This window comes from Aptenodytes patagonicus, chromosome 2 (genome assembly GCF_965638725.1).
Source record: "Aptenodytes patagonicus chromosome 2, bAptPat1.pri.cur, whole genome shotgun sequence".
Classification (NCBI taxonomy): domain Eukaryota; kingdom Metazoa; phylum Chordata; class Aves; order Sphenisciformes; family Spheniscidae; genus Aptenodytes; species Aptenodytes patagonicus.
Genome location: NC_134950.1, coordinates 19,764,227 through 19,875,766, shown reverse-complemented (window position 1 = coordinate 19,875,766; position 111,540 = coordinate 19,764,227). Strand labels below are relative to the sequence as shown.

General features: G+C 41.6%; 2 protein-coding genes and 1 long non-coding RNA gene across 5 annotated transcripts; 2 read left to right on the top strand and 1 right to left on the bottom strand.

The window, feature by feature from the left end:
- Positions 1-11,691: 11,691 nt before the first annotated feature.
- On the top strand, positions 11,692-32,146 carry EBAG9 (estrogen receptor binding site associated antigen 9). 2 transcript variants are annotated; one of them, XM_076329219.1, is made up of 7 exons: positions 11,692-11,754; positions 19,101-19,198; positions 22,586-22,664; positions 22,871-23,029; positions 25,099-25,206; positions 26,258-26,349; positions 31,612-32,146. In XM_076329219.1, exons 2-7 carry the CDS (start codon positions 19,116-19,118, stop codon positions 31,730-31,732), a joined length of 642 nt encoding a protein of 213 aa, XP_076185334.1. In that variant the 5' UTR covers positions 11,692-11,754; positions 19,101-19,115; the 3' UTR covers positions 31,733-32,146. The 2 variants fall into 2 exon arrangements, with proteins under 2 accessions (XP_076185334.1, XP_076185335.1); XM_076329220.1 differs by lacking the exon at positions 11,692-11,754 and adding an exon at positions 18,044-18,179.
- Positions 32,147-36,799: 4,653 nt separating this feature from the next.
- On the bottom strand, positions 36,800-80,621 carry SYBU (syntabulin). 2 transcript variants are annotated; one of them, XM_076329217.1, is made up of 8 exons: positions 80,502-80,621; positions 79,036-79,097; positions 78,613-78,799; positions 64,718-64,915; positions 43,916-44,018; positions 41,287-41,490; positions 40,134-40,283; positions 36,800-38,904 (listed from the first exon to the last, which is right to left on the bottom strand). In XM_076329217.1, the coding sequence occupies exons 2-8, from the start codon at positions 79,060-79,062 to the stop codon at positions 37,791-37,793; spliced, it is 1,983 nt and encodes a 660-aa protein (XP_076185332.1). In that variant the 5' UTR covers positions 79,063-79,097; positions 80,502-80,621; the 3' UTR covers positions 36,800-37,790. The 2 variants fall into 2 exon arrangements, with proteins under 2 accessions (XP_076185332.1, XP_076185333.1); XM_076329218.1 differs by lacking the exons at positions 41,287-41,490; positions 80,502-80,621 and having other exon boundaries at positions 79,036-79,163.
- Positions 79,307-87,224, top strand: LOC143156165 (uncharacterized). The gene is made up of 3 exons (XR_012994576.1): positions 79,307-79,618; positions 80,168-80,240; positions 87,152-87,224. It is a non-coding gene; the product is annotated as an uncharacterized LOC143156165 (long non-coding RNA).
- The last annotated feature ends 24,316 nt before the right edge of the window (positions 87,225-111,540 follow it).

Below are 111,540 nucleotides of genomic sequence, written 5' to 3'. Positions count from 1 at the left end.
CTCTTCAAACAAAAAATGGCAGCCATATCTTTCATCAATAATCCTCTCTTCACATTTACTTTAATTAGAGAGTCACTATTTTGATCCACAACTACTGTTTTCTAGCTTTGCCCATATTACTGGTAATTTTTAATTATGTGGATCTTTGGGGCCTTTTGAAATTTAAGTGTGATACAATAATTTGCTAAGGTAAGACTCTTAAGATGATACATTTTAAATTCTCGTATCTGGAACTGCAACATCGGCCAGGTCTATAAATAGCTGCGAAAATAAAGTTGATGAATAGAGAGGATCAGGGGCTTTGAAGTGAGAACGTTTAATTTTTGCCATCTTCAATTTGACATGTGTAATAGCCGATGAAGTGGAGGAGAAGCATAAGCAGGAACTGAATGAGCGATTGGATACTGTTGTGACTCGGCTGCTGTGAAAAATGAATTGACTCAACATAAATCTTAATCCTCCTAATTAGAATGCTCCTCTAAAAACCGTCACCTCGCGTGCAGCTATTCTTGGCTAGCTGCTTAGAAAGTCGTGCCTGCAGCGGTGGCTTTGCGCCTGGCTGCCGCCCCGCTGTGAGCTCTTCCCCGAGGAGCCGGGCGGGGGCACCCGCGCCTCTCGCGTGGGGAGGGCGGTGGCTGCTCCCCCGCCGGCCTCCAGCCCCGCTGCTGCCTCCCAGCCCCTCGGCTTTACCGGAGAAAGAGGACGTGCTCTGCGGCGGGGCCGGGTGCTTGCTTCCCGCGCTGCGTGCGCGCTGGGCTGGGGCTGGGGCTGGGGCTGGGGCTGGGGCTGAGCTGAGCTAGTCACCTCCACGGGGCTGGGATGGAATGGCAGCAGCAGGACTGTCGGTGCCGGGCGGCGAGTGCTTTAATAACTTCTCTGCTCAGACTGCGAACTGGGGAACAGACGTGAGAGAAGAGTCTAGCAACAGGCGATGGCGAAGACTGGCACTAGACAAAAGTCAGTGTAAACTGGGCAATACTGACGCTCAACGGGACGCGGTGTAACCGGTCACAAACACCTCTTGTCTACACAAGAGTGAGTTCCTGCTGAGACTGGAACATCGCAGGAGCCAGGATCAGGGATCTGCTGCAGTATACAGATACTCCTTCTGAGGGCCTGTGCTGTACTGTTTTAAATCTACCTTCGTGCCAGTTTGAGCATACTCGCTGTATGTCATTGTCTCTACACTGTTAAATAATGGTGGATGTCAGAAAGAAGAAAATTATTTCTTCCACTTAAAAGTCCATCTTGTTTTTTTAAAACGTTTATTTGCATTGAGTATGTTAATTCAATGTTTGATTGCCACTTCATTTGCAATGAGTATGTTCTGTTTGAATTGCATATACGTATATTTATTCCGAGCTCTTCATTCTCGGCTTGATTTACCCAGTGCTAGTAACTGATGGAGTACAGAACGTTTCTTCACACAATCTACCAGAATACACCCTAGCTGAGTGTATGTTTAATATATGGCGAGGCTGTAAAATATCCTCCGTGTTCTTCCTCTTTTGTTCTTAGAGGTCTTTGCTGATGTTCTTCGATATTTTGCATGTGACTTTAAAAGTCTTTGCTTGATGAATGGCTGCAGCGTGTCATGGGCACACAGTATCTTGCTCCAGAGCTTCCACTTGATTTCCTTCACTGTGGTGGGAGAGGGCCAGACTTAAGGTATTCATACATCAAACTGTGGAAGGCTTGTTGTCTGATGAGTAAACGTTTGAGATTCCATCTAGAACACGACAGTTGAAGTGCAGTTGCTCTAAGTGCGGTGTAGTTCTCCTCTGTAGGCAGCTCATGCTTGGCACAGAATAAAGACTGAACGCCGTATGAATTTTCAGAAAGTTGTGCTGACCAATCTGGAGTTAAAGGCTTGACAAACAGCTCTTTCACATGCTTCCAAAAATAAGTTGTAAAGTTCTGCCCAGACTGGCTTAAAATGCAAGAGCATTCAGAGACCCAGAAGGAAGCGGGGAGAGTGACTGCCTCCCAGACACACACCAGCGGCTCCCGTCTCAGGGTACCGCAGGCTGCTCTCTGATGTAAGCAGCCCCACGCCGCATGTTCCCGCAGTGAGTTCTGTTAATCACACCAGTGCAGCCTCCATTCAGTAGCTAGGCAAAAAGCATGTTTGACAACACGTGCAGATCCCAGTGACGCTGGAGCGGACGGATCAGAGGTATCTTGATGGATCTTCTAAGAACGAAGCTAGATTTGGGGTGATACCAGCAATGGGAGATGGTTTCTTGAGGAATAAACAGGTGCCCTTAGCGGCCTCATATTTTTGTTTTAACCGCAGGTTTTATTCTCAGATGCACAGGGTGGCCTCGTCTTGCAAACTGTTCTCTGCACAATCTCAGTTTCTACTCATTTGGTTGAGTACCGAAAACGATCGTTAACATTCAGGATTCAGCCAGAACGTTATTGTCCTGTTGAGGTTTTTTCACACATTGAAAAATAAGACGGTCTGTGCTGCTAAAGGTCCCATACCTATAGCACATACAGACAGACAGATGCATTAACTACTTTTTCTTCAAAATGTCAGCATTTTCAATGTCATGAAATGCATCTGTTCCTTACAAAGGCAGACAGCGCCCAGAACTAGATAGCCAAGAAATGACAATTTAGGATTGATGTGAATTACCTCAGCTGTGGGCATATACTTCTTTTAGATGGCAGCCCTATACATACACTCTAGTAGCTGATTCGGCTTGGTCTTTTTGTAGGCAAGCCTGTAAAAAATAAAATCAGTTTGTATATTGACATTGAAATAATGGGTCAGATAACAGCTAGAGCAAATTGGTATAGCCCTGGATGCGCACTAATCCAAATTCTATGTGACAGTGAATTGAATAGTCCTACTGCTGTCAATGAAAGCCCAATAGAAAAAAGTTAGCTTAGCCTCTCCCTTAGTCAGGCCCTGAGGGGTCCGAAATACACGATGACCTGAAACTGGTTAGATTCTAATTTGTTTGATAATTATTTCCCCGTGAATACTTCTCCACGTTGACACAGTCCAGTCAAAAAATGTTATAAAACAGTAACATCAGCAAGGAATTCTGCTGAGATTTGGACTCACATCTTAGATAGGACCTTATCATTTTGCCACCGCAGGTTTTTCAATTGTTTTTTTTTCCTATTCTTTTTTTCCCATTATTCTTCATTCTTGTTTACTGCCATAATGTTTCAATACGGACCTTTATCACTTGGAGAACAAGTATGTCTGAAGTCTGTTTAAATCCAGTAAGAGTCCATCAGTGCTATTAAAAAATTATTGCTGCTTCTCAGTTCTTCTCTCCAGAGGATCCTTTGGGGTGACAGCTCTGCACTAGCCCATGTCCTTATCTCTTCTTTCACATAATGGAATATGTTTAATTGTAGTGATTGTGGCACTTTGGCTTTAACTTAGTGATTGAGTTTTCACTGGAGCAATGAAAAATACCCAATGCTTTTACCTGCTGGCTTTCTTTAAGTTTCTAAATATTTGCAATTGACATCAGAATTGTGTTCTACTTGGCCTGTTTTTCTCAGCTACTCAGTTTCTAAAGGAAACAGCTGTGGCTGCAGAGCCAAATTTGTAATGGCTGGAGCCCAAAAGGAGGAAAAGTAAGTTCCTTTCCTCATAAATAATTTATACTTCATCACTTTAGTGTAATGAATAGCTTAATCAGCATCCTGCTTGGAATGAGAAAAGGCCTAATCTCACTTTAGTGTATTTCACATTTACCATGGTGCTTTCCACCTGAACAGTATTATTCTTAAAAATGTTCTTTATGCTTACCTTGTAACTATTGAAGTGATTTAGTAGTAGATCATAAAAAATACCCCTCTAAGAAATCCCTGCTGATTTCTGTTTGTTGGAGTTACTAGGAAAGAGGTTATCCATTCTTTCAATCATTGATCCCGAGGTAAAGTATCACGTTGCTGCTGATAAAATCTGTGGCTGGCAGCCTGTGGGTGAATACTGACAAGGGCAGAGCAACCTGGCCTCTTCTGTTGGCCGGCTCCCTTCAACTGTCTGTGTACAAAGTCAGCGCAGTGTTGAGCTTTTACATCTACTGCAGAGGGCAGAAGCAACGCTTAATTCCCTGGAAAGCAATGACACTGGAAATCATGGTGAAAAACTCATCATCTGCTTCCATGGGATCTGACTACAAATGAACAGAGATGAGCGTTAACACTGGCCTTAGCTTTGTATGCTGCATTGGTGAGATTGACACTCATGATGTACGACTCGCAATTTTGAAAGGAAGAAGGAAAAAACGGAGTGCTGGAAGAGAAAAAGGAATTATCGAGGGCTAACACTGCTAGTTAAGCTTTAAAAATCTCCCCGTGTTAGTTCATTGAAAAGAAAGCTGATAGAAAATATGGTTGTGATGTGTCGGAACCTCCTCAGGGAGAAAACAGGAAAAAGGACGCTTTAATCTGACAGAGAAAGGTATAAAGAGTAGATGGAAATAGAAGTCAGACAAATTCAAATTTAAACCAAGATGGCATTTGTAAAAGTACAGTTGCTTAATCACTGGAACAAACCATGAAGAAATATGGTGGATCCTTCATTTTTCAATGCTTTCCTGAGTACAAGATGCCTTTCTGGAAGAGCTGCTTTAGTTCAGAGTTACTCAAACTTTCTGGAAATGCAGTACTCGCCTATGAGCGTTCCCCAGAGCTGGCAGCAGCAGCTCAGTTTCTTCCAGCTGAGAAAGGAAAACCAGAATAAATATTCCGTGTTTATACTTCTGCTCCCTTGCAAAAGAAAGAGAGGCATCCCCAAAAATGTAAGGTCCAGAGCAGTTCACTGCTCTGTATAAATGTCCTCTGCTTTTTAACTCCTCTGTTCTGGAAAAGCTGAGCTGCATCTTAAATGCTATTTTCTAACACTTTCCAAGGTGAACCTTGTAATGAAGTTTCCATAAAGAGAAATGCTGCTTTAGTTGAACAGAAGCAGAAGTTGTTAGCCCCAGTACAGGTGTAACTGGGTGGAATGCAACGCCCTCAGAATCTACAATGGAAGTGTGTCGTGGTTTAACCCCAGTCGGCAACTGAGCACCATGCAGCTGCTCGCTCGCCCTCCCCCCCCGCGGTGGGATGGGGGAGAGAATCGGACGAGCAAAAGTGAGAAAACTCATGGGTTGAGATAAGAACAGTTTAATACTTGAAATAATAACATAATAATAATAATAATAATAATAATAATAATAATAGTAATGGAAGGTAAAACAACGAGAGAGAGAGAAAACCAAAAACCCAGGGAAAGGGGGAAAAAAAAGTGATGCAACCGCTCACCACCCGCTGACTGATGCCCAGTCAGTTCCCAAGCAGCAATCACTGTCCCCCGGCCAACCCCTCCCAGTTCATATACTGAGCATGACGTCACATGGTATGGAATATCCCTTTGGCCAGCGTGGGTCAGCTGTCCTGGCTGTGCCCCCTCCCAGCTTCTTGTGCGCCTCGTCGCTGGCAGAGCATGGGAAGCTGAAAAGTCCTTGACTTAGTATAAACACTGCTTAGCAACAACTGAAACATGGGTGTGTTATCACATTGTTCTCATGCTAAATCCAAAGCACAGCACTGTACCAGCTACTCGGAAGAAAATTAACTCTGCCCCAGCCGAAACCAGGACAAAGTGGCAGTAGCAGTTAAGCATTACAAAATCTTTTTTTGTAACTTGAATTGAAAAACGCTCTTATTTAGCTAATCTGTTTGTTAACTTTTTCATGCGCATTTCATTCTGAGATAAGTTTCTGCCCAAATCCTGGATCAGTTTGCTAATATTTGAGTAGTTCAGATTACATTTCAAAATACCTGTTGACATATTTTTTGCAAGGAGATGTTTCATCAGATAGCCAGTGGATGGAAGAAAACCGTTCTTCCTCTGTTGAACAAAGATCAGAAAGAGCCTTATCTATGCCTGTTTTCTGCCTACTGACTGCTGCAATGATAAAGATGATTTAAAATGCTTCCTCACTATCGTGAGGTAAACAGGAAAACTTGATAAAGAATGAAAAAATGTACTTATTTCACTTCCTTATTTTCCTTCTTTGATTGCTCTCTCCTCTAGACTATATATTTGAGGTTACGCAGTTATATTCAAAACCAGCTGTTGGTTCCCCCCACCCCCACCCCCCCCATCAAAACTGGGATCTAGACGTCCCAATCCAAATTTTACTGAGGCAGTAAAGTTTCTCTGAAGCTGGCATTGATTTTCGTCAGATCTTGGGAGCTCAACACTTCCAACAGCCACTTGGGCTTGGCACATAGGTGCTCAGATAAGAACTTGAGTTTTGAAGTTTTTGAGCTATAACATAGGTCTTTTTGGCTGAATTGATTTGTTTTAAAATGGGAAAAGGAGGATTCATGATTAATTTAAGGGTTTTTCTTCTGTTAAGTTCTTTTCCTAACTTTAGAGCAATTCTGGAAATGAGATTATTAGATCTGGCAAAGGGCATGAAAAAAAGAAAGGAAACTCACATTTTACCAACAAGTAGAAATTCTTCTAACAAATGCCGAAGTATGAAGAAACAAAGAACAATTTCATGATTCTCCCCCCTCAAAAAAACCCACCAAGCCCTAGAAAGAAAATCCTTTGCTTTCCTAAATGCTTTCCCCAACAAAACTTCATCACCTTGTCTTTCCGTGCTATGCGCTCTCTCTCCTATTTTCCTAAATGCAAATCATACGCATGCAGACATGCACACACAAGCATATCCATGTAGATAACTATTTCTATAAAGCAACATGCTAGATACTCAAGTATTTAGAGGACTTGAATTCAAATGCTAACACTATGCCAAGGATCCATCTTCTAACTTGTGACGCCCATCTACCAGAAGGGCCGGAAGGAGGATGCGGGGAACTACAGGCCCGTCAGCCTGACCTCGGTGCCGGGGAAGATGATGGAGCGGTTCATCTTGAGGGCGCTCACAAGGCATGAGCGGGACAACCAGGGGATCAGGCCCAGCCAGCACGGGTTCATGAGAGGCAGGTCCTGCTTGACCAACCTGATCTCCTTCTATGACCAGGATGGGATGAGGGAAAGGCTGTGGATGTGGTCTACCTGGACTTCAGTAAGGCCTTTGACACCGTCTCCCACAGCATTCTCCTAGAGAAGCTGGCGGCTCACAGCTTAGACAGGTGGACTCTGCGCTGGGTCAAAAACTGGCTGGACGGCCGGGCCCAGAGAGTTGTGGTGAATGGAGTTCAATCCAGTTGGCGGCCGGTCACGAGCGGTGTTCCCCAGGGCTCAGTTTTGGGGCCGGTCTTGTTTAATATCTTTATCGATGATCTGGATGAGGGGATCGAGTGCACCCTCAGTAAGTTTGCAGACGACACCAAGTTGGGCGGGAGTGTTGATCTGCTCGAGGGTAGGAAGGCTCTGCAGAGGGACCTGGACAGGCTGGATTGATGGGCCCAGGCCAACTGTATGAGGTTCAACAAGGACAAGTGCCGGGTCCTGCACTTCAGCCACAACAACCCCAGGCAACGCTACAGGCTTGGGGAAGAGTGGCTGGAAAGCTGCCCAGCAGAGAAGGACCTGGGGGTGCTGGTCGACAGCCGGCTGAACATGAGCCGGCAGTGTGCCCAGGTGGCCAAGAAGGCCAATGGCATCCTGGCCTGTATCAGAACTAGTGTGGCCAGCAGGAGTAGGGAAGTGATCGTGCCCCTCTACTCGGCACTGGTGAGGCCGCACCTCGAATACTGTGTTCAGTTTTGGGCCCCTCACTACAAGAAGGACGTTGAGGTGCTTGAGTATGTCCAGAGAAGGACAACGAAGCTGGTGAGGGGTCTGGAGAACAAGTCTTATGAGGAGTGGCTGAGGGAACTGGGGTTGTTTAGCCTGGAGAAGAGGAGGCTGAGGGGAGACCTCATCGCTCTCTACAACTACCTGAAAGGAGGTTGTAGCGAGGTGGGTGTCGGTCTCTTCTCCCAAGTAACAAGCGATAGGACAAGAGGAAATGGCCTCAAGTTGCGGCAGGGGAGGTTTAGATTGGACGTGAGGAAAAATGTCTTTACTGAAAGAGTGGTGAAACATTGGAACAGGCTGCCCAGGGAAGTGGTTGAGTCACCAACCCTGGAAGTATTTAAAAGACGAGTAGATAAGGCGCTTAGGGACATGGTTTGGTGGGCATGGTGGTGTTGGGTTGACGGTTGGACTCGATGATCTTAGAGGTCTTTTCCAACCTTAATGATTCTATGATTCTAAGGATCATCTTTCCAGGAAATTTCTCAGCATCAGGCTGAAGTCACACATTCTTTATCACCTCTAAGTTCTTTACAGCACTGAACAAACCAACCAGCCTTTTTCAGCCTGAGGTGGGTATTCCTCTAGGCTAACTGGGCGTTCTGTCCCCCAGAAGGTCTCGTCAGCTGGCCAGGCTCCAGTGTGAAGATCAGTGCCTCGCAGAGAGATGCTGAAGGAGACAGAAACCCTGGCTCATTCTCAGGGGAGCAACGAAAACTGCCAAGTCCAGCAGAAGGTCAAACTTCCACAGTCTGCTCTGGGCTCAGGGAGACCTAGGCAGTCATTGCTGCTCTTTGGCCTCTCTTGGCCACTGCTTCCAGAAAAACTACTTTGGGTGTGCGCCTTTTCACAGTTTCAAATACGATTTTTTACATATTATATGCTTGTTAAAAGTCAGTTTGTTGCATTTTCCTAGAAAGGCCTCTCACCAAGATCACCATCTGGAAATTTCCTCTACAAGGCATATCGAGCCTTAATGTGCATGAGGGAAGGAATGTAAGGTATGCTGGCAGAGGCAGCGGAGAGTAGAGCTTCAGCCTGGAAGACCTTTAGAGAGAAAAGAGGCTTTCATGACTACTTGCCTACTTATTTGGGAAAGGGGACAGATTTTCATACGTGCTAGGACACACATTTGCCTAAACTTAGGCAAACTCTTTGAACAATACTTAGATTTTACCAAAAATAAGTGCTCAGGAATACGACAAAGGAATGGAAAATGTATCTAACGATGGAACTGCCCCCTCTCATCTAGAGTTTCAAGACAGTTAATGATGAAATTTCAAAGAGCAGAATATGAATTTGTAGCAGCAGTATAGAAATTTACTCCTGAATTTTATAGTAAAATCCTGCAATTTTTCTGTGGTTGAAACTATAAAAACTCTACTTTGACCAGAATCCAACACTTGTCGAGGGTAAAATCTCTTCTGCAAATGTAAAACTCGAGTTACTGCACAATTCAACAGGACTGTAACTGAGGAAAGGTACCCTTAGATACAAAAGCTATTTGTAGCTTTAACAAATGACTGAACAGTGAGAGAGCACACAAGTAAATGAAGCACATATATTGTAGGAAGGAGAATTCATATTGAAAGAGAGACTGTACCCCTTCTACAGACAGAATGAAGTTATTAAATAGAAACGTGAATGTATCAGGACAGCATCTACCCAGTGGCTGTGGAACGATCAACCATGAAGTGATGGAAATTGCTTTAAAGAAGTGACACTAGCAAACTTGCAAATTGTCAGGTGATCTGATTGATATGTTTAATCCTTAATATCTGTAAAAGAAAATAAAAGCATTAATTTAAAAAAATGTAGTTCCCTAACAAACTTTATTAGTTTACTGTAGCAGTACTACATTTGCTGCGGCAATGAGATATCTAAGATTTAAGAGTATCTCTCTGGGAAAACTAACTGATCCAAAGGAATCGAAGTTAAAAACTTAAGAGCTAAGGGTTAATGACATTTTTGAACAGAGAAGTATTTATCCCTGCAAACATTTCTTTTAGAAATTGTTATGTTTATAGTATTCCTAAATTTGAAGTTGCATAATTATGTTTTTATGAAGACAGTTATTCTTCACTGGTGGTCTGCCAATTTCCGGGATTTTTTCCGATTAATGCAACAGCCACACACAGGCCTGTTGTGCATTTAGGGGGATAGTGTGGGTGAGCCATGCTGGCAGTTTTTAAATTAAGTGTGGGTGTTTGTATGCATATTTTAAAATGTTTCATTCTCACTGTGGCATATTCCCTATTGAGTATATATACTGTAATGCCAAAACCTGAATGTGTTCTCAAAGGAAATGTCACTGGCTATCTTCAAAACCTGACTTCTCCCCGTGTGCCATGCCATGGTTTGCTTTTATGTGTGAATACAGATGAAGATTATTTTCCAGTTTCTGCTTCAGACAGAAAGCTATACTGAAAGGTCTAAGTCTTTTCTACACAAATGGTTTTGAAATGGTGCTTAAAATTAAAACCAGCATTGCATATATTGAGTTTCTCTTATCGCATGCAGGTTCTGCAGGCATAAGGGTGTCAGTCCCCACTTGAGCAACACCGCAGGAGTGCTGCCCTTCAGGTTGGCCATGGCTGTTCCCTGACTTGCTACGGACTCTATTGATCCTGGACCAGTAGACTGACTCCCTGGCTTGTCCTCGGATCTGCCTCATCACCAGAAACCTGCCTGACAGTCTGGACTCCAAGCTGCCCCCAGCCTGCCCTGCTCGGGTCCTGGCTGGCGAGGCCCCTGCCCTGCTGCCAGCCACATCGTGCTTGGCTCCTTGCCACTTTGGGGCCTGCTTTCTGATGAAGACTTGGGGAAATGAAGTTACAGTATCTGTCAGGACATGGGAAGAGGGAAACGAAGGAACCCTGTATGATACCAGTGCCTCCCCACGAGAGCCATCCTCCTAGCATCCACCTCCTCACTGCCTGAACCACAGTACAGAAAACAGCAGCTAGCAGGTTAGCTCTACTGGCAGAACAGGAAGCCTTTAAGGGAAGATATATGAGAGCAGAAAGAACTGCATGGTACGGAGTTGAAGGGAATTTATATCAGTGCCTTCTTAGAAGGTGACTAGGCCTCCCAGTGAGAAGGGGACAGTCTCCCTCATCTACTGAGCCTGTCAAATGTAATGCAACTGGAAGCATACACAGAGCTCTGGAAAAACCTTAGATTACTTAACATCTTCCTCCTTCCCTTTTCTACACATCAGGAGTGAATGAATACACTGTACCCGGAGGCCACCCAGTTAACATGCACAAGCACTTTTTGAAGCATCTGGGTGAACAAACTGCGACACTGGCAAGACCCACTGCCAACTAAGGCTACCCCCGTCAGAAGCTACCTCAGTGATTTTTTTTTTAGTAGCTTCCAAATTTACATCTAGCCAACCACACAGAAATACCTTTACAACCACATATGCAGCACCCTGATAACATTAAAGACCAACGCTTTTTTATCACAGTTCCTCGAAGTGACAAAGACCTGGCTCAAACCCGCCTGGGCCCAGGCGGCCGCTGTGGCGAGGCGCGGGGCGCGGCCCCGGCGAACGGGGAGCAGCCTGCCGCGCAGGGCGGCCTTCACCAGGCGCGGTGTGGCCCGCGGGAAGGAAGGAGAGCGGGAGAGTGAAGGAGGCCGGCGGGGGCGGGCCGCGGGGCAGCCCGGCGCGCCTGTGCTGGGTGCCGAGCGCGGCCCCCACCGAGAGGCCACGTCGGCCCGGCCCAGCCCGGCCCGGCCCCTCAGCAGCCGTTGGCTCAGCGGCCCAGGGCGGGAGCCGCGGGCACAGGCGCGAGCGCCGGTTGGCGGCGCGAGGGGAAGAGGGGCGGCCGGAAGGGGCGGGCCCGTCTCCCGGGTGACAGGAGGCCGAGATGGCGGCGCGGGAGACGGCGGAGCAGCGGCGCGCGCCCGGCTTTGAATGAGGGGTGGCCGGCGAGGGCGGAGGCTGCGGGAGCGGCCGCCTCGGCCCCTGGCGCCCCGCGCCCCCTGGAGAGCCCTCCTCCTCGGGGCAGGTGAGCGGGGGGGGGGGCGCTTCCTTCGTCGCCGGGTGCCCGCTTCCGCTTCGGCACGGCTGGGCAGGGGGCCCGGCCTCGGCGCTTTCCCGCCGCGGGACTGGTCCTCGCGGTTCTCTCTCGGTAACGTCCCCGCCCCGTTCCCCTCCGTGCTCGGGACGCCCCGGCCCCGGGGCGGTGTGGCCGCCGCCGCATCTGCGCCCCGTCGGCCCTCGCCCAGCGGCGAGCCTGCCCGGCCGTTCCTGGGAAGTGAGAGGCCCGCGGCCGCCCCGTGTCCCTGCCCGGCTGGTCCGGGCCCCTTCTAGGGCGGAGAGGGGGGCGAAATCTCACGGGCTGGGAAAAACATGAAGTGACTGACGGGTCGGCAGGCAGCGTTTGGGGACTGGGAGGTTTGGCACTCTGTGGAAAAGGAGGGGAGGGGCGGGGCGGGGCGGGGCGGGGGGGACGGACCGCGTCCTGTCAGAGCTGGCGGGGTTTAAGCTTTTTTTGGTGTTTCTAGGGGCTCTGTGGGACTGCATTGCGTGGGGTTACCTAGTCTGAATTTTTTCTTTTTTCATGCTGACTGACAAATTGCATAGAAGTTAATGTGAAAGTTGCTCAGTACACCCTTAAAGACTTAAGAATCTCTTAACGAGTCACAGAAAACTTAAGTGCTACCATCTGGCTTTGGTGCTGTCCCTAATAACACTCGAGCCTGGGCTGTTCTGTAGGATGGTGGGGTACTATTTCATGGTCATGAATTCACAATGTAAGCGCCTCAGTTGCACATCTATTGAAAAATAGTATAGCTTGCTGCTTTATAGTCCTTCTGAATGATCTAGAAATACGGATGCACCCCGTAGAGATTTCTTTAAGCCATCTTGTACAGCATGTCTTGTAGTGTATCTTGATTGTAAATAGCTGGTGCTTGTTGAGACAGCAGATGTTGCAAGACAATTTTGTGGTAGTAACAGTGAGAGTGTGTTAACTTGTTGTTTCTAGCTTTCCATGTAGATACAGATAACAAGTCCAGGATGACTAATAAGGACTGGAGGAGAACTAGGGTCTCTTAAACTCTGGTTCTGTGTCTGAGAACTTCTCCAGTGTTGTGAAGTCAGTTACATGAATTAGTGCATTATGTCAAAGACTTCTTGCAAATGTGGATGAAGTTGTAGTGTAGTATCATGGTATTGCATGACTTCAATCTTTGTTCTGCATGTTGGTTTTCAGAAGGCAGTAGCATATATAGATAAAGAATTGTCAAAGAATGACTGTGAGTAGTTAGTGGACATAAACTTTCTATTTTAACTAATGTTGCTTTGAAAATTAGAACTTATTCTAATTCAGAACAGAAGGCTTCAAGAGTTCACATAAACGAGATTGGAATTATATTCAGTTTCTTGGAGAGGAAGGGGTGAGATGAGGTGGTATTACTATAGAAGTTTTATGGCTCTAGGAGTAGCATGTTTAAAAAAAAGTTGAAACTCTGGATGTCATATAACAGAGTGTTGGGTGTCTAGGCATAACTTAGGCATCGCCAGCATGCACCAATTTTTACTGCCTTTAGTTAGGGAGACAAAACATTCCTTCTTGAATTTTGATACTTTCTGCAGCTCCCGATAGTCGTGAAATCTCTTCCTGGATTTGAGCACCTTGGATGACTTAGCTCACTCGCATAAATCATAGGCAGAGTAGTCTTCTCTCCCAGCTACCTCACAACTGCCTAGTTACGGTGCTTGCACTGAAAGTTGGAGAATTAGTGTTGAAACTACAGTGCTTATTACGGACATCCCCTGACCACCTACCGATAGTTAGATAGAGGAGATGCCTCCGAATCTTCCCTTTGGATTCCGCTCCTCTCTCTAATGCCACAGTAGCATGGCTTCAAGGTTCAGTCATGCTGCCATTTAATCTATCCATTTATCAAACTCAGTGGTAAAGACATTGACGTGGTAAGTTTTTTCTTCCTCTTCCAGTGTCCCTAATATTACGTTTCTATATAAAGTGATTTAGAAAACCCCAACCAAACAAAAAACCAAACACAAATCAACCAGGAAGAGGGGAGTGAAACCTCCTCATTAGGCTACTGAATCATGGTTGTTCTCTTTGAAATGCAGGAGATGGTGGTTGTGTCTTTCAGGAATAGCATTCAGTCAGGTACTGAATCATTATGTTGCCTTTTTTAAAATACAGAATGTCCTGTACATCTTGTAGCGTACATGATTTGGAGGAGGGTTTGCATGCTTGAAAATAAACAGTTTTTTTAACTCTATCTACTAATCTTCATAAGATTCCATCTCCCTATAAACCTACTTGGGCATCTTCAGGTTGATGTGGACACTCTACTTCTGTAAAATTTAATGCAAAATGAACTTTTAAGAAATCCTATCCTTGCCACTGAAACTTTGGACTAATCATATGGTACTTGCTAGGTTTTTATTAGCTATTCTAGTGAAAACATACTGGTTCAGTGGTGCTTTTGTGGAGTTTTGGTGCTGACACATGTAAGCACTCAAGGCCATGTTAGTGTTTTGTGCTATTGTTTTGCTTTAGGAGGGTGAGGCTTTTTTTGTGGCTACTGATGTAAATATGTAGTTGGTGGGGAACCTTTCAGTTTCAGAGAAGTTATTTTTAGTCTTGATTTAGGTGCCATCCTTTGGCTCTGTAGCTAGCTGTGTTTAATATAAGTTAAAGTCACTGTTTCCAAGATGTCTTCATGTATTAATTCCAGAGTCACAGATGAGATGATGTGAAATAAAATATAATCAATTCACAAAGCACTGGTAATTCAAGGCAGAAATTCCATTCCGAAGATGGTGATATCTAAAGAAAACTACACAGTACAAATCGGTCAGCATTGAAGCAGAACAGAGGAGAGCAGGATAGGCACTCTATAATATGAGTGTTTTGACATCTTTTTCAATGTCAGTAGGAGATGAGTTCACTAGGAGAAAACAAGTCTCTAAAGCAATTTTAGTGCCACAAAGTGACTTTATTTTAGAATCGTCTCTGTCTCTTGAAATATTGTTTAAGTGGTGCTTGTGTGTGCAATTAGGTATGAAAGAGGAAGTGCTTCTCCAGATGACAACGTGCTCATTGTACAGTGATGGCCAGTGAGAGTCTTGCTTATTGCACCATAGTTGACTAACTCAACTGGACTATGCATGCCACGGATGATTGCTGGCTTGTGTCAGTGAAGTCAGAGGTGCCAGGAGTTCTAACGAGGCCACTGCTGCAAGCTGAAAGCAATGTAAAAGTGTTTTAGTTCAATAAACTTCTGAACTTTCCCTCCCTTCACTATATTTCCTTTATGGATCCATAAAATGTTTTCAGGGATAAGTTGCCTCATTCTTCTGACTTGGCTCTAATGTGTTTAACATCTTGCTGCTGCCATGCTTTAATCCTTTCTGTGCTCATCTTCCATGTGAGCAACTGCTGTGACTTTTTACCAATAGAAGGCAGTATGAATTACGCAAGTCAAAGTCCAGCTAAATTTGTTGTCTGTTACAAAATCATTGCATTGACTGCTAGAATTAAATTAATTAGTATTCATGTTCTGATTTATTTGCTTATTTATCTGTTGTAATGGAACTTAAAAGTTCAGTTGACAGTAAGTCTGATAAACGTAATACATTAGAAGCAATCTGAATAATGGGAAAAGGAAAGCTCTCTCCCATTTTACAAATGGGAAGCTGAGGCATGAAGCGTGATATGCACAAGGGTATATCAGGCAACTGACAACTCTATCAGATTTTCTGAATTCTATTCCAGTGTTTCACCTTTGCCTCCATTTGTTAATAAGTGTTCTAGGAATCTTGCTGGAGTACTGCCACCTTGTATTATGTCTCTGTGCCATCCTGTGTCATAGTCGGCTGCTGATATAATTGTAGTTCCTTTTGGGATTGATAATCAGGGAAAGACTTAAGAGAAGAAAAGGAAGAAAGAAGGTTGTGCCCTGCCATTTAGCATTACACTGTTCAGTACTTGTTCCCATTCATGAGATGAGGAAGATACATGGCTGTGCTTCTTTCCAGTGTTTGAGAAAGGTGGACAGCAAGAAAAGAATGAACACTTTGTTTCACTGAACAAGTTTAGTATAATGGTATAAGGTGAATTAAGTCTGCAGTGAACTCAGGAAATATTAAGGTTCTATGTACATTTGTATTCATACAACTGTTTCAGAATATAAAATTATTTCCCTTTGAGAAAATTAATTAACTAAAAAACCTAAAACAAAACAAAAAAAACAAAACACAGAAAAAAACCCCAAAAGGCACCAAACAAAACTCAAAACCTTTAGCTTACCTTTAACTTTTCTTTTTGGGTAGTGCTGTCCTTAGAGCAACAATGCAAATGCTTCAAGTACTGTTTCAGGCACTGGGGAGAATGCTTGACTTGTCCTAATCTTGAGACAATAATTGGTTCGAGATTCTATTTTAAACAGCTTTTAGCATATTGCTAAAATTAATGCATATATACTGCTTCATATCTTAATTAGCAGTATAAAAACTAGATACACTGATGAAAGTACTTTTTAAAGGTGGAGAATTGCTAATATTACTACGGCTAGCTGATAGCATATTGTTGCCAAAACTCCAGTTGTGCATCTGACAATTTGTAGTGCACAGAGCTTAACTTAATTGGGAAGACTACAATAAAAGTTCAGAGAAGAGGTAGGCAAAACAATACTTACTGTCTTGAAGGGCCTAGCGCTGTCACAGTTGAAGTGAAATGCAGCTCTGATACAAACACGTTATGTGATTGTGTGTGTGTGTGTCTCATCGTAAATCTGAAATTGTTGAATGACACATAGAAAGTGGAGAGGGACGAGTTATCTGATTGTTATGGGGAATGATGATAGCTACTGAGCCCTGCCAGACAGGCATACTGGTGATATTGGAAGTGTAGTCACTCATGTATAGGAATAACCTGGGAAAAATGGATCAGCTTCTGGCTTGCAAGCCAGACTTCTTGTGGATTCTATTTTTTTAGTTGTTTAACTTTATATTGGGAAGTCAATACAGTATACAATTTGATATATTAAAAAAAATGGAGATTAGTTGAAAAACTGGCGTTATATATATACACATATATATATGTACACATACATATCTATGTGTGTATATATATGTGTGACACACTTGAATGTTGTTCTGGTTTTAGTTTTGCACATAAACTTCCCAGTCCTTTGAACTTAGGCACAAATAATATGTGCCTATAAGTCTGCAGAAGTTGTTGAGTAATGGTTGCTTCCTAAAACAACCTTTTCAATCAATAGTTTGTTTTTTTAATTTAGGATCTGTCTTGGCTGTCCAGTGTGGCAATTAGGTAGGCTAAACAGTGGGGAAAATGGCTTTACTCTTTCTAACGTTGAGTACTTTTCTGCTCCTTCCCTCCTGCCCCCCAAGCCAAGAATTGTGATAGAGAAGAGTGGAGCAAGCTTCTAAACAAGCTTCCTTTCAGAAAAGATGTACCTTTATTCTCACTTCAGCAGTTTACCTGCTCTTCATACCTCAAATCCCAGGTAGATGGCTTCTAGCTGCCTCTTTTAAAAGCAACAATTTCTTTCACCAATTCAGCATTAGTTTGCAATAATTTCTACCTTTAGAATAGAGAACTGTCCATCTAGCTGCTATCCACTGTTTTTTCACTAACTTCCACTATTTCTGAATCCTTCAAATTCTTGACTGATGCATTCTCCTGTCACCTAGATATTGTCAAAATTGTTTATTTCAGAAGGTAAGGAAGTGCTTGAGCACAATATGAAATGATATGTCTTTAAAAGCTAAATGAGTTGGACGGTGTCTGCTGTTCTTGCTTCTTTGTGGGAAGTTTGACTGTTCCCTATTCCTGTTAGATGAAAAGTTCATTTAATGCCCACTCTTGTATAAGGTTCTCTACATTTTTAAGTCTCCCGTGAAATGAGATTAAGACAATGCTAGTGTTGGAGTAGAGGTGAAATGTGTCCTATGAGGCCTCTCTCCTGAGCTACAGCTTGGGAGTGTGGTCTGTAGTTTGGTGGTTACTTACTGATGTAAGCCTTCCATTTTACAGTAAAAGGGCCTGTTTGTTTAATAGCCAACCTGTATGATTTTTTCAGTAGCAGAAATTCCTTATCTGGACTGTATGTGAAGCAATATTTCCAGTACTATATTACTACAGTGTTTAATACTAGTTACATTATCTAGCAAATGAGCACCAATAAAAAAATAAATCAAAGCTCCATGAAGCTCACAAATCCCATTATGTACTTTTTAATAAAATCCTCAGGGCAGTGTTGGAGCAGCCTACCTAATGATCCACCTTCCTGACTCTTCCTAACTTAAAGCCTGGAGTATAAAAAGTGATTTAAATGCCATAGCATATTTGAAATCAAGCTGTCCTTCCATGGAATGCTCATGGCCTGAGGAAAATGTCACAGGGCTGCCTTCTCTTCTCACCAGGAGGTATGTTAAACTTACAACAGAAAATGTTGTTGCAAGTGTAGATGTATATAATGAAAAGCTATTTGTGAAGCCTAACATCATCTTCTTTACTCTGAAATGTTCACCTGTAGAAGAGAGAAAGGGGATCCTTGAATTACAGCAGGTTGTTTTGACTCAGTCTGTACCTATTTGAGGGGATCTGTTGGAATAATGTGGTATACTGAGTATAAATTCTCTAGATTATCAAATTGACACTGAAAAATAGCTGCCAACATAAGTGGCTTCAGCCAAAGATCAGTTTTTTTTCTTGGCTGGGTTTGCTGGCATGATCCAGTCTGGCACAGGAGTATTGATAGATCTAGGGGTTAACTGGTGCTATAGGGCACACAGGATGAACAGAATCTTTCTTTGCTGATGATTTTTCAGTGACGCTGGTTCTGAAAGAAACAATGTTTGTTCTCATCATACATTTCCATCAAAATGGAAACTAAACAGCCAATTTTGGGTTTTTACTTAATGACTAAATTTATAATTTGTATATGCAAGACTTGCTCAAGCAAGTGTGAGCTTCTTACTGATGATTATTCTGCTGTCCTTGCATTGCTGGTGTTCAGTGCCATTGTTAGTGTCTAAAACAGATCAGCTGTACAGTCACTGCAATTGATTGCCCGCACTTCCCCTTTAAAAGTGTTAACTGTGACTTTACCTATGATCATGTACTGTTTCTTTAAAGGCCATATACATTGGGTACTCCTATTATTTACATCAGTGAAATGTCCTGATAGTAGGCAGGTAGCGTCTTTGCTCCAGGTACCTCCTCTCTTTTCTTGCATTAATAGAGTTTCACAGAATACTCCTTGCTTATCAGCAACTAAGGAAATTGACTTTAAGGGCTATGTAAAGATGTATAATCCTCTACATCTAACTTTTTTTCTTTTGCAGGAAGGGTTTCTCACCATGGCCATAACACAGTTTCGACTCTTTAAAATCTGTACTTGCCTGGCAGCAGTGCTTTCTTTCATTAAAAAATTAATATGCAGGTAAACGTCTTATTTAATTTGGTTACCTTTTCTTTTTTAATTACAGGTTCTTGCACTTCTTTCCTTCTCCCAACACCCACCCACCACTTTTCCCAGTTCTGATTTTACTAATTGCAAAACAATCAAGACAGATAAAAACTAAGTCAAATTCATTCTTTAATCTGCATATTCCTTCAGAGTTCAAAAGTCTGTGTAGTGCATTTGTAAGTGTATTTTGTGGTAAGATAGCTCTAATGAGGAGTGTTTTCTAAACAGCTATGACAGGGTTTTAAAATTGCGTTTTAAAACTATCCTGTGTCAAACTTGAAGAAAATTTGTTCTCTGCGTTTTCCAGAAGTACTTGGCAAGTGACGTTTTGGTTTTTTAAGAGGTTCAGTTAATGGCGGCATCCACCCAGTCATCAGTCAGTAGGCTTTCATTACAAATGTAAGTGATTCTCATCCTGCTTTGTCAAGAAGCAGTTGCCTGAGACTTCAGATTGTTCTGTCTGTTGAAGATTCTTTCAGAAGTTTGGCGGACAGTGATTAAAGTTTAAGGGAACTGCCTTTTTTTTTTTTAATGAACATGACTTATTTTTGCTTACTCTTGTAAGTCATACTTAGTGTTCTTTTGAGTTGTAGACCCATGAACGCAGCAGTGTAGTACCTAGAAGCATTCAAAAAAACCCTCAAGAGTTATGGTTATATAATAATAGATTTCAATAGTACAGTAGCAGAGTACCTGAGGTAGGTCTTCTTGGCACTGTGCTGTCATCTGAACTACCGTTACTTCTTGCCACTCTTGCAGAATGTTGTTTTACATAAACAAATAGCAATCTAGAGAAATGTATTCTTCTTTTGTGTATGATGACTACTGCTTTGCCAGTGAGGTTAAAACATATGCAGAATATGTGGTAGACAAAAAATAACTGTTTATTTCCTGTTTACCTTTACTTATTCCAAGAATAAGAGGAAGCTCTCAACTGGTTGGTAAATTCTTTACAGATCTAGTGAAGCTTTAAAAAGATACTTTTTAATGCTGCATACAACTATATAGATGTCACCTTAATTCTGTGATTTGAATTCCAAATTAAGTTAAGACTACTTGCTGTTCAATTTCTAAAAGAAGTCAAAACACTGAGTTGATGATAGCTTCTATGTTATGTGGACCCTTCATCTCTAAGTGTTAAGATAGCTTTTATAAGCAGATAATTGTTTAGTAGGTGTAATGACAGTATTTTCCTCCGTTTTTCAACTTTTGAATGAACTAAATCCTTGAACAGCTGAGGAACTGCTTGGGAGTAAAAAGTAGGAGACCTTTTCTTCTGTGAATAACAATTAGTTGAAAGAATGAAAATTTGAAATCTTTCACATAAGTCAGTGGATCAAATTAGTTCAGTCCATTAACTGCAGATGTTTCTCCTGTTTAACGTCAGCTGCAAAGCATAGCTTGATAAATTTTGTTTTCCTGTAATGCACCCCTGTATATGAGTATGCCTGATAATCAGCAAGTGTGATTTAATAAAATGTGCATTTTAATTCAATGGATATGAGCTAGTACTTATTTAGATTATATAGTTTATATTAGTTTTTAATTTAAACAAGTGCCTGTAGAGATTGTGCATGTTTTAGTCAGCGTAAAGCCTGTGTATAGTACTAGTCATCTCTTCAGTTAAAACATTTTTTGATAAACAACAGCCTGCCTGAATTCACTGTTTCCATGAAGTAAAAGGTATAAGTATAAAAAGAGATGAAACTTCATTCTGTTTAACATCTCTAGTTATCTTCTCCAGCTGAGAACTCTGGATGCTGCTAATTAATAAGGAGAAACAAAACCAAGAATTCTTGAGGCATTTGGCATTCAGAGCAGTGATCAATATCTGTCTAATGATGGTTGTGAAGCAACTCTTCCTATAAGCATCTTTTTCTCTTTGTAGAAAAAGAAGTGGAGATATGTAGCCTTCCTCAGTGCTGCCCTGTGTAGCATATTCTTTCCATGTTGTATGACAGAAGCTGTTTCCTCCCACCTTCACCCTTGTCAGTGTAATCATTTTGGCTAGATGAATGTTTGTTATAAGCCACTTACTGGAGTCTTCTAGATCATATTTCCTTATTTATATAATTGCAGAAGTGATGGCTTAGAATAGTATTAAAGACATGTATGTTGTACAGGTCTGAAGGAGGATGTTTCCAAGCTTGGGTTTCCTTTAGAGACATCAACTAAATCTAGTCAGGCAGAACCAGAAGTCTCTAATGTGTTTGAGGGAACAGTGTTTTCACCTTCCTTTACCCCTAAACTGTGTTGCTTTTCAGCTTAAAGGAACAGTTTCTAAAGGGGCTAGAGTTAATTATATAAAGCTTGAAAATTTGATGATAACACCTGATCTTTCCTAAGGAAGAATCTATTGGGCTTAAAGTAGGAAAAATGCATCTAATCGCTCACCACCATGCAGGAGAGGTGGTATTGCAAGTAATTCAGCTATTCTGAGTTGATGGTAGAATGTTCTATAATAGTGAAACTAATGGATACGAACTCCAAATTGTAGTTTCCCAGTTGTATGCTCATCAGTAGTAATAAATGAAGTGTAACTTTTCCAAGCTGCATAAGGTCAGTTACATGACTGTCTTGGTATAGGAGCTTACACTTCTTGGGAAAAACATGAGTGTGAGCCTGAATTTCATTCTCGTGTTGTAAGGTTTTAAAATATAGTGGATGTCAGCTAAGAATATTTTCATTATTATTGTGATCTTTGAACACTGTCATTAAGTAAATAGCTAGGTGGTTTATTTGCAATGCATTAGTGTTTGTCTTCACTTAAAATTATTCGACATATTTGCTGAAATGCTTTCATTGAAACAGTATTCTTTAAGTAGAAGCATGTATTGAACAAAAGCTGTTGACTTGCATAATCTGTTTAGACTTTGAAGGAAAAAGTGCTTTAGAGGGTCTTTCAAATCAAGCAGCTCAAAGCAATTTGTTAGGCACAGCTTAACATCTAAGACAAGTAGAAAAATTTCTCAGCTTACAGTAGAAATGGTTATCTGAACAAATGTAGATCGATAGTGTTTGCTTCATAAGCACTGACAATCTAAAAATTGCAACTGTATGCAAATAACTGTTAATTTGTCCATTTTCATATTTCTTCGAGTTGCTTCTCCTCTATTTCCAGTGCAGTTGGAAAAGTAAATTGCACTTTGAAATTCTTGTGAACACCACTTTAAATTCATGATTAAATTCCTTTGTTTAGCAGACTTTTACTGGCAGTAGTTATTACTAAGGTAGTTTAAGCACTTAATGTTTTAGCCATGCCTATTTTCAGTAGTGCTGTTCTCAGACTTCCTTTTTGTTTTTTTTAAACTTAGTGCTCATGTTTTCAGAGCTTGGAGGAATCCTACATTTTTCTTTCAGGTCTGGAAGGGGGCGAAAGTTAAGTGGAGACCAAATAACTTTGCCAACCACAGTGGATTATTCATCTGTTCCTAAACAGGTAATTCCTTAAGTGGTAGGTGACTTCATCACTCTGTTAAGTGATTATCTATTATACCAGTCCTACAACAGGATTGGTATATATCTTAGAGACATATAATATTATTATATATGCTATATAATATTAAGTATATATCTTAGCAAGATATAAGAAGACAAGTTTTTACTTGCAGGTAATATTAACTTGTACCATATACTTCTATTCAGCCAGAAGTAGAAGACTGGTCTTCATGGGATGAAGATGCACCTACCAGTGTGAAGATTGAAGGTGGTAATGGTAATGTGGTTGCTCAGCAAAATCCTTTGGAACAAATGGAACCTGATTATTTCAAAGATATGACACCAACTATAAGAAAAACTCAAAAAGTAGGTATTGCACTTTCAACTATACTTATGGAGGGTTTTCCTTGCTTTAAAATAGGCTATAAGTAAATTGGCAACTTACAGAAGGTGCTTCTGGTAAAATTAAGCTGTCCTATTGAAATGAGAATAGGTGCTGATGTCTAGTCCAACATGTCCAATTAAAAATACTGACTCTTTGAGATCTTACCAAATGTGATGCTAGTTCACGTTTACATCTTTAGTCTTAATGTTATTAGAAACTTACAAAGAATTTAATGGTCTGAAGGCTCTGGGAAGTATAATGTGAGAACTCTCAAGTCACTAATTCTGAAAATGGAACCACTGCACTAAGGTTCTTGTGCTCATACCTCTCCATTCCATGTCTTGCTCTACTGAAGTTTGAGGTAGCAGCACTGCTGTTTCAGAAAACAGTGGTTACTTGTTTCACCAAGTTATACTGGTGAGGCTGGAATTAGGGAGCTGATATTTCAAAATAGCTTGCTCTTCAAATATCCATTTTTATTATGGAGACAAGACAGAAGGGCATATCCACAAGAACATCAACACCGTAAATAAATGCGAATTAAACTTCTGGTAATTGCAAGTTTTGTTTCTGTGTGGAAATCTTCCAGTTGGGTACTTACAGGATTTTGAGTCAATTGGAAAACCATTTTCACAATGAAGGCAGTCAAGCATTGGAACAGGTTACCAGAGAGGTTGTGCAGGCTCCATCTCTGGAAATTTTCAGGACCCAAGTGGATGAGCCCCGAGTACCTTCATCAGCCTCAGAGCTGACAGTGCTTTGAGGAGGAGGTTGGATTACAGACCTCCCGAGGCCCCTTCCAACCTGAATCTTCCTGCGGTCCTTTGAGCTGGAGATGATACTGGGGTCAGTTTTCTGTACGTTCAGGATCTGCAGTATTCTGTGGATTCAATTCTTCTAAGGATTTTGATCTCCCAGAATCTGGGGGGCAGAGGAGGACTGGGGGAGACATAGATTTCTCCTTTGTATCTAATGACATTTTTTGCCTAATAGATTGAGTTTCAGGTGCAGAAAAAAAACTTGAGAAGAATCCATGCTGTTTGAATACTGTATACTGGGTTTAGTTTAAACATATCTCTAAGGATGACTGCAGGCACCATAAAGAACATTCCTGCTAACTTGGCCTTGTTACCATCCTTAAATATGAATTTTGCGTTTGTATTTCCACTGAATCTGGGCTCAATATGAACCCCAAGATCTGAGGTGGAATCTACTTGTGTTACAGCTCATATCTACAATGTCTGGAAATGGAACTTCAGTCAAATAACAGAGTCTGTCATTGCTAAATAAGATGGTCTAGTTCTGTTTCTTTTCTTGCATTGGTACTAGCATTTGTACAGTCAGTGGAACTGTGAATCTACCTCTTTTGGAAGCAGCAGAGTCTTAAAGTAGGCTAAACGAAACAAGTGAGTAAGCTCATATCATGAGGTCAAGACAAGTAAGGGATACATGATCGTAGCAACTATGTTAAATTTGCTAATAAGCCTTTTAAGAGAAGCATTAGTGCATGTTTTTAGCCAAATCAGTACAAAGTTTTACCAGTTGATGTGATAGTGAATTACATTTCAACTATTGAAACTTAAATTGTCTGCACAGATATGCTATTGAAGTAGCTAAGAGAGCTCATGTTCCAAAGCAGTATAGCTGTGCAGACAGCACTATCCTCAAGGGCAGTATCTTACAGTGACCTATCATGGAAGTAGGATTTCTCCAAGGAATATGTCGTGTAGTTGGTAGCTTATATGAGTACTGGGAGATGTGGCTATTTGATCTGTAATTCTTTGTGCCCTTTCTCTGTCTTGATACAGCCATAGGTTTCCATGTGACTTAAAGTTAGTGGGGGGAGGAGGGAGTTCCTGTGTCTTTTGCATTTAGCTTCTCTCGCTTATCAGTTCATTTGGCTATACAGCTTCAAGAACCTGAGCAGGTTTGAGACACAGTGCGGTGTTGTGTAGCTGTACTTTCACAGGCACAGAGTTATATGATCACCAAGGAATCTGTGCAGTGCTTTGACTTACCACTTTTCGTTCCTTTTTTTGAATATTTTCAGATAGTTATTAAAAAACGAGAGCCTTTAAATTTTGGGATTCCAGAGGGAAACACAGGATTCTCTAGCAGATTAGCAGCTACACAAGATATTCCTTTTATTCACCAGTCTGTAAGTATGCTCTATGTATTAATCTTGTCTTTGACAGTTAAATGACTGTTCTGTAGGAGAAAGAATAGTCTGCCTAAGGTCTGCGTTGTGGGGAGCAAGAGGAATAGTTGTGGAATAATGTAAATTGTTTTAAAATTGAGTATTTGGTTCAAAGCAATGAAGTAGTTCATCTAATTTTAATTAATTTATTCCACTGAGAAACTTAACAGATCAGTAATGAAAAGGTAAGAAGCTTCTTAAACACTTGTATGGTCTGTTGCTTTAGAAGATTTGCAAGTCTACATTTTTTTGGATTCTACATAGTAAGTTCCTAACAGAAGAGTAGGGTTTGTTGGGGGGTTTTTTTGTTGGTTTTTTTTTTCCCCCTTGAGAGCCTCTGCGTTACCTTTGCTTTATTATCTTGGACCCATTTTTAACTTTCTCCTTCTCCCTTTCTGTAGGGATTATATTCTAACAGTCTCCTAACTTTTGATCTTTAGCCTTTGAAAAATAGTCCAGTTACCTAATAGCCTGGCTGTGTAGAGGGAGATGCTCTCCCTCTCTTCCCCTTTGCCTTCTTTAACAGTGCTTCTGCTTTGAGTAACATAGTGCACAAAAGGGTCTAGGCAGAGAGCAGTACAGAATAGTCACACCACTTCCTTAGACTGTCCATAATGAAAATAATTCAGGAGAGCACTTCTAAGGAGTAAAAGCAGCACTCAGGTGATATTGGACGCACAAACATGTGGATGTACATGTTGGTTTGTCCATGCATCTTCCAGAAATCTTTTACGCTATCTACTCAATTCATCTGCTCAACTTTCCTTCTTCTTCCTAAAAATGTATTCCAGTACGTACTTCCTTCCTTTGTTACCCACTGATAGAATAAAAAAAACCCCTCCAACAATTAACTGGAAAAAGTCAGTATTAGAGCAGGGGAAAACGCGCAGACAATAAGCTGAGAAGTACTGTCATAGCTCAAATATTTCTGGAAGTCTGAAGCATCAAGGTTAAAAATAAGTGTCTTATCTAATTTTTCCATGTGCTTAGAGCTGCTTTTCTTTTGTTTCAGCCTGAACTGGGAGACTTGGATACTTGGCAAGAAAATACTAATGCCTGGGAAGAAGAGGAAGATGCTGCCTGGCAGGCAGAAGAAGTTCTTAGGTAACTGAAAATAATGTTAACACCACATAAACTTTTACATGTAAAAGAATCAAATACAGGTTTGTTTGTTGTAACACCTTTCTGATAAGTGCTAAGAATTGTTAAACAATTCTTCAGCAAATGATTTTTATGCATCTGATCTCTATTGTAACTGGTACTTGGCAGAATACATTTTTGGATCTAATCATTTTGGTAGATGAGATGGTGGGGGAAATCTGACAAACACTGGAACAGCACCTTAACGCCCCTCCAAAAAAAACAACGTGCCCCCCAAACCCAACAACTTATTATGTACAAATAACATGTTTCAACTTGATTAAGTAAAATACCACTGAATGTCCTTATAAAAAGGATCATAATTATGTGCTGTTCAGGATAGAAGGTGAAGTTATAAGTATGTTCTTGGAATCCCTGTAGGAGCTATGCTTTTCTAGCTAGCTGATAAGGCTTGAATGTAAAATCAGGGTCTTGCACAAAGTTACTGTGAATACTTCATCTGTTCCATTTGTGTTCTTTTTTTCTTTTTTCCTCCTAAGAACGTGCAGAAGGAGTATGAAGGGTAAAGAGATGCAGATTGAGTTTAAGCTGATCACATGCAATGATTTGAATTGGCAGTGACTTATGTTAACCTGTTTCATTTCAAGGTTTTATCAAACTTTAATTGCTTGCTACATCTTCAGATAACCTGCCTCAGATGACTCCAGCTTCCTAAACTGCTCTCGTTCTACTCACAAAATCACAAATACATGGCTTCAGTGGGACAATAGTGACTATGAAATAAGGACATGATATATTCAAAAATCATTCTAGAACTGTGAATCTTTAAAAGAAAAAAAGGTATTTTTTCAAAAAAAGGATTCTGGTGAACTATTTATTGTAATATTTGGGAATTTTTTTTTTTTCAACCAGTAGAGTAAGACAAGAGCGAAGTCACCAGCACGCTTTTGATGCATTAATGATAGATAATAAATTCAACCAATTCTAATTCTGTCAGTCTTGCTCTGCAGCAGCTTAACATATGAGAATGGAGTTGTACTGCAAATATTTTTGTAAACTTAATCAGATACTTCTGTGTGTACATTCTGGTCAGTATCTTGTTGTTTTTTTTTTTTTTTTAACATCAGTACTGAAAGTGTTTCAGGTCTTGTCTTTCACTAATGTATCATAGAAGTACAAGCTTTGCGATACGAATGATGTGCCTTTGGGCTGTTTTTGTTCCAAGGTTAGTATCTTTTCCCGTAGAGAATATTAATAGGCTCAGTAAGATCTTTAATCTCTAAAAAGCAATCTACTGGGACTTAATCTATGATGCATCAGACAAAGAAAATGAAAGACAATGAAAAATACTGCTTTTTTTGAACTGAGAAATGAAAAAACTACTTTTGCCAGCTTCAGAGGCCTCATTGTATTTTACTTAACCCTTACCACATTCCTTTACAGATGTTTTTAAGACTAGGAAAAGAAGTACTCAAACTTTCTGAAGCGGGGACTTGTCTTATACAAATAGCTACTAAAAATAATATGGTGTGTGCATATGCCAGCTTATTTCTGGAGTGTAAAATTTGTGTAGTGGATGTTCCCAGGATGGACAAAGGTACATTGTCTGCCAATTGTCAGGTTTATGCACTAGAATACTTAGTAAAAGAGATCTCTTACGTGGGGATAGAAGTGGGGTTTTGCCACAAACTCCGTTTTTCAAAGTGTCATCTTACTTGGTTGAAGCTGTTCTAAAGACTTCAGCCTTGGCATATTGAAAGGCTTCAGGTCAAGTGGTTAATTTTCATATGATTCCTCCCTGGCCCCACTAAAAAGTATCAAACTTTACTTGTTTTAGAAGGGATGTGTATGTGTCCAAGTATTTTAAGTAAATGGAAAGAACATGATCAGAGCTGTAACTGTCTGTATTACATACCGCTTGGCCAGCTATGAATGGCCACCTCAATACAACTGATCATTGTGTAAGCTGTATCCCAGCTGTGTGAAGTAAAACCTTTGTTTTATTCATGACACATCAAATTACAACGTTTTTCTGTAATTGAGGAAAGTGATGGCTGATTTCTAGCAAGATTGATAGGAAATACGTTCTGGGTTTGCAGTTTCTCTTGCAGTAGACATCTGTGGTGTAATTAACATCTGACATTTAACATAAAACCTAAGTATAGTACTTGACAGGCCTGGCTCTGTTTTCATTAGGCTGTAGTAAGGAAGTGATCTGGAGTCTCTTCTTAATGCTATAAGACTACATCTTGGTCTACAAAATGATCTGAAGATTTCAGACTCCTAAATGGGGGGCAAAGTTACATAACCCTCCAGAGTGTTCATGCGGACTGTACTCCAGCAGTGCTTATTGAGAATGAAATAAGCGTGCAGAAAAAGTAAGGATCTCCCTTATCTAGCTGTGTCTGGGTACCTGTTGGTGCTCAGTTAGTATTCAGAAGTCTCTTAGACTGGAATAATTTTTGTGTAGTAACGGAGTGCTGATCAATCATGCAAAAATGGGCTGTGGCCTGCTAAATAGCAGAGAAGACTGTATCCTGTGGCCTTCTTTCTGGTGACTTAATGTGTATGCGTCACAGTTGAAATAAGCATAGATAGTAAGCCATATGCTTCCTGGAATCAAAGCATGCTGAAAGACAGTGCTGAGGAGTAGGCTACTAGTGCCTGAGAAGTTCCTCTAGTCTATTCCCCCCCCCCCCCCCCCCCCCCAGCAGGTTCTGGGCTGGGATGCACTGAAATTTTCCAGTCAGTGACTGAATCAGCATAGTGGACGGTAAACTGGATTTTCAGTTAACTGAAGTTAGTTAGAACTTGGTTTCTTCTGCAAATTGTAGGCACCTATTTGCACCTTTAGACTTCCTAATACCGATGAAGTTTTTTTTCCTAGTGGGAACAGTTAAGCTAAATGCTGGTGCATTTTTAATTGTGTTGAAGTAAAAGACCAAATGGTATGAAATCATTCTTATTAGTTATTCAGTATGTATACAGTAAATAATAAAAAAACACTGGAATAAGAATGTCTGCTAACAGTGTTCTGATTAGTGTTCTGCTAACCAATGAGAGAGGTTTAGGTTTTTTTAGGCACAACTCGTGTTAAGAATGCAAAGCAAGATTGACATCAGGAATGAATACTTTCCTGGTTTAAACAGCTTCTATCATACCATCCAAACTCTGCTGAACTCCTTGCTTTGGAACCCAGAAAAAGTGAGTCAGATATGGCTGCAGTTCGTCATAGGCTCTTCCTTTATTGAGAAATGAAACCTTTCTGAGCCTGAAAGATAGTAACTTTATGTTGAAAACATGCAGGAAGTTTGGAATAGAGATCAATGTTTTGAATAATGACCAAGTAAAAGAGCAGTGGAAAGGTAATCACTTTGTGGTAAGCCACTTGTTTATATTTTTTGGTGACTTCAGTTCCTCTATCTGAGGTGATGTGAAGGTCTCTTCTCACTTGGACAGAACTGAAGTCCAATAAAATTTCTCAGCCAGTAGAGGGCATGGAAACCACTTCTCTGTGCAGAGGAGTTCTGTGTCGTGCAGTTTATAAGGGGGAAAAGAAACGTGATCTGCTCTGACTTTCCTCACTTCAGAATTGCAAATGAATAGCAGCATTGCTTAAAACCTCATGTGGCTTTTTGGAACTCTACTGTCTCTGCATGGTGGCTGGTGTACATAGAGCTTCTTCCCTTCTGCATTAGTTCAGAGGTGTGGAGAATATAAGAAAATCTGCTACTGTAAAGCGGCAAATATTATTACTCTGCATATGCTAGACTGACAGCACTGTCAACTATCGAGCTTTCTGGTAGAATGTAGAATAGCGGGTCATGATCTCAAAAAAAAAAAAAAAAAAAGTTTGGGCTTCCATTAACTTGGGAGGTAGATCCTGATGTGAGTGACTAATTTCATTATTCCATGACAGACAGTGGAGCAGCTTAATAGAGTATAGGAAAACTTCTAGCTATTAAAAATCAATCAAGGGAAACCACGGTGGTATTAAATAAGTGCAGTCCCTCTCCTGTCCAATGCAAAGATAGTAAGTAGTCTTTGTACTTCAAATATTTCTAAGTTTTGTGTGCCCAGTTTGTCCATAGTAGGAATCTACCAGCGAGGTTGCTTCAGGTGATGATAGGTTTTTAATTCTGTATGTCTTACACACTTAAGTGGATGTGCACAGGTAATTTAGATACATTGAAAGTCAACTCCTTATTGTCTTGTCAATTAGAATTTTTTATTCTCTTATAATAAGCAATTCTTTATTCTTACTGAATCTGTGTTAAATTTCACCTTTTCAAGTTAATGAAGCTTCATTTTTACTTTTAAAGTCCTCTTGCAAGCAGCTTAGCAAATTTTTCATATCTAATAAACTGAATCCAAAGCAGGAGTGACCTCCCTATGCCATTCTACTACTACTTATGCAATACAGGAGAGAGCTGCAATGTGCCGCTTCGAGTATGGATCCTTGTTGGCCCTGCACCACTCAGTGATGTGTTCTAGCTGAAGCGGGGGAATAAAATGAGTGGATTTTTGTGTTGTTTTTTTCCTTCGCTCTAGTCAGCTATGTATTTTTTGAAATTGGAAACCTATTTCTGTAGACAGGTTCTTTGAGCTAGCAGATAGTGATGTCTGGAGTTTTAGAGCAGTGATAAGAAATAATGCTAAAAGGATACACAACTGAAGACTTCTATTTTTTTTATTTCCTTAAAGGCTATTGTTTATACTTGTACTGAACAATAGAGTACAACACAGATCCTGAAACGGATTGTGAAAGGGAATATTAGAAGTTATCATCTCATCTAATCATGAGGAAAATGTTTGCAGTACTTGTGTTACAAAGAGGATGCCTCTGCTGAGGGAAAGGGGGTACACAAGTCAGTGTTCTAGACAAGTCAAACTGTTTTGATCTGAATTTGAAAAGGCAGGTAATCTTGCTACTCAAAGCATTAGATAGATTCCCCCCCCCCCCCAAGTAGCTCTAGGCCTTATAACTGTCATACACTCTCACTGATTCACTTACTCTGAATCTTTGAGAATTGAGTGGCTATTAGATTGTGAAGTATTTGAACAAATATTCTGCCGAAGAGTAGATTAATCTGAAAAAAGGACTTCAGCACAATAAAAGAATAACTGTTCTGAGCCTAACTACAGTAGACTGAAGCTGTGTTTTTATTAGTTATAATAACCTATTTATTGACAGGAACTTAAGGTACGACTGTGCTGAAAATTGGACTCCTGTAATTTAGCAGTTCATGTTTTCTTTAATTACAGACAACAGAAGATAGCAGAAAGGGAAAAAAGAGCAGCAGAACAACAACGAAAGAAAATGGAGAAAGAGGCCCAAAGGCTAATGAAAAAGGAACAAAACAAAATTGGTGTAAAACTGTCCTAACAGAAACCAGGCATCAATGGCAGTGCCAGAGAAAAAGAGAATTCCAGTTCTACAACATACATATTGGTATTGATTTAAGTATTTCTAGAACTTCAACACACTGCTTGGTTTCAACGCATTCTTCAGGTCATCTTGGAAGCCAGGATTCTCCCAAAATACCTTGAACTACCAGTAGGTGGTTCTTAAAGGAGAAAAAACCCACAGAAAATCATGCCTGATGGAATGATGTTTCCTGCAATAGTTCTGTTCCAGCACCCTTCTTTGCAGCAAAAGTGATTGAGCAAGGATGTTGATTGAAAGACATTCTTAATGAACAGCTCAAGCCTAGAGAAAAGAATGTAAATATTCAGTGGTGGGAAATCTACTGTATTGTCTGTGCTTACCTGAAACATGTAATTAAACAGTTTTAAAGAACCCTTTGCTTCCTGCCTGATAAAGAATGTCTGCTTTTGCCTTTTTCTAAAAGTACTTATAAATACTTCACAGTTTTCCATGGGAGATCTGACCTGTGCAGAAGAAAATTACTTGTTATGGATGACCTGCAACTCTAAATGTACTCCTGGTAGAGTATGCTGTGGTAGAGCGCGAGTTGGAGCCGAACACTAAAGTGGATTTCTTGTCGCTTTGACTTGCAGCTTCCTGTGCTACCATGCCCATTTACAACCCTGCAATGGCTACCAGCAGTGGCATCGCTACACAACAGTGGTGCACACTGCTCCTTTCTTAAAAAGGCTCATGTTGTGAGCATAGGGGAGTGATTTAATCACTTACTTGTATTGGTAAATTTGTATTTCTAGCAGAGATTCTTTTACTTGATTACTTGATTTACTTGATTTTACTTGATTACAGAGATTCTTTTACTTCTTGCCCAGGCGGCCAAGAAGGCCAATGGCATCCTGGCCTGTATCAGAAATAGTGTGGCCAGCAGGAGTAGGGAAGTGATCGTGCCCCTGTACTCGGCACTGGTGAGGCCGCACCTCGAATACTGTGTTCAGTTTTGGGCCCCTCACTACAAGAAGGATGTTGAGGTGCTGGAGCGTGTCCAGAGAAGGGCAACGAGGCTGGTGAGGGGTCTGGAGAACAAGTCTTCTGAGGAGCGGCTGAGGGAACTGGGACTGTTCAGCCTGGAAAAAAGGAGGCTGAGGGGAGACCTCATCGTTCTCTACAACTACCTGAAAGGAGGTTGTAGCGAGGTGGGTGTTGGTCTTTTCTCCGAAGTAACAAGTGATAGGACGAGAGGAAATGGCCTCAAGTTGTGTCAGGGGAGGTTTAGATTGGATGTAAGGAAAAATTTCTTTACTGAAAGAGTGGTGAAACATTGGAAGAGGCTGCCCAGGGAAGTGGTGGAGTCCCCATCCCTGGAGGTATTTAAAAGACGTGTAGATGAGGCACTTAGGGACATGGTTTAGTGGGCATGGTGGTGTTGGGTTGACGGTTGGACTCGATGATCTTAGAGGTCTTTTCCAACCTCAATGATTCTATGATTCTATGATTCTATACTTCCTACAGTTAGGGAAAAAAATCCTCACACTTTATACTCGTTATACATAGGCAGTGTAATTGAAAAAAAATTGCGTCCTCCGGTTAATAAAGCTAGTGTGAAAATTCTCAGTTCAATTAACAGCACTTCGCAAAATTCCACTTTTGTACACTTCCTGTATGTATTTACAGTGGAATTCCTCTGGGAAAAGTGTGCGAGGTAAATATGCAGTAGAAGACAACAGTGCTTTAATGAAGAAGAAAAGTTTAATGTCTGCTGGAGGGAAAGGTGTACAGGAGGAGGGAAGTCCATGTGATTCTTTTGTCCAGCTCAGAGCTTCAGTGAACCCCTTCTCCATCTTCTGTTATGTGGATGCTATTATCCCTGAATTCATGGGTTGTATGGATTTCTTATCTTGCGACGGATGAGTGAAGACAGCAAATTGTGTGCCTGAGACTTGTTCCCTGTGCATACAGGGAACAGTGAAGTTGTAAAAGAATGGGAAGAGGTGGGCGGCTATCTGACTAGATCATCTCTGCCTAGAATAAAACAATTTTTAACTAAGTTGTAAGTAGATTCTGACACAAGTTTTGCTTAAAAGATAAGTAATTGAGAAAGCAAGACAGTAAGAATTACCTTTAATGGCCTTAGTCATGGAGAAACATTTTTAAAAATGTTAAGTATGCTTGTCGTATTGCTTAAAATCTTGCACAAGTCAACTGATTTGACAGCAATTTTCAGATAGGAAAAAAGTCCTTGAGAAATGTTAAATTTTTAAAATAAATTTAAGAAGGCAACAGCGTGCACTTCTGTGCATATTTTCTGCACAAGTGTTCTGGCTGGAGTAGAATGGATGACTATAGTCTGTGCAGACTAAACAGTGGTATGGCAAGCAAATCTGCTCCTAGTGCACACCTCTACAGTGGGTGGGAGATAAGGAGAAAGTATGTGAATAAGCTTTAATAACAATCTGTGTCTGTCCTTTTAACCACACTGATGAAGCGAGGAGGTACAAGTCATAATTCTTTCACTATTGCTGATGCAGGGCAGGGAAACCTAATATCTTGCCTATTTAAGGTAAAACTTGTTGAAAGCTTCATCTCATCTTTTAAACAAATTAGTGCTTACTATTGCTATTTCAGAGACAATGTAAAATAGATGCAAATAAATACTATTTACTAAAAATAACAAAACACGGGCTAGTTAATAAAAAGTGAGAAACAAAGCCCCTGAATACATCATGAAAGCGCATTTGTTTTTTGAGCCTTCAGCCATTTTAAAAACCGTGAGGTGCTGCCACCTTCTTGCATGTCAGCCCTCCTGCACTGCTTTTCCCTCTCCTGCTGCGTACTGCTTTGGTGTTCTTCCCTCCATCTACCTGCCTGTACTTGAGCACGGCTGCTCTAGGGAAGACTCCCATCTCCTCTACCATGTGCTGACATAATGCCAGTAAGGATATGGTGCTCTTGTGGGTAGTATCTTGCACGTTAAAAATCCATGCGTTGGTATCTGTTTCATCTTCTTCCTGTGCTGTATCTTCGTTCCTCCTTCCTGTATCTTGATTTTTATCCAACAAATGTGGAAACATTTTTGCTAAACCTTTTGTGTAGCTGCTGCTCCATTATAATCTTTTCTGTTGGTTTGAGTTCTTGAGGGATCTCATATACCCACTGCATACGCTTGTTTTCTTTCCCTCCTGCTGCCACAGGCTCCTCCTTTTCCCTCTCCATACTTGGCCTGTTGGCCATGTCCTTTTTTTTTTCTTTACTGAAAGCTAGACTTGATTGCCTTCACTGTTATTCTTCACTATGGAGGATTGACCCGCCAGGATGACTGAAAAATCATCCTTTCCTTGACTGTGCTATAGTTCATGTTTGCAATGTCCTGTGTTCATTTGTCTGAAGGGTTTTGGAGCAAAATGCTTACTTGTTCTTCTCATGTAGGACATCTATAAGACAGTGCTTTCTTTCATTTTAGTATGTCTCTAGAGGTTGGAATTTAGGAGAGGAAGTTGATTTAGGGGGGAAAGGAAGGAGAAGTGAGTAAGTAATCAGAAGTTAAGAACAGCCATGTGAGAGGGTGGACATAAGGGTGCAGGTGCATCTCTGGTGGGGGTGGGGGTGGGCAGTGCTTGAGCCTCAACGTTTTCAGCAGCTTAGGAGCATATCAGGTACCTCTTAAGCTGAATATTAAAGAAAGGCTTTTTTGTTCCTGGGTTAGAAAGGAAAATGCATAAGGGGGTTATCAACAAGCATTGCTTCAGCCCGGGAAGGAGCTGACTTGGTTCCTATGCTATAAGCCTGAATTCAAGCAGACATCTGCTATTTTACCCTTAGCTGATGAGCTGCATGTCCCCCCCACCTGCATGCTTTGAGGCAACACTTTCCAGGGTGGTACGGGTGTGGGTACGAACATTTTCTAAACTTAGAAAGAAAGGATAGGAGTTTTTATTGAACTGTTGGGAGGCTGATGGTCCTCCCCTAGCTACTCCGTACAGCACCAGCGGGATCCAGGTGAGACACGACTAAGATTTACAAAGCCAAATATTAGAGGGAAAAAAATTAAGATGGTATGTCTGCAGCAACAGCCGGCATATCCTCTGTGGATCGGGGAACAAAGGCCAGTCCCCCAGCATCTGGGACTGGAGCATTTATTGCGGCACTTCAGGCCTCTTCTTACAAAGGGCACCTTGAGCTGTCTACATCCCTGCAGTATGGAGGAGGAAAGGTGGAGGCTCGGAAGCGAGCTGAATTTTGGGTAAAGATCAGAGAAGGGACTTTTTTCAGGAACGTGATGGGAACTCTGTCACCTCTCGCTGAGCATAGTTAAATGCCTTATGAGAGGTGTGCGTCACCCTCTTGAGTGTTGCAAATGTTCCCCGCATCCTGGCCAATTATTCCTCCTCCCTTGTGGCTTACTAATAACTCCCTTCTTCCCAAAAGTTGCAGAGGTCACTAGACCTCTTCTGCTCTGCATTGCACAGGGAAATATTACACTTGCTTTGCTGGAGGGGAAAACAGGAGGCCAGTGAGGTTTCAATGGCCAGAGGTGGTGTTGAAAGCTTGGGTGGAGCCAGACAAACCCCACTGTTTCATCTGTTAGGTAGTGTTGCCCTCCTCTGATCTATGCACAGATCTCAAATTTTGGACATGGAGAATTCGTGGTTTGATGGTCACAGTGGCATCTCAGTGTGCACACCGAGACTGCGTGACTGCTGGCCGGGTTAAACAAGGCCTTCTGGTCTTCTGTTAAATGCCAGGAAGACTGATACTCTCCTGGTAGTGCAGAAATGAGAAGTTACAAGCTTCTAGAAGATTGCATTGGGTTGAAGATTAGGTCACTTGCATGCAGCCTGGGTGCAGCAGAGTGGGTGGCATACAGGTCTGCAGACCCACTGGAGCCTTTTTCTCTGGCTGAGTGCTTACGCTTGGAGCTGTAATTAGGTTTTCTCAGTCTCTGTTCTCCGAGTCCTGACGGTTCCTTATGCCCTGATACAGTGCCTCCTCCCGCTTGGCCTGTGCCTGATAGCTCAGCTGAGACAGGTATTTTTTATAGCTTTGCTACAATAAAACACTCACACATTTAACATTTCTAACATGCTTTACTGAACTTGTGATTATAAAGGTAATTTACAATAAAGCAATTAAATAAACAATAAGTTAAAACACAATACATTTATACATAGTATTTCAAAGGGCTCGAATGACTATCGGGTTCCAATACATTAAGACTTTAAAACAACATTAATATTCAAAGTGTATCCACGCCTATACTTATCATTGTAACACGTTTCAAGACTCCCAACAACGTACATTTTTGGTTACAGTCCCCGTATACGCACAAGACCAGTGAAATGCTCGAGCAATTGTACGATTGAGAAGAGCACTACACGAGACAGGCACGAACGATGTGCTGGAAGCTTCCTGGGGAATATGGGTTTTACCTCTAAATTGAATCGACACTTCGGACAACAAATGGAAAGCGCTAGCATGCTTTCTGGAGTGCATGTGGGAACGAGTCTCCACATCACCTACTTAACACTGTAGTTTCACAAATGTTTTAGGTTAGTGCTGCCTAAAGGTGCTACTCCACCTTTCTCTGGCCATTTGTTCCCGTGCGCACCTCGTGCTACCCTTGAGCCGGTGCAAAGCGCTTGTACATTTGCTCAGTGAACCAGCCAGGGAAAGTGACTGAGCTTAACGCTAATTCAGCAAACAAACACGGAAGAGCGCTAGCTGTAATTCTCCTTGATTTCCCTGGTCATGTTCACTGTGCAGATGCACTGGCACCAGAAAGACACCAGCACAGGGGAGGGACACGGTGCCTGGGAGCAGGAGGACTATTTCTGTAGGCAGCAGTACTGTTAAAAACACCAGTTATAAATATCTTGTGGAACTACAGGGTTCAGCTTTTTCATTTTGAAACAAGGAACATGTTTTCGAACCGATTTATAGTGCAAATCAAATAGTCAAAAGCAAAATGATGGACTCTGCCAGAATATATAATAACTTTTTATGATCTATCTCATCCCTCTTTCTCTTTGCCTCAGCTGGTTGGTGCCCAGGGACAGAGTGGACTTTAGTTTTTGATATTGAAGGGTGTACGGCGTAAAGAGTGCAGGGCCACCAGGCAGCAACCACGAAGCAATGCTCCAATATTGTAAATGGGATCTGTTCCTCCTCTCTGAGTACTGAAAGCCCACATGATAGTTGGTACAACAGGAGCTGCTACAGCCAGAACATCTCTGAGGAGACTGCTGCTCCAGTATCTCCTCTTTATTCCTGACTGAGAGAAAGTACTGACATACCCAAAGGCTTCATCATCATGAGGTTCTGTAAAATCAAGTTCTTTCATGAAACGGTTTTCATTAACTTCATGCTCCACCTTCCTGCATGGAGACTCCATAGGAGACAAAAGGATGGCAGAGTTTGGATCACTTGGAGTTAAGTCCACTATGATACCAGAATCGCTGAAGCTTCCAAGAGAAAATTCACCCAATTCCTTCAGTGAAGAAGGTGGGCTTAGAGGACAGGCATCTTGAGCTCTGAAGATGTTTTGAATGAGCTGCTCCACATCTAGGCTATATGGCACCACATCAGTCTGGATGGCCTGTTCCACCATCACGCTGCTGCTTTGCTCCTCCTCCTGGGAAGGAGTTAGTTTTTCATCCAGAACATTTTCAAGCATCTCTTCATTTAAAGCAGAACTGGAAGGAGCTGGATCACTAAACTCAGATGTTGTGGTGGTCAAACTCCCTTCAGATGAATCAGTCCCATTAGCTGCGTCCTCATTAAGAAGCAGCCCATTATCTGCCACCTCCTCCAGAGCTTGGTCCTCTGTGATAAGGCTGTCTGGCATCATGGCACACAACACTAACGGCTTCCCCTCTGAGTCACACGTGTACTCCAGGCACTGCTCATCCCTCACCGAGCTGTTCTGAGCCATCTCCATGCTCTGCAGCAAAGATTCCAGTTTCTTGTTTTGAATGTTTATGTCTGTGAAGTATTTCTGAATTTTTTTGTCTTTCTCAGCCAAGCTGTTTTTCATGGTTTCAATAACCTGCTTGAGTTGTTTAATTTTGTTTCTTGCTTCCTTTAAGGCCAGCTCTGCCTCCACACGATTACACTCTTCTTCAATCCAGTCTTCCCTCATTCGTCCCAGCTGAGCTTTGAGCTCTTCTATTTCTGTTTCCCTGTAGCAAAACAAAAATGTTGTAACGCTTCTGCTGACTGGTCAGTTAAAGAGTCAACATGAGGCTCCACCGCACTGGGATGGCTATGCTGCAGAGATGCTCCAAGAAGGAAGCAAATGCCTCCATGCACCATTTGCTGCCATCTCTGAGAGAGCTGGCAGAGATGTAAGCCATCTGCCAAGACACGCTGGCTGACTGCTAACTGGAGTCACCAACCTCGCCACACAGCCAGCGGCCTTGTGGGCTATGCCATGATCCCAGACATTTTGAGGTGCAAGTGGTGGCCTCTAGGTTAGGTCCAACCAGTACAACTCTTAACATCTCACCTACAGCCTCGCCCGCCCTGGAGGAAATGAGAAACAGCTGCTTGGATGTGTCCCCCGTGCCTGCCAGCAGTTCGTCAGGTACAGCCAGAGCCAATGCTGGCCTCAGACAGTAAGACGGCTCGGGGCTGCAGGCACCTGGCTTGCTTTGCCCGGCGTGGAGCTAGAGGCTTCTGCCTTCACTTGCCAGCAAGTAGGGAGTGGGGGCCCCTACCTGAGATCCAGCCCTCACAGATGCAGAGGTCAGGCTATCCCAGGCTGGACCACGAGGTCCCTGGGACTCTGCCTCTACTCTACTCTTGACTCAAACGGCCCTTTGTGCCTGCTTGGGATGTGTGTGCTGGAGAGCCAGCTCTCAGGGCGGTTTTAGTAAAAGAGACAACATCTATTGCTGTGTAATGCACATTGTCACTTCTTTGCTCAGCATCCATACAAAGGGCTATTGTGAAAATGTCTAAGCGACAAAAACACAAGCGGGCACGCTGGTTTGTGTAAGAGCTTTTCTTTCATCGGGGAGAAGGGGGACATTTGTAGTCATATTTCACTGAATGAGGTAGAACAGGAGACTAAGGTAATACATGCTGGCAGGTAGAAACTGTTTTATGCAAAAAAGGTGTCAATGCTAAATCAGACTGGTAAAAAATTATCCTTTAAAAATATTCTGTTGGGAAAGTTCAAAAAAGGGAGAGAGACAGCCATATTCATAACTAAACTGCATGGTACATATATCCTGAGCACACTATGAAACCTGAAATACCTGAAAACAACCTAATCGGACTGACCATATTTCAAATTTCTTAATGAAAACTTTATGTGGTCAAGAAATGAGTAAAAATGTTCAGGATTCCCACCCCTAAATGCTCCTGAATAAATCTTTCTAACTCTGATTTTTGAAGTGAAATATACCTTTCTTTAAGTTTGCTCTCAGATTCCTTCAGCTTTGTTTTCAAATGCCGTACTGTAACTTCTTTCTGCTGCAGAGGAGTCAAATACTGCTCTGGATTTTGTGGCTTAATGCTCTGATTGTCACCGCAAGAATTGTATCTCCCTGATCGCCTGAAAAGAAAAAAAAAACAAACCATCACATAACATCACTCCTACAGTTCTTCAGTCCTGGCAAAAAGAAAAACATCCCATTGACTGATACAAAGCTGAGTCTACGCTTGACTCATTTGGGGCTCCTCAGTGTCCGCACAAGTGACTCCCTCTGGCAAATCAAAGTATTTGAGGAAATGGCTGATTTGTGGCTATAGTGCAAAATTTACTATTTACTGTACTTGGTTTCAGTGCCATTACATCAAATGAGACATTTAACTTTAAAATACCTAGCCATCCCCTCACCCGAAATGGGTGGTGTGCCCAAGAGCAGGCAGCCGGGCCACTGGCAAGGGCACCCAGCTGTAGACACGGCCAGGTGAGGTAGCGTACGGACCGAGTTCAGCTCCACATGTGAGTTATGAAGCTGAGCACCCTGAAACCTAGATTTATCCTATCTAGCTTTAGGTGTGTACCTGACACGCTTGGCTGTTGAGTTGCCTGAGAGGGAGAGAGGGAAACAGCAGCATCATGGTGGCAATTCCTTCTCTGCAGTATGCGTCTCATGCTCTGGCAGGTATCGGTTTTCTTTCCTGTACAGGACACTGCACTCCTTAGGGAGGTGCCTAAGGCTGGGCAGGGTGAATTTTCACCCCAGTCTATAATGTTTTCTATACTACCCCACTCAACTCTCTCCAAAGCGAAAGGACCCTTATATGAAAGAACCAGTAAATCCACATGAGAATTGATGGCATGAAACCACATGAAGGAGCCCGCCTTGGAACAAAAAACAACTACAGAGGGCTTTGACTAAAAGTAACCATGAATTTTACAGTGCTGAAACAATAAAGCTTTTACATGGGATGGAGCACCCTGTTGACTGCCGAGCCACTAACATGAGGAGTCACGCATATGCTGAGGAGCAAGGTGACCTGCTCGGCAGCTCAGACAGCTGATCCCACGTTACAGTGCAGGGAAGGTAAGTCAGTGCACTGAACACCGGGATGCTGAAATAAAGACTTGCCTCATCACTGGGCTGCTGTCGCTTCCTTTGTATGAGCCTGAGTTGCTGCTGCTGGCTGAAGAAGCCCTGTAACTCTGATGGATGTTAGCAGGACTCAGCTGGTTTTTGCACAATGTTGACAAAGGGTCCTTTTCACGGGAAGCAGGTGGGCTGGCTCCGGACTTGTAGGATAAGGATCCATTATTCCGACCATAAGGGCCACGACTGGAGGGGAACCAAAATGGTTAAAGCATATTGGATTATCCTCGTCATGCAACCCATTATGTGTCTTATTTTACACACAAAGCTGTCTAAACACTAAACCAGATAGATAACTGTGAGTAGCTGGGAAGAAAGTCCTGAAGTCATCAGCCACTGCACATTCTTTCACTGACTGTGGGGCCCTCAGTCTGAATTACGTGATCTAGGGAAACCTCGGCCATTTTCACATTTCTCTGTGGATAGCACGGTTCCCAGTGACTCCATCAGATCATCCACGTTCCCTGAACCTCTGACTCCATTAAGTAACGAGAGGACTGCAGCCTGGACTAGTGCCAAAAGAACCATGTTTCGGCTTTCCCCGGCCAGGCTTGCGGAGAGATGCCCAACCCTGGAGGTTTGCTGTAAGACTGCTTTCATGCTCCTCAGCAAGCAGCCCAAGGGATCACAGCGTGCAGTGAAAACAGATTTTGTTTGAGCCACTGTTCTTTTCTGCCTTTGGCATACTGGGTGCTTCAGCTGTCATTGTCAGCTATTCATTTGCTTAGATATAGTTTGAACCCCGCTGAGAGCAGGCTGAAATGGTATTAAAATAGACAAAGGAAAGCACGGCCTTTTCTTTCTTCCTTCCAGTTTCTCTCATACATATCTACCTTTCTTTTCCCACTCTTTATTAAATAACCTGACGGTCAACTGTGTGTGCTTGAAAGCAATTGGTATTCGTACTGCCTGACAGCTGCCAAGGGGCTGGGGAGCTCTGAGGTCAGCTTCTCAAGGTGCGTTCCTCGCTTGCTCACTTGGTTTGCCTTCCTGCACTACTACACTGCTACCTTCACCCTCCCATGGAAGTTGTTCTTCTAAACTGTAATGGAAGGGCAGGTTTCAAAAAATATGGAAAAAGGCATATCCAGCCAGCAAAAGAGAAGGCTTGAACATAAAAACTTAAATACTGCAGAATTATGAAGCAAAACCTCTTCTTAAAATTGTCTGACTTGGTTTCCTCCCTTCTCTGAAAATGGAACAGTTTATAAGGAACAGATGGTTGAGTGGCTGCTGCAAACCTTCATCACACTGCTGCGGTTTGGGTGATTTTATAATTATTTTACAATGAAGTGCAGGACTGTGGTTTGTGGCAACACTGAAATGTTTCATAGTGAGTTAAGTCAAGCAGTTAAAAAAGAATATATTGCAAAGGAGACATCTCTTTCCACTTTGTACAGTACAGCATCAACTCTTGTGTAAGACAGAATTTGCACAGACTGTGCATAACACAGCAATGCATTTGAAGGAGCCTTATTACAGAGGAATTCTGTCCAATTAAGTAGGTCAGTATGCTCTAATTTAAAGTTATATTTAAATACACAATAATACATTAAATGATACACAATATTCCTGAAAGTAAGGTGATTTTAGGGCTTCATATTATACTTAGTACTGTTTTCTTCCCCACAGCCAGTACCTTTACTTGTTAGATTTAATCTAGAGAGCGCTTAAGTAATGTTTATTGTTCTAAGTCTCACGATACAGATAGGAAACTGCTCATTAAGCATCATCATTCTGCCGATCTCTGTACACTGGGGCACACTGCGACCTTGGAGACCTCTGCGTGACTTAAGCATACGGGTATCCTGCTGCCGGTCCCAGCCTCCCTGCCAGCTCTTCCACAAAGGGCAGGAAACCAGTCCTGTCAATTTGAACTCTTTCCTCCTCCTCCAAAAAACGTAACCAGCAGGGACTGCGTGGGCAGAGCACAACGTGCGCTGCTCCATCCAAACGCCCCCGTATTTGCAAGCTGTCTAGATTTGCAGTTCACACATGATAGGGAGAAATCTTACAGAAATCTTTCATGAAAGGTCCATTTAGGTAAATGACTATGATAATTTTTTTTATCTGCATATAGTTTTAGTTATATAAAGGTTGGGCAAGAGTGTTTAAGAAAAAAAGCGTCAAAGGCAATATTGTCTACTTCTTCCTACAAAAAATAAAGTCATGATCTGGAAAGGTACATGCTGAGCTGACAATTTATTACAGAGAGAAAACAAAGTGATAAGATCAAAAGGTTAAGGTTAACTGGTTAGAAGTACTTCTGTTAACTAACATACACCCAGTTGTTTGCTCCTCCATTCCAGCCAATGCCTTTTCTGCCTTACCTGATTGTCTCTCCCATACTTGTTATGAATAAACAACAAAAAAATAGCAGTCAGCTGATCTGGCATATTGACAATTTTTGTGCTCCAAATACAGCAATTTTTTTTTCTTTCTCATATCACAGTTCTCATCAGTGCAAGTGCTGCCCGAGAGCAAAGTGTTACCCAAAATGTTTTAAAACTCACAATATTGGTATTGTATGTATTAGCTGCAAGACCTTACACAGTAGTCTATCTTTGCACGAGCAACACTTGCAATATTCAGGAAAAATCACTTTGCTTACTTGCGAGAAAAAGAAGATCTTTTGCTTCCAGCAGCAGACATATGGACTTCAGGCGCTGAAATACTGCCCGTGCTGCTTGAAGAGCTAAAATCAGCTTCACTCCCTGGAAAGGAAAAGGGAAGAGTGAAAACATGATGGAAATTATAACTCAAAGACTGTTTTCAAAATAACAATGAATCACAAGCATCCTTCCTTTGTCTGTCCTGTGTGAATTTTAGAAGTTGCATGAATTTTCAAACATCCCTGAGGACAAGCGCTGGATTTGTTCCAGATTTTCAACATTTCTTCAGAACTGGCACTTCAACAGGAGCAGAAAAAAAGCATTTGGACACAAAACCCTCACACTACAGAAGCCATTTTAGGACTCGGCTAGGAACATTTGTTGTGACAACCTATTTGCTTTCTCACAGCCATCAATAGATGAACGAGGCTGCTCACGTGGCTCCTTCAGGAGCACAGTGATTAAGAGCACACAACTGTAGCTGGAGATTTCTCTTGCTTTAAACCATACAAAAATACTACTGGCTGGGAGGAAAGCTGCTTCTATTTTGGTTTCTGAGATGATGTACACATACATGTATATATGTATAAATGTTTATAGGCTAACAGGGTATATGCATGTATATATGTACACAGGTATGCAGGTTTTCATGTGGCACAGAAGCATGGTAAGGCAGTTCTAATAGCCTTAAAATAACCCACTAATCACGTGTGGCTCTCAAGTGCTTCTCAGGTGCTAAGCCATCTATCTGATTACTGACTTTCTATGGATGACAGCTTTTATTTCTTAAGCTCTGGCATATACAAGGAAAACTGCTCTCATTTTGCTAAGGTCAGTAGTAGGTAGATGTACTAAGAAAGTTTTATCATCCAGAAAAAAACCCACCCTAAAGTTAGGATTTTTGTCAGTCTGTCATTCAAATGGCAAATATCCCAAGCCATATCCAGGTCTCATGCTGCAGAGCCACAATAATGGATGGTGACTTTATCCAAGGGGATGGAAGTAACTTTCCAGCATCCTTTAGGCAGCCGGTCAGGGGGAGCATCTCTCACCTGAGAATTTCTGGGTGCCATCCCACGCACAGACACCCCTGGCCAGCGGCTGCAGACTTACCACAAATCCCATTTTTGCTATCTTTTCCACGAGGGGGAGATGCAGCTGCAGCTACCATCATCCCCGCCGCAGCGGATAAACCTTCAAGTGCACAATCTCTCTTAAATCCTTCGCACAGCTGATGGTGATGGGCACATCTTCCACCCCTGAATACCTGAGACTGGGAAAAGGCCTTGTCAGAGCCTGTCTTCACAGCCTTAAAGAGGATGAGACATCCAGCAACCATCCTTACCATCCGGCAACTCTTAGCAACCGGTCTTAGGATCAGACGTGTTCGGATTTAACCCAATACTTTCCCAACCTCACCAGGTCTGAGACCAGCCCCCATTTCTCTGTGCCTCTGGTTCAGCCCAGCCCAGAATATTCCTCAGCCCAATTTCAAAGTGCTCAAATGCAAAGCTTAGCTCTTCAAAAGGGTATCCCAGGGACCCAGCTTTATCACTTCTAGCAAACTCCATACCCAGTACAACACCCCTGATAACCAGACCCAAGTCACCACAGCTGTAACCAGATCAGAACTGCGGGCAAGTTTGCAAGGGGAGGGAGGGAGGGAGGGAGGGAGGGAGGGAGAGCAGCAAAGCTTCTTTGTTTCACAGAGTATTTATATCACATCTACAGATGCAGATGTCAGTGACCCTCTCCTTGGGGAAGCAAAATGACCGTGGGACATGAAGTCCGAAGCTGCAACAGAGTTTTCCTGATAAACAAAACACTCCCATCTATGAGACTAAGATACCAAATACTGCCTCAGTATCACGCTACTCCCAAATCTACTTTTCCAAGCAAGACCCGAACAAGTAAACACATCACATAGATTTCATACCTCCGGTGTTCTGGCCCCCAAAACATTCTTGCCCTTGCAAGACGCCAACAGCTTTCAAAGCCAAGTCCTGGCTGCGGCAGAGAGAGCAGGAACCCTAGCTGAGGCTCATCTCCGGTTAAGTAGACCACATCATAATCAGATCTCACTATCGAAAGCATTTCGAAGAAGCAAGGCTTAATAATAGCCTCTCCCTGACCCGCCTGGCTTGGAGCGCAGTGCTGGGAAGGGCTGCCGAGCTAGGCACTGCCAACAAGAGTCAGCAGAGCCTGAAAACGCAACCACCTTGAAGGCTGAGCTTTCTGAAAGACTGAACTGCATCTGAGACCAGGAACTGTGTCTGCAAAGCACGAATTACCCTTTCTGACCCCAGTGCTGATAACAGCTACACACAAGGTTAACACTGAGCACAGGAGACTACTTACGCTTAAAATTAGGCATGTGGCTATTTATAGGATCTTCGAGAACATTTTGTAAATTAAAAGGGTCACTGCTAGTATCTGTTCCAAGTGTGTTAGTTACGCTCAAGCCAGCTCTGCGTGTAGCAGAGCTCAACAGCAATGTTACTAGGAGACTTTAAAAAATATTTTCTCCCATTTGGTAGACATCTCTAAGCAAAATAACATGGCATCTATCCATATAATACCAATTGCAACATATTCTCCTGGGTAAATGTGACTTCTTTATTACAAATGTCTTAACAAAGAGGTGAAACTCCTTGCCTAGCAGCAACACGGGCAGGAGCTGAACACGGCCTCTCATCTCTCCTAACGCCATTCTCCAGGCTGACAGCTCCCTAAGGACGCCTGTTGACTATTTTTGTCGCTGTGACAATGTGATTGCAAAAGCTCACACATGTAAGCCCCAGAACAGCCTGCCGATTCAGCGTTAACCATGAAAGAGGTTGACATTTCTCTAAAACATATTATTATGTCCTAACTGGCCATAACACTTCTTTTGCCGTGATGTGAGACTTCCTTGCCTAAGAGGACTGTCTTACCCACCCTTTCCTGCAAAAGACACTACATGTTGAGCTGCTGGCTTCAGCGGTATCTCATTCGAAATTCATTCATACATATTCTTCCACACCGCAGCCACTCAGCGTCACAACACTAACAGCCTGCCAGCAGGCGAGCCAACTCAGGAGTATGCTCTGATGGAATCGCTCGTGCCGCACGTACGGCATCCGATGCTGGGAGGCCCGTCGCTCCGGCCTCCCCCTGCCTCGCAGCGGGCTCCAAGCAGCAGCACACCCACACCACAGGAGTGGAGCTGTGTACTGCTCTGTGCAATAGGAAAAACAACACAAGCTTGGCCAACAAAGTACTGTAACATTTTCCAGGATTGCTCCTTGCCTGGAATGGGTATCTGAGAAGCAGGAGTGAAATCATGCAGCATCTAGCACCCTCCCTGCACTTTATTGTTCAATGGGCAATGGCACTGAGCTAAGAGTGCGCTGCAGACAGCATCATGCTTTGCGCTGCCTTTTAGCCTCCTTGCGGCCCTGACAGCACCGCGACAGTCACCTAGCTCCAGCTGACACGGAGGAGAGGAGAAGGGAGCCTGTAACCCTGCGACTGCGTGCTGCGCTGCCCGTGATGAGGAGTGCAGGCAGCACAGGCAGGCACAACCCAGGCAGAGGCAGAGAGGGCGGTGACGGCCTGGCAGACGCATGTGCTCATCTGCGCCGTGGGTCGGGGACCACAGCTCAGGGAGCTAACGCCGCCCTGCTGCAGCACGCGAAACCTCCTACTAATTACTCAAGGGCAAATTTCCCATCCTGCATGTGATGCAATTACAAATTTCAGGGCAGGATTGAGGAGAGGGAGAAAGAGCTGCCTCTGCAAGGGCCGGTATGCCTCCAGCTGGTACTGGTGCGTGTTTATCCCACTCATGCAGTGCAGCCACCGCACCTCCATTTTGGGCGTAGAAAAGCCCCACCTTTAACTCTGCTCTCTGCACTGCCTCAGTCATAGCGCAAGGATAATGACACAGTACGGTGACCGTACCATACACTGCATTCACAGCTTTTACGGGTAGAACAGATTAGGTATATTGGGCCTACTGGGACAGCATGCAAGCACAGAAATACCATGTCATGTATGTATATATGTATATAGAGACAGTATATACATTTCTTACACAGAGTCACACAATAACCCCACATGCACGCCTGGAGTATGGCACCCCAGTCTGCTATTTCTAGCCATTACAGATGGTTGGATGCCTTGTTGTATGGTCTTCTGGCCTTGATATTAAAATTTTGCTTGTATTTTAGAATTTAATCTTTTTCCTTCTATAAGAATAAAGCTCAGACTTTCTTGCATGCATTTTATTGTCCATTTGCTATCTAAATAGTAAGACTAAAATATGGAAAAAAGGAAAAAGTTCAAGTAATATCTGTGGCAGGAACACTGATAGCTGAGCAGCAGAACTGGATTCCCAAAGCTCAGGATGCATATGGGCTTATGAAAATTTAGTCTTTTTGTGTAAGACTTTCCTATTTGCAACTTCACCATTGTTTCATAGCTGCCAGCGTATATAAACCACAGAGCTTACCTATCTTCTGACTCTATAAACATGACCTCTTTATATATATATATATCACTCTTGATGCTAGATTTTGCATATAGTCACCCAGTGAAACTGAGCTGTAAATAAAACAGTGCTGACAGAGACAGCTTGTCCTCAAAATGTAAAGCACTTAAATTTGCTGAGCTTCCTTGCCTTCAAAAGCATCCTGTTAAACGGCAGAGAGATGAAAATATGCATATATGTTCACCACTCTGGTGCAGCAACTAGAGGAGTAAGTGGCACGCTGTCTCTGTAGACAGCTTTATTTAGAGACCCCAGGGGAAGAGATAGGGCCTGACCGCATAAAAAATTCCAGCAAAGCCATTAGAAGCAGCTGGAAAAGTAGAGAGAATTCAGTTGTAAAGCCCAGTATTGAAAGGACCTGTATTTTTAAGAGATTTGGTTTCATTTATCTTGAAACCTTTAACTCACAGCTACATCGCTATTTCCAATCTTTAACAGCATAAGTAGTGTATTTCCAGGAAACACTAATGCTGCTTCTTTTCTCTTTAATGTGGGGTTGTTCCTGCAAGATTGTTTTTGTACACCACAAGCAACCTAGGAAAGAAAACCACACTGCTCACATGCACTGACAAATGTAAGAAAAAAAAGCTGCAAAGTGATGAAGTCTTGCTTTAGCATTTCAGGCTTTTCTTCAGGTAACACCCTTAAAAATGACCCATTTTGAGGGCAAAGTCTCCTAGTGGGAAATGTACCTGATTCACAGTGTCAAGCCCATAGCTGACAGTGGGTTTTGGTTCCAGTCCCTGGCCTCTGACTTATTTGACTTACTATTACTATATGTGAGACTCTCATCTTGGACATTATCTTTCACATCAAACAGTAACTGGGTAAAAGCAGATATAATCCTGGGAACAAGGAACAGGACACAAAACTCTCCTCCATGTGGACTGCTCTAATCTTTGGGTGACACAAGCTGCTCCCACATGCTCTACCTCTGCCCAAGTCTCATACTCTCCACTACCCTGAGGTCTGGAGTCAGTGGAGGAAGCTGAGGACGCCCAGTAGGTCGCAGTGGTTCAGGAACTCTTATGAGAGATGTGGATTTAAACTCCTTTAGTCTAAGGAGGGCACTGAACTCGGATCTTTTCCCCGAGCTCTAACTGCTCAGCTGCAACACAAAACAGCGTGTTAGCACTAGCGCTGTCCATATTGCAAAGGAATGAAACGTGCTGGTTGCCTGCACTCTCAGAGGTGGTCTCATTCCAGTACGGAGGTTCAGAGTGAATCCGAGGCACGCACGTGGGCACACTCTGGACTACAAGTAGGTGGCTAAGTCTGGGAGATGGGCACTCCTCTCTGGCATCTCCTGTGGACTGGTGGAGGTGTGCTCCTGCCTGGCATGCTCTCTGCTGTGAATCTTGGATCTTAGTACCTAACCAACCCCTCTGATTTTATATGCAGTTTAGTCACTGAGCTCAGATTTGTGAGTTGCACTCCCAGAACGATGGTGAGAAGCTGGGCCCAGCAATGCCTGGCATGGTCAATCCTAAGGGTACCAACAGGCATCCCCTCCCTTACCCCACTGCACTGGCCAATGAAGCCATCACTCTCCCCTCTTCAGTGGACATCCACCCGACTGCTTGCCAGTGCTCCCTCATCAGACAGATGTTAATCATGTTTCAGCTGATTGCACAGTGCAGTAACAGCTGGTAACTTGGGCAGCTGGCAAAGTTAGAGTCAGAGGGGATGCAGAACAAAACTTGCAGTGTGACTCTCCATAAATCGTTCAAACCTGCTGGGGCAGGAGACTTCCAGCTCAAAACCAGACAGAAGACTTTGGGGAAGAACTGCAATACAGACCCTGCTTCCTCGCGTTTGGACCTAAACTCCATTTTACAAATGATCTCCTCGATTCAGACTGCTGGTTGTGTGATCTAAACTAATTATTTATCTCGATTTCTGCTCATTTTGCTTGCTTACTCTTCTTACTTTGGAAGAAAGTTTGTTACCAAATAATCAAAATTTATTCCATTAAGCAGTTTTCTGATCTCATCTAAATACTGTAGTTCTGGTAGTAATCTGAACTACATTAATGCAAATTATAAGCACTGCAGATCTCAAAATGAATACAAAATGTGACTTGTGTATGCTGTGAAACCACAATCAATCAAGCTCTTCTCTAAAAACACAGTCACTACAAACTAATTACTGATATTGGCTGAGAGCCATCATGTATATTCTGCGTATCGCTATGATCTGGGCTTGTGTTTTTCTTAATTGTTTTTAATTCATGGACTTGTAGAGCAGCCACAAGCGGATGCTGGAACAAAGAGCATTGCAAGTTGGGTTATTTTTTCTGATTTATGTATCTTAAGGAGATTCTTCATACAGAAATCAGCCTGACCTAATTATTTTTTGTGCTTCTATATGCGCATAGTTTGAGCTATTCTAACAACACCTTAAAAATGGCTCCCATAAATTTTCTCTTCTCAGCCTGAAATGACCTTTGTCAGGGGGAACATATGTTCACAGAGCAGAAGGGAACAGCCTGGGGAACTTATCTTCCTCTTCAAGCAAAAAGGCTCTTTGGATCAGAGACAGAAGGATGCTACTTTGCTACACCAACCTCAATAGAAACATTGAGACTGGATGTTCAAAAAATACACTGATAGTTGTATAACATGATATTCAACTTGCATATGACAGTTTTATAAAATTTATGTGTAAATCCACCTACGGACAAGTATCTTTTATAAGCAAGCACGTAGTGTCACCTCAGGAGATTTTTCATATACCTGGCAGTACTATTTGGTCTGCTTGAAGGGAAATGGATAGGCTGGTCAGAAGTATTTTTAGGAGCTGGAAAATGTCATCTTTGGCAGGGATGACTTAGCAGTACATAGAAAGGGAGCAAACTCCATCACAGACTGGGAAAACATCCCAGCCCTCCCGTCACGTTGGTGGCAGAAGTTTAACAAAGGGCTTTCAGAGACCTCTTCAACACATCTCCTAAATCTGGTTCCCAAGCACAAGGAGGAGAGAGGCTGGCTGGTGCACAGCCATTAACTGCGCAGGCACGCGTTCACAGCATATGCAAATGCATGAAATCACATGCTAAACCTGATTCAGCTGAAAGCTTTTGCACAGTCACCCTTAATATAAGACATACGGTTTTCATTATAATGTGCATAAAACATTTTAAATCAGCCTGACATGTTTTCAACAGGGAAGAGAGAAACACTGGAACGAGTGTTTCGTATCTGGGAGGTAACTAACTAAACAACCCTGCAGTCCCAGGATGAAAAGCAAAATTTGTCATAAGCTAATCAAATATTTACTGTAATGCACGCGTTGAAATGATTACAAAGAAGTAATAGAATTCAAGTGTCATCTATTGAAAAGAACAGTAAAACCCTACCCAGTATATTGATTGGTTGCCTAAACTATATTTTTTACAGTTATAAAGCCAAGGTAAGTCTGAGGGCAATGCATTTCAAGTTATGACTGCTGTCATTTGCTGCTTTTTTTCCCCAATAGCACTCTTATCGTCAAGAAGCACAAATGACAGACAAGAAGCCTGTGTTTTTTCAGCTTATTAATCCTTGCGGGTTTGTGGTTACACTGTATTCTGCCAATTCTAGCAAACAGTCACAGCCTGCCTGGATTTCGAAAGCCAACAGCTTCCTATTACGTACAGAATTTCAGAAGGAAGGAATAGAGACCTGTAATGAAGTGCCTCAGCGTTGAAGCAAGTAAAGGCTTGTAGTACTAATAAAATATGAAACAAACCCTGCAGAATTTTCATTTCCTTTAAATACATTTTATGTAACAGTATATATAAAATACGCTATTATAAAGTAGGTTTACTATTTTGTTATGTCACATTAAAGGCGATACATTTCAAGCTCCTTGGGGAAGCGATGTCCAGCTTGCAGTGCCTGAAAGCTGGATTTATGAAAGGATGCCAGGTCCCCAGCTCCCGGGGGGAATTCTGGAAGCGGCGCCCTCCCTATCTGCCACCTCCCTCGGTAGATACCTCCCGTTGGTCTCAGTAAGAAAAGCTTCTCAGCTGTGTGAAACTCTTGTTTCTGGGCAGGCTAGAAGCGGGCCGGCGTTAAAATCACTCAACAGCTCGGTGCCTGGCTCCTGTCTAAAGACCGGGGTGGGTGTTTCACACTACACCAAATACATCAGGGTCCACACAAAAGCGGCCCAAGGAAAGCTCTCTGCTGTCTGCTTTACTGGGGAAATGATCCACCTGGGATTGGCAGGGCCAGATTTAGCTTTGAACTGGGAGGAGGCTGTACAACATCTCCCCATCACACCACCAGGAACACGTACTGCAGCCAGCAGTAAGAACTGGATGCGGAGATGGGGTTCCTGTCCTTGCAGCTTATCGTGCCCCTCTCCATCTCCTCCATAAATCCACCCCTTTTAGGATGCCTGTCTTCATTACCCCCTGCTACATGGTGGAATCCAAACAGGCCTGAATTTCCCACAGCTCCCACCTCCATCAGGAGACCCTACCCACCACCTACACCCAACACACCTGAGAAAACTAAGCTCTACAATCTAAAGGTTTGGGCAAAGTTGGGCAACCTCTATCTAGTTGCTCTTCCGGCTGCTGGGTTTTATTTAATGTTTTTTAATTTTGGTTTATTTATTGGAACATGCATTTCTCCCTTCTCCTAGGCTCTTCCTGAGCTCAGAATCGTAACTTCAAGTGAGAACCAAAACGTAGTGAAGGCATCTAAAACACAGCTTCACCAGGATTTAGATATCTAGGTACATAAAAGCAAGTAAAAGACCACTGCTTAAACAGGCCAAGTGTTCAAAATGCCACCACTATCTGCAAAGACCTGCTTAGTTGTTTATGCAGTAACCACCAACATACCCAATGTCTTTATACCAAAGTGAAATCAAATGAGAGATTTGCATGACTAAAATAAAGACATTCCCTTAGCTTTCCAAGCCTATGTACAAATACAGATATATAAACACAAGGAATATATAGACATATCCACTCAATACTGCTCAAAAAGTATTTAAAGTAATCACTCTGAGGGAAACAAAAACTTTTAGGTAGTAATTTGGTCACCAAAAAACAAAGTTCAGAGAACACTGAAACTATTTATGATTTGAAGTCAAACATGGCCAGAAAATGAAAAAACAGAATTTTCTACTTTCTGTTTGAAATGATGCCTTCATTTTGAAAACTGTCAAATTTCTTTTTTCTTTTAAAAAGGGGGTAAAAACATTAAAAAATGTCCCCAAACATTCTAAATATTTTAGATTGAATATCATCTTTGTTCAGTCTGAAACAAAGTTTTTAATATTTTGATTTGGCAGCAAACTCCCAAATCAGTTATTTGCATAGCTCCATGTTGAACATAATAAGATGTCAGACAAAAAAAGAAATAGGGGATGTAAGGGAAAATAGAAAAGGAAATAATCTATCAATTCTTGAGTAAACATTGCTCAGAAAACAGTTTAAATCCCAGGATTCTCATTAAAAAGGCATTAATAACCTGGAGGAATTCCAAAAAAGGTCAACAATAATGGTAACAGGATTACAGGGCACTGTTTATGAAGGGAGATTCACAGAATGCAATTTGTGTATTCTAAGATAAAAAGAAATATTGGCAACACTGTTTATCATGGGGAGAAGGAATAGAGCCGGAAAACTGTAAAGAAAACCATGTAACAGCAACACAGGATTCTGGCTGCGATGCGTGTTATTTCATGAAAAATGACTTGAAATAAAAACTGATGGTTGGTGGGAGTTGTGCATAGTAAAATGTAGCTGGAGTAGATTCAGAATACTTTAACCGGGGAATCAGAAAGCTATTTTAAACATTGGCATGAATAATACAGATTGTAATTTAAAAGCAGAGCAGAAAAAAAAAAATCTCCTAAGGGAAGATTCATAATGGCCGCTTTCGTATGCACAGTATTTCTTTCTGTGGAGGTGAAGCGGGCTGAAAACCACAGAAAACAGCCAGAAGGAGCAGAAAATTCACTGCAGTAAATACACAAATTTCAAAGTATGTTCTAGCTTGACCTCACACACATTTTAAAACAAATACTTAAGAGTGTGCAGTGTGTATAGCATCGGTTTCTCTTTTTTGGCTCATATTCCACTCTGGATTAGCAGAGGAGAGGAAAAAAACCTGCGTGAATATACAAAAAGAAATTGTTTTGACTAAAGACCACAGCTATTGCCATCCTCCAAACCCACCTCAGCTCCAACCTCTAAACCCCAGTGCCCTTCTTACGCCAGGCACTCAGCCATCTCTTCCAGATGCAGGAGCACATCCCCACAATCCCCAGGAGACCTGCATCTCTATCAAAAGGCGTTTGGAGCTAAAAGATGAATTGGCTGGCACAGGTCTCATCCTGTCCAGCGACCCGGGTGCTCCCTGCAAAAGTCCCATATCCGCATCCCCTACTCACTCCGATTTGCAGTTTGAGCCGTGGCTCTCAAATGGACCAAACACAACACTAAGCTCGAGGTTGCAGGCATCCTCAGACGAGAATCTCCCTTTAACGGTGGGTGTCCCACTTTCTGTACATCTGGAGCCATTGGGACAATTAATGGGCCAGAGAGAGAGAGAGAAAGCAGTTATAGTGTGTCTGCTGGGAACTCGGCTTCAAACCCCCAACAGAGCAGTTACTAAATTATGGGAAGTGGAACAGCTTCCCTGGGAGCAGACTCCCTGCATCCCCTCAGCCTGCCCAGCAACCTTGTACTAGGGCACTCTTCTCCTTTGTGCTCAAGTCCATCCTCCAGAAGTGGCACAAACAGATCTAAATACAAGTTTCTTTTCCCTTTACTGAACTAAGTAACAGGGATCTCCTTTTATTTATTTATTTTTTCTTTGTGAGGAAGGAGATAAGTACCTAACTGCAGAAGATTTGTGCCCAAGACCCTGAATTGCAGGTGGCCTGTGCCACCAGCCCACAGCTGGGCAGGCCATTATCTAGGACAGCTGGGACTCAGGCTTTCACCTTTTACTTGCCAGTTCCTCCTTTTCAACTTGCTGGCTTCTTTTTTGGATCCTTCATTTTCGCTGTGACATCTGGGTGCTTGCTGCAGCCCGAGAGTCATCTGAACAAAGAGAGATACATGTCTTGAGAGGCCACAGCTCAACCACTAATTGCCCATGTCTCTACTAAGCAAGATCTAAAATAATTTTTTAGAAGGGAGTGGATCATAAAATTTGTGACACAGAATTAAAAGATTGTTTTTCTACGCCACTTTAATTTAACAGGAACTGCAGATTTGGGTTCAAAAATATGAAACACTTTAAAGCCGAAACACTCTTTGTAGCTGCTACTTTGCTTATTCTTGCTTGAAAGAAATACTTGGCTTTTTGAAAGTTCTCCACATCAATTCAAGCAAATTTGTCTAAATTCAAAGTTTAAATCTAAAATATATATAAATCCAAACTAAAAAAATAGCGCTATGCTAATAATTTTTACCTAACTTTCTAAGCATCTTTTGCTCAAAATATTTATATTCCAATTATATTCCAGTATTATCTCTCGGAAGTTACAGAGCACTTTTTTCACTTTACTGTGATTTAGTTAGCTTATGTCCTAAAAATACTTCATTCCTGCGAATTCATGGTGCAAAATGAGATACAGAATTTCCCTGTGCAACGCTAGGCACGTTGGGCAGCAGTCCTCAGAAACAGGACAAACAGAGAGTGCCTAAGCTTGCCAGGGATGAACAGAAGAGGAGAAGGCATCTAATTAGACCTACTTGAAGACCCACGTGTGATCTTCAAACACAAACTTTCTTCCACAACTGAATGTCTAAGACTGACCTTCCTGTTAAAAAAAAAACAAACAAACAGAAATAAAAGAGACAGAGACTGTACTTGTCTTCAATAAGGGCTAACAGCAGAGTTGTCAGAGACCTGATGAGGAACACAGGAGACGGGAGTGGGATTCATCTGACTAAATGTGGATGTCTCTAATGTAGACACCTATGTCCGAGCCAACCTTGGTCCCATTTTTAGTCAACGGGGAGTTAGTCAGTATAACCAGTGAGTTCAAGGTACTATTCATCTTATCCTAAAGTAAACGCTTAGGTATCTGGTCAGAAAGACCGCACACGAGATTCACTGATTTTGTTCGTTTTATCTCCTTTAAAACAAAACAGGACTTAGTGCAGTTGTACAGGCGGAGACGATTACAGCTACATTTCAGACACGGAATTGAGGTCAGATAAATTACAGGCCATCTCTGCTCTATCCAACTTGGCTCAAGACCGTGAATTCACATCTCCCTCACCTCCGAAACAGCTCCCGTAACCCCCCGAAGAAGGGAAATGGAAGATTCACCTGTTGAAGCTGTTTCACCTCCTGTGAGCAATGGGACCAGTCACTGGACCAGAGAAAGAGAGCCAGTCCCCATCTGCAGCCCACAGCTCATGAAGGTTGTCTAAGGAGACCTGTAGATTCAAATGTCACCTCTTCTGGATCACAAATACCAAGGGATTTATGCCAGACAGAGAAGCTCCAACAGAATCTACTGGCTGTGCTGGGTCTGTTGACCCAACTGGGAGGGAGCATTCCAAAATTGCAACGGAAACCCAGACACTGTGAAGTATGTGGGGGGGGAGGGCTGGGCTATGCAAATGATAGATCCCCCAACAGCAGCTTCCACCCCACCGCCGTCCACCGGACTTCACAGCGCCGGTTGCCTGCCAGACCTCACAGCACCGACTGCTACAACGCACCAAACCTTCGCAGGGCGACGCCCCTCCATGCTCAACTCTAGGGCGCAAGCTTTGAAGATAGCACGGGCTTGAACCCAGACATGGCATCCTCGCTCCTGGAGGGTGAGATGTGCACGTTCATCCCCCTGTGAAGCACACCCCGGTCCTCCGGTACCCATGGCAACTGAGTCTTTAATAACTCCCTGTGCTGGCAGGTCAAGTAAGCAAATCTACACAGCTCCATAGCAACAGACGTGAAATTAAAGCGGATCCCGTCAGTAAAATATGCAGGAGGGCTCAGTGCATACAGAATTATTATCCAGAAACACTTTTATTTAAAAAAATCAGCGGTAGCTATTTTGTATAGGCCCAAAATGAAAGATGAAGGAAGAAGAGCAAAAGTAAATGAGAAAGAGGAGCAGGGTCGAAAACTGCCACAACTGTATTTGTTAGACCCTGGGTTAGAAAAGATCTCAGAAACTTTATTGTCCCAGATAAAATTATGACGTGCACATATAAGAAAGGGAGAAGAGTGACATTAAAACTGCACAGGAAATAAATGTTGCGTACTGTTGGATTTGAATGTCAGGATGGTCACATTGGCTGCTATCAGGTGTGGGACAGAAGTGACGTATTTGAACCATGTGCTTACATCTGAGAAAGTGACACATGCTCAAGTGCTTCCTCCCTTTTTATTGCCAAGGTGATGTTTTAAAAAGCAGATGGAAAGCCTTCCAGAAGCACATGTAACTGACCACTGTGTATCTGCTCTTTGCCAAATATCGAGCTGCTTAAAAACCTAATGCTCAAGTTAAAGCCATCCTCATCTGGTTTAAGTTACTCAGGCAACCTGGGCTTTTCACTTGCAAGCTCCCCTGCACCCCTCAGAGAATTTATGCTTTGCACTTATCAATAAACAAGGCCACATCAGGAGATTGCTTATTATTAATTCAAATACTTTAAGGAGGTACAAAAAAAAAAAAATATGGACAACTTATGGTCACAGGCAAGATGCTCCATCATTTGTTATCAACTTACTTCACTCGATCCGTCTACACAAGTTGTTTTTGTTCTACGACCAATTGTTTAAACTACACTGAATCAGGTGCAGCTCATTTCCTAATTTCAGCATTCTTATGCACTTGACACCAACCACGTATTTAACTATATGAATATTCCCAGGAATGGAAACACGAGTCTTCCCACCTTCACTGCACGAGTAAGGTTATGACTGATTGCAGGATGGGAGCATGGTGTACCCTGATCAAATCCTGCATTTGTAACCGGGTTAAATGTTCTTTGACATACCCTTGTTCTTATTTATCCCTCCCTCAGAAAAGGTGCAGGCTTGGAATGTGGGTTATAAAGTACTGCTAAATAAGTCACAGCAGAAAGAGAGACACATTACACTGAGGTCACCAGTCTTCTCGTTGCTCTCACCTTTGTGTGATTCTGCTTTTAAAATGAAGCACACCAATTCATTTTAGGGATCAGTCAAGGCAGATTGCTATCTCCAAATACAGGTTTTCTGTTGTCTGTTTTTTTTAAACAACCAAACAGTGTGACTTTGTGTTAGAATACATAGTACACCAGCAGCATTTTAAAAGAGTATTTCAACATAAGAGGTAGAAGTACCAACTAGTAGTTATAAAGAACAATGAATCTCTTTGCATGCCATAGGATCTATTCAAGTTAGCACATTCTGTAACTTGTTTTTGTATTCTGTACTGTTGTTCCTGAACAACGGGGACAACAGTTCTATTATTTTTCCCACTGCTTGCAGAAATTTGGTACAGAGAATGAACAAAAGCCATGCAAATACAAGATATAGTATCCTTGGATAAATGCACCAGTAAAAAATGTCTTTCTAATATTTTATCAGCCTTCCCAAGATAAGACAAAGTCCTATCATTGCATCCTTCTGCAATCAGAAAGGCGAAGCTCTTGAGAGTGAAGTATATTTCCAGAATTACCTCTAAGACAATCCTCTCGCAGAACTTACACACCAACTCATCTGCTTTTCAAGTGAAGCACATACATACGTATATGTCAGTCAGACACTATTATTCCCACACTGTCATACTGAAGAAAGGGAGTGAGCTGAACAAAGATCTGTAAAATCATACAGCCAGATGTCAGTAATATAACCTAAATCAGAGCTATAATGTTTTCTTTTTAAAATAACCAAAGTGACTGCCTTTAGAATACAGACACATATGGAAGTAGAGCAGCAATATGGATAAACTTATCTGCTAATTTTACACTAATGGATTAACTAGTGACTACTCTTTGCTTGCACAGGGTTCCCCCAGGAATAAGTTCCTGGACATTTGCTGTCCTGGGAATCTAATCCTCACACACCGGACAATAAAAAAAAATCAGGAGGAAGAGCATTATGTTTTAACAGCTAGACATTTCTAACAGCTAGACATAATTTGCAGCTAACACCTGCATTTTCTATCATCTAATCTGTTTGGCTTATTTAGCTCTAACTGTAATATTCCCAAATGCCCAGGGTCATTTCCCTTGCCTCCTTTTTGTTAACTATCATCAGCTCCAACGCTGATTAAAAAAGCACCCGCACCTACACTGTACTCACAACCAATTTAAGTCCAATACAGTCCACTCCACCTGTCTCTCCTAAAACTCCTAATAGTCCTAAAGCCTTCAAAGATTAATGTGTTCAGACGGCGACATCCCGTCTCATTCACTCGTGACTTGACAAATTCACAATCAAGAAAGTAGAGGAGATCATACTGGCAACACATGCTTGAGTACAACGTTACTTACTGTGGCTCAAAGTTAAATGACATTTTTAATTGAATAGTGATTGTTAAAAGTTACTTTTTTTATTCTTTCATTTCTATGAACTCATTGTAAGTGAAATGGTAGTACACAGACGTGAAAGATCGGGCAGGAAAAGCACAAATTGTGCCTTGCAACTACTTAACTACAGATCTGGGTGATGCACTATTTAAAGGAAAAAAGGTTCAGACAACACAGAATCACAGAGTCGCTGCGGGTGAAAGGGACCTCTTGAGACCACCTAGTCCAACTCACTGCTCAAGCAAGTCTAGCTGAAGCAGGCTGACCGGGACTGTGTCTAGCTGAGTTTTGAGTATCTCCATGGAAGGAAACTCCACCCACAACTTCTCTAGGCAACTTGTGCCAGTGTCTGACCACTGTCACAGTAAAAAAAAGTGTTTTCTTGTGTTCATATGGATTTCACGTTCCTTAATTTCTGCTCATTGCCTATTGTCCAACAAACGTAGGTGCTCTATGTGGTGAAAGCCTCTGAGATTTGCTCATTAATTTGAACAGACCGAAGTTTTAATGCCTGAGTTCTCAATGACCACCCTTCTTGAAATACAATCCATTGCAATTCAACTGCCGTATAATCCAAAATGTTACTGTTTTACCCAGATGCAGTAATAGATGGCCAAATGTTTTATCAACAGTGAAAAAGAATAACTTTTTTGTACAGTCTGCTGCTACGGGGAATGCTTAATACTGAACTGAGCTGTGAATGATGGACAGCCAGTCTTCACAGGTTTCGGGAGCTGACCCTAACTGTGTGTGGCTCACCTAGGTCTCCTTTCATGCAGTGGTGCTTAATGTCTCCATGTTTTATCTTAAGTCTTAATAATTTCACGTGAAACTTCAGCAATTCCATGGGCCCTAAGAGACAGCTCCAACAGTAACCTCAGCTCATTCAGTAAACTGCCCCAAGCGTGCCCATGACACCTAAAGCAAGAAAGTAAAGACCAGAACTTTTGCCAGAAACATTGAACACAGTCAGCTGATCAGGTGCCCTTCTTGAATTATGATGCTCACAGACACTTAAATGGAAGTACAGCTTCTTGTTATTTTAAACATGTAAGCCTTTTAAAAGTTATTGACACAGCTCTTGCCCAAGATTCCTTTCTTTATCCACGTCTTTTTAAGTTTATCAGTACTTTGCAGCTTGCAGATCCAGATTTTGAATCCCTGCACTAAGCATTTGTATGGAATTAAAAAAAAAAGATGAGAAAGACTGTCAAAGAAAGCAAAACAGTTCCCATTATTCTTAACAAGATGTGGACATGAGCTGCAGGAATTCCGGATGGATCTTTGCAGGAGGAGTAAACCAAGAATGTGAATATGTAGAAGTGTTTATGTTCCTGTTTATTCATTACTGAAACTGTAGGATTCAGCACAGCATCTTAATACAAAACTAGGACCAGTGTTAATTAAGCTTTTTGTGCCTTTTTGCGAGGCCATTTTCTGCAACACATTTTCTGTTCTTTTAAAACTGCATAAATGAATCACATCCAAAAGAGGGCACAACTTCTAAAATCCTAAAATTAAAAGGCTCGTAACTTCCTCCTGGAGTGGATGTTTTATATCTTCCCTAATGTACCTGCCCTCTCCATCCTTTCCTGGGAACGCAGTCACTGATTTTAAGCCAAATTCACCTATAACACTGCTGTGACTCGGATTTAATGCACAATAAAACCTATTACCAACTATCCCAAATGAATAACATCTTCATGATTATAAATCTTTCAGAGCTTTAGCAAGATGCAGTGATAATGCATTCCAGGATTAAGTATGGCTCGCTATGCAAGCAACATAAATTATGAATGATATCCGAATCTAGTTTGCTAATAATTCAAGAGCTGAAGATGACTTAGATCCACATAACAATGCCTTAGGCTGTTAGAGAAAAAAAACCTACGTCGTATTTCGTATTTTGAAGTATAGAAAAGAAAGATGAAGTGATGTTGCTAAAGTAGGAGAAAAGCATTGGAGCTTGGGAACAGCCTAAAAAAAAGTCCCAGGGTTCATTCTCAGTGCGATCCCCCTCTGACACTTCCTGAATTATCTAAATATTTGTGTGAGTGTTACTTCTGAGATTCAGCATGTTCCAAGAAAACAATCCTGGAAACAGATAAATTTTCGGCAAAATTACAGGCATTTTGAAGGTGCACACTGATTGATGTACTTGCCTACAAAAATGTAGCGCAGGACAGAGTCTGTAAAAGATAGTAGTAGGCTGGATTTTTGTCTCTCCTGTCTGGCTCCTGCTATGTAGTCATTATCACAAAACATTTCAGATAAATAAAAAGTAGAGATTATCTCCATAAATCAGTAAGGGCTTTTGGTAGAGAGAAAGATATTGCGCACAACTCTTTTTGTGCTGTAGTTTGAGGTATCCAGCTGTACGCAGAACTAGGTTACGTACGACAAGGACACGTTGCTGTTATTCTCCTCCCAGGTCCTACTTCCCTTCTACTGCTCCCCTGTTATTCCCTGTGTGTTTTGCTATGTGATGATGCCTCCTCTTTGCACAAGGGCTAGACCTTCCCAACTGAGCCACCAGAAATTCATGTGCAAGTAGGTCATGGGGAGGGGACTGGATCCACCTGAAGCCAAGAGGTAGCAATGGGAGAGAATTACATTAACCCCTGTGGCCAACAGTGAGGAAAATGAACCCCAGCTGTCCCCTGGCATGCTCTCCATGTCAGCAATGTCCCTCACCTGTGTCAGCTCACACACTGACTACAATGTGGGTTTTGACAACTTTCCACTATAAAGATGTGAGATATTTGGCAGGAGGATCTTAGAAGTACTCTGTAAATCAGACTCAGTTCCTGCTCTGAGAGTTTTGACGGATCCTAGGAGTGATACGCTTGAACTGTAGAGACAAGTTTTCCAACCTTAGAGATCAATCAGTGCAAAAGTACTGATGGCTACAGAAAATGGCCCACCTACAAGAACAAAGCCGTGTTATGAGGAAGCTGCAAGATGACAAATGAGAGCTTCAAATGAATGTATGAGGATGTCAGTACATCTGTCTGCCCAAAGAATAGCATTAAAAGCAGCTCCATAAGCAGTGAACTAATAAAGCAGGTTGCTTTTGACTCCTCTGTGTTGACTTTTTTTCCACCTGAAGCATATTAAAATTCTACTCAGATTGCCTTTGTTTCCCCCTCTCAGCCTTTCAACTTGCATTCTTGTAACCTTACTGATTCTTGTACTCTCTTTCAAATTTTGCTGAAATTGCTCAGGAAATTCAAAAGAATTTAGCGGTGATGGAGATAAGAAAGGAGACACAGGCAACCATAGGTCAAATTACTTAAGCCTAATATCTGAAAGAAACACTGTTTAAAAATCATAGTTTTTAAATACCTAAACTAAGTCTATTCAAAGATTTGAAATAATACCATCAACCAAAACGAAGATTACTTCTGACTATTACTGCAAAAGGCTAATAGCTTGATATTATAGGTCAATTTAAGTGTAATAATCAAAAACAAAGAAGTAACTTACTTAAAAAAAAAAAGCGTAACTCTTTTCCCATGTGTACAAGACTCTTCAGCAGAAAAAAAACACTTTCAAAATTCTTTATCCACATTTTGGTAAGCTACATCCATATTCACATACAAAATGGTTGTGATAGCCATGGCTGCAGATTTGACTGCCATATACCGTATTCACTGCCTTCTACCTGTGTTAGATTCCTTGATTTTAATGGAGCACAAATCAAACCTTGAAAAAATATTATCTCCCATTATGCAGAGCAATGGGAGACCGGGAACCCACAAGTAACACGGGTGCTATGAAATGACTTGAAGAACTTTGCAGGGATAGTGGTAAGTCAGGTTTCATCAGCCCTTCCAATGAGTAACAGTGAAGAGTTTTTGCGACAAATTCTCTACTGTTTCTGGATTAAACATGGTGCTGGTAAATCTGAGCTGGCTCCTCGTGAAAGTATCTAAATTGCTTCCAGAGGTGAAATGGCTCTGGAAACAGTATAGCCAGGAGGTACCTGAGCTCATAAACCATGTCAGTTCTGCAGCTGCTCTGCACAGGGTCAAAACACCCTCTCTGTCTCCATGATTAATTAAATAACAGCACAAATATCCTGACCATTTGTAATCAAGAGCTGCCTGTACATGAATCACAACAATATTTTATATCTACTGATTAAAATTACAGCAGCCAAGGACACACCGGGATATTTAGTCTTGGATGTGCGACAAGCAGGTGCTGATTTAGTTGGTGGTCTGAGGAGGCCCGTTAGCCTGAGGTAATGGGAGACATGCTCTTGATTCAGCCAATGCAGTATGGATCTACATCTGCCTAACTCCCACACGTAGGCTGCCTGTTACCTTGCTTTGGTTTGACATGTTGTATCCCCAGAGCTATCACAGCCTGGCAGCATAAACTTTAGGCAGGATCTAACAATAAATCTAACAACATCAAAAGACTATAATTCTTTGCTTCAATAGTAAGAGTCATTTATCTTTGGCCAGTGAAATATGTGTGTAATTACCATGAGATAGGATAAAATCCATTTCAGTTGTTATTTGACATCACCATCCAACCTCATAAAAGAAAGTGAAGATGTCAATTAATTATATTTCCATGAAAAAGCTAATACCGATAGTGTTTTCAAATCTTGCAGGTGGCTCCACAGAAAGAACCCAACTTTTTTTTTTATTTACTGTCAGCATTAGTTGTATCACAGGCAGTGCAACACAATGTATCTAGACACCTGTAGATGTACTAGTCAATTAGAGAGTGTAATTAAAGAAATGAAAGGAACTATACTATACTCACCGGGCTTTACAAGGCTTGTCTTTGTCTCCTTCTTATATCGAGCCAGCTGCGGGTTCCCTTCGCTCATTGTCCCTGGACTGAATTTCTTCCTGGAGAACTCTCCATCGCTGCCGGTGCAAAAACTGATTGGACTGTTTCCAGCATCAGAAGGAGTCTTAACTGGAGATACTGACTGGCTACTAGGACAGCCAGTATCATCTGAAGAGAAAAGGGAAAACATCAAAATTTCTAACTAATAAGTACATGAACATTAGCAGAATAAAAAAAAAAAAAAAAAGAAGTGTTTGGACTACAACTGTTTACAGTCAGTTACCTGATATGCACAACCTTGGCTCTGAAACCTGGTAAGAAGCTATTAGTTTCTCCCATTTTGTGAAGAAGTCTTGAATACCTTATGGCAGACTAAAATGGCAAGTGCTTGTTTCGCTAAGTCTGACAAAATACAAAATCAGGAGCTACGTAATGAAAACTCGGATCTAAGATAAATTCTTTTGACTTAGCTAGGTTAGGGAATACTACGGCATGAAGAAATGCACGTAAGACACAAGAACGGCTTGTGTAGTGCACACTGGATGGAAAGCAAGCATGGGCCACATGCTCTCCAAGATATATTCCTATCTGAACAAGAGAGTGACCTACAGCCCATATGCACAAAGTCAGGATTTTCATTTAACTGGAACTAATAAAGGTTTCTCAAAATTGTTTTTCCTTTTAAAGCAACCATGATCACACAGCTCATCCATTCCTGACAAGTGGCTGTGAGGTCCCTGGTCCTGAAGAGGGTGTGTTATGCACAGACTGCTTTTGTTTAAAGCTGAATTCCTCTGAGGGCACACCAGCGCTTCACGGCATCAGCAGCCACCTCAGGAATAGACCCGCGTTCCTGACCTCCAGGAATACAAACACTCCAGCTCTTAACAATTAAATGCAAAGCAAGAAGTCTGAGTCCAGGTGACATCCACATATCAAACACCCCCTTCATCTAATCACATCTCCTGTAATCTTGAGTAATCACAGCTCCTCTAAAAGTCATGGTGGTTTCAGAGATACACAACAAAACCAAACAGGCTACTCTGACACTGGGAAGCCTTGAATATTTACTCTTCTGGATAAATGTAATTGTTTGTTCTTTCCCAGGACAAAATGAAAGCTGCCATCTTAATTATGCAATTGCACTCTGCTCCCGGTGCATTATCTTTACCTAACATGAAACTCAAAGAAGTACCTGCAACTGAGCCAAATAATTTGCATGACCATATTGCACTTTCCACTTCCACCCTGTTCATAATTTAGGTCAAGCCTGATCTTGCAATAAGCTTTGCATGGGCAGATTGTTTAAAAAGTCAGTATATGACTGTGCATTTATGAGGCAAAAGAGGCACCTTATAACTATCTAACCTCCTCCCTGCCTGCCTCCCCTCCGCAGGAAAGAGCAGCTTTTGCTATTGTTAACTATTGCTCCTTCAGTACAGTGAAACAACCTCATCCGTTCATGTGAACCAGTTTTCCTTTGTGCCTGACCAGCTACCCTACCCTCACTTACTTGTTCCAATGTTCTGCTTCTCATTTCTCCATGTCCTGCCTCCAGTGCTGAGCAAGGTACCTATAGGTGCTGACCGTCCAAAGCACGCTATATGCATTAGCACGTAACAGCAGCCAGCAGCCTGAGGTGTTGCTGCCCAGGCCTCTGCAAGCTGCCAGACATGATGCCAAGCCACAGGGGCAGCCCAGCCTACTGCCAGAATTACCTCCCAAGGCACAAAGGGCAGTAATGGTGCAAAGCACCTAATCCAGCTTAATCATATTTCATTCCTTCAAATCAGCTCAATTAAGCCTACAAGCATCTCCTTTTGCCATCTTGCTGCTGCCTTCTGCAACTCACAATTAGTTCCTAGAAAAATACCGGGAAGGAGAAGACCGCTAATAAGGTTTTCAGCCCATCCCCACATTCACCCTGACCAAAGCAGGATTGTTGCCCACGTGATTTCAGTTTACTTTTTATCCTTTCCATTCCCATCAACATCACAATATCACTCAACACAGAGAAGAGAGAAGGCGGGAATTTCCTCCCAGATCAGCGTCCGTTTCCTTCTCCCAAGGGTCCAGAGTCCCTTCTGCAGGCTGAATGAATGCTACCTACAGGGCAGTGGATCAACACGGCTGAGTGAGCTTCTGAACTGCATTTAAGCAGCTCTTTTAGCTATGTCCAAAGCGTCTTCTCTTTAGAAGCACACAAACATTTAAAATCAAATATATTCAGAAAGAAGCGCAGGTTCATGCAGTTTATTTTTTCTTATGACCTTTCCATGTAGTTGTTTCTCTATGTGCCATTATTTTCAAAACTTTGTGTTTAAAAAAAAAAAAAAGACAGGAAACTATTTCCTTCATCTCTCCACCAATAAAATCACTGCAATAGCTGGACAGGTTCTGCAGACCTCACAGATGTGTTTTGTATGGGAGACTTTATGTATAAATAACTCCCAAAGCTATCACAGAATATCTCATGTTGGAAGGGACCCATAAGGATCATCGAGTCCAACTCCCTGCTCCTTGCAGGACTACCTAAAGCTAAACCGTATGACTAAGAGTGTCATCCAGGTGCTCCTTGAACTCTGACAGGCTCGGTGCGTGACCACTTCCCTGGGGAGCCTGTTCCAGTGACCGACCACCCTCTCAGTGAAGAAATCTATAGGGGTGCTACCTGGAAGAACCTCAGAAGCTGATAAAACCTTTAAACAATGAAAGAAGTAAACTACAGTGTTAAGAATTAGGGCATTAAAAAAACAAGTATGTAAAACTAACTGTTATAAGGAAATGGAGTAACTAAAGAAAGCATATAAAAATAGCATATAAAAATAAATATTTTAATTACCACTCCCCCCACCATTGCCTCTGATATCACACTGGTGACACTGTATGATCAGATTATGTCATATTTACATATCGTCCTTTTACCCTTAAGGACTTCAGCTTTCGTTGCAGTGGGGCATTTATTAAAGGAACAAAGGAGCCTGGCACAAAGAGCAATAGCTCTCCTCTACTCACACCCCTTGTGACTTTTAGACTCATCAATAACCAGGTGAGCATTCCCATCCCAGCTGAAGTAAATGAACAATTTTGTTGTACTCCCTCTCCTCTGATAGTTTGTTATCTTTTATATAATGTATAACTTCTACTCCTTCTACCTAGTATTAGTCAGAAATGTGAACAAAATGATAAAGTTTCCAAATCTAGGGCAAGCTGCAGAGAAATATTTTTCTGTGTCAGCTTTTTTGGTGCTTTTTTGAATAATCAAAATGTTTACTACCACAGAAAGGAACAGCTGCATACAAAACACTGGTGCTCACCACCAAAGGCAAGCAAAGCTCTGCTGCACACTGGGGGGATTCACCCCCCACCCGACCTGCAACTCACTGTTCTGGCACAAGGAGAAGCCCTGGTGAACTGAGGTGCTATCCAACTGCTCGGTGCAAGCCAAACTGCCTGCACGTATCTTCATTCTTCCCTGCTACCAAAGCCTTAGCAGGCTATTTAACTGTATTTAATACTGTCGGTGAACTCCCCACAGAAGAGCAGCAGACTTCCCCGTGGACCCTGACCGCACATCAAGCTGATGCCTGCCCCGTCCTGCAGACAGCTTGACTGCCCGCCCTGCTCACTGCCGCAGCAAACACCTCTGCTCCTCATCTGCAGGAGGAAGGATGCAACCGTGGCGGTGTGGGTTCAGCAGTTCCTGCAGACCTGTAGCCTCCTCCAAAACCCCACTGACAACTCTGACAGAAGGAGCTGAAGACCTCCACCTGCCCAGAAATGGGCCAAGATAAGGAATCTATCTCCAAAGTTGGAAAGGGTGTAACAGGACCAGACGAGCCCGCAATGGGATTCACTTTCTGCTGAAGGCATGATGTGAATGTCATTTTCAGCAAGGTCAGTTAAGGATTCAGTCCTGTAACTCGGCAAGAGTTTTGCCCCAGTAAGGATTTCAGGTCCAGACTTCTCAGGAATACAGATAGACCTGATTTACCTTCTCAGGCATGTGAGCATCAGGAAGATAGAAGAGAGAAAGCTGGCAAATACTGCTATGAAAGGCCATACTTCTGATCTTGCCTGTATTATTTACTTGCACAGGAGGAAAAAACACATAAATTTCTAACACACGACTTTGATTGCTTTCTTAGCAATATTCATGGTGTCTTTTTTCACAGTGGCCTCCTAAGAGTGTTCTGGGAGTAGACTTTCCCTTTGAACATCAGCTGGATTTCATCATTGAAACTCTACGTCCAACCCCTCTTCCAGATCAGACACGCTTGCCAAGTTTCAAAGCCAAGCACAGGATAATGTCTCCTCAAACAAACAATCAGGGAAGTTGCTCAGAGCACTCTGACATTTACATGCACTGACTAGCTTTCAAATAGTAAAGTCAAAGTATAAACAACAGCGTTAAAGATAATAATACTCTAACAACTGACAAAAATATTGTTCTCATAGACTTTAAGGCCATACATTGTGATGCGATGATTTCCTCTGATTTTCTGGGCACAGAGGCTTTAGAAATTTCACTGGAATATGCTTTAGAGCCTTCTTTAGAAAAATACTGCCTTTTCCTGAAGACTTCAAGAAACAGTGAATTTACAACCTCCTTACATAATGCATCCAAATAATTAATGATGCTCTCGCTGAGGAACCACTGACTTATTTTTACCCTCACTCCTAGCTGCCAGATCTAGTTATGCACTTTTATGAGTCCGAACTGTCCATCCCCTACCTGATCCCTTGTCTACTGTCCCACTTTCATCTTCTCTTAAGGTCCCTTGACCAATGTTCAGGCTGTAGATACTCTGCATTTCCACTAAGAAATGTGGATTCCAGAATTAAACATGAGCCTCTAATGAACTTTTACAAGTTCAATGTACCAAGGCAAAAAGAGTTCCCTGACTTTTACCTGACGGTTCCCTTTCCGTTCATCCTGGGATCTCTTAGGCCAGGTAGCCACGGCTCTGTCAGGATGGTGCACTGCGAGCTGGCTATTGACAGTGAACCACTAAGGGTATTTCAGAATTTTTCAGGATAATCTCCCAACCTGCTTTCTGCTCCACATTTTTTGACCCCCTACATGTTGCTTTGGTCTTTTCGTGACTGCTCTTGTAGCACAGGGGTGTTTTATGCATTAATGAAAGTTGCTGACAGACACCAAAGGGCATATATCACCTAGCTTCCACCTGCTAAGTCTCCTTCTGTTTTAAATGGGGAGAAAGAGGCTCCTCTGGAGGATGAATCAGAACAACAGCCCAATTTAGGCTTCTCCAGTCATGCCACTACTCTGAGTCACTTGTCTGGAGGATCTCATCTCTTTCCATTGACTAGCACAACCACTGTTCTGACTTGGGCAGCTGAACCAGTGAGGTGTAAGGGCTCACCGTCCAGTCAGAAAACATTGCTAACAGGAGATTCACAGTATCATTCTGGAACAACTGGGCAACACAAAGGACCACAGTAAAAGCAGCAGGATGAAACATAATAGTATACAATGAGTAGTACACATAGAAAGACAGAGGTGGAGTATATTGACATGCACACCATCAGGGTCTCAATAGGTAGGAGTCTAACTCCCACCTCATCACGACACTGAATGGCCCTCTGGAGGCACCCTCACCTGCCCAGCAATGATTTAGGGAGTACAGATTAAGGTAAGAGGTGTGAATATTCTCCTCAGCTCCTATTTGTACTAAAACATTTCATTTTTACTGCAGCCATTCCAGTAGGTGATTTCATGTACTCTAGAAGATTAGTCATTTGCTACAAACAATTTGTCACCTGCAAACCTGCAAAATCACACAGACTGTTGATAAAAATATTTAATAACTTCACTAAAAGTAGAGTCCTAAAAACGCTACTGGTTTTGGTCCTTCTGATCAATTCTAAACTCATTTTACAGCTATTTTTAAGATCTGTTGCGGTTGGTATTTAATAAAATTATTCAGAATATTATTATTATTATATTATTGCTTGTGAGGCAAGTGTCTTACCAGAAGTCAAGTACGCTAAAGCAAAGCAGAAGAGCAACCAAAACTGTAGCCCTGTCAGGAAAAGAGAGGAGGCCTACTTATACGAAATCCTGCTAAGCAAATTAATTCCACATTTAATCTCCATGTCTCTGCAGACAGAACCTGAATTAACTATGCTCCATTTTGCCTGTGAAGGAAGGCAGGCTAGCAGCTCCACCACTCCCTGAGGTCACCTAGAGAGTCTGTGCAAACTCTTTGTCCTTGAAGGTTTTCTAGACTCGGACAGACAAAGCCATGGCTGATGTGGCGTAGTGCTGGAAACAGTCCTGCTTCAAAAAGGAGGCTGGATGAAATGATCTCCAGAGGTTCCGTACAACCTACATGCTTAGGATCATACTTTTCCTTTACATTTTTTAGACAGTCCACAGCTGGGAGCCACCCTATTTTTCCCAGTCCATCTTGCAAGCTGGAACTATTGATTTTAATGTTCTAGTCATAAAATCTAACCCAGTAGTGAAGTAAGTAAAATCAAGACTAAACATCTTCAACTCCTTTTGCTTGTTGCTGAGGTTCCTATCATTAATATACAGGCAACTTTTACACCTGTCCCTCACCAGCCCCTTTGACCTTTCTTCCATCACACCCAGAGGCTGACCATTAATGGTCACTACCGAAAATTTAGTATGGAAGCTGCTCACTGAATTCAGCAAGAGGTCCCCTCTGCTCACTCACAGCATGGCATGAACGGTGATAGGTTCAGATTCTGCAGAAAAGGGGAGAGGAAGGTGAAAGAAGATGGACTGACCCCCTTCTACAGCTTGGGCATCTTTTACGATGCAGTATTTCCCATAAACATGTCCTTAAAGGTATCAGCTCTTGACATCTGACTGTACAATACCAAAGTTACACTGAAGCAGCAAATTTTAATTGACTTTGGCAGCAAATCTACTAACCTTCCTTCTATTTGAACATTTCACTAACAAGCAGGACTGACGTGAGTTCTGGGAAACCATGTGAAAAAAGGACTATATAATTGTAGTTTACTGGCTTTGTCATTACATTTATAGCACCACTAATGGTATTAGTATTACAGAACAAAAGCATCAAGGCTTACTAGTAAAAATATCAGTAAAAATAGTACTGTTACTAGGAGAGCGCTGCGGTCAGGAATAGCACAGCTCCTAGAGTTTTGATATCACATCACAGATAACATTTGGACAATGGGTTTAAGATGATAAAGGACTGAAAATCTATTTGAAAACTTTAAAGGAAAGTTTTAACTAAAGGTCAGGAGGGGAAGGAGTCTGAAAAAGAGACAAAGAAGAATCTTGGTTGTTTGGTAGGGGTTTTTAACCACTTTAGTAGACCTCACTAACCTTTCCTGAGGCCCATAGCTGGAAGTGGAGCCACTGCTGCTACTTCTGGTGGGAGAGGAATATTACCCATTTCATATCACTGGTGTGATATGTGTGAAATATATGTATATATAGATGACCTTTTGTGTGTGTGCTTTTATGTGTTTAATTCCATTATGCAGCAAAGAAATTATAAATATTCTATCCAATTTTGAAGGTAACATTTTTTTAAATAAAAACCTTAAATAGACCACATACATAGAAATTTGTACCTGTTCCTCAAATGGTACAACATGTTATACTTCTTCATCCTCATATAGCTCTGCCTCTACGGCTGACAGTGTATGACTGTGATCCTCACAGCTTCAACATCACCTCATAAGGTTGCACTGTTTACCTTCTAATGATGCGTGGAAATCACATATATTATATCCATTATTGCTTTATGCATATTTTTCCTTTCTTTTTTTTTAATTGCCACCAAACCCAGACTGGCACTCAGCATCACCATAGAACCCACTCACCGTATTTGGTGATACATACATGTCAAAACACCATTCCAAAATTTCAAGGATTTGTATTAATCCTATAACTGTAGGGTAAAAACATGTCATGTAGAAATTCTTTTAAAATATCAAGTTTCTCTCTTAATACAAAAGGAATCAAAGACTTTTGATTAAAGGTTCATTTCTGCTACAAGTTGTGATGTTCTTCAATACACATGGCAACATTCAACTCAATAGAAAATTGCATGAAAACCACTTTAAAACAAAATTATTAGATTACACATTGTTGGTGAAGAAAATACAGGATATAGCTTAGAATTCAGTCCATAGTACACAGCAAGCTGCGACAAACAGGGTAGTAGAAAGGGTGAGGCACTAAGCGTTCTCAGGACACCATCCAAAATGCGCCAGAGACAACGGGAACTCTTCTACTGACCTCAGGAGGCTCTGGGTCAGGCTTTAAAGGTTCACAGTGCTGACAGAAACATAAAAAGGTGACAACAAACATTCAAAAGGTCAAATATTTTGGCTTCCAGATGTTGTTGTGTGGCACAGGAAAAAAAGGATCGTTACTTAGTAAGAGGGAATAAATAGTGAAGTTGAAAGGGAAGCAGGGAAAGGCCAAAAACGGAGGAACAGGCAGGCTTTGCTCTTTAGTACCTAGGCACTTCTCTCATTTCCATGTTTGGAACAGATCCCTGTGCTGCAGAAACAGAACTGGTGGTTAACAATATGAAGCAATAATAAATTATTGCACGTAAGCCGGCCCAGCAGGAAATTCTCCAGGGAAGCAGCAGTGAGAAAAGGAAGCATGTCACCAGTGTCACCCTTATGCAAAGGCCATACGTGCGTTTTTGAAAGCAGATTTTGTTTCAACGTTTTTGCAAATTAATATCACAGTGATTACTGAACTGCCTTACAGAGTGCTGCAAACAAATGCACTGGAGAAGACCTCCACTTCAGAAGTTTGAAAAAATGGCAAAAAGACTGTGGAACAGTGCAGCATAAAGGACTGCAGGAAAGAGAAGCTAACTTTCAGTATCACATACTTGAGCACTTTTAAGCATATCTCTCTGATTCAGTAACTCAGACTAAAAAAACAACAAATAAACCAGTAAGGAACTATTTAAACAAAATATTTCTTCTTATAACAAGAAACAAGAAGAACGGGAGAGCTCACTGTTTCCATAATAATACATACATATATACATACACAAATAAAAGGGGTAATTATTTTCAGTAATTCATAATAACTCTCTAGCCTCAATCTGTTGCCTTATTAAAATACTGCAAATTTGTTTTCCTCTACCTGTTTCTATTCAGAAATATATATTTAAGTACACACATTTTAATAGTGTAGCCTCCAAGGCTAGCTGGTTTACAATACAACCTACTTCAATGCTCTAGCAAAGAAACTACTTACCGGAGTGTGAGAAGGTACAGCATTTTGTCCAGTAACATCCATACAAATTCCCTTCTGCTCTGGTCTGTGGCTAGTAATATGAGTAGTGCATTCACATTGGCTTAAATAAGCCTGCCTAAAGCCTACATGCATTTTTTTGACATATGCACTGCGAATTCAGCCCCAGCATCCATCACCAGCTGGGATAATTGGCAAATAGTCTTCGAGTTCAAGAGGACCGTGCACAGGAGCAAGGGAGCAGGGAACGGTAACACTGAGATTCCTGTTGCAGCGCCTACACCCCGGGGCTTACAGTGCAGCCACGGTACCAGAGCGTGTTTATTGTGCCATGCATGTAAAGAACAAGATTTAAAAAAAATCTCTACACCAGAAAAGAACAAGTTATGAAATAAGCACTGAACCCAGACCTTGAAATTTGAAAGAAAAAGCAAAAAAGAAGCTTCAACTCCTGTTTTTGAAAACTTTGTTGGAGTGAGTCACAATCATTCATATACAGAGACGCCACTGTCTTTCAATGGCCCGTAGTATTACGCAGTCTAGTTAACAAGGCAATTTGCAGGTAAGCCCAAGAAAAGTGGAACCATTTGCTATTGAAACAAAACGGGTCCTCTGGCTCATAAAGTCTTTTGCTGAACTGATTCTTCAGTGCACAAATGCTTCCTGCAAAGCTACATCTCAGTTAACAAAGCTCTGCTGCATTACCTGCAGAAATTCAGGCGGCTGGCTTCTGAAGAAAGGCTGAAGGAAAGCTTGGGCGTCATTATAAAGGTAGCATGTAACAACCCTTCTTCATAAGGAGAAATCTAAAAGCTGAGCTATTCAGAGGCAGAAACTAGGAAAAAAGTATATCCCAAACTAACATCCTTTTAAAATGAAAAGCTAAACAGACTGTTACTGAGCTTAGCACATCCAGGCTGCCTTCGATCCAATACACAACTGGCTTGGTATCAAAAGGACGTGTACACAAAAATCAAGGATAATGCCCCGCCCTAAATATCTTATTTCTTATCAAGCAAATACTGCAACTGGAACTATCAAAGGCAGCCCAGCAGCCGCTCAGCCATGGACCCGTGAGCAGATGATTTGTTTGCAACGTTTAAAATCACGCCCTCCTCCCGACTGACAAGGTAAGCGCGTGCAGCCGCTTCAAAGCCAAGTGCAACTTCTCAGGAAAACATGCATGACACGGGCAAATGCTCGGTAGCAGCTGAGCCAGACGAAGCTGCTGGGAGAGTGTTTTTTCATCATTTGACATCATACGAGTTCTGTGGCCGACATCCAAGCCGAAGGAGGGCAGCGGCTGAAGGAGGAGAAGTGCTCCCGTATCAAATGACAAGCAGGACCCCAGATGTGCTGAGAGTTTAAGGAAGGATTGTGCAGAGTGAATACTGATACAGAGGCTCAACTTGGCTACACAACATCCAGAGAGCATCCATGTTCACTTGGCAGAAACAAAGAATATTAAAAATACATTTTGTCAGGAGTATCACAGATAAAACAGATTAACAGACTCGCCATGTTTCATACGGACTTATAAAGCAAAATTGACAGAAAGTCAATTGCAAATAATTGACCAACGCTATCAAGTGAGTCTCTGATCCCGTCACACAGGATAAAGAGGGAGATGATCACGCAAATTTAAAACTTATCTCAGACAGAACTAACAACTTCTTCAAAAGAAACTAAGCATTAAAACAAAGTGTCTCTTGTCTGTTGCCGCGTGGTATTTTTTGCTGTTGCCACCATGCTTGCAGCACCACCATGGTTCTCAAAGGTTCCCTCTACCTAAACCAACATTAACGATACCTGGAAGACCCTGCTGCTCTTATTTAGAGAGAAAGAAGAACTCCAAGCCTTCATTTATGCTTGGGACCAATGTAAGCACCCAGGGAAAATAGACAACCTCAGAAGCTCTAGGGAATCAAGCAGCAAATACATATTTAAATGGACGAGGAAAAAAATCATTTCTACTGGGGGAGAAAGAAATCTACTGATCATAACCACTTGGCGTCAATAATAAAGGAAGAAAGGTAGAGAGCAACTTGTCAAGAGAAGGGTAAAGAGGAAATGAATTATTCCAGAGGCCAAGTCACACTACCTGCTGCTTATCAAGAACCTTTTGGAGTTTAATGCTCCAAAGAAGTTACAAAAAAAGACATTTATCCAAATGCTCATGAAATTTTTCATAATGCCATCACACTATTGTTCATCACATTATTCATCTGCGCACCTATTCCAAATTCATTACTTGCTAATTTTAAATACACTTTCTGCGCACGTCACTTCTCAGCGAAGATGGTAAGTGCCTAGCGAAGCACCAGGAGAGGCAGGTTAGAGACCGCGGCCCCTCCACTCACCTCTCCACGCAGCTCTTCTCCATCCCCTCCCCAGAAACAGTAACCAGCAGCCACCTGCTGCCGCTGGGGAATTTCAATCTGAATTAGACGTACTATGATAAAGAAGGATTGCAAGTGGAAGACAAGGAAGAGATGTCAGAGAATGAGGAAATCAAGGCAGTGAGTGTTGTCATAGCTGCATCACAGTGAAAAATCCATCGAACCTATCAACAACAAAACCACGTACTGGGATGGAGGACAGTGCATTGGCTGATCCTTCGCTGCATAAGGTTTGACGACTCGCAGCACTCAAACCGGGTAGTGCATACCTGCATGGGTGCTGCAGGCAGCTTGAGAAGCACAAAGCTCTCAGCATCGGGAAAAAATCAAACTAAAACAATGCAGCATTCATGGAAGAATAAAAGATGAATAAAGGAAATAAAAATAGGACCTGTTGTGCTTAAGAGGCAGGTTAAGAGACGCATGACATTCTTGAGTACCTCTGTGAAAGGCACCTTAGAACTGTCAAGCCATGAGATCAGACACACCCAGAGTAAATACAACGCTCTGCTGGGACTCAAGACAGCCTATATAGGGCAGTGGGACAGCAAGGATATTACTTTGGCAGCTCTGTGTTCAGTAGATCTGAAAAACGCGATACAAACCCAAAAGATATCATAAAAAAGAATGTCAGTAACCAGGATGAAAGGCTTGTCAACACATAGGGGGGAAAAAAAATTCAGGATAAAAAGCAGCCATTTGGGAGAGATCATAAAAATAATGTATTCCTAGAAAGCTTCAAAAGATTTTACTTCTTTGTAACAGGCAAACTCAAGCAGGTAAGTGGAGGGATTCAAAAGGCACGGGAAAAAGACTTCAGCGTTCTTACAATACTATGTTGTTTGTTTAACGCTCTGCACTGTTCATTAAACAATAACCAAACAGATCATTCCACTGAGCCTGAATTGCAAAATCTATCCAAGCTAAGAAGGAAATGGTAAATTCAAACATGGATATTGTGTTTCTCATCTAGGAAAATTGACTGTTCTTGTACACAGTGTTCAATACACTGCTTTTCATTAAAGGAATTAAAAAAAATAATAATCTGATGCACTGTAGTGAAGACAAAGATAAATATGAGTGTTTCTGGCTGTTCTCAGGAAAACCTTTGGTAATTGAAATACTTTATGAATAAACAAAAAGGAAGTTCAGGAACTTGCTCTGATATTAACTACTACAAAAATACTTGTTATAATTCAGGTCTTTAGTTAGACAGAGAATGTTATGCTCTCCAAAATACTGACTATTAAAACCAAATTTTTGGTCACCAAAATACCTTTAAAATTACCACATGCATATAGAGCCCGAGGTGTTCATGATGTGACGCTCAATGCCGTTATCCATGAGCATAATGTCATAGCGGTGAAGAGTTTCACTGAATTAAAAGAGTCCTCACCACTAGTAGGTATCTGAGTCATTCACTGCTAATTGAGGCACTTAAATTGTGCTACACTCTACACAGGACAAATATTTAACATAAAAAATCTGGTTTCAAGTTGTCCCTGACGTAAAGGGATATACTGATTTTGAAGAGCAAATGACACTTTTGTGGTCTACAGTTGGAGAGTAGTAATTTACTTCTGGTATATCACACAGCCATTGCCCTCTCTATAGAGAAGACATCATGCCCAGCTCACACCTGGCAACACGCTTGTCAGGCGAAGCCTGAATTCTCAACTAAAGAAAACTCAATTCAATATGACAGCAAAAACTTCACCTACGTATTTTGTTCCGATTCATGCACAGAGATCATCGCCACAAACCCAAAAGGAATTGCAGTATTTGATCCATGTCTGATACCTTTAATAGCAACTCCCCTGTTTTACTGACTCTTTGGCTTACGGGCTTTTCAGAATGCCTCAAACCCATGCTGCAGTTTTTAAGGCAAATATTTCTCATTAAAGCAACTATTCTGCTGCAGTAAACCCGCCAACTTTTTAGTGGCGGATAGCAGAACTCGAAATGGAAACATCTGGTGTCGCTTACGGACACGTATTAAAAGAACAGATACTGGATTTCCCTGGAAAAATCAGTGGTTGCCCTTCTTCATCTGCAAAGCGGGATGCTTGGTAGGGCTCGATATGAGCCCGACACACGGATGCTGCGTCTGGGGGTGACAGTGAAGCCTCGGGGGTTGGCATGGCGGGGCCCACCGTGACCCCCAGGCTGAGAACTGGGGCGGGGGGGGGGGGGGGGTCCGTTTGCGGTACCTGAGCAGAAGCTGTTGCTGCTGACGGTCCTGCCGGAGCCCCCGGAGGAACTGGGCGCGTTGAACTCCCGGCTCTCCTCTTCCGAAAAGGGCGACTCGGAAGCGGGGGATACCTTCTGCTGCGGCCGGAGGACCAGGCGGGGGATGCGGCTGCGGGACACCTCCTTCTCCAGCTGCGTCTTCTGCTCCTGCTCGGGAAGGGACACCCCGGCGTCAGGGACCCCTCGGATGCGCCCTCCTCCTTCCACCATCGAGGCAGGGGGAGGCAAACCCCGGCCCCCCCCCGCCCGCGGGGCGGGCGGGGGGGGGCCGGGGTTTGCCTCCCCCTGCCTCTCCTCCGTCCCCGCAGCCCCGACTCGCCGCCCCGCAGCCGCCCGGCCCCCCGCAGCCACCCCTGCCGCCCCTTCCCTCCCCGGCTCCTCACCTTGCTGCTCTCCCGCAGAGGCCCCATCGCTCCTCAGTCACCGCGCAGCCGGGGACAGGCACCTGGCATGGGCGAGAGGGATGCGCTAAGCCGGGGTCCTTCGCTGCCGCTGCCGCTGCTTGCTGCTGCCGCTGCGGCGCTGGGGGTGGCGGAGCCCGGCCCGGCCCCGCCGCCGCCGCCGCCGCTCCCCGCCCCGACACGTGGTGCCGCCGCCGGCCGCGCCGCCGCGCCCGGGGGCCAGCGCTGCCGCCCGCCCCAAGGTCGCCGAGCAGGTGGCGGGGAGGGGGGCGAATTCCCCCCGGCCCGGCTCGGCAATCCCCGGGGCGGCAGCCGCATCGCCTCGGCACCTCTGTCAGCGGGCTGCCCCGGGGAGGCAGCTCCCTGCCCGCTTCCTGCCTGCGCTGCCTGCCCCTGCTCGGAAAAGGCTGTGAGGAGGGTAAACGTGTGAAAATCTGGGCAGCCGGAGCGCAGGCTGTGTCTGCAGTTTTACAGATTTCTCGCTGAGGCACCAAACCAGATATGTAACAGAGGGCAGATGTTACCAGTACAGATATGATGGATGTATAGCTATATAAATAGCAAAGTGCGTCAGATGTTTTCTGCTCGTTATTCAATGACAGCTTTTTATGGAACATGTAGAGACGTAAAAACTTAACTTGATTCTCCGACAATACATTGCATAGTATATTTAATTGTTGTATTGTCTCTCTTACCTTTCGTTGCGATAATTGTTGTTGACCCTCCTATTGATTAATGCGCATGTGGTAACCTTGTTCATCTGCTCCCCAGAGCGGGTCTACTTAAAAGACATGCATTTATTAGCAGGACCACGATCTGGGCTGCATGCATATCCACACAATGGGTGTAAATGACTTCTTTTCCACAAAAAGGATGATGAAATTCTCGATACGGAGCTCATTTGAGGTTCCACATAAATGTCTGCTTATAGGACTTAATGAACTTGCAGAAACTGTACTTTCAGCAATAGCATTTTTGGGCAAAGGCTTCCTTTGCATGTATGCTTCCTACAAAGGGCCCCAGTTCCTGTTGGGAACTTCTGTTTGCTGTTAAAGCGTAAATATTAAATACTGTCTCAAAAATAATTAAGAGCAAATGTGTCTTTTATGTGCAGTGCAGAGGACATACCATCAGTAATAGGAAAGGTGATGCATTCATCTAGTCCTCGAAGAGGAAAAAGGACACTGGTGAGTACTGACACACTGATTGTTGCATATATAGCGAGTTATAATTACTAATTTATTAACCTGGCGTCAGGATTAGATCCATTACTTATGTAGAGCTCCAAGCTATGCTCTGCCAAAAAGATGATACCATCCTCCCCTGGCAGTGTCAAGACATCTATAATTCAAAGACGTGAGATAGTTACAGCTGAAAAAAAATGCTTACAATTCCTGTATTAAAAATGCTGCATGCTTATAAGATATCTTCTAAGCACTGGAACGTACCTTTCTGAGGCACAAAAGAGCAGGAAGAATCCTGGACCTTTCCCTACTGCTCCAAGACTGTTTCCGTGGAAAACAGAAAATTGCAGATCACCTATTTTAGTCACACAAATTTGCTCTCCCATTCAGTAGAAACCAGGGCACCTGAGACCGTGGGCTTCTCCTGCGAGCCACACATGGCACACGTGCGGTGGAAATTTCCCATGTACATTTACAAAGCTGTTGTACTGGTAGAAGGAGTAAGAAGAAGCTGTGCAGCAGCACTGCCATTGCCATAGTAACTCAGCTCGAGAGTTGATGATGATGATTCAATTGTCAGAGCCTGCTTTATCTTTTTCCATTTCGAGCTCAAATTTTTGCCTTGCTAAGAAACAAGATATGAAAAGTGAAGTCTTCAGGCTGCCTCAGGATTCATAATGGGATGTGATTCCCTTTGATCTCCTCTCCTTTTTGCATAGAGATTTATAGCCTTATCATAAATCATAAAACAATCATTAACTTTCAAGGAAACATTTTTTTTTTCCCTTACAGTCCATGTATATCTAATAAATATAGAGGAATTAAGTCACTTTTCAGCTTATTAAAATATTTTTACTGTGCACTAGTTAATCATCAGTACTGGGAGGAACACATACTTGACATGATCATATGATATCACTCTTATACTCCTCTTGATGTCCTTTACAAACCAGCAGCATTGCTGTATTACCTATAAAACTGAATTTCATAACTAATATGTAACTCTGAACAAAACCGTATTTGCTGTGGAAAGGCACGACACATTCATAAGGGCCTCAGAAAACCTACAGAACATAGTAGCTTCTTAGGCTTTTTCTTGCTCTGCTCTCTCCTGAAAAATAACAGCTCTCCAGGAAGCCACAGAGGGCTGCAGATTCAGCAGAAGCGCCTGGACTCCAGGCGCTGCCAGGGAAAGCTGGGCGCTGAGCCAGGCCCTTGGGTTAGACCTTACGCCTTCCTGAAAGGGGAGCAAGGTACATGAAGCAGTTTTTATTCCAGGCTTTGCTACCAAGTTCTTCACTCAGATGGAGTGCTCCTCCAGAAAAAGTTGCAAGGGAGAGAGGACGGGTGAATTACAGCGGATCATAGAGTACGTTTTGCTGTTGCCTCTGCTCCTGTTCTGCTGCTGGCTCTGAACCTTCTCAGTGGGAGGGGGAATGGGGTTCTAATTCGGCAGCGTTTTGTTAGCCAGCAGTTAGCTGTGTCCTTTAGCACAGAGCCAAGGAACTCGGTGCATTTCTGCTCCCACATCTGAACTGCTAAGAAAAAAGCTTCACCTGATGCTTTTGCAAAGCTTTCTGTGACATTTGTTTTTGTAAGTTTATTTGTTCCATCTGACGGTACATTGTGTCTAGACATCTGCAAATGCTGTTTTCCAGTTTGCTTTCTTGCAGTGTAGTAATTTTGCTCATGACCTGTCAGAATAACAGCAGCAGAGAAGTCCAGTAAATGTCTCAGCATCCTAATCAAGTACTCAAATATCTCTGTTCTGTATCGGGCACTTCAGAAGAACAAGCAAAAAAAATACCGTACCCAGGAGAGACTCGTACCCAGAGAGAGTACATACAAGGGTACCTTTCCAACCTTCCGCACAAGAGGTTTATTCATGCTGGCAGCAGAGACCAAGTCTCAATTGAGATCTTCTCTGTGGTACGGCCTTGTATACTGCCTTTCTGATCCCATGAATTTGCCTTCTTTTCTGTGTAGTAGTTCAGCTTCAGCAAGAAGGCTTCCACTCCCAACTCACTTTACTTTTGACCAGTCCCTCACAGAGCGGAAGAAAGCAGGACTTCTGGGAAGTCAGAGGCTGTAGTCTCCTGAGGTGGCAAAAGGAGTGGAACCTATAGTTTTTGTTTTCTTTTTTTTTTTGGTGTAATAATTAAAAGGCTGAACAATGATTCCTGCACTATGTGTGTTCCCAAGAAACAGGCACCTTGTGCATCATTGCTGTGTTTTATGCTGTCATCATTTGGTAGCGTTGCGTATACTTGCAAAATTTGATTTGGTAGGGAAGTATGCTTCTGCACTCAGTGTATCACCTGAAGGATGCTGGTCCAAAACCAGGCTGGCTCGCTGCTCAGACCAGGACAGTTTCAAGTTTTTATAACACTGAAAGCACTTGTGGGCATTTGGGATGAAAACCAAAGAGGCATTTTGTGACCTTATGTTCATTAGGGTTAGGTGGCTTTCTTGCAAGTTATTTTGAGTTGGAGAGTTTTGGTGCCTAAATCTGTCTAAATTCAATTTCAAGTGTCTGAATTTTTCTTTTAGGTTTGGTATTTGGCTTTCACAGATCAACAAAATGCAGACAAAACCTTATACTGCTTCAGCACCATAGACCAGGTTTTGTGTTGAATCACATCTCCTTCTGAGGTCAAAGGAAATGCTGAATGGGGCAGAGGGCAGAGCTGGGCCCTGTAATCCCAATACTATGTGATTTCATTAATGCAGGCAGATAGCTGATAATGCTTCTGTTTGTGACCTAGAAAGCGTCTTTACTTTGCCAGCTGAGGCCTATGATGCTTTGACATCTTTTTCTCCCCCACAACATGAGAATGATGTTGAAATTAGGTTTTCAGAGTTTGGAAATGGGTAAATGTTGGGAAGATTGTGAAAGCACATGAAGCTGGGGAAAATGAAGGAAACACTAGAGAATGTGAATATTAAAAATAATTGACTTGGAGATCTTTAAACATCTCCTTTCTAACCAAGTGATTAATATGTAAGTTAGCAAAGAGAGTGAAAAGCGTTGCCAAGTGTACAAGATTGTTCATTTATATATATATTATATATTAGTAGGGATAGGACAGTTAGAAATGGTGCAGAAATCAGAACTTGGAGAATTAGAAGATTACAAATAAATGCACATTTAAAATGTCAGACACAAAATGCTTTTGCATAAAGGTTATAGATGGAAAATCAGTATAAAACAATCAGATAAATGCAAAAATAGAGGAAAGCAAAAGATGACACAAATAAATATTCATTGAATATCATATATTATATCAATACAGGCTGGGGGATAAAGGGATTGAGAGCAGCTCTGCCAAGAAGGACTTGGGGATACTGGTGGACGAAGAATTGAGCATGAGCCAGCAATGTGCGCTCGCAGCCCAGAAGGCCAACTGTATTCTGGGCTGCATCAAAAGAAGCATGGCCAGCAGGTTGAGGGAGGGGATTCTGCCCCTCTACTCTGCTCTGGGGAGACCCCACCTGGAGTACTGCATCCAGCTCTGGAGCCCTCAGCATAAGAAAGACACGGACCTGTTGGAGCGGGTCCAGAAGAGGGTCGTGAAAATGATCAGGGGGCTGGAACACCTCTCCTATGAAGAAAGGCTGAAAGCGTTGGGGTTGTTCAGCCTGGAGAAGAGAAGGCTTCGGGGAGACCTTACTGCAGCATTTCATTAAAGGGTGTTTATAAGAAAGACAGAGAGAGACTTTTTACCAAGGTCTGTAGTGACAGGACAAGGGGCAAGCTTTAAAATGGAAGAGGGTAGATTTAGATTGGACATAAGGAAGAATTTTTTATGATGAGGGTGGTGTGACACTGGAACAGATTTCCCAGAGAGGTAGTAGATGCCCCATCCTGGAAGTGTTCAAGGTCAGGTTGGGCAGGGCTTTGAGCAACTTTTGACTTTTGCTTTTGAGCAACTAGTGAAAGATGTCCTTGCCCATGGCAGGGCAAGGTTGGACCAGATGATCTTTAAAGGTCCCTTCCAACCCAAACCATTCCATGATTTGATGATCTCTGTTCTGATTGCCCTTCGTTCAAATGAGTTCAAATTCCCTGAGGAGAATAACACGCTCTAGTTTGCTTATCAGATCTGTTGATCCTGTTTTTCTATTCACATGGGTTGTATAACATATCAGCATACCTCACTCAAACATTTCCCAAATTCTAAAAAGAACACCAGCTGGAGCTAACCATTTTCATAGCAATAGTTTACATTAGAGGTCTTGTCCTGGTTTCGGCAGGGATAGAGTTAATTTCCTTCTTAGTAGCTGGTACAGTGCTGTGTTTTGGATTTAGGATGAGAACAATGTTGATAACGCACCGATGTTTTAGTTGTTGCTAGGTAATGCTTACACTAGCCAAGGACTTTTTAGTTTTCCATGCTCTACCGACTGAGAAGGCTGGAGGTGCACAAGAAGCTGGGAGGGGGCACAGCCAGACTGGCCAAAGGGACATTCCATACCATGTGACGTCATGCTCAGTAGATAAACTGGGGAAAGCTGGCCGGGGGGGGGCCGCTGCTCAGGGACTGTCTGGGCATTGGTCAGTGGGTGGTGAGCAATTGCATTGTGCATCACTTGCTTTGTGTATTATTATTATTATTACATTATTATTATCATTTTATTTCAATTATTAAACTGTTTTTATCTCAACCCACGAGTTTTTCTCACTTCTACTCTTCCAATTCTCTCCCCCATCCCACCGGTGTGGGGGGGGAGTGAGCGAGCGGCTGTGTGGTGCTCAGTTGCCGACTGACTGAGGTTAAACCACAACAGGTCTTCAGAGAATTACCTGAAAAACTCTCTCATCATCTTTAAGAAATACTGAAAAATGAAAGATGAGAAGACTATGAATATCATTACAATATATAGAAAAGAGCAAAAGGGAAGCATTGCTTCATGTCAGTCTTGGGCAAAATAAAAGAATAATTAATTTGGGAATCTGGCAACACAAATCAGAGGTTAAAAATATAACTAATAGCTATCAGGATGTCTTTATAGGAAGCATATCTTGTGAAAAAGACTCATTAGATATAGCGAATAGTAACATTTAAAAAAAATACAGCCGAATTAAAAGAAAAACATCTGGGACAAATAATAAAGCTCTGCCAACAGGATGGAAAACTGTTTTGGAAAGCAATTATGAGAAAAATACTTTGGACCCATAGTAGTGAATGTCTCAATGTGAGTTCTTAGACCACGGCTGTGGTTAAGAGAACTAGTGCATAAGAAGTGGAATATTTAGCTGAAATAGGGGAGTGATCTTGCCTGTGTACACAGTGTAAGATGTCTGCTGGAACAGTGTGTTCAGTTCTAGTGGGGAAGAGTTCAAGGGAGATGTTATTTTCTGGAAGACATTTATTTAATCTGACTTCTGATAAGAATTGTGTGATCTGTTTGTACTAGACAGATCTCTGTCAGTAGTACTCAGTGAAATGCAAGCCAGAAAGCAACCTAAAGCACTGCACACCCTCAGATGTTTGTGTAGCAGCCTATATACATAGAAAGGACTTGGGTTGACTTGTCTGACTTCAGGCATCTGAAGTTACTGCATGAAATTATGAGATGGATAGGGGCAGAGTCATGGCAAGCAGGCACATTCATGCCTGCGCCCACACTGGAGATGGAGGTGCGAGGAAGGACCTGTGGCCGGTGACTGCCTGGATTTAAGCTTCCCTCCCCAGGGTGTCCGAGAGCTCTGCCAATACTTGTGACTCAGCTTTGCATCCAAACAGTTTGGGAAATACGGGAAATTTGAGTTAAAGTCAAGTTTGGATCTGCTTTTAAAATACAGTGTAAACACATTAAAAAATCTACCTAGAAACAATTGCTAAACTGCCTTATCATAACAGGTACTCCCATCAAAGGCTATTATTTTGTAAATGTGCAGTCTATGTGGCACAGAAATATCCTGTGTGTTTTAGACTATAGCTGTGCCTGAGCTCTAGTAGAACAAAATCTGATATTGCTATGTAGGTCCAATTTATCTAATTCATAAAATGGTTGTATATGGCAGAACACGTATTTTGATAATCTCTGAGAAGATTATTGCTTGATCAAGTGTCAAAGTTTGGGAGCAGCCTTGTTATGACTCCTGAAATTCAACCGTCTGAGCTGAATAACTGGAGCTTACTGTACCATATGCCTTTTTTATATAACATAAACTCTATACAGATTTGCAATAGAGCTTGGGATGAGGCAGTGGTGAAGTCCTGAAAAAGATGATGGTGTGCAGCTATTTCTGCTGGATGAGCCCTGGTATAATCAATAACCCCAACTGTTTAGGATTTGGTGTGATATTGCTGAAATATGAATAGTCGAGGAAGACAGATTGTTCCGAGGTGGCCACGTACATAATGACTCCTACCTAGTTTTGAAAGCTTTTTTGCTTTGGAGCTTCTGTCTTGGCTCAGTGGGTATCAGTCAACCATCATTTAAACTGGAAGATACAGGTATGGTGGATCTGACAGAGACATTTTTCATATTAAGTCAGAATGAGTGAGAAAGTAAGTAGCAGTGGTATTCAGCGGTTAATTATTTCTGAATGCTGTATCTCCTGGGGTTATCAAGAAAAATAATTTAAGTATCTTGCCTTATTTTCCTCAGTACCTTAAGTATGTTTACATGGTATATAGCATTTGCAGCACAGAGTGGATAGAAAAAGCATTTGATTGGGAATCTGGACTGAAGCGCCACTTGGAGAGGTATAGTTGATATTTTAGTTCTATCTGGAGACAAGTGTCTCTTGATGAATAGAGCACTTGTGAAAGGAGTTTTATGACCCCAAAATGGGTGTCTGAGAAGTGTCTGCTCATTTATCTTGCACACCTAGTTGGGTCTCTCCTTTCTGAGGGGTAGAAGATTTATTTCTGAGCTACTTTTATTCTGTTCTTACCCTGCAGGTAGAGAGGAGTCTGATTTCAAATGCTCTTCAGTGTGGGAAAGACAAAGGACGCAGTGATACCTGTATATCGGAAAGTTTCCCAGGAATTGAAGCACTCTCTTGCAGAAGTCTTTAGGTGAGCTTGAAATTGGTTGATGACATTTAATATGGTTAAGAGGATAAGCTCTCACTGACCTGGATTCTAACATGGTTCTTATGAGCTCTCCCCTTCGAATCAAAGTAATGCCTTGCCAATTACCACATGCTTCTGGCAAAATGTAATGATTGGAACTAAGACAAATTTCATCAATTTATGGGAACTCCTACACAGAAGTGAAGGGCAAAATGAGAGACCATCATGGTGGAGAAGGAGATGAGGTCTAGAACGTCCCCATGGGCTCCGTTGTATGAGCCTGAAAGCGCTGCACATGCTGTAGCCAAGTGAGATGTGATATAGGAGGTGATGATCAGTGCTAACTCCCTGGGGGGCAGACACGAAGTAATGAGGAAAAGGGTATCTAGGGTGCAGATGTGATCCAAGGCACTGCTGGCCAAAATAATATGAGTCCCCATCCCTGGAGGTATTTAAAAGACGAGTAGATGAGGCACTTAGGGACACGGTTTAGTGGGTGGTGGTGTTGGGTCGATGGTTGGACTCGATGATCTTAGAGGTCTTTTCCAACCTCAATGATTCTATGATTCTATGATTCTATGATTCTATGATTTCCTATGCTCACTGTATGCAGCACAAATCCATCTGAACTGCCACTGAAATAAGAAAAACAGTGTTAATGGTATACAATTGCCAGCAACAGTAGCTGTTCAACTTAAGGGAAGAGCTGAAACTGTATTAGCAGAGCATTATAATCTGAGTTTAGGATAACGGAATTGAATTTTAACCATATTTCACAAGTAACAGTAATGAAGAATGGTCAAAACAGAGGCTTTTTACCTCGATAGTGTCCTTTTAAATGACAAAAATATGAACAATATTTTCCCCCCAAAAGTAGACTGTAGAAAGTAAGAATCTTACAAAGTCTTTTGTCCTAATTATCTTATTAAGTACTGTATTAGTCCTTCTGGGGTTGCTTTAATAATAAAACTTGGGATATGCATGGGTTTGTTCAGTACTGAGGTCCTGTGTCGAACAAGTAGAAATTTATATATGGATATTCATGTATAAATTGATTCATGAAAGCATGAATATCACCAAAGACGAACCAGAAACATGGTTTTTATTTATTCAACTGACGATATAGTGTTTATATTTTGGTCTTATCCTTCCGGGCCTGGTCTTGCTTCTATCAACTTCACAGTATCAATATATATAAGCCAAGGACCATATCATAGTTACTCTCATCCTCCTGCCCTTTTTCCTTTCTGCTTTTATTGATGTTCTTGGCTAGATGCTTATCCAGCAGTGCCCTCCACATAGGCACTCTCCGGGAAGGTTTAGAGCCTGAACTATGAACAGGGACAAGGCCTTTTGGTCTATTTTTTCAGTATCTATTGCAATGTGGTCTTGAACAGGACCTTGAAATGCTACTCCATATAAACAATAGATGATAATATTAATAGGAGTAAATGATAAAGCTTAATGCTTTTAACATCAGAAAGATTGTTGGTATGCCAGTTGGGCTATAAATTCTTCAAGTAATCAAACAGGATGTGTAGTCCTTGACGGCTTTTAAATCACTGGCATAAGGATTTTGGAGAAGTGTGTTTGTGGTTTGTGTGTGTGGTTCCTGACAGGTACACTTCTGCTCGATAACATCCCCCATGTGAATGTGTTATGTTGTTACCATCCTCTCATTCTCTTTCAATAAGATAATTGTGCTATCTGGGGCAATTAAAAGGCAAATGCCACTTTTTTATTTAAGGCATCTACTTTCAGACAATGGTAGTATCATATTTTCCACAAATGATAAATGACAGTGACACTGCTTTGATACAAAGGCTTGTGAAGTTTCTGAGAACACTGAATATGCAAAGGGAAGAAATAGACTGCTCCACTTCCAGGAAAAGATGTGTGTTTGTAGGGCTGCTGGAGAACCTTACTGTTGTTTAGGAATGTCAAGAAGAGAAAATGAGATTTTTAATCTTCATTTTGCATCTGATTTGATAATTTTGTTTACACTATAGGTTTGTAATTTTATTTCATTTTTCTCTAAAAGCAGACAAGATAAAGAAGAAAATATATTCTACTGATCCTGAATTCTCGATGATGTCAAATATGCTGTTGATTCATAGTCTGGTTATTTAGCTGAAAGAAAGAGGTCCAGTTTGAGCCATGAATTTACATTATGAGCAACAGTGAAAGACTACATCAGCCTCCCTTACCTTTTTGTTCAGACTCAGCTGCGTTTCACAGACGTTGCCCTTCTCTCTGGATGAGGTCCTTCAGCTGTAGCCCAGCACGATGGCGAAACTCCTGCTGAGATACGTGCTGGCTCACACTGTGTTGTTCCAAACTTGCTGGCGGTGCCCAGCCAGCAATCCCCAGCTGCACATGTCTGACACCCAGTGCCTTGACTCAGTTTAACCGCTAATTGCACCAAAAGCCTCCTAGAATTTGAGTGCGGGGGCAGCAGGGATGCAGCGGGGCAGAGTCCCCTTGCGTTTCCCCCTAGCCACCCCATATTAAAATAGGCAGCGGGAACTGGGAACTGGTCCCGTTTTGCTTTCACTAGCGGAAAAAAAAAGCTGCCTTATAAGACTGTAACACACTGGCAGGGCAGGGATCTGTGTAAGTGTAGGGGACAGGGAGGAAGCTTGTCACAACTGATTCCATATTCTGTTCCCCATGGGAGGTGCCCTGGGTACAATGTCGCCTGGCACAGCTGGATTTCAGCAACCCCTGCTGCAGCGCAAAGCTCAGGAAAGACTATAGGATCGAGCCCAAATATTTCTGGAATATGATTCAATCCCATAGTCCTTGTATATCCATAATTACCAACATAGCTGAAAGGTTACGTCCTGCCCTGCAGCTCCTACCTGAGGTAAAGGCTAAGCTTTGAAAATCATCTACTGAGGAATTCTTCTAGATACTAAGAGTAACTTAAATGAATACAATTATTGTGCACCCACTAGTGATATGAATTTCAGAAGATTCAAAATCCTCATTCATAAAAACACGTTATTAAAAATTACCTATTTTACACATTTGTTTTCCTGATTTCCTTGCACTTTGCTATATTAATCTAGACCTCAAATGATCAGTGGGCCTTCTAACTGTTTTGGGGGGTAACCAGTGCAGATTCAACCTCTTAGTTTCAAAATTGTTCATTTTTCCTTTGTAAAAGTGTATTGAATGCATTTAAGTGTAGTAAATGGTAGATTCCCTTTATTATTCCATATACCTCTTAATTTTTTGTCATTTTCCTGGATATATTTAATATAGATATTTTATAAGTCAGTATGAGAGACTGATTACTGTTTACTGTGGGCTTGAATTGAGTTTATAGCAGTCAAGAGCACCCACTCAACCCATTCAAAGCATTGGTCTTGAATCTTCATGGAATGCAAATTTAACCCACATCAACACGTGATCCCACAAATGCATGAGCCTGATGCAAGAAGGACTGCCTTTCAGTTCATCAGCAGTTATGCACTGGCAAGTCTGCAGGATCTAGCCTCAGTCCAGTATTAAAATTATATCACTGCTGGAAGATAAAAAAAAATCTGCATAAACAATACTCAAATAACACCCAGTGTTACTTTTCATGGTATCAGTAGAGTTAAAAGAAACATACTTCTAGCCTAGACTCAAGAGAGAACTTGTGACAAAATGAAATATAGCCTGCTGAAACCTACTGTAAGCAAATACCACAAGCTGTGCCAAACAATTATATTAGTTTCACTGTAAAAGTAACACCAAATAGAAAGGAAGGACTTGCATATTCCTGTCACCAGTGTTTTTAAATGGTACATCCATGAAGAAGGCGAGCAATCATCTGGCTAAAAAGTCATTAAACCACAATCTGTTTATACAAATACCCAACACAGACAGAAGTTTTAGGGACTTTTTTTTTTTAATAAGGAAAAATGGGTCTGAATATCAGATCTGCTTCCTAATACTATTTAGGAATATTTAGAAACCCTGTTGTTGTTTCAGAATTTAATTTTCATTACAGTTTAAACACTGGTTGGCTCCTCTGATCCTATATGCATACAGACTCTTTTTCTACTTTTCATTTAGAAAAGCTATGGTGTAATGCATCTGCTATTTGCAACAAAGCAGCAAAAATGGGATTAATGTTTAGTTCATGCCTAGTACATTATAACATTTGTTACTCTATAAATGGATTTCTGTGGACACCACTGAAGTCGTGAGGTTATACATACTTAAAACATCAGGTGAGGGGTACATGCATCAAAACCAACAACTTCTGATGTACACTTGCCAAAAGATACTAAGTTTTGTATGCTTGTCTAAGAAAAAATAGGCTGTCAACTGCTCTGGGATCACATACTCCTGGCTCAGGGCCCCTGATGCAATTTCTCATCAGATACTCCAGTGCTTTTTCAAACACTCTGCGTCTGTAACTTGACCTCAACCTCCAGAGAAACTCCCTTCTCCACCGCAGCGGATGAAACTGGACATGACTGGGGAATACAGAGCTTGATAACGAGGGGGGACCTTATCGTTATAGTTTGTCAGAACACGCTGCTAATAGTTTTGATTTCAGAGCCAAGTTCAAAAACTTCTTTAAGGAACCCTTTGTTTTTGCCAACTGGGAATCCTCACAAACACTCAGTTTTAGCAATGCTTCAACAGGAATACAAATATCTCAAGGGTTTTATATTTTTCAAAAGTCTGTGTATTGGTTTATTTTTAGCCCCAAATATCATATATTGGAATGCATTGTACCTCACTAAACTTGTTTTTCACAGTCTATCATCAGTCAAAAATATCTACGTCACTAACCCCATACAGTCTAATCCCACCAACAGTTCCTGAATTTGGGTAATTTTTTTGCATCACCTAGCAAATAATTCAGTACATTTTCAGGGTTCCCTTATTCATCTTCTCCCAAGTACTGTAGAATTTCTCACTGTTGTGGCATAGAGTAAACCATGAGCATATATCTGAAGAAGATAAAGTGAAGTTCCAGCTTTGCAAGTGAATCAAGTGTTGACATTGTTAGTAAAAACTGCAGTGCAGACTTCAAGCTTGTAGTCCTGCCTTATCAATAATATTTTATTATTTTGTCACTGATCCTATTTTCAAGCTCTAAGAGAGAACTGCAAAGAGCCTTCCTTGCTCTGTTTTTTTTTTTTTTTCCCCTCGTTTGCTTTCTAAAGTTAGTCTAAACTACAGTTTCTTCCATGACCTCAGCTAACTTTTAAAATCACACTAGCTTTTACGGGTGCTTTGGCATGAACCATAAAATGATCTAAGCATTTTAATGACTTCACTGAAATGTACAGTGCTTTTATCTGCCAGCTCCCTGTGACTTACAAGGCAGTGTATTGAAATTGTAATGATATACAGTTCTTGAAGAGGGCAGAGGTTTCTTTCTTGTTTTCCAGGTTACAGCTGGTGCTATCTCCCATAAATTGTACAGGTTTATAATTAAAAGGCACAACAAATTATAAGAAGTCATTGAGAAGCATGTTTCATGGTACAGCATTTTTTAGATTTAGGAGTATTAAAATATGAGCCAACAGTAAGAACCGAAAATACAGAAACTGTTGCATGAAAATGACCGTTACTAGTTCTATAGCTTGACTGATGATACTAGTAACTCTTCGTTTATTATTCTGGTTATATGTGCTTGTCCAAATTCATGCCATGACAGGCTTCTCATTTGGTTTTGTGAGGTATTTGCATTTTTTCTAGCATGTGAACAATATCATGCAGTTTGGTAAAATTCCATCTTCTGTCTACTTCGATGTGTAAGAAACATTAGTTCAGAAATCTGTTTTGTGTTTTTTTAATCTAAGATAAGAACATTTAGGGATTTTAGAAGGAGGTAGTTTTTTGGTGCTTTGTAGGGTGGAAACATCCACTGACAAGGTCCACTTTCAATGGCAGGCAACTAATAGCATCAGCAGAGGTGGTGTTATTTCTTACTTCTCCAATTAGAATCTCATGTTCTGTAGACATAGAAAAAGTAATTACATCTCTCACTGGATTCGTATTGCAATGTGTCACAAACGCTGTTCCTAGTCTCTGGCTTTTTCACAGTTCTTAGATGATGTGATGCCTTTTCTAACTTTCCTTAATGATCACTTATTTCTGCTTTTATTGAAGCCCTTGTAAGCTTTCCCCAGCTCCTTGTCAGAAGCCACCATTCAGTTCCCAATAGGGCTTGAAAAAAATATGAACAATATGAAATCATACTTGGAATTTTTCCTATTCAGAAAATGCTTTTAGATTAAAAAGTCTGACCTCATTTGATATTTAAAATAATGGTGATATTAAATAAACCTGAATTCACTTTGATCTATAGAAAGAAGAAATTAAATGGTACCTTATTCTGTAACCAGGAAGTTTGCATGGGAATTAATTTAATGTTTCTAATAACAGGACTTCTTTATCATCCTTCTGCAGGTTCTGGATCTTGGCAAATATAATTGCCTTTGCAATAATTATAAATGCATTTGAAATGTTCTAAGCGGTACGGATGGCATCTTATCCTGTTGCTTCTAATAGGGATGTTGGAGAAGCGTGAGAGAAGGCGTAATTCTGCAGGCAGTGGTGTGCATGTGCATTCCCCGGGGCTGTGTAAAGGCACAGGCATGCACTTATCTGGAGAAGCTCAGACTTTCTGTCACTGCATGTAACAAATCAGGTTCCTTCCTAATGTCAGTGTGTGTGTTTTGTTTGTCTCCTTTGTTGAATATATCAAATAATAAATATTGTTCTCTGTAAGTGGTAATTGAAATTATTCTAGTAGTAAGAGTTTCAACTATACCTATATGGACAGGTATCCACCTACCTGGTGGATACATGTCTAACTTGCTCTTAAAAGTCTCCAGTAATGGTTTCCATAATCTCCCCAACTAAATTATTCCTCCACTCTTAATTATCTTTACTAGGTGTTTGGTGTGAACTTTCTGTGCTAAAGTGTTAAACTCATTACTTCTCGTCCTGTCCACCACAGAGGTGAAGAACAGAGTGCCCTTTTTGTCTTTGTAACAACTTTTTATGCACTTGAATATTGCCCTCTGCTTACCTCTTATGTATGCCTAACGCTTGTATTTTGTACAAACTTCTGTTTGAAGGTCTTGCTTTGTAGTCCCCATCACACCTATAGCAGCTCTAAGTGACATCCAAACCCAGACACGCTATTGCAGTTGAGCCCCTGTGAGCTGAAGAAGTACTTCACGCTTAGTGTCTATAGAAACCATCATGTGTTTTTTTTCTGTTCGTATGACAGTGGAGTTAGCTTGTGTTTCAGAGCAGTCCTGATCCTTTACTGCAGAACTGCTACCTAAAAAGTTTTTCCTCATCCTGTACAGCTCATTATTCCTTCATTAATTTTCATTTATCCTTTTTAGAAAATCATCCTATTATACTAAGATGATATAATTTGTTAGGACGATTTTGAATTCTGAGCATTCTCCAAAGCACTGACAGTCCCATTCAGCCTGGTGGTGTCTGCACATTAATAATATACTCCTTATTTCGTCATGTAGACTTAATGGAACTGCTTGCCAGACCCAGGGCAGATCCCTGAGGACCCTACTGAAATGTATGCTGCCGTTTTCACAGTGAACCATTGATAACTGTCCTCCTGATATGATTTTGTAACTGGTTTCACACCCAGTCAATGATATTTTCATCTCTATCATGTGTCCCTAGTTTGCTTTAAGAATGCACTGTCAGTACAGTGTCAGAAGAAGTACTAAAATCAAAATATATGACTTCAGCTGTTTCTCTCTTACCCACAAGGCCTGTCACCCTGTCACAAAGGAATTTATATTGGCTTGACATAATTTATTCTTAACTAATCCACATTGGCTGTTAGTCATCTCCTGTTCCTCTGGAGATGCTTACAGATAGCTTGTACAAAACCGATCATTTTGGTTAGGATTGAGGGTGAATTGAGGTGAGGCCGGCACTGTGGCTGGCTCCCAGCTGAACGTCGGTGGATGTTAGCAGAATAAAATCTACCTCTCTAGGCTCTTCAGCCCAGTTGCCTTTCAGACTGCAGCAGGGATCGTTGCTACCCGGGAGTTTAGTAACAGGGCTGTGTCTGTGCCAGTCAGCCTTTGTGCCAGGGACTGGTTCCTGGCACGTTCGATCGGCTCCTTGGGATGCAGCTTCAGTCTTCTTAACCTCCTGCATCCCTTTTCAAAGCTGAGATCTTTCACAGTTGTCACCAGTGGTAACCACTTGATTGGCAAGTGATCTTTTTAGTGAAATGAAACTTGGCAGCACTGTTTGTTCATACCCACTGAGTGGTAGACTAACAGTTTGGATTTTTCTCCTATTGTTGAAGTACTCCAAATGTCCCTTGCTAGTTGCACCACTTTTTCTTTTTCATTTGTATGAGAGTAATAAGTTTGTCTCGCAATTAAAATCTGTTATCTGATAGTCCTTTTAGAGCAAATTTCCACTGAAGTGTTGGCTGAGGTGTTTATTTTCACTAAAACGTGTGACAGCTTAATATATATATTCATGTCACTCCATTTTAAAACACGTCTGATATATTTTTTTCAGGAAGTGGGCATCTCAAAGATGAGAACAAATACCATAAACCTATCTATATATGTATGTATATCTGTATATATAATAAATGTATTTTTCTAGGAATAAAGTGTGTATGTGTGCTTTTTTAATAATAAATTCATCAAAATCAGTGTAATGAATCTATTTAATTATATACTTGATTTTACCCCTTAAAAGAAAGAAAATTGGTTTTGGTGCTAGGTAGTAAATGTATAGCAATATTTGAAAGGACAAAGTAATTCATAACTACGGTCTCCCTGCATAGTATTATAAATTATGTCTGCTAACATTACTCCTGCTAAACAGAATTTTCTATGGAATTAATAGAAATCCTTCCTCCATATCAAAAACAGAATATATGCTGTCTTTAGAAGGAATATCTTCTGACAGGTACTTATCCTATATAAGAAATGCAGTAAATAATGCTAAAGTTGAATACATTTTTTTGAATGTAAGGGAAAAAGGCATAAACTAAAATACCATACTGAAAGAAGACCTTCCAAATTAAACAGGCATAAAAGTGATGCTGTACTGTCAAAATTTACTTGGAAAATTTGGAGGTAAATCAATTTTTTTCCCTTTGGTTTACAAATTTTTATTTATTTTAACACAAACACTTAAGCTAACGAGAACCCAAGGAAGGCCATAGGAGCTCAGGCAAAAGGGCTGCATGATAGTGTCCGCCTGCCACTGGCCAGCACTGTGTGCATGAGAAAGAATAGAAGGGCAGGGTTATGCATGGAGTCATATGTTTGAAAAATATTTTCTCAGCCTGTGGCAATTTGTAGCTCAAGGGCTTTCCGCAGCAGAGGTGAAGTCATTGTATTTTATAGGTCTAGCTGGATTTTGATCCATGAATTTGCCCAGTTGTTTTCTGCAGCCATCTCTATACACTCAAAATCCACTGCCTTCTGCAGAACGGCATTGCACAGCTCAGTTAGATGTGGGGTCACATCACTATTTTTCATTGAATTTTTTCCATGACATTACAGCCTAACCACTCAGCATCATAACGCAATAGCACTCAGGCAACTCACATGGTGCCCTGGATAACTTTGTATCATCAGCAACATTTGTCCCCTCTCTGGTCACTGCTTTTTCCTCTGACCGGCTGCTCATTCCTCAATTGCACAAGTCTATCTAGGATGGAAGAGGCTGCTTTCCCATCCTTAACCCCTTCCTTCCCTTACCTACTGCTTCCCCTGTACCTCAAGCACAGAAAAGATGGGACATGCGTTGGTGCAGCCCCTGGATGTTGCTGGCACGTTCCCCATCTGCTCCGTGGAAGTGGGCTGCAGCACCGCCAGCCAGGGCAGCCGAGGGGAAGTATGTCTGCGTTTAACTGTCCTATAGACTCAGGCATGATGGGTGGAAAAGGCACCCTAGGAAGGTTGTAGCTGCTATTCCATTCCCAGAGCTGAATAACGAAAGGGCAGCCTTGCTGTCTCTTGTTCTGTCCTCAGGTGGTTGAACTGATGTATTATACACGTTGCTTCCAGTTAAAAGTTTGCTCTGACACCTTGACGCAGACCAGGTGAGCTGAGTTCCTCCATTTGAAAACTCTCATGCATTTAAAAATAAATAAGGCTAATTTTGAAAGCAATAAAAAAATTAAATCAGGTGAACTTAGGAAAAAAGTTTTCCAAATGTGAGAGAGTAAATTAATTGTGCAAGAAAAAAATCATTATGCAGTTCATTTTAATAATATGGCAAAGAACTCCCTTATGTGCTTTGATGGGTCACACGAAGGTCCTTCTGCTATTAAGACTGGAGAACACAGGTGACTGTACATGTGGAAGCTCCTGGAATAATGAAAGCATGGGAGAAGGGAGCTCATAAACACTGAGTTAGACATTCTATGTTTGCTGTCATAAATACTTATTAGCCTGGATGTTTTGTCTGCCTGAATGCAATGCCATCTTTCCCGATTTTATTCTTTAATTATTCTTACTGTTGTTTGTCACTTTCTGAAGTCAGGGGTTCATAGCAATTATAAAAGTAGCAACACCATACTAGTGTACTAGCATTTTTTTTATGCTTCTAAAAAAATCAGAAACATTCTGATCTAAAAGATGAGATTCTGCACTACTACTATCTAAATACTTCCCATTCCAGAAGACTTCTGTTTCCTAATTTCAGGCTGCAGGCTAAGAAAGTTAATAAATTTGTTCTTTGGAACTTGGATGGCTAAAAGATTTGATTGAGACAGAGCCTTTCACCCCTAAGTTGCAGATTCAAATCAAAGCTCAGGTTAAGTTAAATATTCTAATAATCTCATTAAATAATAATTAAAAATAATTTTACAGCTGTTTGACAGTCTCTGTCTTGAAATAAGTGGGGATGTCACAATCTGGTTGTCAGCACATCACAATTGTCCAAACTATCAAATTTGGTAGATGCAATGGAGAAAATGAAGAAAATTAGAATCATAGAATCATTAAGGTTGGAAAAGACCTCTAAGATCATCGAGTCCAACCGTCAACCCAACACCACCATGACCACTAAACCATGTCCCTAAGTGCCTCATCTACTCGTCTTTTAAATACTTCCAGGGATGGGGACTCGACCACTTCCCTGGGCAGCCTGTTCCAAATTTACCCAAGAAAATCACTTTTATAGAATAAGCTTTGGCACAGTAGCAGGGCAGCCTGGCCCATGCTGTGAGCTTGGTACAACCATGACAGTGAATCAAGGAGCAGCTGCAGCTTTCCTGCTACTGTGCCCCTGAGCACAGACTTCGTGGACCACCTCTGTCCCCCTTTTAAATCTGCTCTTAGTGTGACTTAGAGCATGAATCTGACAGAGCTGAGATGCCCCAAGTACAGAGACACTAGTCCGAGCATGCTATGGTCTATTGGGACCCTCCTGCAAGCCAAAAGCATAGCATAGCGCCGGTCTGCAACCTCCCACAACAAGTTTTAAAAGCAAAACAGTATGAAAAATAAATAAATGTAATTGTTCTGTTATTCAAAACTGTTCTTAGTCTGATGTCATCTATCTTGAGTTTTGTAAGACCTTTGACACGGTCCCACACAACATCCTTGTTGCTAAATTGGAGAGATATGGATTTGATGGATGGACTGTTTGGTGGATAAGGAATTTGCTGGATGGCCACATCCAAAGAGTCACAGTCAATGGCTCAATGTCCAAATGGAGATCAGTGACAAGTGCTGTCTCTCAAGGGTCCGCACTGGGACTGGTACTGTTCAATATCTTTATTAATGACATAGACAGTGGGATTGAGTGCACCCTCAGCGAGTTTGCGGGTGACAGCAAGCTGAGTGGTGCAGTTGATACGCTTGAGGGAAGGGATGCCATCCAGAGGGACCTTGACAGGCTTGAGAGGTGGGCCTATGAAGTTCAACAAGGCCAAGTGCAAGGTCCTGCATCTGGGTTGTGGCAATCCCCTGTATCAATACAGACTGGGAAATAAATGGCTTGGGGAAGAGTGGCTGGAAAGCTGCCCAGCAGAGAAGGACCTGGGGGTGCTGGTTGACAGCCGGCTGAACATGAGCCGGCAGTGTGCCCAGGCGGCCAAGAAGGCCAATGGCATCCTGGCCTGTATCAGAAATAGTGTGGCCAGCAGGAGTAGGGAAGTGATCGTGCCCCTGTCCTCGGCACTGGTGAGGCCGCACCTCGAATACTGTGTTCAGTTTTGGGCCCCTCACTACAAGAAGGACGTCGAGGTGCTGGAGCGTGTCCAGAGAAGGGCAACGAGGCTGGTGAGGGGTCTGGAGAACAAGTCTTATGAGGAGCGGCTGAGGGAACTGGGACTGTTCAGCCTGGAGAAAAGGAGGCTGAGGGGAGACCTCATCGCTCTCTACAACTACCTGAAAGGAGGTTGTAGCGAGGTGGGTGTTGGTCTTTTCTCCGAAGTAACAAGCGATAGGACGAGAGGAAATGGCCTCAAGTTGCGGCAGGGGAGGTTTAGATTGGATGTAAGGAAAAACTTCTTTACTGAAAGAGTGGTGAAACATAGGAAGAGGCTGCCCAGGGAAGTGGTGGAGTCCCCATCCCTGGAGGTATTTAAAAGACGAGTAGATGAGGCGCTTAGGGACATGGTTTAGTGGGCATGGTGGTGTTGGGTTGACGGTTGGACTCGATGATCTTAGAGGTCTTTTCCAACCTCAAAGATTCTATGATTCTATGATTCTATGGATTGAGAGCAGCCCTGCGGAGAAGGACTTGGGGATACCGGTGGCAAACTAGCAAAGTGCACTTGCAGCCCAGAAAGCCAACCGTATCTGGGGCTGCATCAAAAGAAGTGTGGCCAGCAGGTCGAGGGAGGGGATTCTGCCCCTCTACTCTGCTCTGGGGAGACACCACCTGGAGTACTGTGTCCAGCTCTGGAGCCCTCAGCATAAGAAAGACACGGACCTGTTGGAGCGGGTCCAGAAGAGGGTCATGAAAATGATCAGGGGGCTGGAACACCTCTCCTATGAAGAAAGGCTGAAAGCGTTGGGGTTGTTCAGCCTGGAGAAGAGAAGGCTTCGGGGAGACCTTACTGCAGCATTTCATTAAAGGGTGTTTATAAGAAAGACAGAGAGAGACTTTTTACCAAGGTCTGTAGTGACAGGACAAGGGGCAAGCTTTAAAATGGAAGAGGGTAGATTTAGATTGGACATAAGGAAGAATTTTTTATGATGAGGGTGGTGTGACACTGGAACAGATTTCCCAGAGAGGTAGTAGATGCCCCATCCTGGAAGTGTTCAAGGTCAGGTTGGGCAGGGCTTTGAGCAACTTTTGACTTTTGCTTTTGAGCAACTAGTGAAAGATGTCCTTGCCCATGGCAGGGCAAGGTTGGACCAGATGATCTTTAAAGGTCCCTTCCAACCCAAACCGTTCTATCACTCTGTGGTTCTGTGATTTTCTACAGAACCTTTAAACAGGTACATGGGTGAGGCAGATACATAAATTCATGTTTAAGATTAGAGGATGTTAAATCTTTTCCAAATAACAGATGAATCCATCTCAACAATATCCCAGACCTGAAGAGATCTGGGTATATTATTTGCCTGCACTTGTCATATGCCATTTGAAAAGGATAGAGTGGGCAGCAAGAAGTCTGAATTAGCGCGGGAATGAAGTAAAGAGATGGGATAACAGAAAAGCAGAATAACTTTAATGGACTTTGGTTTGCATTTTGAGGAACAAAAGTACTCAGGGAGCTGTATGGCAGACTGTGTTCTCCAGCACCCTCTCCTGGTTGGCTCAAGGGTGGCATTACAGCCTTGAAAAGTGTCAGCTCTTTTGGGGGAGGTGAAGATGGCAGACTACACCTACATTTTGAATGGAAAGTCAAAGTGGGAATGAAATAGATGAGAGAAACAAAATTATTTTCCTCTTTTCCAGCAACCCTGAGCCTACCTACAGGATCGGAGAGGGGTTAAATTTGTCATAAATTATTATTCATGACCAGTTGATAAGGCTGTGTGGGAGATGAAATCATACGATTGCATTTTCACATGCTCAGAAACAGACCCAGAATAGCCACCTGCGGTATGTTGTGAAGCCACAGTGCTGGCGCTGCAGAGGAGAAAGCAATCCGGTGGGTACAAAGAAGTCCCCCTCCCTGTGCCTTCCCCAGCAGTGGAGCCATAGCTTCCAGTCACTAGCCACAGTGTTTCCCAGGGGACACAACACGGGGCTTTTAGGTGTAATTCTGGAAGGCGGGGAGCAGTAAAACAAAACCCGTGTACTGCCAAAGTCAGTATCATGCCTAACATGAATAATTTCTACAAAGTATGCACAACAGAGAGAGAAAGAACACTTTCTAATCAGGTAACCACTGACTTCAGTTGCACATATACTCCTAAAACGCAGTAACTGTGTTAGTCTTTCATTTCATTTGGTGCATATGATTGCTAAGATGTCGTGAAATGAAAGGCAAGGCTCTTAAGATCAGGCTGTTTTAAGAAAATGTTGATAAATTCTATACTGTAAAACTGTATCAGAGAAATGAAAGTTAAACGTTTTTCATGACTTGAAGGTATTTTGTAAGGAAGTTTATACTTAAAGATGCATATAATATATAAGATTGAATATTATATAAAATATATATTATATATGTAAATAAATACATATATAAAAATTATATCTAAAAGAAATAAAATATACATTTAAATGAATATGAAGAAGTGAGTAATTTTCAAGGCTTTTTACAGCCATTTTCTCATAACAGCAAAAATAAGCCTCATGTAAGGCATTAGTTTATCAGAAATTTGGTATCTTTGATGAGAGGGTATTTAAGATCCTTAGAATATTGGTCTGAAGAATATCAAATAAAAAATGAAAGTATTTTGGTTACTGAAATGAGACCTCAGTGATTTCAGCCAGGTGTTGCAGGTCACACCTTTCCCAGCTGACTCCATATAATGATGCTTATATTTGCCCCAGGGCACAGTGACTTTAGGCTATGGGGATGGGAATGGCTGCACCAGGAAGAACCTCACTCCAGTGCTGTGGAGATATTTCTGGGGAAGTACCCTTGATGCTTGGAAAAGGAAAATGCCTGGAGACAGTCTAGCCCTGCTCAACTTCAGGAAGAGGATAATGGCAACCAGGGTAATGAGCTCCATGTCACCATCCAAGTGGAGAGGTCCCTCGGTGGTCTTTGCAGTGGGTGGGGGGGTTCCTGTGGTTGTACCTCTAGCTTCTCCTCTAGCTTCTCGTAGCTCCTAGCTACTGAAGTCTCCAAATTGTCTAACACTGAAAATTAATTTAGTTTTGTAAATAGAACTCTTTCAGTTCTTTACACGGCTCCTGATATATACAATTTACTTTGGACAAAGGCTTTAGGTGCTATGGGAGAAGAGGGGCAGATCACATGACCTAAAAATGATGTTTCTGAGAAACAGTTTTTTTAAATGAGCAGTGCGTGAATTGTAATTGCAGTTTTATGATTTTATTTGGCAGTATGGTAGGCATTTTGTCTTGAAACAGAGGTAGTAACTTTGGTCACAATTGCTGAACATGAAATGCTGAAACTGAAGTAAAAATATCTGTATCCCTATATTCTTTAGTGGTTTGTGTAACTTGTCAGATCTTGATATCAATAGAAAGTCCTATAAGCACATATATTATTACTCATACCTATATGTAAATCTATTTGCATGTACAAATACAAAGATAATTCAAGCTGGTGTAAGAAAATGAACTTTTTTCAGAATCATTAAATCAATCCTCCACTCAGAGTAATTATAGTCACACACCAATCTCTCCAGACACATTAATTTGACATCAAATCGCACCCCTTGTGCTGTACGAACAATGGGAAATAACAGATTTTTCCTAATGTACATCTATTTCAACTATTAGACAAGCTGTTACTATGTGAATAGGAATAAAAATTTCTTGTAACTCATTTATCAATTTTCATTTAGTTTGCCAGCTATTTTTAGGTTTTTAGGGAAATAACATTTTTTGTAATTGTGCAGGGGATGAAAAAGTGCCTTAAAGATTCACTTACTCAGGCGTTAGGAAGGCAAATGCTCTGAAAAGAGCTGCCCAACATAGCTGCCTTTATGGCTTCATCAGACATCCTGACCTATCTGAGCTGATGATTCTTGGTGGGCAAAAGCACTGTTCATTCCCTTACTAGACTCTGAAATTTCCTATGAAGTCTGATAGCAATTTTTTCTGATAAAAATAAATGTAATAATTATATCTACATGAAGAACAAAGTATGGTTAGTGGCAATTAACTTGATAATTTAGCGTGCTGCAAAAATTCCTGCAGTAGTTAACATTCCTTTGCCAAAGCCTTCAGTGTTGAGATAAAGTGTAACTACTTTCATCCTGTCCGACACTTAAAAGGAAATTGTAGTGATATCATTGAATTAATACAAAGCATTAAATATCAGGTTCTATTTTAAGTTTTGGGTTTTTTTAAAATAATAATCAGATCTGTTACACCTTGCTTCTAAATCCCACGTATGCATTCAAACCAATTGCACTAATGCCTTTCAGAAATACTGCAGAAATGTAGGTCAGGAAAAAAATGCAGTGCTACTCTCAATTTTACAGGATTTAATGGTATTACAGCAGTTTCCAGGCTATCAATCTTGAAATAAGTTCACTGAGGTAGCACTATTTGAGTGACCCAGTCACATAGCACCACTGTAGCTCACGCGACTTGAATTAGCTATTATTATTTAGGCTAGAAGTCAATCTCATGAATAATATTGTCAATTCTATTCTTACTGAGATTTAATGATAAATGATCTTCCAAATCTTAGTTTTCTGCAGAATTGTAAAAACTCACTTGATTTTAATGTCTTATCTGCATGTTAAATACTTCTAACTTTATAGATCATTTTAAAGAATTTAAAATTAGTTTACTGTTCAGCTGCTCTGCTTCTAGGCAAAGAAGACGGCAACACAAGCCATACAACCTTTGAAATGCATACAGAAGAATTTACTGCTTTCTGAGGAAAGCACAGCATGCAGTTTTTGGTCTATACTGCGAGTGGTGGTCTGCTAATGATTAAATTGATGGATTAGATGTGGACATAATTTGCAATTGCTAATCACGTAGTATTTATAAAAAAAAACAGGGGAGATCCTGATCCAAAATGTTTGAGATCATTTAGTTTAGGAAGAGGGAATCTGATAAAAGAAGCAGTATTTCACATCCATGTGTATGAATGAATGTTTTTTTTAGTATCTAGTGTGAGATACTGGCTGGCCTTTTGACTTGTACGTATGAATGGGGGAAGGGACAGTGGAAATATGGAAAATGACACATGGATGTTGTCCTGGTTTCGGCTGGGATAGAGTTAATTTTCTTCCTAGGAGCTGGTACAGTGCTGTGTTTTGGATTTAGGGTGAGAACAATGTTGATAACACACCGATGTTTTAGTTGTTGCTAAGCAGTGCTTACACTAGTCAAGGACTTTTCAGCTTCCCATGCTCTACTGACTGAGAATGCTGGAGGTGCACAAGAAGCTGGGAGGGGGCACAGCCAAACTGGCCAAAGAAACATTCCATACCATGTGACGTCATGCTCAGTACATAAACTGGGGAAAGCTGGCCTGGGGTGGGCCGCTGCTCGGGGACTGGCTGGGCATCGGTCGGCGGGTGGTGAGCAATTGTACTGTGCATCACTTGCTTTGTGTATTATTATTATTACTATTATTATGATGATGATTATGGTTTTATTTTATTTCAATTATGAAACTGTTTTTGTCTCAACCCATGAGTTTTCTCACTGTTACTGTTCCAATTCTCTCCCCCATCCCACTGGGTGTGGGGAGGGAGTGAGTGAGCGGCTGTGTGGTGCTTAGTTGCCAACTGAGGTTAAACCACAACAGATGTAAAAATATGATGTCTCCTGCTTCTTTGTCTATGCTTCACATTTAAATTCTCTCGCACAACTGTATTCCTTACACCTTTATGGACAGCACCTTAGGTAATCAATTGCCTGTTTGGGAGAGATGGCCAAAAATATAGTTCCTCAGTCTCTTAACTACCTGCTCTCTCTCCCAGATTTTCTGAAATTTTCAGTAAGAAAGCATCCGTAGATCCTTCACTTCTCTTGACTGGCGTATGCACAACCATCTGAGATTTCATTGTGTGCAGCTAATCAATGTCTAGGACTGTTTTGCAACCCACAGTCTAGATCACTGGCTCTGAGGACAGACTTACTGAAACATGTCCTCCCTCTGTCCCCTCACATATAGCTGATGGCTCAGATGATTGAGTACATTAGTGTGCTGGTTTTGGCTGGGGTAGAGTTAATTTTTTTCATAGTAGCTAGTATGGCATTATGTTTTTGATTTGTGCTGGAGACAGTGTTGATAACACAGGGATGTTTTCGTTACTGCTGAGCAGTGCTTACACAGAGTCAAGGCCTTTCCTGCTTCTTACCCTACTCCACCAGAAAGTAGGCTGGGGGTGCACAAGAAGTTGGGAGGGGACACAGCTGGGACAGCTGACCCCAACTGACCAAAGGGATATTCCATACCATGTGATGTCATGCTCAGCAATAAAACTAGGGGGAAGGTTGGCGGTGGGGCTGCTGCTCAGGAACTGGCTGGGCATCAGTCAGTTGGTGGTGAGCAAGTGTTTTCATTTGCATCATTTGTCTTTCTTGGGTTTTATTTCTCTCTATATATTATTTTCCTTTTCATTACAATTTTTATTATTATTATTATTTCAATTATTAAACTGTTCTTATCTCAACCCATGAGTTTTCTCACTTTTACCGTTCCAATTCTCTTTCCCCCATCCTGCTGTGGGGGGCAGTGAGCGAGCAGCTGTGTGGTGCTTAGTTGCCGGCTGGGGTTAAACCACAACAATTAGCTAGGATGTGGTAGTACCTCCTTTACCTCAGCTGAGGGGTTCTCCCACAGCCAAGGAAAAGACAACACTTGAGGGCTCTGATAATTCTCAGGTGGAGCTCTCCCAAGCCCATTTGCCATAACCATTCAATCAGTTGCAAAATATTTATTAGAGCCAGAAAAAATGTGCCTGCCTAAACCAACAGAGATGGATTTCCAAAATTATTTTCCAAACTATTTATATTCTTGAAGAAGATTAAAAACTAAGGGTCAAACCCTTTCCATGAGCACAGAACTAAAGAAATTTGTCACATCATTATCTAACAACTTTTCACAGAGGCACTTAAGGTCTGCTGATGGGTAGTTAGTGCAGTTTGAGCCAGTTTTCCTCTTTCATGCTAATGTTTATTGATGCAATTTGCTGCATTCATTGAGAATACTCAAAATCTTCATAGATGCAAATGAAAGGAAAATAATTTCTTTTGCCATTTTCTGAAACCATGGCATACACAAATGACAAAACATGGTATTTATTAATTTCTCAGCTTTATATGTATTCAGCACATCTTAGAGAAAACCAATTATAATTAATTCTTTCATGAAAGTGATATCTTTAGTATGATAATTCCATGAGAAATAGCTAGTTCTGAAGCAAATAACCAACATTTATAATCTTAAAGCCCGTTATCATCAGGTGAATTATCTCTTCAAACACCTTTTGGTCCAAGAGGATATATTATGTTGCCAGTGATCTTCCTTGGCATTATGCATAGCAATTTAATTAAGTTCATAGTAAATTTCTCCTCTGTTCCCTTACACAGTTTATGTGACAAATGCAATCCATTTATTTTGGCAATAAAAAAGTTTAATAAAGTCATTCAAAATATGTCTCACAGTATGAGACACTTGACAGTTGTTTTGCATCACTTATCATTTGTTATTATTACAGGTTAATGTCTTTGCTTGTGGATAGATCAGAAACTAGTGGATTTCTGAAAAACTCCATTAATCTCAAACCCAATGCTATATTTACTTGTAAAAGCACAAAAGACTGACTCCAATGAAGTCACCGTGGTTCTGTTCTAGGCACATTTTCTAAGGCTGTGCCAGGTGCAATGGAAAGTTATAATTTCACAGCCTGACATCTTGTTCTTTCCCATAGTCAGCACAGGCTGAGAAACAGGGACTAGCATCATCTTACTGTCAAAACTGGGTATACTACTGATAGCTGTACAAAATTACTGTCATATTCCTTCTTCACAGGTGATGAAGCAAATTATCCATACACTAAAATTGGTCCTTAAACAATCCTAATAAAAGAAAGGACTCAGGCACAAAGTTTCTATAATGTAGCAAGTTATGTTGCATTAATTGAGCTATAGAGGTGAACTACATGCTTATGATAGATGATAGATGCAAAGTCACTTCAGTTAATTTAGCCATTTTTCAATGCAGGCTAAAATGACCTGAATTATATCACACTTGTGCCAGACTAGGAAAGTTCAGCCTCTAATTCAGCTGATAAATTTGATCACTTGTTTCAGTCTGTAGATGGCAGTTGCCTTTTTGTATGGAGTGTTTTGATTGTATTTGCCTTGAATAAATTAAGATACTTTAGAAACTCTGTATTAAATTTGACCTTTCTGAAGAGTGAGGATAATTTATGCTTATACACAGGTACCTTATTTGCTTAATGTCTGTAGAGATTTAAAATCTAATCATGATATTGAGTGTATAAAAATGGTACAAAATTCTAAGCTTTATAAAATTTGCTAAAACATGACCAGTGCTTCAGTGTATCTCAGATTAGACAGCTGATCATGAGTCCTCCCACGCAGAAGATGGTTCTAAGGTGAACCAACACATCAGCAAGCTACCGTACATCAGTAGCTTTGCAGCAACTGGCTGTGGAATTGTTTGCTTCTCTCAAATGAATGGGGAATTGCCTTTCTATCTATAAAAGCCAAGCTGTCTTAAATTACTTCACACTTTTTAGGGGACAAGAGGGCACATAGACAATTACTGTAGAAAAAATGATGTGTGGTAACTTATTCTGTGCACTTAAACTCCAAGTGTGAAATCGATGGAAGAGCTGAGCAGTATCACAGCTTTCCCTGAGGAGTACTGACTGGGAAAGAGGAAGCTACTGTAAATTATTAGGGGAACTTAAAGAAAAAAAACATGGCAGATCAGATGGAGCACCTTTTCCTTCTTAATCCCTAATTATCGATAAAACTTTTTTTTTTATAACTGATTCTGAGAATCACAAGTTTCATCAAATAAGGATACAATAAACTCATTTCATAAAATCTCAATGTAGGTAAGACAATCTACCTTTTCGTAGAGAACCTTTCCTTAGGTCTTTTGAACAGCAAAGATATTATGTGTGGGTTTGCAACAAAACTGAAAACAATAAAGAGTTGAAAGAATATTTAAGACATAGATTTCACAGATGCTAGATACATTAAAGTATCCATTCTTTATAGCATACAGAATGAAAAAACTGTTTGTACAGAAACTCCATATGAACTTTTTATATGAGCCAGATAATTCCAGTAAATATCGAATGAGACTGTGCATATCTATAGAAGAGCAAAAGCTGACATTCAAGGTCATGTACTTCCTTTATTTATGCTGACTTCAGCAGGGCTAACTGTGGAGTAAAGCGGAATTTGAGTGTGGTTTGGTGAAGCACATGGCCGTGGGCATCCTTGGCATGGGAGACTTAAAATATAAATGAGAATTTCAGCTTTCATTTTCCTATGAAGACAGCACAGAAAAGGAAACCCAGCTATTTCTGAGTGCAAGCTTATGACAGCAAAAACTAGGGCACCTGTCTGTAATGGTGTTGCCTGCACTTTATTCAAATTCTTAGGCTCTTCCCATAAAAATTCACTGCTCTTCCTTTCCTCCCTGTAGCATATTTAGCACTTAACATCAAAGAAGAAAGTAACAGCAATAAACTTCAATATATACCCACAACAGATAAAGTCAGAAAGAACTCCATATACCACATGCTGCTCTTCTAAACTGCACACTAAGCACCATGAAGACCTCACAATCAAAAGCAAGATGATTTGCCACTGCTTGTGAGCCCACGTCTCCAAAGAAGAGCATGCTGCCTTGCCAGTTAGGCAATGTTACAAATTAAGCACACTTAATGTACCCATTTACACATTTTGATCTCTTAAGGTACTCTGACTTCAACACTTTCATGTTAAATATTGAGATTTTATAAAAGAAAAGGGTAAAAATATTTTACAAGCCTGTTCCAGTGTTTGACTACCCTCTCAGTAAAGAAATGTTTCCTTTACACACTTCAAAACTCAGCAAACTTAAAAAAGATAATTTTTTATATGTCAGACCTTTCCAATAAAGTTATGTCTTCCTGCAAAATTATAAGGCTAAATAATATAAGGCTAAATAATAATCCTTAAAAAATATATAAGGGAACTGCAATCAGATTAATAACTACTGTTTGTCTGTCAGACACTGTCTAGTTATGCTGAATTGTACAGCAAATCTGGGCTGTTTTTCACTCACGTCGAAATGCTGCCTACACTGGTAAAGACTATTAAAATCAGTTAGCAAGAAATGCTCTCTAAAAGGCCAAAAGGCATCCCAAATAGTATTTTAAGGATTATTGTAACAGTCAAAGATTAAGATTTCTGTGTTACTGTCTGAGATGAAACATGCTGATTTCTTGATTGCTGTATTATTTTGAAGCTATGAACATGAAGGATTTCCAAAATTATTTCCCTCCCACAAACATTATTTTCTTAATCTTTTTAGTACTGATTCCTGGAACAAATCCTGTTGATTTAATTCAGGAAAGCAACCAGAGCTTGGGCCAGTAATGTCAGTACAATAGGAACGATAAATCTCCTTCACACTTTAAACAAGAAAAGACTTGCCTTTTGAGAAGAGGAGATGAGATAACACAGCAACAGCTGTATTCTTCTTAGAGAACCCTGTCTTGGACACACTGGTAAATGGTATCTTCTTTTTTGATCTGGATCCAAAGAATGAAGCTGTTTAAATGCACTTAGCATGTGGTTGTTGTGCCCCTTCCAAAACAGAAAACAGAGAGATATGCACTAAATCCTTAGTTGCAGAACTGCACCTTTGGTCTAGGCAGAATGCTAATGGAAAACCTGCTACTTCACACTGCTCCTGTTAAGTTGTTGAGCAATGATTTGATCTGACAAAGAGCTTCTAGCCAAATATCGTGTTAATAAAATAAGACCCACTGTGCTGCACCCTTTCAGAGCGAATGTGGACAAAAAACCAGCAACAGTTCAGGGCATGAATAAATGAAGCTGAAGGATATAAAAGCCTTGGCCATGGTACTGTTTGTTGCCCTTCCAAGAAATTCTCCTACAAAGCATATTCAAGCAATGAAAATAAAATTTGAATGTTGAGTAATTCCACGCCTTTCTTAACATGCTCATATCAATTACAGTGAGCCTGTCTCAAAGACAGCGTGACTCAGACATGTCAGTACTGTTCCAGAGTACTATGAGCCTTCTGTGAAGGACATATATTGTTTAAAATGAAAAAGATGTATAAACAGGAGTAAGGAGATGAACTGAAGCCAAGGAAAATATAGTGTAAAGTTAAGAACACTTTCTTTCTATGAAGTCCATGGTAAGATTTGAGTAATTTAATTCTATGTGGCATAAATCAGTGGAATCTGTTTTGGACAGTGCCATCTGTCCCATGGCAAGTGTCACAGCTGGGACTGTGAAAAAATCCATCTCTTTAATGAATCTATTCACATGCTTTGAGAACTGTAAGTTGAAAGAAAGTTGGTTACCTGGACATTCAAATCCATGAATTTTGACCTTTTTTTCACTCTTTAGTAAATATTCACAGATTCCTAGTAAAGAAAAGAAAAAAAAAAAAAAAAAGAGTGAAAACTAACAGCTAATCAAATCGTAAGATAGCAATGTAGTTAATTAGACACTCCTAAAGGACCCCCAGGGATTTCCCAGGCCTACAAGCTAGGTAGCCCTTCTTCGGTATCTCTCTTTGGGATTTCCATCCTGTTTTCTTTGTCTCGGGAGTGCTTTTCTGCGCTGCTTATGAGCGTGACTGCTTTATTACCTTTGTTTATGTGCTTCTCATTCATGTCCCTCTTCTCTGGCCACTTGCCAGCCAGAGAACAGCTTCCTATGTCCCATTTATCTTCCTAATAAGCCTCCTTCTCAAAACTCCTAGGTTCCCCGTACGAAGGACTCCCTATCTCCCTGTGGAAGCAGCTGTTGTCTTAAGTCCTTCCTTGACTCAGATGTTTGATCTTGTCTTTCTCTGATCTCTTTGAACTACTTTATTAATTCCAGAGGAAAGAGAATAACACCCAAAATCCAGGTTTCTTAAGTTCAGCCTAGGTGTTCTCCTGTTTTCAAGAAAAAATGTGGAATCTCTTGAAGTGCACTGTTAAAACCAG

Coding starts and splice junctions, on each gene's coding strand:
- EBAG9 (XM_076329219.1), top strand. CDS start 19,116: ATGGCCATAACACAGTTTCGACTCTTTAAAATCTGTACTTGCCTGGCA. Junction 19,199..22,585: donor ATTAAAAAATTAATATGCAG/GTAAACGTCTTA, acceptor TTTTTCTTTCAG/GTCTGGAAGGGGGCGAAAGT. Junction 22,665..22,870: donor ATTCATCTGTTCCTAAACAG/GTAATTCCTTAA, acceptor ACTTCTATTCAG/CCAGAAGTAGAAGACTGGTC.
- SYBU (XM_076329217.1), bottom strand. CDS start 79,062: ATGGGGCCTCTGCGGGAGAGCAGCAAG. Junction 44,019..64,717: donor GACAAGCCTTGTAAAGCCCG/GTGAGTATAGTA, acceptor TTTCCTTTCCAG/GGAGTGAAGCTGATTTTAGC. Junction 38,905..40,133: donor GAGAGCAAACTTAAAGAAAG/GTATATTTCACT, acceptor GTTTTGCTACAG/GGAAACAGAAATAGAAGAGC.